The sequence below is a fragment of the Halichoerus grypus genome, chromosome X, assembly GCF_964656455.1.
Source record: "Halichoerus grypus chromosome X, mHalGry1.hap1.1, whole genome shotgun sequence".
NCBI classification, from domain to species: Eukaryota; Metazoa; Chordata; class Mammalia; order Carnivora; family Phocidae; genus Halichoerus; species Halichoerus grypus.
This window is the reverse complement of record NC_135727.1, coordinates 94,493,945-94,630,259: the sequence shown is the minus strand read 5'-3', so window position 1 is coordinate 94,630,259 and position 136,315 is coordinate 94,493,945. Positions and strand designations below refer to the sequence as shown.

The window sequence follows — 136,315 nt, the reverse complement described above, 5'->3', positions numbered from 1 at the left end:
TTCACAATTGATACCCACTGAAACAAAGGATCTCGCCTCTGTCCATTAGCTGCCCTCTGGGAGTGGGTGTTGCCTTGGATTGGGTGAGGCAGGTCCAAGGACCATTCCTAGTGAACTGCAATGAACTGAGATCAGCCCGTATTCCCAGTAGCTGGAGGATCCAGGGAGAGGTACCCACAGTATCCACTTACTCCCCAGGAGAATACAGTTGCCCTTTGTCATGTATGAGACGTTGTGAACTTGAGCTTTGGTTTTACACATAGAGTGGAGCTATCTCTGTGAGCCTATCCCTGTTAGATAAGGAAACTGCTTTTAGACAACCTTCTAAAAGCAGTTTCTTCCACCCTCTGTACTAGTTAGGTGGAAGAAAAAAACCCAGAATTGGAAGAAACTCTGGAAATGCTTCAACCTCTGTCTCAATGAAGAAGCCCCTTCAACAGGTTACTAACAGATCAAAGCGGGGGGGTGTGCATTTATAAGCAGGAGGCCCAAATCTGATGTTTTCAGGAGTGAGGCAGCTGAAAATGAACAGCAGCGGGTATGATGCATTAGGGAGTAGTGGGGATTGTGGCTGACCTGGTGAGTGTCTGCCTCTCTCAACAGTATCTATATTCAAAGTGCTTTAAAAGATTGTGAATTGTGTAAGACTGTTGAATCACAGACCTGTACCTCTGAAACAAATAATACATTATATGTTAAAAAAAAAAAAAAAGATAGTAGGAAGGGGAAATCAGAGGGGGAGATGAACCATCAGAGACTATGGACTCTGAGAAACAAACTGAGGGTTCTAGAGGGGAGGGGGGTAGGGAGAGGGGTTAGCCTGGTGATGGGTATTAAGGAGGGCACATATTGAATGGAGCATTGAGTGTTATATGCAAACAATGAACCACGGAACACTACATCAAAAACCAATGATGTAATGTATGGTGATTAACATAACATAATAAAATAAAATTTAAAAAAAAGATTGTTAACCGATGAAAACGTGTGAAGGCTTTGCTCACAATTGTCGAAATTGTTCTGAAGTCTCTGATAAATAAAACAAGGCTTAGGTTTACATTGTTTAAATGACAGATTCTTTTAGAGTGCCTTTGATTTTCTGCGAAATGGCACCAAGACCAACAAGCAACCATTTTGTAAAACTATTTAGAACAGGGAAGAGAGGCCTGGTTTGGAAGAGCAAAAAGACAAGGGGGAAAAGAACCCCTCCCAAGTCCTTCTTAGAATAGAAATCACCCTCAAGAGCTAAGCCTTCCCCCAACCCACCCAGGGCAATGCTTATCTCCCGCCGTGTGGATGTCACGATTGACAAGAACAGTGCCAAACTTTATTGGAAAAACCACACCCTCGCCATAACAGAGAACTCAACAGGTCTTCTGTCGGCGTTCAAGCCGTGCTGACCACAATGTAATTTTAGTAAACAGGACATCAACATTGGATGGATTTTTAAAACTGTGAAGCTGCTGTCCACTTTATACCAACGTGGTGGGAAAAATGCACGGTATGCCTGTTAGCCTGAAGTGGCTGGCTGAGACTTTGGAGGAGCAGACAGTCATTCAACACACAGTTACTGAGCACCTACTATGTGCTGGTAGGCACTGCACTGGGATTCAATAGTGAACGAGACAGAGCCCACCTCATGGAGCACAAAGTCTAGTGTAGACGCCAAGGAACGCATTCACTGTGGCTCTGGTCAGTGCTGTGACCGAAAAGCACAGAATATATGAATGCAGGGGAAGTGTTCTGGGGGAACATGAGATTTAAGGGGAAATTTCTAGGATCTGTCCTCAAGCCTCCTTAAGCGTCACCATGTGGCAATTCAGTGAGAATACTGCGTCGGGCCGAGAAAGGAAGTACAAAATAACAAGATGGTGTCTTAGTCCGTTTGGGCTGTTAACAATATGCCTTAAACTGGGCGGCTTATATACAGCAGAAATTCTTTTCTCACAGTTCTGGAGGCTGGAAGTCCAAGATCAAGTCTCCAGCAGATTCGGTGTCTGGTGAGAGCCTGCTTTCTGGTTCATAGATGATGCCTTTTCACTGTGTCCCCATAGGGTAGGAGGAACTCGCTCCAGCTTCTTTTATAAGAGCACTAATCCCATTCATGAGGGCTCCACCCTCATGACCTACGCACCTCCCAAAGGCCCCGCCTCCTAATACCCTTAACATTGGGGTTAGAAGTTCAACATACGAATTTTGTGGGGAGGCATTCAGTCCCTAGCCGACAGCATGGCGAAACGGTAAAGAAAATCACAACAAGCATCCTCAATAAGTGCTGGATGTTAAGTCCCATTTGCCCATTGACCATTGTTCCCCTTAAGTCTTGTTACTGTTCTCTACCCAGCCCTTCTCTGCCTCCAGAGATCTGTATCAACTAGGACCATCTTCCAACCCCCTGTGTGCAAGGGCCGCCTAAATTTGTTTTAAAAGAGTGCCATCTTCTGGCCAAATACTGCTGTTCCAATGGAAAGCCTAAAGTATTCAAGAGTTTCGTGCTTGGGGAAACTAAGAGGTGTCACCTCCAGCCAGAATTTCTTCCAGACACATTTGTCTGTGCTGTCTTACTTCCCAGTTGCTACGTGCATCAGAAACATTTGCTGTTTAATATCCACAGCCTTTCCTCTGCCCAAATCCCCCGGGAAGATTTTTCTGTTAGAACGGCGTGTTGCTCAGTTTCCATTGTGTCTGTCTGGATACTGAGTGAAGAAAATAGGTGGGAGCCGAGAGAGGTGGAAGGAATTACTTTTACCTTAGATAGGGCAGGGAACTCATCCAGGAAAAGCAGGAGAGAGGGCTGGGGGCAGGGGGAGAAAAGAAAGTTCTAGAAAGTCAAATTGGGGCTCTGGAGTGCAGCTGGAGAGAAAGGGTTTGCAAAAGCTGCCTTGACCATCTAGGAACACAGAAGGTGAGGAGGGTTTTTGGGAAGTCTGGCTAAGAGTCGTGTGGTACAGTAAAGATCTACACTACTCTTTACACTTTTGGGGGGCTAAATTGTGTTTCTTTTAGATACTATATTGTACTGGGACCACCTTAGAGGTCCCCCAAACAGCCTGTATTATTCTGGGCTATATAAATTCAGAGAACATATGGTTAATAGTGCCTGGCATCCTGAACTGTGCCTAAGAGTCCGGTAGTTCCAGTTAATGGGATCTCGGACAAACTAAAGAGAAGGACCTCAGCCACCGTGCCCTGGAAAGACGACATCTAAGCTGGTAAACTGTGCACCCCAGGCTGGATATACACTAAATAGATCTCACAGTGAATTAGATTTATATTAAGAAAAAGAGGTCTTCTTGCCCATCATGTGTCTTCAGCTGACTACCATGGCCCATTATATCAGCATCAACCAGTAAACATGGGAAGTGCAGATGTGGGGCCCCTAGGTGAGCCTAAAGAGGCTGCCAGTGTTAGATGGGCTTTGTATTTATCAGAGCAGGCCGAAATGTGCATCCTAAAGCCAAGTTCACTGGAAGGTGGGGGTGGGGGTTGCATTGAGACAGGCTAAAGGCTGATCAACTTCTCTGACAAACCAACAACCTTGGCTATGTCTGCCATTTTAATTCTATGGGCTGTATTAGTTTCCTATCCTTCCTATCCCAAATGAACACAAACTCAGTGGTTTAAAACAGCACAAACTTAATATCTTACAGTTCCGGAGGTCAAAAGTTTTTTGTTTTGTTTTGTTTTTAAAGATTTTATTTATTTATTTGACAGAGAGAGACACAGCGAGAGAGGGAACACAAGCAGGGGGAGTGGGAGAGGGAGAAGCAGGCTTCTGTCGAGCAGGGAGCCCGATGTGGGGCTCGATTCCAGGACCCTGGGATCATGACCTGAGCCGAAGGCAGATGCTTAATGACTGAGCCACCCAGGTGCCCCGCGGAGGTCAAAAGTTTGAAATGAGTGTTACAGGGTTAAAATCAAGGTGTCAACAGAGCTGGTTCCTTCTGGAAGCTCCAGGGGAGAATCTATTCCTTGCCTCTTGCAGCTTCTAGAGGTTGCCAGCATGCTTGGCTGGTGCCAGATCACTCCAGTCTCTTGCTACCATGGACACATCACCTCCTCCTCAACTTTTGCCCTCCCAACTCCCTCTTATGGAGGATACTTGTGTTAATAATTGGGCCCACCTCGATAATCCTGGGCAATCTCCCCATTTTACAATCCTTAACTTAATCATACCTGCAGGGTCCCTTTTGCCATGGAAGGTAATATATTCTTCGTTCTGGGGTTAGGACATGAACCTCTTTGTCAGTGTCATTATTCAACCTACCGCATGGGCCTTAATGTTCTTGAAAACCAAGAATTAGAAGCCAGCATTACTCGGTCCTCAAATTCCTGCTCTTTCAGGTGCCTGAATCTGGAGCAGCAAGTAGAACATTTCATGATTTAAAAACATATGAGCTGGGGCGCCTGGGTGGCTCAGTCGTTGAGTGTCTGCCTTCGGCTCAGGTCGTGATCCCAGGGTCCTGGGATCGAGCCCCACGTCGGGCTCCCCGCTTAGCGGGAAGCCTGCTTCTCCCTCTCCTCCCAGCTCATGCTTGCTCTCGCTCTCTCTGTCTCTCTCTCAAATAAATAAATAAAATAGTTAAAAAAAAAGAAGAAGACTGGTTGGGATTGGCAGTCTATGACATCGTAGTTCAGAATGGCTAGGCACAGTGAGGTCGGGGTCTTTGAAGTGAGTCTTGACGAGCAAGCTGTTAGTCTGGAGAGATAGGCTATTGTTGGCAGTTCAAAGTTTTGTATTCCAGGAACAAGTCTTTCCTGGGACAAGAAGCCAAGTTGTTTTGACTGGCTCCTGTATGATTCAGCTCAGGGCCAGGAAAGCAGGTTGGTTTCAGTTCTTAGATTTAACACAGAACTGAGAATACTCATGATTGCGACACGCACATTTTGATTTCTTGGCCTTAAGAACTGTCTTTAGAAACAGATTCCTTGTAAAGTCATCTTCCTTTGCAGACGAGCATGTGTGTTAAGAGCTCGGGTCTCTGGGGCCAGCTGGGCCTGGATTTGAATCTTGGTACCTGAGCATGCTTTTTCTCATCTGCTTAGTGGAGCTCTTCAATGGTTCGGAGCGTTCATTAGGGTAATGCTGGTGAAAGCTGTTAGTAACGATACTTGGTAGCCTTAAGAAGAAAAAGAAGATTCAAGATCACAGTTTGTGGTCTATGATGACTCTGACTTCTAAAATACACCCTGAATTACTTCTTTCCTCTACTATCACCTCTCTGGTTATCTCCTGCCCGAATATCCAGGTGTCTCCCCTGCCATACCACCCCGAGTAGCCTGAGTGATCTTTTAAAAAATGCAAGTCTCGTCCTGTCAGTCGGGGCTCAAGTCCCCCCAGTAGCTGCTGGTTGCACTTTAGATAAGACCACATATGGCGGCTCAGAAGGCCTTGTCTGCTCTTTTCCCTGCCTGCTTCCCTAACCACACCTCAAGCCACTCTTCTGTCCCTCAGAACCTTCCAGCCATCTAGCTTTGCATATAAATCCTCAGATATATCCAGTCCTTTTCTGTCTCAGCTCCCCCTCTCTAGAAGGTTCTCTTTCGCAATCTTCAGTTGGCTAAATCCTTTGGGTCACTGATGATATATCATTTCCTCAATGATGCCTTTCCTGACAATCCCTTTCTCACAATTCATTCTCCAGCATAATCTCTCATTGTCTTCCCTTTCCCTCCCTAAAACTTTGAAATCACACATGTGTTTAAGTGATGTTTAATCTCTCCCCCAATGATAGGCCTCACCACAAATGGGGTGTATGTGTGCAGAGACCTGGGGGCCATCAGACTTCTGGGCAGAGAGACAGGGTCTTGGGTGGCTGGAGCCCCCAAGCCACTCACCTCCAGGCATGGAGTAACCTTAGCCATTAACCTAATGTGCCACACAGATGCAATAATTTTTCCCCACTGTGTCATTTGTGAAAAGCACAGGCTTAAGCCAGTATTTTCGGCACACATCGAGATATAAGCAAGGATCAAGAATCATCATTAATATTCACATTTTCCTAAGCAACATCACTTGCAGGAGAAAAATTAAAACTCACTGTCATTTCCCTGGACCACAATTTCATATGGTCCCTGGCATCATCATGGTAATGACAAAGCTTCAAACGTATCCAGCCACAAATTCAAGTTTGCTGCTTTTTAATTATTTTACTTCCATTGCAACATGCCTTCAAAAGAAGGAATTTAAATGAGCCAATTAGTAACCGGAGGTCAGGCTGGAAGAAATAATTGACAGGAGCAGGTCTCAGATCTCACCAGGGCTCCTTGGATTTAAATTGGAATCTAAGAGAGAAGCATTTATTCATTATTTATTTCGCTCGATCATTTATGACATGCCCAGTCTTGAGGGGAAGCCGGGTATCCGGATGAAATACAAAATTAACAAATTAAAATTAGCAAGCACAGAAAGGAACAAATCCAGTCTTGAAGCCCCGCCCCCGCCACGCTTGCTTCAAGGGCTGGGGCTGACACTGGCCATACCCGGGAAGGGTGCTCCTGGCTTCTCCAAGTTAAGCCAACCTTCTCCTCGCATGAAGCCATCCACGGTAGACGTTTCTGGTTGGGTAAAGAAAGAAGACAGCATTGGGGACGATATGAGGGTTGTTTAGCATGAGGTGAGTGCTTTTAAGCACTCTACAGATAACAATCCTTCATGGACTAACGTCCAGGAAAACCAGCTCTGCACGGCCGGTCCCTCGGAGACAGGAAGGAGCCCATGCGCGGTGTAAGGTTGTCTCCTCCGGCAGAGGCAACATGGTGGGGTGGCCAGAATGAGCAAAGGGCAACAGCCTTGGTGGCCAGGAAATGCTCAGAGGGAAAGGTGGCCTTTCCACGCAAGAGTCCAGCCATTCTCAGTCTGGGTTTCCAGGGTGTCCGGTAGGGGTGGGTGGTTGGCAGAAGACAACAATAGGAAATCTGAATCCAGGACAGGGCACGTTTTCAGGCTCAGGCAAGAGGGCCCCGCCTACACGGAACAGAGACTGGGCCTCTGGCAGAATTCCCAGGGGGCTGCTGATGGTTACAGGACCTGTTCCCCAAGGCAGACCCATCTTTGTCAGAGGATGGGGTTTGGACCCACTCTTAGGCCAGTGGTCTGCATCGTGCACTTTAATTTCCCTGTTCTCACCACCTCTCCCTACGAGGCCAGGGTATAGCTGGAACCCAGATGCTTCCAGTCTCCTACCCTTGCCTCCCAGCTCTATCTGACCTTTCATAACCCTGCTGAGGGCTGGATCTCTGAATCCACCTGCCCTTGTCTCTAAGGGCCTTGGCTGACTCACCCGCCAGCCCCGCCTGGGCCCCTGCAGCTTCACCTTGCTCACCTGTTCAAGTGACTCTACCAAGCCAGGGGTTCTGTGTGATTGCCACTGCAAGCCTCGATGGGTTGGGGTCGGGCGGGGGGCGGGGGGCAGGCAGCCTCACTGGCCCCACCGACTCTCCTCCCCTTGGCTTCCTGAAGAGGGACATTCTGGAGCTGAGCGGCTGAAGACAACATGTAGAAATTCTCCAGGCTGACAACAGGGGAGGCTGCCTAAGACAGAGGAAATAGTGCTGTCACAGGTCTAAGTCCCAAGGGAGGGTCGTCAGGCCACAGTCCGCTGGGTGGACAAAAGGCCAATAGAGCTTACTGTCGCCCTCCCCTGTCACACATCTTTATTCTAGCTCAGCCATCTGCTTTTTCACTGAGCTCTTTTTTCTTTCTTTCTTTCTTTTTTTCTTTTTCTTTCTTTCTTTCTTTCTTTCTTTCTTTCTTTCTTTCTTTCTTTCTTCTTTCTTTCGCTCTTTCTTTCAAGATTTATTCATTTACTCTAGAGAGAGAGAGAGCCAGGGGAGGGGCAGAGGGAGAGAGAGAATCCCAAGCAGGCTCCATGCTGAGTGCAGAGCCCAACGCAGGGCCGGATCCCACGACCCCAAGATCACCACCTGAGCCAACCAAGAGTCAGACGCTCAACTGACTGCACCACCCAGGCGCCCCTCACTGAGCTCTTTCAAACACGGAACACACCTTTCTGAGGTCAAGCCATGAAAAGCATCTTTTAGCATCCCCCTCCTGACCCCTGAGAAGCATGGGGCACATTGGGGGCCCTCTTCCTTCTGTCAGCGGGATCTGGGAAAAGGAGGAGGTCGCCCACTGAAAGGACACCCAGAGGAGGCCAGGGAGAGGCCTGAGGAAAAGCTGACGTTGAAGGGGCGGGTGGAGACAGGAGCCGGGAAAGTGAAGGGTAAGGAGGAGTCAGAGGTCTCCCAACATGCTCCACTCACCTTGTGTGGATACGGCTCAGAAGCCCCTCTGCAGAGCAGATTTTCTTTCTGGGTTGGCCACCATTTGACCAAGCTTATCCACACCAGGGTAAGATGTGCCAGGAATCCGCTTGGTGGGCTGGATGTGCGTTGTGAGAGACCCCTATCCAAGAGGCTTTCTGATGTAATAGTTCAGACCGCGTGACAAACTAAAATAGGGACACTTCAGGACTTGGTCATTGCTGGAGGCCCTCAGATTCCCCAACTGGACAGCAGTTGCCCTTTCCCGTGTCCAGGTACTTGTCTACCTTCTCCTCATCCATTTTCTGCTTACCTGCCATATTTTTGGTAGTCTTGAGTCTTGATTTTGTGCTTTGCTTTATTAACTTGATATTTACATATACAGCTGGCTGTTGCCCCAAAGCCTTTGGGAAGGAGCAGACAATAAGCAAATACATAAATAACAGAAGCAGATTGTTTAACCAGGTGTTGGAACACCAGACATCTAGACCAGAAATATTTTCAGGAGACTTTAAGAAATAACTACTCACCTTCTACCATCAGGTTGTCGTCATCACCGAAAAGCTGTAATAATGTAGCTTATGATGGATGATCAGAGTGAAGTCACAGTCGTCTGAGTACACTACTTGCAATGGTTCTCAGATATGTTTCTTTTAGGGATCACTGCTGTTTGTAAGTGAGCAAATATCTATGGAACATGTCACACGAAATGTTTGGATGTCTCAGGGTTCATCCTCAGACATTACTCAGTCCCAGCACTCCCCAAATCATATCGCCAGCCCCAACCTGTCCCCTAAACTCTAACAGGTATGGTCACCAGTCTACCTGACATCCCCACTTGGATGTCCGTGGATATGTAACAGATGTCTCCAGTCTATTACACAAAACCGAGCGACAAGTCTCTGCCTGGGACGGCTGCCCTGGCCTCCTAACCAGCCTCCTGCTCCCACACTTCCTGCAGAATAGCCTGCTTTCTAAACTGCAAAGTGAGTCACAGGCTGACTTCCCCAGGACGCTGACTCCAAGACGGAGATGTGTGCACAGGGAGTATTCTGGAGGATGCCCTTGAGCTCAACGCCTGTGAGGGAGGGAGGGAAACGGAACTGGGCAGAAGGTGAAGTTGAACTAGGCCCTCATTGCTGTAGGGGTGTCAGCTGATCCCATGGGAGCTCTGGAGCTGGGAGAGTCTTTTGTACCCCCTCCAGGCCCAGTCATTGGATGGGGGCTACCCCTGGAAAGGGGCAGATCTTTGGGCCAGGGTGGTTTCTTCAGTCTACAGAGAGGGACACAGCCAGGAGCTGTCAGCTTCCTAACTTTCAGGGAGAATGAGTGCCCTCAGTCCCCAAAGAGGGATCTGGATGGCACACCACGGTATCCGCTACAAACAACTCTTGTAAACATTTGCCAAACCTACGCCCCTACTAGGAACGCTCCAGTGGGTTGTCTTCACACTTAGAATAAAAGCCAGAGCCTTGGGGTGCCTGGGTGGCTCAGATGGTTAAGTGTCTGCCTTCGGCTCAGGTCATGATCTCAGGGTCTTGGGATCGAGCCCCGCGTCGGGCTCCCTGCTCAGCAGGAAGCCTGCTTCTCTCTCTCCCTCTACTACTCCTCCCTGCTTGTACTCTCTCACTCTCTCTGTCGAATAAATAAATAAAATCTTAAAAAAAAAAAAAAAAGCCAGAGCCTTACTATGGCCTAAGACTTCCTACATGATCTGGCCCCCATCAGACTCTCTAATCTTATTTCCTGTCGCTAATTTCCTGTGACTGTTGGCTCCTGCCTCACCGGCCCCACTGCTTTTCCTCTGACGTTCCAATCCCACTCTCACCTTTGGGCCTTGCACTTGCTGTTTCTCCTGCCTGGAATGCTCTTCCCCCAAAGAACATCATTCTTCCTTCCCTTAGTCTACTTAGGACTCAAAGTCACTTTCTCAGCGAGGCCTCAGCAGACCACCCAGTCTACCGTAGCCACCCTCTGCCCACGTCACAACGTTTCCCTTACCTTTGCTTACATTTCCTTGACGACACTCCTCTCCACCCACAGTGCATCACGGTATTGACTGATTGATGGTTTACCCATTAGCATTTAAGTTCCATGAGGAGAGGGGCTGCCCCCGTTTTGGTCACAACTCTATTCCCAGCACCTAGGAAAAGACCTGGGATAGATAGTATTCAATATATGTTTGCTGAGTTGTGATCGAATGGTGATCATTCTTTAATCCACATAACACAATGGGCAAAAGAACATATCAAGAAGATGTTGGGGTTAGACAGAGTGGTAAGAGAGCAAGAGAAAAGCTGTTTTGAAAAGAAAATATCTAAGCTTTGGAAATACCAGTAACTCAGAAAGATCAGGTCCTTGGTGTTCTGGATAACTTCTTTTTTTTTTAATTTAAATTTTAATTTTTAAAAAAGATTTTATTTATTTGAGAGAGAGAGAAAGCACAGGGGGAGAGTGAGAGGGAAAAGCAGATGCCCCCCTGAGTGGAGAGCTCGATGTGCGGCTCAATCCTAGGACTCTGAGATCATGACCTGAGCCGAAGGCAGACGCTTAACCAACTGAGCCACCCAGGAGCCCCTGGATAACTTCTTATAAGGCTGGCTCAGGGAGTGAAGAGAACACTTAGAGGTTTAGAACAACTCCCAGGTGGGTTTGTAACTGACTTAAAAAAAAAAGATTTTATGTATTTATTTGAGAGAGAGAGAGAAAGCACAGAAGGAGAGTGAGAGGGAGAAGCAGACTCCTCGCTGAGCAGGGAGCCTAATGTGGGGCTCGATCCCAGGACCCTGAGATCTTGACCTGAGCCGAAGGCAGATGCTCAGCTGACTGAGCCACCCAGGCGCCCCTCCCAGGTGGGTTTGAAGCCCATGTCCACCTCTTGCTGATTCTGAGACCTTTGCCTCATAGCATCTCTGAGACTCAGACTCTTCATCTATAAAGTGGAGATGATGGGGGTGATTTCAGGATTTAAAAAGATGATGTACAGTGTGTTGTAAAGAATACATGTTTAATGAAAGGTACCTGTTATTAGAATATAATTAATAATAAGCATGATTATTATCCAAAGACAGTCTTATAAGAAGGTCTTAAATTGTGTCAAGGCAGGTGGATCTTTTAGGATGCTTTGGACTGTAAGTACCAGAAAACACATATTCAAACTTGTTGAACTTATTTCTCATAGGGCCAGCCATCCTGAGACAGGGAAGGCTGTAAGTAGGGGGCATGAGAGATATCTCAGTACCTCTGAGACTTTTTTGGTCCTGACTCATTCTGTGTATGGGACTCGTCCTAGGCTTGAAAGCTAGATGGCTGTAGCAATTACAAATATCTCATGCAGACACTTGCAATGTCCACAGGAAGGGTGGGATTGGACTTTTTATTTCATGGGTCTGTTTTTAAGAGTGAAGGACCCTGGGGCGCCTGACAGTTGGTAGAGCATGTGACTCTTGATCTCGGGGTTGTAAGTTCAAGCCCCATGTTGAGTGTAGAGGTTACTTAAAAATAAAATCTTACAAAAACTCACTCTCCCAGAAGCTCCAGCCTACCCCTTAAGAAGACTTCTTTTGTTCCATTAGCCAGAATCACATAACATGGTGAGGCTTAAGTCAATCACTGACAAAGGAAACAGGTCCACCACCACTGGCTTAAACAGTTACCCACATCTTGGGGCTGAGGATGTGGCAGCATAGCAGTGGGTGAAGGGCTAAGCAAAATCAAGATTCTTCTAGGAAGAGAGCAGAAGGATGCATATGGAGTAATTCTAATACCCAACATTCTGCCCTAACTTGTGGCTCCAAAAGACATGGCCATTGCCAATGGGAATGGCCTGTAAATCCAGAGCCCCCTCTGTGAGCCCTGTTCCTATACTGCTCTTTTCTATAGTGGGTTTCATTGTCTACCCTGTCCTTTGCTTCAGTGGTAACTTTGGCATTGGGCACCTAAAATAAAGGGGGCTCAAGAACGCAAGGAGTTGGCAGGGAGGCTCTTCTATTACCTAAGGACAAAATTTACTTCCTGATTTTAACATGCCAAGCAGCTTTTAGAAAAATGTGACTTTGAAGACAATCCTGTCCTTGGAGCACTTCTAAAACATAGAGATGCCTAGTCTAAAGGGCCAGTATCACCAGTGAGCCTTGAGTTCCAGAAGTTCTATTTCTCTAAGCCCAGCCTTGACCAGTAGACTGGGGCCCGAGCACTTGGCAGCCCTAGAGGTTAAGCAGCGGAAGAGAAGAGCAGATAGAGGACAACACAAGGTCAGAGAAGAGGAATGGGTCATGGGGATGAGGGGCTTATGGCCCAAGCCAGCTCTCACCCTCTTCTGAAACAGCTGTTGGTCTTTTTCCCACTACCCCCACCTCCCACCCCCGATCCTCTGCCATAACTCCAGGACCTTCTCCCTGCTTTTTTATAACCCAGGGAAGATTCTGGTATTGAAAAGCTCTTGACAGCAAGTTAGGGAAAAGAAAGTATAATACAATGAAATGGCCTAGAGGGAAGACAGTTGGATATGTCAAACTCAAGTGCAAAAGCTCAGTGATACTCAGCCTTTTGCCTTGCAGGGAAGTAGATTTTCAAGGAGAATCAACTGGATCAGAAGGCTTAAGGAAGAAATGGTTGGGGATTAGAGAGGTAAGGAAAGGTGAAAGAAGAGGTCAAAAGGGATCATGGATGGGGGCCAGAGGCTGAAATGTCATTCTGCCGGAGTGGTATATGATAGGTCAGTGACTCACGGCATGGTCTCAGCAGAAATGACAAGAGCAATCACATCAGAAAGGAGCAGCCCAGGGTAAGTGCAGGTCCGAATAGATCAGTTATTTCCAATACAGGAGCTTGACTTCTAGTGTCCACAGACTGAAATGTCATTAAGATTGCTCTCCAGGAAAATTTCCAGCTCAAATGAGTCTTCCTCAGCATTTAAAAAACAAACTGACAGGAAACAAACAACAAGAGTAATCTCACCACCACAGTGCACCTGGTTGTCTACACAGTCCCCTAGAGTCCAGAACATTCTAGACTATTTTGTTTGGTTTACAAGGTTTAATCTATTGGGGTTTTTTGTTTTGTTTTTAAAATATTTTATTTATTTATTTGACAGAAAGAAAGAGAGGAACGGGGGTGGGTAGAGGCAGAGGGAGAGGGAGAAGCAGGCTCCCCGGTAAGCAGGGAGCCCAACTCGGGGCTCGATCCCAGGACCCTGAGATCATGACCTGAGCCAAAGGCAGACGCTTAACTGACTGAGTCACCCAGGTGCCCCGGTTTAATCTATTGTTGAAATGAGGACTTGTCCTTCTTAGTTTGGGGCCTAGGCTAAGATGGAAGTAAAGGGATCCTATCCTGACAGATTGTCCAAGAGACAAAATTCTAAAGGGTGTGTAGTGACCGAGGGCTAGGTAACTGGGGACAAGTAGAGTTGAAGTGTGAAAGAAAGCAGATAGGAGGGAGGAATGTTGGTAGAGGTACACTCTGTTTCCATAGAAAAACTAGAAGAAGTGAAGTAGGGGAGATCAGCCCACTGTAGTTCAGTCAAGTCTCATGATGTCCTGGAACGTTGGTCATTGTTGAGATGTCTCAGTAGGTCAAGAGACACAGGAGCCACTCTACTGTCACCTCTCAGGATCAGGCACCATTACCCCATTCCTGTGACTTAGCCTGCCCCCCATCCTGTCTCTTTTATCTTCACCAGTGCCACAGAAAGGCTTTAGGCCAGGTCAACGCATGGGCCATTGGCCACGCACAGAGTGCTATCTTTGACACAAGAATCAACAATAGTCCAGTCAGTTGTCATCAGGGTAGTAGATGACACAAGCAGGTGACTTAGTTGCAAGGATCCACTTCTGACCACTCTTTCTGAAAGGAGACCCCAGGCATGGCAAGCACTGTGTTTCATGGACACCTTTCTTGCATAAGACCTTACCAATCATGGGATCTACCCCAGTTGTGCAGCCTTGAAGATCTCAAATTGGAATGTACTTGTATAACTAAAATAACCACAAGAATGTTGCATAAACAGATTTATTCCCAAGATTCAGAAGCTCTTCTTTGGACCAAAAAAAAAAAAAAAAAAGCCATACTATGCTTCTCTTAACTTCTCCTTTAAGTTGTATATTGGCCCCTGTGTATAGGGCACCTCTTGGGCACCACCACGTCCCCTCAGCCTGTCTTTTTACTCCAGCCATTGCTGTAGCAACCAGCAACCAGAGGAGCAAGTTACTGACAGCACCGTCCTCAGCAGCCATTCTGATACATGGGCAATCCTGGAAGTGTAAGCGAGTTAAACATTCTATGGAAAACTTTGACCAACGGGAGATGAATACTCCCTTCTTTGACTCCCTCCGGTGATCTAGTCTGAGGTGCATTCTGCATGGCTCCTCAGAGGGTCCCCAGCAGGACCGAGCCCCAGAAGCCCACAGCGGTGGCCAATTCGATACTGCACTCTGGGGACTGGCATGCCCTCCTTCCCTGTCCCCCTTCGGCTCCCTGAGATCACTTCCTAGAGTGAACGATCTGCATCAAAGCCATCGCTTCAGGCTCTGCTTTTGGGGGAGGACCCAGCTGAAGACAACCATGCTTTCCAATCGAAAGATAGCCTTTCTTGGGTCAAGTAGTTCCTATGATCCCGGAAACATGTCTCACTCTTTAACTTGATGGATTAATGCTTGGCTTTCAGGGAGAAATATTGTTCACTTGTATTCCAAGTGTTTTATAAACATCTTCCTTTCACCCTGATATAGCCGGGTAGCTGAAAGAGAATGAAGGCAGAGCAGCCGTCCTGTGAGAAAGGCTCAGTTTCAGACCTTGACAGAGAAGGTCTATGAAGACACTTGCCCTCTACCCACCCTGCTACATTAAACTCTCCATGTAAAGCTTAGGTACATCGTTCTTTCCAAAGCACCCCAGTAATTCTGCTACGCACCCTCCGTTGAGAATCATTGCTTTAGACTCAATCTACTCAAGAAGGAAACTGGATCCAAACAGTTATTAGTGCTACGTCAACTAGCATATAGTCAAGAAGACAATACTTTCAAAATGAGTATGAGAAAAAGTGAAAACGAACTCTCTGCAAAAGGAGGCACAGGAGCATCCTCTTTACCAAGAGTAGGCAGGTGTAATAGAATTGTCAGAATTATAAATAACAGAACTATAATGAAAATTACAGGAATCCATTTATTTTTTAAGACACTATGGTGGCTTAAGCACCATAAGAGATACAAAGGATGAAAAGATGAATAGAAAAACAATCTCTGCTCTAAAGAATAGATGATAATAACAGCAAGGCATTGAATGGGATGTAAAGAAATCACAACTTTCTTTCTCTTCCACTGTTCATTTAAACTTGCACAGTGAAGGATGTTTCTCCTCTTCTCATGTTCAAACACACTGGCAGGTCTATGACTCTATCAATCACTCTTTTTTTTTTTTTTAAAGATTTTATTTATTTATTTGACAGAGAGAGACAGCGAGAGAGGGAACACAAGCAGGGGGAGTGGGAGAGGGAGAAGCAAGCTCTCCGCTGAGTGGAGAGCCTGATGCGGGGCTCAATCCCAGGACCCTGGGACCATGACCTGAGCCGAAGGCAGACGCCTAACGACTGAGACACCCGGGCTCCCCTCTATCAATCACTCTTAAATTAGAGGCAGTCCTAACATTTCTTTAAGTCACAAACCACAGTTTCAATTCAATAATTTGAATGTCCGAAATTGTAGAACCACCAAATCTCTGAATTTGATTTATTTTTTATTTTATTTTATTTTTATTTTAAACTTGATTTAGAGTTTGATTTTCTCCTCTCTTCCAGTTAGGACCCATTTCAGGGCCTGTCATGCCAAGTCACAGGAGCCTATGGCTAAATTTTCCTCTCCTTCTGTACACCTTGCTTAGCTTGCCCACCGTACGTTCTGGAAATTCAGGGGCATGCGTGGAACAGGATGAGGGAAGGAGGCTCAGTGAACACTCCTACTTGACTGGTCCTCTTGTATGATGGATTTATATGCTCTGGGCTTGTCATGAGAACCGACTCTTGTGGAGACACTTGTGGGGTTTTATTCAGAGAATCTCATGCTGGCCCTTTTTGACTTTGACTACCCCAACACAGGCAGTGTCTTCCTTGTGGTCAATTTTGATACCCATTCAGCTTCTATTCTTTGGCAGTCTCTGTGACAGTCATCCCTCGCTCTCTGGTCAGAAGCATCTTGAGCGGAGTCCAGGGCTTTAGATTCCTCAGGGGTGTGTCAAGCTCTCAAAGGAAACAAACCCTTCTCGCTAGACTTGGGATTGGAAGGTAGCACCCCTCTCCTTCCTCCTTGGGTGCGTTGGACTCAGAGCATGGCAGCTCTCTCCAGAGAGAGCTCTTCACTAATCTACCCCTTCACAAACCTCTCCCCACTCTTTTTATACCCTCAAAACTGGCGAGGAGTTTCAACAGAGAAGAAACTGGTTTTTAGGTCTTTCCTTGAAAGTTTCCCATTTTTGTCCATCTTGGGATTTACCTTGGTAACTGACACCTAATATGGCTGGGCATCTCAGTGACGTCATCATGTAGGTCAACAAGATGGCACAATGGCCTTACCATGTGGTACATGCAGGACATGAGGTCTGTGCACGGGGCATCGGGAGAACAAAGATAAAGGACCGTGTCGCCAAAATGGAGGCTAAGTGGTCCAGGAGATTGCTGGAACGAGTAAATCAAAATCAAAAAATCAAATCCTGATTTGATTCTTCCTTTTTTGAAAATTCAATAAATCTTTTCCCCTCAGTTATATTGAGATATAATTGACATGCAACACAGTGTAAGTTTAAAGTGGACATCACAATGATATGACTATATATTGTGAAAGGATTACTACTGTAAGTTTCACCGACATCCATCATCTCATATAGATATAATTTATTTAATAATTATATATATAATTTCCCAGGTGATGAGAACTCTTGGGATTTATTCTTGTAACAACTGTCTTGTATACCATACAGGAGTGTTAGCCGTAGTCATGGTATTGTACATCCCATCCCTAGGACTTATTTATCTTTGGACTCCCTCCCTCCAATTCCCCTCCCCCTAACCCCTGCCTCTGGTAACCGCAAGTATGATCTCTTTTTCTATGAGTTTGGGTTTTGTTGTTTTGTTTTTAGATTCCACATATAAGTGAGATCATACAGTATTTGTCTTTCTCTGATTTATTTCTCTTAGCGTAATGCTCTCAAGGTCCAGCCATGTCACAAAGGTCAAGATTGCCTCCTTTTATATTGCTGAATAATATTCCATTGTATATACAAATGCCACAATGTCTTTATCCATTCAGCCATCAATGGGCACTTGGGTTGTGTCCATGCCTTGGCTATTGTCAATAATGCTGCCGTGAACATGGGGGTGCAGATATCTCTTCAACATGGTGTTTTCATTTCATTTGGATATTTTCCCAGTAGTGCAATTGTTGGATCATATGGCAGTTCTATTTTTAATTTTTTGAGGAACCTCCATACTGTTCTCCATAGTGGCTGTACCAATTTGTATCCACCAAAGGTGCACAAAATTTCCCTTTCCTCCATAGCCTCACCAGTACTTGCTCTTTTTTGTTTGTTTTGAGAGCGCACATGTGCGTGAGTGCGTAGCGACGGGGGCGGGGAGGCAGAGGAGAGGGAGAGAGAGAATCTCAAGCAGGCTCCACCCTCAGCGCAGTTGTGGGGCTGGATTCCATGACCCTGAGATCACAACCCGCGTCAGATGCAAGAGCTGGATGCTTAACCAACTGACTGCCCAGGCATCCTCTTGTCTTTTTGATGGTAAGTCATTCTAACAGACGTGAGGTGATATCTCGCTGTGGTTTTGATGTGCATTTCCCTATTTGACTCTTTCTTAATGGATGTGTTGGGAGTTATTAATGTGACAAATTTGGTGGGGGGGATCTTTTTTGAAAGGAAACGTGCTCAAGAAGACATCTCTATGCCAAGTACATTACATTTTTAGGCAGATTCAAAAACCAAAATGGTTACATGCAAAGTCTTAGTGGGTTTTTGTTTAACCTCATTTAGTCTCTAAATTCCTATAAATTCATGAATGTAAATGTCACTGTAAAATCAGAAACTCTACACTATTAATAATCATGGAGATTTCTCAAACTGCATTTATGCTAAGAATAATAAGCTTCATTTTCTAAAGGAGAGTAGGAGAATGGTCATTTATGGATTTAAAATACATTCTGACAAAAACTGACCTTGGGAGGTGAGAGGTACGAATACTTTGAAATGATGATATTGTTTAAAAAATAGTTTAATTGGGATTTAATGGACTATGAAACTGTAGTTTTAAATTAATGAGTGTACCTAGTAAAAAGCTTTGCACTGATAAAAATATGAAAAGGCAACTGAAATATTATAATTATCTTAATAATTAAAGCATCTTATTAATATGTCAATTATTATGACAGGTCTTTTGAGGGGGGTGCAAGGAAGGAGCTCTGTCTTTTAGCATCCTTATCATATCATTATAAATCATTTACCAAGTGCTTGGACATGCATTGCCCATGATGGATCATGCAATCAAAATGCATGCATCATCCGGGTCTTCAAGGAAATTTTGACCAAAGGCTTTAAAGCCACAATTATATGCCTAATACTGGGTCTTGATCTGATCTGTCAAAACCTTGAAAGTCATTACCCAAAAAGAAAAGACAACAGACATCTGGTCATTCAACTTTATTTTTAATTGCCCAAATGCGTACTGACCTTTGTATCCAGACATAATGGAGGATACAAAAGGAAGAAAAGACAAGATTTCTATCCTCCAAGAAATTAAAATCTGCTGAAAACACACTGCACAAGACAGTAAGACTTGAGGATATATACTGAGTAGCACTGAGGAGCACCTAACAACTTAGTGCAGCATAAACCCACACAAAGGGACACCACTGGTGAGCATGGCAGGGAGTGGAAGAGGGTGATTGGGGCATACACCCTGGGGGATGGGAGAAGCAATGGACCTGTGTTCTAGTCCCCCAAATATCAGTGGCTTACTGTGGACCTTGGGCGATTAAGTTCCACCTCTCCTGGCCTTGGTTTGATCTATACTACAAGAGAAGGTGAAGACTAGATGTTCTCTAAGGCCCAGCTATAACAATACAGGATTCTAAGGGCAAGTGCGGAGAACTTGGACAAAGAGGATGTTACACATAAGAGAAAGGACCCACACAAAGCCACAGAGGTGGGGGAAAAACTAGTTTTTTGTGCATGGGCAAGGTGTGGCATGGGACAGCGAGGATCTTAAGAAGCCTGTTTAACTACTATAAAGATTCTGGGCGCAGTAAACGTGGAAATAGGCGAGAAAGAGCGTGAAGCCAGGTAAGGGACAATATGCAGGGTCAACTGGAAAAGGACATTCCATGTGTCCTATGGTCAGAAGTCTGACTTATCTTCATGCTCCCAACCTCATTCTATGGCCTTTATGACTTCTTGGAACCTCATTGCAACCCCTTCCTCAAACCCACACACCAGACAGAGTGAGAAGAAGGTGTAGCGACAGACGCCCCCTGTTTAGACCCGCACAAGTAGACCCCTTTTGTGGGCCAGGAAGCCAAGAGCAGTTGCTGAAAAGATGGCGGTCAATCCAATCAGCCTCATCAGGCCTGGCACGGAGGGCAAATGTCTCTCCAAGAAGGTCGTGGTAATGGGCTGTGCAGGGACATCCTGGGTTCAGAGAACATTCGGTGTCAGTACAGGGCTTACACACTTTGCTCCAGAAATTCTTTGTTTCCTCCAGTTCTTTGAACATGACCCACTCCTGCCCACCTCTAGGCCATTAAATATAATGTACCTGCTGCTCATGACACTCATCTCTGTTCCCCACTAGGCCCTTTCCTTTGCTAATTCTGACTCATCCTTCAAGTCTTAGTTTACAGGCTCCTGGGAGAGCCTTTCCTGTGCCCCCAGGCTAAGATGGCCTCTTCTTTTTACACTCTTGGCAAGTCTTCTTCATGACACTTGCACTTTCTGATTATCATCTGTTCTCCCCACATGTCGTTGCTCCGTGAAAGCACTGCTTAAGTACCCTTAGCATGGTGGCTGATGTGGAGTCGGTACACAGTAAATATTTGTTGAGTTGAATGAATCTGTGGTCCACTCAGACCCCAGTCCCATCTCTGACAGAAGCACTAAGGCAATGACTTGGACTGGCAGGGCTATTCTTTTGGACTTCACATTGATCAAAGAATAACTTTGACCTTTTTGACCCTTGTCCTCTGCAATGCATTTCACTCTATCCTCTGTGTGTCCTTCCTTCCAGTCAGGAAAACTTCCTGGGGTTTTATTACAAAAGTAACAGTGCATATATTGAAAATACTTTTCTAATCTGAATCTGTTCCATTTCATTCCACCCTTTGGTCCCTAGACAGGGGAGGCTGCCATACTTCTTTTCATTTCTTACCCACTGTTGGGAATCACCAGGTTAGAGATTTATTCAGAAAGCATTTATTGAGTTCTTAATATGTTCTAGAACTCTCTGACAAAAATTGTATTTTTCCTAATAATCTGCAATGGATGTGGCAGGCTACAAATTTATCAATTTCTTTTAAATCCTTCACCTCTGCCCTAACACATGGTATCTTTTTAAAGGGAGAGGGAGAGGGAGATTCTTAAGAAGGCTCCATGCCCAGCATGAGCTCAGCTCAGGGCTCGATCTCACAACCCTGAGATCTTGAGCTGAGCGGAAATCAAGGGTCAGAGGCTCAACCAACTGAGCCACCCAGGCACCCCCTCATTGTATCTTTTCAAACATGCATGAGTTGAATCACTTAGGGAAAGGTATATGAACATTATAAGTGGTTCTTTCTGCAAGTAATTGTTTTTAGAGAAAAGGGATTTAAATTCATGAAATAAAATATAACCTACCACAGACTCTGGTTCTGACTGCCAGATTTCATCCTCTGGGATCTTCCCCATGGCATGCAGGATCTGAAAAGAGTGTTTTGGTGAATTACAAAGGTGACACCATCTTTCTGCTGCTAATCTGCTCTTTAAATAAAGGACTAACTGATTGTCTCTTGGGATATCCATCAAAAACACCAGGGTAAAAGCCAACGTAGTCCATTCAATCTTTAAAAGGCTCTAAAAAGGTCTTTCAGCCATGACATAAGAAGCTCCAACCATTAGGCTCACCACAGATTTGAGTAGCTGTGAACATGCCTCAATAGGAATGAGATCATAGGGATTGTCAGGAAATATATAATGAATTCTGAGTCATAATAAAAACATTTTTGGTTCTATAATATTAGACCCGGGTGATCTCTCAAGTACACCCATAGGGATCTTTTGCCCCATGGTGTCTTTTTACTTTGGATGACACGATATTTTCATTATTACTTTAGGGTTAAGGTGTCTGTTGCACTTCAAGATACTGTTAAAATGGTGTCTCATGGGTCTTCAGATGGAGGTTACTGGAGAATCGGTCTCCAGGATCTCAGACACCTTTGACCTGCTTGTAGGACCCATGCGTTGCCTCCTCTCCCACAGCCCATGACCCGAGGCCCTACCTCTCGGGCTGCTCTCTCCCCAGCCTCCACGGCCCCCTCCATGTAACCACTCCAGTGCGTGGCAGTCTCGGTGCCTGCAAAATAAATCCTGCCCACGGGCTGTCGTAGAACCCTGGAAACAAAAGCAAAGAGGTCAAAGTGGTCAGTCTGACAGAGGCAGAGAAGAGCCCTCCCACAGAGACCAAGTCCGGTCGGTTTCCTCCGATACTAAGCATCGCGAGTACATGGACAATTCTGGAATAACGTTCACAGGTGCCTCCAGCTACTGCATGATCCTTGTCACAGACAAAGAATCAAAGCTGAGTTGTGCTCCCGCACCAAAAGCTTGCAGGTATAGGGGCTGATGTCAGTGGGGCATGTGTTTGCTTCGCCTACATGAAATGATGGACGATTTGGGCCCAGTCCTTTTATGGCTCACCAGCTCCAAGCAAGGTGACACCTACCCCAGTTCCCTACCTGGTTATTCCACCAATGAACTTGGCAAATCAATTCCTCTCACTGAGCTCTGGATTCCCCATCTCTTAGAGGACACTTCTCCATCAGTGACAGGTAACAAATCTGTGAGCCTGACTACGGCCATAAAACTACCCACTCACTAAGGCGCCTGGGTGACTGTTGATTGAGCGTCTGACTCTTGGTTTTGGCTCAGGTCATGATCTCAGGATTGTGAGATCGAGCCCCACATTGGGCTCTGTGCTCAGCTGGGAGTCTGCTTGTCTCCCTCTCCCTCTGCCCCTCCCCCTGTTCACTCTCTCTCTCAAATAAATCTTGAAGAAAAAACAAACAAAAAAAAACCCCTACCACTCAGAGCGCTTACCTCTACCTGTGTTAAGAGTTGTGCCGCATTAAATAACAGTTAATATTTATTGGGTGCCAAGTACTCTTCGAAGCCTTAATCCTCACCACAACCCTGTGAGGTCGGTGCTATGATTATCCCCATTTTGAAGATGAGAATATGGAGCTTCAGGGACTGTGACATTGTGATGCACTGCCGAGACCCCCCTCCAAGAATGAAGGATTTCTAGAAGTGCTACCAGAAGATGCCTTCGGGTGCTAGCCCCCTCTGGGGATTGCCTCTGCTGAAGAAAACTGCGTCACCTCGAGGTCCTGCCTTCTTCCAGAAGCAGGAGCATTCAACGACTGATCATCATGGGGTGGTAAGGACTTCTCCCTGCCTCGCTCCAACTTGGAACAACTGTTAAGGGCCATTCTAGCTCCAGAGCTCCCTATGGGCTCAGCTGAGGCCTTCACTGGAAGTCCATCACAGTCCAACTTCTCTGTTGTCCCTCTCTTGCTCCCTTCCTCTCACTTCCACAAGCACTGACACCAAAGGCTGTCTCGAGTACATATCCTGTATGCGAATCTGTGTTTCAGACTCTGCTTCCTGGGGAATCTAATCAGCAACAAAGACAGTCATTCACTCCAACTCATGGCTAGTAAGTGGCAGAGCTGAGACCTGAACCCAGGCCATTTGGCTCCAGCACCCATGGTCTTTTTTTTTTTTTAGATTTGTTTGTTTACTTGAGAAAGAGAGAGAGAGAGAACACAAGTCAGGGGAGGAACAGAGGGAGAGAATCCTCAAGCAGACTCCCCACTGAGTGTGGAGCCCTACATGAGGCTTGATCCCACGACCCATGAGATCATGACCTAAGCCTGAGCCGAAACCAAGAGTTGGACGCTTAACTGACTGAGTCACCCAGGCAACCCGTGCACCCAGTCTTAGCCACCTATACTTCTTCCCTCTTGAATTATTCAATCTTTTTAAAGAGCTCCACGACATACCTACTATTATCATTATCCCACCTTACACATGAGGAAATAGGCTTGAAGAAATGTGCGCTGACTTGCCAAGAGCCACACTGCTAGAAAATAGCAGAGCGAGGATTTGAATTAGGTCTACCAGATGTCACAGTCTCTGGTTTTTGTCCTCTGTGCTTTGCCTGGTGTATCATCATCACTAGTTAGCCAAGAGTGGCCATATGCTATACAAAGGGACAGAAGTGTACTGCACTTGGCTTCTAAGAGGGGTGGTTTGTTGTTACCCTGACAAAAATACCATAAAGGACGCACTGTTACCCTGTCATTATTCATCCTATCTCAGGTTTCCATTATATCAAGTAAGGGATGTGGAGGTCCAGAGTGAACACCCAAGCTCTATCTTGGTCAACACTGTACACCACCAAGCCTTTTATCAGAAAACCAAATGGGCTTGCTTGAATTGGTGGGTTTTCCTTCACTGGCCCTCACTGAAGCCATTAAGAATAAAAAGGGGGTAGAGGGGCACCTGGGTGGCTCAGTCGTTAAGCGTCTGCCTTCAGCTTGGGTCATGGTCCTGGGGTCCTGGGATCGAGCCCCACATCGGGCTCCCTGCTCAACGGGAAGCCTGCTTCTCCCTCTCCCTCTCCCCCTGCTTGCGTTCCCCCCCTCTCTGTGTCTCTGTCAAATAAATAAATAAAATCTTTAAAAAAATAAATAAATAAAGGGGTAGAAAGTAGAAGAGAAGAGATTATAGAATATTAAATGCTGCCAATAATACATGGAATAATCTGGAATGATCTGTAGCCAGAAGGGCCTGGAGAGCCTAAAGGTATTCAGGAAGGATTCCCTGCAAGAGAAGGTAAATTCGCTATCTCCAAGTTCATTAAACAATGTTGCTTTTTGCACAGGAGGAAACAGGCTTGCTTTAATGTCAAGGTCTCTGTTTTTATCCTCTATGCTTTGCCTCGTATATCATCATCAACATTATAAATGTTCACTTTTTTTTAAAGATTTTATTTATTTATTTATTTACTTATTTATTTAGAGTGCACGAGTGGGGGAAGGAGCACAGAGAGAGGGAGAGAGAGAATCTCAAGCAGACTCCACACCAAGCATGGAGCCTTATGTGGGGCTTGATCTCATGACCCTGAGATCACGACCTGAGGCAAAATGAAGATTTGGCGCTTAACCCACTGAGCCACCCAGGTGCCTGTGCATGTTCGTTTTTTTCAAATCAAGGGAACTAACACCAAACTGGAAACCTCTGGAAGCCCTGGCCAAATCCTAGAATTAAATATTGGATGAGAGAATAAACACTTAGAGAACTAGTCATGCAAACAACTGGAATTTAAAAATGTAAAAACTAAGAATTAATTTCAAACAGACAAAGATATTTTCCCTCTACTTGTCATGTGCAAATCTTCCCTTGCAGGAAAAAACACCCCACAGCTGGAGAAGAAAAATCCTTGCCTCTTCTTTTGCAGCTGAGTGAGCAGACAGTACATATTCACAAAAAGGGATATTTCCATGTACATTTCTCGTGGGTTGGTGGAGTAAAATATTTCTTTACGTGTTTTATTGCTTCATCACTACAATTCATTTTTCTGTCTACCCAGAAGTAAAATTCCTTAAGAAATGTGTTTATTTCTTTACTAATGTGCTGTCAACACTGTCCTTTGTCTTCATCTGGAAACAGAGCATTTTCTGTGTACTTCCAGGGCCCTGAAGGTAACACTCTTTGCAGTACCTCAAATGTCATGAACCTGACGGGTCAAGAGAAGCCCTGTGGCAGGTAATCCTTGCTGAGTCCGGGAGCTGTGTCACCAAGATATGCTGAGCCTTAGTTTCTACCCTCCAAATTGAAGCTGGTGACATGAAGCCTGATACATGTCCTTGGGAAGAAATAAGGATGAAAATAGGGCACTGCCGGGCGCCTGGGTGGCTCAGTTGGTTAAGCGACTGCCTTCGGCTCAGGTCATGATCCTGGAGTCCCGGGATCGAGTCCCACATCGGGCTCCCTGCTCGGCAGGGAGTCTGCTTCTCCCTCTGACCCTCTCATGCTCTCTCTGTCTCATTCTCTCTCTCAAATAAATAAATAAAATGTTTAAAAAAATATATAAAAAAAAAAAAGAAAGAAAATAGGGCACTGCCATGTCACCACCCAAGCCCGATACGATGGGGTTTATGTTGTTTCTGTCGTGTGGCCAGGGTCAGGCCCGTGTGGGTGAATCTCCTTTTTGCTCCCCACCATCCCGTGGCCCTATAGACATTTTCCTGCAACACCTTAGGAGATTGAGCATGAAACTTGACATTCCGTGGTCAGGAATCTATTCACACTGCAAAACCCAAAACCAAAAGTCATGCTCTGACTGGCCTTTCTTTGTTGAAAGGGTAAATTTTGTCTTCCTGAATCTGTTATATGAGGCAAAGGATCCTATTTACCTTTGTGATTCTCCATCAGAGAATCTCCATTCTCAATCCCCAATATGACCCAGAGCCCAGCCACGCAGAACTTTCCCCCAGACCTCCCACAAACTTGAAGGATTCCAAGTGTTTGCTCATAACGTTCCATCTGCCCAGGGTGCATTCTCCAATACCTTTCTCTGCCTTCTACACTCCTCAGGTGGTATGTGTATTATGAAGCTTTCTTCGATTTCTCTTGGCAAGGCTAGCCCGTCCCTCCCTGGGTCCCCATGGTATCTGTACGCCCGTCTATTAGAGTACTTACCACAGCACATTAGAGTCAATTTTCGCTGTTCTCTCTTCTCCCCATCCCCACCCCAGGCCCCAACACTGTCAGCTCCTTCACAGCACGGAGGAATTTTCTCGTTATGGATGTTTCCAGCACAGTGCCTGGCAAATGGTTGGCGCTTAGCCAATAAGTCCTGAATGAAGCAATTACTATGGACATACTCTATACTCAGCATATCCCAAAATGAACTTACTGACCCAGTAGCTAATCAGGTGGTGCTCTTTGGCCCCAGAATGTGACATTTTGCCATCCTCAGGAAGATAAGGAAAGTGTTCACCAAAGTCACTGTGTATCTTCTCACAAGCAGGTTTTAATCCTTCTTTGATTTTCATGGACAGATTGATCATCTGTTTAAATTCACTCGTACCTTCTTTTTATTGCATACTCCCAACAGGCTTTTCCTCACTACCCTACATGTCCTATCTTATTTAGATTGAGCTCTTGGCATTAAATTATTGTTTGGCTTAGTAATTACTACAATGGTCATAATAATTACTGCTAGATCATCAATCCATACCTTGTCGTTGTCATCAAACACAATTATCTAAACACCAGTGAGTCCTACTTGGACGGACAACGCTGTTAATGCTAAAAGCCATTGAATCTTGCGCTTTTGGTGAATTGTATGGTATGTGAATTGTATCTCAGAAAAAGTGTTAAAAAAAACTCCTGGGGCACCAGGGTGGCTCATTGGTTAAGCATCTAACTCTTGGTTTTGGCTCAGGTCATGATCTCAGGGTCGTGAGATCGAGCCCCGCGTGAGGCTCTGAGCTCAGCGTGGAGTCGGCTTGAGATTCTCCCTCTCTCCCTTTGCCCCTCCCCCCACTCACACTCTCTAAGTAAATAAATAAAATCAGTCTTTTAAAAAAAACCCTCATGTTGTCATGAACATACTGATTATTTTCCCTTGTATGCCATCTTGTGCTTTCTTATACACCTGCCAAGGAAAGTAAGGTCCAGAGAGAAGTGACCTGTCCAGAATGACAAAGTTGGTTATTGGTAGAATCAGGACTGTACCCAAGTCCCTGCACTCCCAGTCTAGAATTCATATTGAAGAACCAATATATGTCTGAAATAGAGCCTTATTATCCTGATGTTTTCAGAGATATGTCTTTGGGCAGGTCAGTGTCCTTCGTAATAAACTTCTAAGAAATTCTGACTTTAGGATTGCTTTTATTAATGCTGTATCCATGTTGGCACTTCTACAGTTCCATTTTTTAAAAGATTTATTTATTTATTTAAGAGAGAGAGCGCGCATGTGCACGAGTCGGGGGAGGGGCAGAGGGAGAGGGAGAATCTCAAGCTGACTCCGCACTGCGGCTCAATCCCACTACCCATGAGATCGTGACCTGAGCCAAAACCAAGAGTCCGAGGCTTAACCGACTGAGCCACCCAGGCACCCTGAGAGTTCCATTTTAAGGAAATTTTAGTGAGCTCTAACCTCAGTATAAAGATAATTCTTCTGACAATATAAGTGAACCCTCTATCTAAATTCCTATTCTTATGTGGCCACTTTCGTTGGTTATAGTGATTGGGATTGCTCCTTCAGAGGAATCCAGAGTGCAAGGCACACCATGGTGTGGAATTATAATGACTTCACCCAGGAGATTCACAAGATACAAAGGAAATTAGGGATATCTTTTCTTTCTTTTTCTTTCTTTCTTTCTTTCTCTCTCTCTCTTTCTCTCTCTCTCTCTCTCTTTCTTTCTTTCGTGTTTACAAGATAAAAAGGGAGAAGAGCTCCATGAACCCATTTAGAGGTCGGATTCAGGTTCAGGGAATTTCAGTGAGAGCTTAGCACACTTTTACTCTACCTTCCATATTGAGTCATGACCCCAGGAGGGAAGTAGGTGGTGTAGCAGCCCCCGGAGTACTGTTCCTCACACCAGTTCTTCTCTTCGTAATGCACCGGCTGCAAGACAGAAAGACAAAAGTTCAGAGGAGACTCAGACAAAGCTGTTTAGTCTAGAATAAATCAAACACAGCCTGGTGGGCATCATATTGAAGAACCAATATACATCTGAAAGAGAGCCTTATTATTAGCCTGATATTTTTAGAGATATGCCTTCGGGCAGGTAAATGTCCTTGGTAATAAACTCCGAAGACATTCTAACTGCAGAAAGTTCTCTCACTTGGTTCATTCATGTCTCAGGAAATGTTCATGAACTGCAATTGTCTCATTCCACATTTTAATTGGTCTTGCCTTTTAAAAAGTTATTAGTGCCTAATGGTTTCAAGACAAGTTTAAATAAGGATTTATGCTTACTGGAATGGCTGGAGCAGAGAAAACAGCAGAAAAACATGTCTATCAAAGAAAAAGGATGACCAGATTCATGTCTTTGGTGGAAGTGAGCTTCGCTAAGTAAGGGAAGCTAGATGGATGAATGAATGTATTCATGGGCTGTAGGCACTTCCATGGATGAGGGCACTTGCAAACAACTATTGGTCTGAAAGACGTGTTTTTCCCAGGAACAGGCAAAATATTGGCTGAGATTTTGCAAAGCTCGAGCCCTTTATTAAAATAACCAAAATAAGCTTTATCATTAAGTGTTATTTTGACACGAAAATCAACATAGCAAGTTTTAAGAGAAAAATGTCAGCTTAAAAAGAGATTTTGAAAAAATGTTTTGTCTAAAAAATAGGCAGTCCCATGTGGCATGTTGGATAGTCGTGTGTAATGCATCCTATTTATAGAGCACAAGGCCCTAGTTGAGGGGATGTCAGTGGGTCCGGTCGCTCGTGGTCTTGCCACATCTCATGCGCTCTCTGCATCTGAGGGCAACCACCACCTTGGGAGCACTCTTCTCTGGCTGTTTTCAGCCACTCAGAAGAGAGGGTGGGCTTTATCTTTCCTCTTTCCCTGCTCCCGGGGCTTGCTTCCTTCCACATAATGAACACCAAAACAAAAGGAAATCAAGTGTTCCTCTTCCTGCCAAGAGCAAACAAGGACATTGACCAGCTCATCTTTATCAGCAGCAATGACTCACCCACATTCTTCTTCGAAGAAAGAAACTTTCCCACATTAAACATGCTCAACTGTTGTTGGAATTTGAGAGCAACTACATTCCCTTCCAACTGGGGTTCCCCAAACAACCATCCCACAGGTCGTTGGAGGGATCTCAGTGACATATCACCTCAGCCTGAGTGCGTCTCAGGACGTTTACTTCGAGAAAGCCTGAGTATCTACCAGGGTGAAGTATCTGGACAGCATTTTAAAACAGAAAAACCAGTCATTTTTAATGGACGTGAAAGGATTTTTTTTTTTTTTTTTTGCATGTGTGTATTGATGGTTTTGCTACTTCACTCGCGCTACCCTTGAGCCTAGAGGCTATGCTTATATTTAAACTTTCGAGGGGCGCCTGGGTGGTTCAGTTGATTAAGCGCTGCCTTCGGCTCAGGTCATGATCTCAGGGTCCTGGAATCGAGCCCCGTGTCGGGCTCCCCACTCAGCAAGAGTCTGCTTCTCCCTCTCCCTCTGCTCCTCCCCTCACCCCTTCTCTCTCTCTCTCTCAAATAAATAAACTTGCTAAATGGTCTATGGAAGCACAAAAAAAATGAAGCAAAACACAATCTTCATTATTATTATTACACTTCTCTCCAAACCAATCAATCAGTCTCGTTCAAGGAACTCCAAAAATCCTCAAGAGCATGAGTTTCACCTACATCATGTGGGGGGCGAGGGGAGGGGGGGAAGGGGAATCTTGCTTTAAAAGAATGAACGAAAATGACAAACTGAAAAGCTACAACAACCTGAGTGGGAGGGCGCAAGGTGCTGTGAAGTTGAGCAAGATCAGTGTGGAAGAGGATTAAGCCATGTAGCTGCTCAACTAGGTCATGGTGTGCACTGCAGAGATTTGGATTTAAGAGGCTTAACAAGTTAAACAGTCTTAGCCCCCTCATTAGATTTTTCTCACTCTTTAACCGCTCATTTGTACATGGGTCTCCATTGTCTTCAAATGTTTTATGGATAACCGGATTTAATACTCGCTTTCAAAAGGTGATTTAATCCATGTTCAAACGTTACAAACCCCCGCGGTCTGGTGCATGTCGCGAGAACACCAATTCGTTGCTTTAAATATGGATGAGGGATGTGATTATGTCTACTGGTCAGGGGCGCATTGCGCCCTCTGGCGGTCACCAAATGCCCTTACCACACCGCCCCGTGATCCCCCCCATCCTGCCTTTCACCACCTGGGTGGGGTGGGGGCTACTACTTGTATAACTTGAAGATCGCAGGGTCCTCATCCTCAGGCTACTTCCGAAGGTGTCTGTGAAACTCGGCCGGCAGGGCTCCCCCTGAGCCAATATAATCGGCGTGTCTTCCCTGCACCCCTAATGTTCAAGGGTAAAACAAGAGAAAAGGGGATGTGCAGGAGAAGGACAGGCCACCCGATCTGTACGTCTGAGACAGTGCAGGGTGGGTGCTGGGGAATGCTTATACGCTAGTTTATGCAAACAAATGAGAACCTCAGCTTTTTATAGGATCGGAGAGAGAGAAAACTCTCTGCATTCCCATCCCGGCTGCTAGGATCCAGGATCTCCTGAGGAGTAGCATAAGCTCTGTTCTACCCCTCTGATGGAGGTGGGAGTGGCGTGGCCCAACGTCCTGCTCCAGGAAGAGTGCTGAACTCGGGGACAAGTGAGACATTGCCCGCAACACAACAGTGTTGTGGGATTCTTGAGCTATCAGAGAGAACGGGAGCTCTCTAGAACGCTACTTGCGTGAGCCTATCCCTCGTAGCCCCTTGAGGACAAAACCAGGGGGCTCTCTCCATCTTACTTGCAAAGCTTCTTGGGAGCCCAGAACTTTTGCATAGAGCTCACACAGTTTCTTCATCCTATGGCGGGGGGGTGGGGGGTGGAGAAAAAGACAAAAGGGCAAATGAAGAAAGGAAGGAAGTAAAAGACACCCAACCCTTCATCCAAAGACCCTGTGACCTACTGCTTCCGCTTGCCATTTCATTTTAATTTTTCAAAACAAGACCCTTTGTTCTATTTCAAATGTCTTAAGTCTATGTGGTCACCAACAATATGAAGGAAGAGAAAGTGATACATGGCCCGCATCACGGGGGGCTACCTGGCAATTTGGTCATTCATTCAAGAAAACACTGTGTACCTCGTAAGTGTCGGTCTGCGAAGTGCTAGAGATTCTGGGGAATCCTTGCTTCCCCTCTTCCTCTCTCTCACCGCCCCACGGCCAGGCAATGGGCAGAGTGGAAAGAGGAAGGGGCAGGAAAAGCCTTGAATTCTGCTTCTGCCTCTCAAATACTAGGAGACCCTGAGCAGGTTACTGAAGCTCTCTGCGCTTTAGTTTTATTAACAAACTGGCATGATTTTTTTTTCCATGCTGTAAAACAGTGTGGTCCTCAGACCACCACCAGCTGCAGCTGCAGCAATGTCACCCGGGGAACTTGTTAGAAGTGCAAGTTCTCAGGCCCCAGCCCAGACCTGCTGATTCAGAAACAGCAGTGGCAGGCAGAGCTGCGCTTTCCCAAAGTTTCCAGATGATTCTCAGGTTTGAGAACCACTGATGCACAGCATAGAAAGTTATATGTTTTATAATAACTGGGACATAATAGATGCTCAATAAAGAGCTGGGACATAATAGATGCCCAATAAAGAACTGGGACATATTAGATGCTCAATAAAGAACTGGGACACAATAGACGTTCAATAAATGGTGGCTCTTAAGAAATTTAGTTTCACGGGGGAGTTGGACATTAGCCAATAGTCAGACAATTATTAGTTGGGGTGTGAGATTATAGTTAACTTCAAGCTACTTCAAGTCTGATTTTTACAGAATTTAGAGTCAGGCAATGATTTTTAAAAGTTATTAAAACCTACGAGGGAAAGACTGATTATTCAATAAAATGGCACTGGGACAAAGAGCTACCCATGAATGAAACAAAGTCGACCTCCTATGTGACTTCTTACACCAACATGTATTTCGGAGGATCAAAGGTCTTCAATGTAATAGATGAAACCAGAAAAGTAATCGGAAAATGAGTGATTTTTAAAATAATCTTGGAATAGAAAAGTATTTTCAGCATATGTGAGACCATCCCGAAGGCATGATTTTAAAAACTGATAAATTTAACTTCATAAAAAGTTAATCTTTTCTTATAGTATAAAACACATAAGCCATAAACATGATCAAAAGCTAAACGGGGAAAAGCTTTGTTGCAGGCACTGGAGATCGGGCAGTGGACCAGCCAGACAAAACCTCCTACCTTCATGGATCTTGATATTTCAGTGGCGATTTTTTATTTTTTATTTATTTATTTTGTTTAGGTGAGTGGCCCGGTCAGACCTCCATTCCCCGGGCCAAGCGCAGCGGTGACATTAGTCACAGAGAAGCAGGATAATGGAGGGGAAGGAACGCGCCATAATGTAATTCAGAGGCTCGGAGTTGGTAAATATGCATGAGAGGTGGTGTGGGAATAATAATTGCCAGTGGTGAATATTAACTGCTGGAAGAAAGTGCCACCTCCAGAGAAACTCGTCCCTCTGTCCCTATAATCTGTAATTGTTATGCATCACTCATGCAGGATATACACAGATTGCCCTGCCTCGCAGTCATTTGTCTACCTGGTTACCTCCTTCCCCAGTACGTCTTCAGCCCCTGGGCTATGTCCATTTTTGTATTCCATAGAGCTCCTCGCATGGTATCTTATGTACAATAAACTCAAAAAATATTAATTTGACGGGGCGCCTGGGTGGCTCAATTGGTTAAGCCACTGCCTTAGGCTCAGGTCATGATCCTGGAGTCCCCGGATCGAGTCCTGCATCGGGCTCCCTGCTCAGCGGGGAGCCTGCTTCTCCCTCTGACCCTCCCCCCTCTCATGCTCTCTCTCTCTATCTCATTCTCGCTCTCTCAAATAAATAAATAAAATCTTTTAAAAAAATATTAATTTGAACACTCGGTTAAGTCATTGGCTGTGCCTCCCTACTAGACTTATCGCTGACGCGTAGCACTGGGAATATGCCTATAGTTAGGCAGTCTTCAAATGAAAAAGTTAAATAAAATGTAAAGGCAGGCAAGTAGGCAGAAAAGAAGGAAGGAAGAGAGAAGAGGCACTTGGTTCCGTACCTTTCATCTTTGGTAAGACGTGCCAGTTTTCGGGCTTTGTGGGCAAGGATAAATCTAAAACATACAAATAAGAAAAAGGAGGGAAATTAATGGCTGCTTTCATCCTGGCCCCAATTCTATAGCTACACATGTGCCCAGAGAGCAAATGGAAGTCAACCAGAAGAAACAAATGACATACTAGTTTATTGTTCCATGTTTCACTGTTCACGTGCTACATTCTTGACACTGACAAGCACCTTCAGCTTCAGCGATTGAGGGACGAAACACAGATGACCGGCCATAATTTCTGCCCAAGACAATATGATGATTGACCTGCCTCCCCCCACATGGCTGATGGCCGACAAGAATGAGCCCTTGAGCTCAAACGCTCACCTAAGGTCATCCAGCCCTTGCTCTTTGGTTCTGTCTCACGAGGGTGTCTCTCTAGCGTCCAGCCTTCTCAAATCTGCCTCCATCTAGCCCTATGATTGCCTTCAACTTCACAACTGGCTTTGATCTCCCTGTCGTCACCTGGGGCTCTCTCGAAAATACGTTTGTATGTATCTATCTTAGGGCTCATCTCAATTTTGGCTGCTTCAGGTAACCACCAATCTGGGCCAGGTTCTGACCCCCAAGACTTCCCCAGTCTGTGCTGAGCACTGGGCCGGCCTCGGCTCCTCTCTAGCGGCTCAGAAAAATCTCAGTATCCCACATAATTACCACTGATGCCCATACAGGAGCCACAAGAAGCCCCTTTAGTAAAACACCCTAAGTCATCTTTATATTATACTTTCACAAAAGATAGCTCACCAAAATATATCTACCCTCAGCACGAAATATGAAGCAGAAAATGGATATAACAAATTTTAAAATGTTATTGGTATTCTACTTCCTTTCTAAATATTTATCCATTGGAACATGTAATTTTTTTAAAGGCATTAAGAATTTTTCTACTGCCAGATTTGGAGATTTTTACCCATTGGGTAAAAAAAAAATAATTAACAAAATTTAGGGCACATTTATTAACAGTACTGGAATATTCTGTCAACACCAAAGAGCACCCGCACCACCGTAAGCACGCCTTACCCCATTATGGCGGCACAGTTGCCATCAGGTTTGGTATCGTCCAACGTGTAGGCAATTGGAGCTTCCTCTCCTTCAATGATCATGGTTCCACAGTAATCTTGGAAAAGAGCAAAATGGAAAAAGATATTCATCACCTTATCAAACTACCCAAAATAGCTACTGTGAAGCACACATTTTCAATTTAGGAGCCCGAAGGCCAAGTACAAGATGTTATACTCTAAATAATGAAGGCAAACCAAACTGATGTCAAAAAGAAGGGTGAGTAGCCAACATTTTGTGAAAAATCAAACCGTAGATGCCTCTTTGCACAGAATAAAGCAATGTGATGTTATGAATTAATCCAGGCCACAATTCAATAAAATCTTGTCTTCCCTGTCATTAAGACTTGTGTCCCGGGACAGCTGGGTGGCTCGCTGGTTAGGCGTCTGCCTTCGGCTCAGGTCGTGAGCCCTTGCTCAGCAGGGAGCCTGCTTCTCCCTCTGCATGCCGCCCCCCGCCCCCAGCTTGTACTCTCTGTCTCTCTGACAAATAAATAAATAAAATCTTAAAAAAAAAGACTTGTGCCCCATCTTGCTTCCTCTTTCATAAGAAATCAGATAAAACCAAAGATGTGTAAAAAAAAAAAATACTAGTCCATTATTGTAAAATAGAAGGGACTGAATGTTCACTTTTTATGAGGAACCACTTAGACTAAGCCAACTAGTTCTCGTTTTTTCTGGAGACAGGGCAGAGAGGACATGGGTAACCAGCCTCCACAGAGTTCCAAACCCTCATTCGTTACATGATCTCCAGAACAACTCCAGAAATAATGTCAGCTCATTCTGGTCCAAAGTGCTTCTCTCATTCCCCTCCATCATTCTCTCGCAAATTTGAGGTTGTTTGAACAAAGTTATGGTGGAGGACTCTGGAACAAATGTTGTCTAGAAAATCCGATGAGAGGGTTTCAAAAGGAGGAAGAAAGAACAGAGAACTTTGAGGGTATTGCACCACCCTCACCCTGTGTGTGAGCAGACACACCTGAAGGTTTTTTGTTTTTTTTTTACCTGCACTTGCTTCTCTCTCTCTCTTCCACATTCCCTTCACTGTGCACCCGTAAGAATCAATGTCCCAGCCAGCCGCTGCATTGAGGGCTGCTTGCATGCCCCTCAAGTGTGCAGGGACCGGAAAAATGTTGAGAGAAACTGAAGTATGGGAAGAAGAAATGTCTTAAGTCTACCCAAGAACTCAAGAAGACTTAAGGATACAAGAGAAATAGCCAAGGAATCGTCTGTTATAAGAAGACAAGAAAGAAGAGATGAAAAGAGAGCGTGCACACTGATGGTGTGGGGTCAGCTAGACTGGACAGAGAACTAGTGGGGGACACTGAATGGAGGCTGTCCTGAATGGAGGCCTTGCTTTCTGGATGGCGTGGGTCCTTAGACACTTTCTTCCGAGAGCAACACTGGCCTCCGAGCCATGCAAGCACACTGGGCATGAGTGAAGGAAAAAGGGGCAGAGAGAGAAGTCACGTTCGTGCTGGGACAAACTGTGCGGCATCAGTGACATTTCTATCACTTGTAGGGAGACCACTCAGGAGTCCCATCCATGAACACCGGACTTCCGGTCAGCTTGGTCAGGCCTCACTCTTAAAAAGGAAGGGACGGTCAAGGACATCTAGACATTTAAGGAAGTCCTTTAACCAGAGACGCAGCAAGAAAAGCAGAAATAAACTAACAGTCAAGGACTGCAACACACTACTTGCAAAATATTTGCAACACATACAGAAAAAAATTAACAAGCAAAGGATAAATAGGTAATTTACAAAATAATTTGATATAGCCTCAAGCCTTCTTAATGGTTAAAATTAACAAATTCTAGATAAATGGGATATTTTCCTCTGCTGATTGGTAAAGTTTAAAATATTAGTAGTAAAATATTATTAGTTGGCAAGGACGTTGGGAGGACAGGAACTCTTTTTTTTTTTTTAATTTTATTATGTTATGTTAGTCACCATACAATACATTATTAGTTTTTGATGTGGTGATCCACAACCCATTGTTTTCGTATAACACCCAGTGCTCCACGCAGTACGTGCCCTCCTTAATACCCATCACCGGGCTAACCCATCCTCCCTCCCCCCTCCCCTCTAAAACCCTGTTTGTTTCTCAGAGTCCATAGTCTCTCATGGTTCGTCTCTCCCTCCAATTCCCCCCCCTTCATTCTTCCCTTCCTTCCCCTAATGTCCTCCATGCTATTCCTTATGTTCCACGAATAAGTGAAACCATATGATAACTGACTTTCTCTGCTTGACTTATTTCACTTAGCATAATCTCCTCCAGAACTCTTAACAAAAATTTCAAAGGTCTACCCATGTCAATTGCCTTCAAAATTCCACTTTTACAAATGTATCAAAAGGAAATGCTCCTATACAGATTTGCAGAGCTATATGAAGAATACAGTTTACTGCAGCATCGTGCGTAATAATAGCAAAAACTTGGAAACAGTCGAAATGCCTATCAACAGCAGACCTATGTGGTAAATTCTGATGGAGCCACACAATGAAATACTCTTTATTCAGTTGTTGAAATGAGGTAGATTTAAATGCACTGATGTGGAGACACTTCTATGGTTCATTGTTAACCAAAAAGAGTGAATTTCAGTACAGTATGTATCTTGTTTTAAAAAAATATGCTTTTGGAAAAATGTGTAACATTTACTTAAAATTATATTTGCTTATAAATGTTACACACATTCTTTAATATATACTCAAAGTGTATATATATTTCAATATATATGTATACATATATTTAAAGTATTACCTGTGCATATGATAAATTTCTTTTTTTTTGAAGATTTATTTATTTGAGAGAGAGAGGAGGGGCAGAGGGAGAGGGGACAGAATCTCAAGCAGACTCCCCATTGAGTGTGGAGCCCAACATGGGCCTCGATCCCACGACCCTGAAATCATGACCTGAGCTGAAACCAAGAGTCAGACGCTTAACGGACTCAGCCACCCAGGCGCCCTGCATATGATAAATTTCTAAAGATAAACAACTTAAATTTTTCGTAGTTGTTCCCTAAGGGGAGGATATGCCAGGACACACGCCATAGGAGAGGGATATTTTTCACTTTTATTTTTTTGTACATTTTATAGGGAACACATTTACTTCTGCAATTTTTTTAAAAGCAGGTATTGCTTCTGTCATTTTATTTTTTATTTTTAAAATTTTTTAAAGATTTTATTTATTTATTTGAGAGAGAGAGACAGAGAACGAGCAGGGGGAAGGGCAGAGGGAGAGGGAGAAGCAGGCTCTCCTCTGAGCAGGGAGCCCGACGCAGGGCTCGATCCCAGGACCCTGGGATCATGACCTGAGCCGAAGGCAGACGCTTAACCGACTAGGCCACCCAGGCGCCCCATGCTAGCCACGTTTAAGTGTTCGATACCCACATGTGCCTAGTGGCTGTTGTACTGGACAGAGCATCTCTAGAACATTTCCACTGTTGTGGAATCGAGCACTTCGTGGGCATCCCTAGAACGTGCCAGCCTGCACAGTAGCACACCTGTTGAATATACATGAATGAATGAATCAGCTTAACTTAATACAGTAGAATCTCAACACGAATGAGAGATCGCCTGGAAATTTTCAGAATCCCTACTTTTGTGAATGGCTCATCCTTCAAAAAACTGTATTAGAAAGTGAGAATAAGGGGCGCCTGGGTGGCTCAGTCGTTAAGCGTCTGCCTTTGGCTCAGGTCGTGATCTCAGGGTCCTGGGATAGAGCCCCGAGTCGGGCTCCCTGCTCTGCTGGAAGCCTGCTTCTCCCTCTCCCACTCCCCCTGCTTGTGTTCCCTCTCTCACTGTGTCTCTCTCTGTCAAATAAATAAATAAAATCTTTAAAAAAAAGAAAGTGAGAATAACTATTTTCACAAGATTTTATGGCAGGATAAAACAAGTCTTTATAGTAAACTATGAAAAGAATCAGTCATAGTTCAAGGGAGTTTGTGCCAATATATTTTATATATATTGGCACAAATATATATTTTATTGGCACAATATATTTTATTGGCTAGAACGGTACTCAGCACCTGGACTAGTAGTGTTTTATGCCCAGCATTCTAATAAAACCAGTTACATGCAAATACATGTCTTTGCACCAAGTTTCTTGGACCTTCTGATAATACTCACCCTTCTTCCTCCAGAAGGGCTCTTTATAATAAACCATACACTTGATGACAGAACCCAAAGGCACACGAGTGATCAGCTGGTTTCTCATCATTGGCAGAGGGGGATTGAAATGAATCTTCATGCCCAGAATAGGAGGAACAGCGCTAATCACATACTTAGCCTGGAAGAAAAATGACCTGCTTAAACATTATTCGTGGGTTGTTGTTTTTTTTCCTAATGTTTCTCCTTCATTTTAACCTTGGCCCCCTTGGAATGTTTTTTTTTTTTTTTCCAAAGATTTTATTTGTAAGTAATCTCTACACCCAACATGGGGCTCGAACTCACAACCCTGAGGTCAAGAGTCACACGCTCCACTGCCTGAGCCAGCCGGGCATCCCTCGAGTGTCTTCTTAACAGAAAAATGGGAAGAATCGTGCTAAAACCAAAATTAGCCCTTATTGTTCCCTAGTTCAAATCCTCCCATGACTTTCCATCACACTTGGAGTCAAAGCCAAGTTCCTTACATTCACCTCCAAGGCCCTATATAGAAATGGACCCTTGTTACAGCACTGATCTCATCTTCTGTTATTCTTCCCCTCATTCCTTTAATTCTGCCATTTGACCACCTTGCTGTTCCTTCATCATGTTGGGCCTGCTTCTACCTCAGGGCCTTTGCATTGGCTGTTCTACTTGGAATGCTCTTCCCTCGAAGGACCACATCACATGGTTCAACCCCTCATCTTTTTTGGTTCTGTGCTAAAATATCACCTTCTGATTGAGGCCTTCCCCCACGACCTTATTTAAAATTGCATGACCAATCCCCTTACCCCCCACCCTTCTGGTACACTCTCTCCTCCTTCCCTGATTGATTTTCTTCCATAGTACTTACCACCATCTGGGATACTTTATATCTTAACCATATACTTAATTATGGCCTTTCTCCTTCACTAGAATGTAAGCCACATGAGGGCAGAGAATTTTATCTGCTTTGTTCTCTGCTGTGTTCCCAACTCCTAGAATAATGCCAGACACATAGGAAGCACTTGATATTTATTCAGTAAATATTTTCTTTGGTATCTAATTACATAGGAGCCCAATACAGAGGCTTGATAATGTATAATTTTACAAATCTGCCCTCTCCCCAAATATTCTGGTTCTCTTTTCCCTTCTTTCAGACAGAGGTAGCTTTTTCACCTTTGGCAAAGCATTGTCTATGAAGTCTGGAACATTCTTGGCTTTATTTAAGCTTTGATTATCTATGGGATTCTGGCCACCTCCCCTAGTTTAAGGCTTTTGGTTACCTCATACACCTCATGGTTGAGGGTCTCCACAAGGACATTTTCTCCTGTCTGGTCAATGTGGGTCACGGGCCTCTCCAGCTTCACTTGGTCGCCAAGGAGGTCCATTATCCGCTCACTCACTTGCCCAGATCCGCCCACAAATTTCCTCTCCTGGAAAGAAAGGAGGACTCAAGAGATGGGTAGGAAATATAGGAACGGGTTTCAATGATTCAGTTGTGAGTTCTTCTCACATCTCTCTGTGAGATGTATAAATTGCATTTTGCTGTTGCGAATCATGTCTTCGACCACTGTTTTCTAACTAGTGATTGCTGGCTTTTGACAAAATTACAGGCTTTCTAGCCAGGTGACTGTTAGGCCATGCTCTTGTGGATTCCCAGGCTCCACCCTCTGCTGGACATCCTCAGCCTGACCCCCATGTCCTACCTGCCCGGCCGCTACCCCTGCTTCATGTCCCATCTAGATCCTTCTGTTGGGTTGCTGGGTCCAGTGAAGTCCCACCTGCAGCTGGACTACCACTTGCCTGAGCACACCTAAGCCTGTTTTTCCATTCCTTGTTACTCAGGCTGAGAACCTCCCTGGCCTACCCACCCCCAGGCCACCCTCCTCTCTGTTGCAGGCTGCCCATCTCATCCTGGGTCACAAGCCTGTTGCTTCTGAATATTCTGCATGGCTGGGCACACGGTTGAGCTGACTGCCTTCCTCTAAATTTTCAGTTCAGGTAATTTTGTAAAAGATTATTTCAAATAGGTCTGAGAAGAATGAGAGGGAGAGAGAGAGAAGAGGAGAAAGACGAAGAGAAGAAGGAGGGGGAGAGGGAGGAGGAGCAGGGGGGAGAATGAGAAAGGGGAAAGGAAGGAAAATGACCAGCAAGCAGATTACTTAAGATCTCAACTTCACTTCCTACTAGGCCTAGCACAGAGCTTTATACAATGCTGGGGCTCAGGAAACAATGAATGAATGAATGAAAGCATGAGTGAATGGATTTTGTGTGGAATGTGTGTGTTTGAAATTGAAAATGCGTTTCTGACTTTCCTTTCTGAGCTTTCCAAGAAGTGCTCAAGCTATGTTCATTGGATGGTCTCCTACAAACTTCCTGGATAATAATCAGATGCATATCCAAATGGAAAATGGCAGAAGTATGTAGTGAGGTAGCGAGGTACATCTTAAAGCCCCATTGGCGGCCGGGTTCTCACGTTGGGTCCCTAACAACAGACTGTCCTTCACAAAACCACTTGGGGCTGCCATCATAAAGTTCTGAAGTCCACAAGCCTGCCTCCTGCCTCATCCATTAATGACTGAAGAAGGAGGATGCCAATTTTTTATTTAGGCATGGTGGTCTTCTGTTGGAACAGTGTGGGGATGGATGAGTACCTGCCCTCCATTGGTTGTTGAGATGATCCTGGTCGTGCCCCCACACTGCTTCACATACCACAGGAACCAGAGTGCAGAGACCTCATGGGTCTCTGCAGTGACACACAGGTTCACGAAGAGAGTGGCAAGCTGCTTGGCAGATCTGCTCGGGAAGAAACGCGAGCACAATTAACAAATGTGGGAGGGCATGTTCTTCATACTGTGGACATTATTCAAGCATTACATTTACTTGGCTAACTTCAGCACAGTTTGGCAAGTGGCAGAAAATTGTCACTAGTACTAGAATCCATGATTCTAGAATCCAGTATTAGAAAACATGACATCCGAGCCTGTGGGAATGAGATTTATGTTCCCCTTCACCCAAACAGCTTACTCAGGATCAGCCTGTATTCCGTATTCTGTGGTATCATGATTTCTCTCCATATGCCTGCTCCTCGTCCTGTGATCCCCATCTCCGTAAAAGGCATCACCATTCACCCGACTGCTAAGGCCAACACTCTAGAAATCAACCTTAATTTCTCTCTTTCCCTCACTCTCCCCCCAAGCCCAACTCATCAGGGAGTCCCACTGTCTCTCACCACATCACCCTGCCATCACCACCACCAACGCAGCGTCATCTTTTGTCAGGACTATTGCCATTATTTCTTCCAGACTGGTCTCTCTGCCTCCACTCATTGTTACCTGGTATCCCTTCACCAAACTCAAAGCCAGAAGCTTTTTAGCCCCTCCCCATTGTGGGGCTCTTTCTATTGTATAAATCGAGTCATATCATACTCTTGCTTTAAGCCCACCAGTGGCATCCTATCGAAACCAGAACGGGATTTGGATCTTTCACCTTTGCCAGCAAAGCCCCAAGTGATCTAGCCCAGGCCTACTTTTTCTCCCTCATTCTGTACCCGCTCTATGTCTTCTAATGTCTCCTCAGAAAGATGAACTCTTCTACCTCTGTGAAAATAAACACCAGCTTCCATTTACCCAGTACCCTGGCATTCCCTATCATCTTACCATAGTATGGTGTCTTTATAACTCTTTTCATTGTCTTAAATTATCTTTATTCCCGGTTCACTATTTTCTACTGCTGTCTCCCCTACTATATTATCAACCAATGAGAACAGGAATCTTAACTTTCTTGCTTACCAGTGTCCCCTTTAATAAAATAGTGTCTGGCACATAGTAAGCACTCAATAATTACTTGTTGGATGATTGAATGCATAAATGGTTATCAGTTAAATATTATTTTTAAATTATCCATAATGGGGGCACCTGGGTGGCTCTGTCAGTTAAGCATCTGCCTTTGGCTCAGGTCATGGTCCCAGGGTCCTGGGATCGAGCCCCGCATCGGGCTCCCTGCTCAGTGGGGAGCCTGCTTCTCCCTCTCTGTCTACCCCTCCTTCCCACTCGTGCTTGCTCTCTCTCTCAAATAAATAAAATCTTTAAAAAAATAAATAAATTATACATAATGTGCAAAGGATAAGCTAGGTGCTGTCCCTAATACAGAATTAGTCCCAGTTATTTTTTTAAAGATTTTATTTATTTATTTGAGAGAGAGAGAGAGAGCAGTGGGAGTAGCAGAGGGAGAGGGACAAGCAGACTCTGCGCTGAGTGCAAAGCCTGATGCAGGGAGAGAGATCATGATCTGAGCTGAAATCGAGTCACTCAAATGACTGAGCCACCCAGGCGACCCTAGTCCCAGTTATTTATTCAATTATTTTACTGTCTAGTGGAAGACAAGCTAAAAGGATGGGTAAGGGGGGAAAGCAATTAATAGAGCACAGATATGTGAACTTCTGCTTGGGGTTGGCAGGTCAACAGGGAAAGGTTATATCCTATCTCGAGGCATACCAGAAAGTGAGTGATCTCTTGCAATTCCAACAACTCAGCTATATCTTAACACCATTTTTTTTAAAGATTTTATTTTTAAGTAATCTCCACACCCAATGTGGGGCTCAAACCCACAATCCCGAGATCAAGAGTTGCATGCTCTACCGACTGAGCCAGCCAGGCACCCCTATTTAACATTTCTAAAATTCACCAGTAGTAATGTGTACTCTGGGACATGTTTAATAAGAGCCAATCCCCCCCTTCTGACTTTGACATAAAGTTCGTGTGATGTTAATCTGCTTATATCCAAGGCAGAGTTTGCCACCTGGTCATGCTGACAACGGGTGGGATACATGATACTGCCTTCCATTACTGAACTCTTTCATACTCCATGGTTTTTAAACCCATTGTATTGAATGTCATAACAATTCTATAAAACAGCAATTTCTCCCCAGTTCACAAGTCCGAAAACTGCATCTCAGGGAGGTTAGTAATATGTCGTACACAGTCCACTAAATGGTACAACTTCAAACCAGATCACACCTGATTCAAACCTCACACTTTTACTACCTCGAAATGCTTTATAATTAGGCAGCTTACAAGCTCGAAAGCACAAATACTCACCGAGGACCACATCTCTATGCTAGTGTACCTTGACTCTGGAAGTTTCTGCAATCAGGCCCAACACACATTCCTGACAATGTTCACAGCCCTAACAACCTGATAGCGTCTTTGTAACAGTCCCCATCATTTAGCCTGAAACTAGTATAATATATATGTTGAAGTGACTTAAAGTGAGTTTTGTAAGATTCCTCATGATAACCAAAGGGAGGGAAATTGCTGACAAGTGTTTTCTTTGCGAAGGCCATTTGTAGCATCGATCTAAAGCAAACACCCAGACGTGAGTTTAAAATATTACTTCAAAGTGAAAACATCCTTCGGTGTTTCCCAGTGTCCTACTCCTTTTGTTCCTTAATTTGTAAGGGAATTTGGGGGGCATAAGGTCAAGGGAGTAATAAACAACTAAAATTGAACATTGGCCCAGCTAAGACAGCCAAGATTAAACACAAAAATAATGCTGTGATTCTAGTTGTTATTGTTGCCAACTGGGTGGGAAAGAAATCATCTTGGCTTGAAATAGAGGGAGATCTCAAAGCAATTCTCTCCGGAGGGCCAGGCCCTTCCTAATCCTTTATTTGACTTTCTCTGGGAGCTTTAGTGAGAAAAGAAATGAGAAGAACATCTGACGGATGGAAGGTCAAGGAAGCTAGTGCAATAATATTTTCATGTTCTTTGCCCTGTTGACTTTTTAAAAGATAAATGTTATTATCTTTTTCTACATGAAAAATACATACACATTATATAAAAGTTGGAAAATTCATAAAGTAAAAAGGTGAGAGGATGAGTGTCTTCCATATTTCTGCCCCCCCAAAAGATAATCACTGGTTTCATTTTGGGACTTTTTTTTTAGTTACAGGTTTTGAAAAGTGTATTTACATAGCCTTGACCACACTGTAATTGTAACCTGTTTCTGAAAAACACGTTTTATTTTTTGTTTTATTTTATTGTATTTTGAAAAACACTTTTTAAATGATAATAACTGAAAGACTGATCCACATTATTCTTCAAATATATGATTGTGCTTCAGGTTGAGTAACAATAAGTTGGATATTTAGGGAATTACTTCCTTTAAAACCAGAAAATGATGGCATGTAGATCTTGCTTACAGAAAGTTAAAAATAACCTTGTGTTCATATAATCTTAATATCTCAGAATGTTTTATTTTGTCAGCCAACAACCTACAATATTCACTAAGGGTGGTGGGTCTAGGCCAAGGACTATGGTAGAAAAAGTCAGATCTCTATAATCCCAAAGAAATATAATTAGTCCTATTTTCAAGGGGTTTCAAAGCTCTCTGAAGAGAAAAGACTTTCCTGAATTTATGAAAAGCTTTTCATAATGGAAGTTCTAAAACAAATGCAGATAATTAAATACTTACTATGTTTATAAAATCTAATGTATAGAATTTAAAATATTGAAACTGTATTACAATAAAAGTAAGTTATAATTGCAAACTGCACTTTTAAAAAAAAGTGGTAAATAATGTGTTTAAAAAGATATAACTAGTAACAGGCATTGATTTCATGACAATAATAGGATTTTTCTATTTCAGAATTGGTTGCTCTCAAAGGTTAAAGTCATAAGAGAAACACAAAGATGTTTTATCACAGAGTATTATATAATAATAATAATTATGAAAACCTGGAAGTAACCAAAATGTCCAACAGGATGATGATGGATAAATACATCATAGTAGTCACTTTCCATGGAATATTCTGCAAACATAAAATATGATATTTAATGATGCATTTTCAATGGCATGGATAAATGTTTGCACCGTAATATTAAGTGTTAAAAACACTGTGATGGATGTCCATTGCTTTTGCATCGCATATACAGTTTCCTTTTAAAAAAGGAGATTATGGGGCACCTGGGTGGCTCAGTCGTTAAGCGTCTGCCTTCGGCTCAGGTCATGATCCCAGGGTCCTGGGATCGAGCCCCGCATGGGGCTCCCTGCTCCGCGGGAAGCCTGCTTCTCCCTCTCCCACTCCCCCTGCTTGTGTTCCCTCTCTCGCTGTCTCTTTCTCTGTCAAATAAATAAATAAAATCTTAAATAAATAAATAAATAAATAAATAAATAAGGAGATCGTGTATCATCCTGTATATACTCAATGACAGCCTGCCTTTTTATGTGTTTAATATTATGAATTTTTCCAGCTATTAAATATTTTTCTACAACATGATTTTTTTTTAAGATTTTGTTTATTTATTTGAGAGAAAAAGAGAGAGCATGAGCGGGGGGAGAGGCAGAGCGAGAGGGAGAGGCAGACTCCCTGCTGCACAGGAAGCCTGACATGGGGCCCAATCCCAGGACCCCAGGATCATTACCTGAGCTGAAGGCAGATGCTTAACCAACTGAGGCACCCAGGAGCTCTCTACAACATGATTTTAAAAGACTGTAGAGTATTCCATTTTTGGATGCCTCATTATTAATTTAACCAATGTTTTATTTTTGGACATTTAGACTTTCCCTTTAATTTTATTATTTTTTTAAGATTTTATTTATTTCAGACAGAGAGAGAGAGAGAGAGAGCATGAGTGGGAGCCCGATGTGGGGATTGATCTCAGGACCCTGGGATCATGACCTGAGCCGAAGGCAGACGCTTAATTGACTGAGCCACCCAGGCGCCCCTAGACTTTCCCTTCTAAAAGTAATTCTTTGAATCTCCTTCTTTCCCTCTCTCTCCCTCCCCTCTCCCTGGATGCCTCTCTCTGTTCTTTTCTCTCTCTTTCTTTAAGCTAAGTTCTAAAAAGTTGAATTTATATATCAAGGAGTATGTAAATTTCATGTCTTTTTAAAGATTTGTTTAGATTGTAAAGATTTTAGAGAAAGAGAGAGAACAAGCAGGGGGAGGGGACAGTGAGAGATGGATAGAGAGAGAATCTCAAGCCAACTCTGCGCTGAGCATGGAGCCCAACGTAGGGCTCAATCTCACCACCCTGATATCATGACCTTAGCCAAAACCAAGAGTCAGATGCTTAACATCAACCCCAGAGCCAGACATTTCTCAACTAATGCTGTTTAGCATGATAGGACAGTCTCCTTGAACTTGGCTTCCATTTCTCTTACTTTGTTTACTACAAATTCACTATGTGCTTGGACCCTTACAATCCTTTCCTTTTTTCCTGCCGACCAAGAGCAGTGAGGCCCCTCTAGGTCATCTATTTGACCTCCACAATTTGTAGCCAGTTCCCAGCTCTGCCAACCAGAATTTAAGGCTTGACTGGTGAACATTTGCTCTCAAAGCTACATGTTTTTCAATAACGGGGAGGGGTTACTCCAGCCATGCATGTTTCCTCTACAACTGTGAATTATCCAGAGAACTTCTCTAGAAGTTCCTCTTCAAACCCTTGAAGAGTTGCACCTACATCCCATAATGTGTCTCAAATGCATACACTAATGCACCATCTCTACCCTTGACCACCTGTGAGGGGGACAAAAGTTTTCTTATAACAACAACTTGATAAACGAGGTCTTCAAGCTGGCGATCTTTAAGTTGTTCTACATAAGATGGTGGGTGGCACGTTCTGGTCTGTTCTGAGGACTTGATGTGGTAATACCACCTTTGGGATGCATTGCTATTCCAAAGATGTATGGACATCCTCGGGACAGAATCCAGTTTCAATATTTTTTAGCATTCCATCTGGCCAAATGGTGTGGTTTTAGACACAAAGCAGTTCCGTACCTGCTGAATGGCATTGGTAAATAAACCTGAGAGATGGTCACAGGAAATGCCTGTGCCTAATGGTGAGTCTTACTCTGTCCAGCAGATCTTGTCCAGCAGCTCCTTCATTGTCATGTGGTCCCACTCCTCTGCAAGGGGTGCCTTCCATGGGGCATCACTGGGAATCTACACTCAGATAAGGATTCAGAGGGAAAAAATGAATATAATTTTCCATTTCAAGTAACTCTTTCAAGAGAACTGAGAACTCTCACTTGAAGAAGGAAAATGTAAGCTTTCCAATTCCCCCATTTATGATTCTCACGGCACAACCAATGTTTTCTGTGTATCCTTCCCTCTATAGATCTATACCGCTGGATCCATATTGAATTTACGGTAACACTTCCTGCACAATAAATGGAGGCTATGATGAAATGGGGCCATTTTCAAATATCGATTACTAAGTTGCTCATTTAGACAGAACATTCATAAATTCAGCCTTTAACACGGATCAGACAGCTGCACCAAATCATGCCTAAACTGGAGTTTCAGGTCAAGCTCTGTGTGTGCTTACTTATGGGCTGCAGGTTTGAACAAGATGGCGACACAAAGACCTTAGAAGTCTTATTCTGCTCTGTCCTGAGGACTTCCCAGGAAGGCTGAGAGATGTGTGATCTTTTCTCCCTGCCCTCACCGGTGGTATGTGACCAGTGGTCTGCAGGACATCTCATTCTTTTAGTGGTTAAAAACCAGTTCATTCACTCATTTCCTAAATCTTTTTTTTTTTAATATTTTATTAATTTGACAGAGAGAGACATACAGCAAGAGAGGGAACACAAGCAGGGGGAGTGGAAGAGGGAGAAGCAGGCTTCCCGCCGAGCAGGGAGCCCGACGTGGGGCTCGATCCCAGGACCCTGGGATCATGACCTGAGCCAAAGGCAGACGCTTAACGACTGAGCCACCCAGGTGCCCCTCATTTCCTAAATCTTTATTGAGAGATATTATGTACCAGACAACATGCTAGGCATTGCTGATACAGTGTCCCTTCTTTCTTTGAAGGACTAAACTTATTAGGAAAAATACATAGTCAAAGAAGCATGAGTAAGCTTTACCTCTCGCCCCATGGCATCCATCGTCCTCCAAAGGTTGTTATGATCTAGGTACACAACTGGGTTCCACACAGGTGGGAAGGGGCCCCTGAAGGGGTACGATTTGCCCTGTGGGATACAAGGTATTTTTATTTGTTTACTTATTCACTTATTAAGATTTTATTTATTTATTTGAGAGAGAGAGCACAAGCAGGGGGGAGGGACAGAGGGAGAGGAGAAACAGACTCCCCGCTGAGCAGGGAGGCCTGACGTGGGGCTCCATCCCAGACCCCGGGATCATGACCTGAACCAAAGGCAGATGCCTAACCAACTGAGCCACCCAGGAACTGCCACTTACGTGTTTTAAGTGCTTGTGTCCTCAGAGAATGCTACTTAATTGTCAGCATAGAGATTTCCAGCTCAATTCTCTGTTACCTAAATAAATTTGGGCCCCCAAACCCCCACAGACAATACAAAGGTTTCTCTCTGCGATTAGAACCCTTCCCACGTAAAATTTAAAGTACAGAAGTGGGGTTACCTAAAGTAATCTCATTTGCCAGTGATACCTGCAAATACCTCAGAGTGAGGGGACCCAATGCGTCTGAAGGGTCAGAAAACTATAAATGTTTTACAAGCTAGAAGGGGATAAATGACCAATTGCAGGAATGCAAGCACCTGTAGGAAGAGCCACGAAACAGAGGCCAGCAAGCTTTTCCAAGGAATCGTAGGTGCTACATCAACACAGGAGTTCCCATGGGAACAGAAAGAAGAGACAATTTCAAGCCTCTTCTGGGGACATATCTGCACTACTTGGTTCTCCCGGCAGGGTAGGGTCCCCTCAACACAGAGATAAAGGGCACACATTTCTCCAAAAACTAATAATAAGACCTCCTGTAAATCATCTCTGGGAGGTTTAACTCAATGGCAGTTAAGGACACGCACAAAAACCACTCTGGGTCAACCTGAAAACCCAAGTCAGAAGTCAGGCTGTGCATTCTGATGTCATCTTTCACCCAACTTGGAATAACGCAAGGTCCACAGTCAACCAAAATCTCACCATAACTCTGAGTCATTCAGCAAAGATTCAGCTCATGTGGATTCTGTAGGCAGACAGGCGAGGTGTGAAATGAGATGAGATTTCACATTCATTCTTGTATTCATTCTGTGGCCATACTGGTCTTCTCTTCCCAACAAGGCCGTAAGGTTCTCAGGGAAGATTTATGAGGCAGGCTTACTTTTCTTCTTATATTTGGTAGGGTTCTCCAGAGAAACAGAACCAACAGGATGTGTGTATGTGCAAGTGTGTGTGTGTGTGTGTATGGCAGAGTGTGAAGATTTATTTTACAAAACTGGCTCACACAACTGTGGAGGCTTGGCAAGCCCAAAATCTACAGGGTAGGCCAGCAGGGTGGAGACGCAGAGAAGACCTGAAGTTCTAGTCCAAAGGCTGTCTGCTGGCAGAATGACCTTTTCCTTAGGGGAGCTCAGTCTTTTTTCATTTGGGCCTTCACCTGATTGGATGAGGCCCACCCACATTACAGAGGGTCATCTATTTAATCAAAGTCTACTGATTTCAGTGTTAATCTCATCCAAAAAATACCTTCACAGAAACACGTAGATAGTGTTTGACCAAATATCTGGGTATTGTGGCCTAGCCAAATTGACACATAACCATTGCACTTTCTAATCAACTTTATTCAGGTATAATTTACATACAATGTAACCATTTTAAATGCACAATTTGGGAAGTCTCGACACATGTGTGCACCCATGTAACCCTCTCCCTTGCCACTTTCCAGTCAATTCCTGCCCCCTTCTTTTTTTTTTTTTATAGTCACACAAAACAATAGTAACTTTAATTGGTGGTCACACAAGTGTTACTTCTGGTTTGTTAAGTTTGCATCTCTTCTTTCAGTTTTATTGAGATATAATTGACATATAGCTCTGTGTAAGTTTAAAATGTACAGCATAATGACAATGTGTATACTGGGTTTTTAAAATATATTTAAAACATACTTTTTAAAATTTAAAAAACTTTAAAATTTCTAAGTTGATTGACACAAAGTGAGTTGCTTAATCTCCTTGGGCCCCAGACAGCAGTGTTTCCAACTCAGCATCTCGGCCCCATCACCTTCCTCCAGGAAGTATGCCCAGATTTCGTAAACAGCTGGGTTGGGCGGCATTCTCAGCGCTGCCCAGCTCTCTGTTTCCCTTTCACCTGCCGCTACCTCTACCGTCCCGGCTTCATGCATTTATCGTTCTGCGTCACCCACTGGGATCTAAGCTGCAAGAGCGCGGCTCTGGGGCTCGCCAACCTGGGTCAAGGCATGGCTCTGCCACTCACTAGCCATGTTGAGTTGCTTCACCTCTCTGTGCCTCAGTTTGCTCGCGTGTAAAATGGAACAACAGTAACTACCTCATAGATGTGCTGGGAAAAGAAAGCGAGGTGACCCATGTACGGCAGTGAACAGGACCTGCTGGCATCGATTGCTGGCACGCAGTAAGTTCACAAGACATATCTGATTTCATTTCAGCAGTGTGACCTTGACCTTGTTATCTGCTTGACACACAATGTCCTAAATTCCAAAACGATCTTTTGTACTTAGCTTTTGCCTTAGTCCTTTCGGGCTGCTATAACAAAAGACCATAGACGGGGGGCTTAAACAACAGAGATTTCTTTCTCAGAGTGCCGGAGGCTGGGAAGTTCAAGATCAAGGCACTGGCAGATTTGGCTTCTGGTGGGGGCCACTTCATGGTTCATAGATGGCTGTCTTCTCGCTGTGTTCTCTCATGGCAGGAGAGACAAGGGAGCTCCCTGGGGTCTATTTTATAAGGGCACTGAGCTCACTCATGAGGGCTCCAACCTCATGATCCAGTCACTTCCCAAAGGCCCCGGCCCCTCACACCATCACACTGTGGCTTAGGATTTCAACATATGAATTTCGGGGGGCCACATTCCATCTAGAGCAAGTTTCTTATGCTATTCTTAACCTCCTTCTTTTGACGTCTGCCACTGAGCCCAGACCTACTCTGACTTTTGCAGATCCCCACCAGCAGAGTACTGCCAACCTCCGCCCCCCTCCCCACCCTACACACCAAGGTACTCACACAAAGGAGGTGAGCGATGCAACTTCGAGAGTGTAGAAGCAAGTCAGGCTACCTACCCGGGGCAGAGTGCCTCCAAGACCCGCATCCAAAGACATCTCCCTGCGTTCCTCAGTGTGGCAAAAGGGATCAGAAACTCTGCCCTCACCCGAAAGGTGTTCTTCACCTTTTCCCAGGGCAAGCCCCAGGAGTCAGACTGGGGTTCTCAAGTTTTGAAACAACCGTCTCCACGCTCCCAGGAGCGGCCATGGGCTATTGGCGCAGAGCCTGGTAGTGATAGAGCGGACACCAACTAATCAAATCTGCTGGGCTCTCACTCCTCTCCAAGTCATGGCTGGGGATTTCTGGCTGAACCAAAGTGTTTGTGCACACAAACACACACAAAATCCCCGAGTAACTGAATTGTTTGGCTGAATACTATTTTCTTCCCCTCCATCTTGGTCCTAAGGGTTTTTGTTTTTTTTTCCCCCGTGCAAGTGGTGACTATTCAACCTGCTTGTGCTTTTTTCTTTTTTTTTAAAGATTTTACTTATTTATTTGAGAGAGAGAGCATAAGTGGGGAGGAGGGGGAGAGGGAGAAGCAGGCTCTCCGCTGAGCAGGGAGCCCAATGTGGGGCTCGATCCCAGGACTCTGGGATCATGATCTGAGCTGAAGGCAGATGCCTAACCGACTGAGCCACCCAGGCGTCCCTCAACCTGCTTGTGCTTTTATCTCTTTCTGTCAAGGTCACAAGTGTGTGTATAGGGAGGTGGGCGGGTAACATCTGGCAAATCATCATGAACCATCCACTGGCCATTAATTATATACTGGTGACTAATATCAAAATCCCTGTGATACAAATTAAGTAAGAATCATAGCAAGCGCCATGAGGAAGGGACACCGCCACAGGGATTCTGGGATTTGAGACCAAGGCACACCATCCTGTGGGCTCTCTGGAAGAAACAGTGGAGGGAAGTTAGGGGCAAACAGATGATATGGAAGAGTCCAAGCTCTTTGGGGGTCACTTTAGGGAGGGCGGGTGCTTGTGGAGAGGTAAGACAGGGCTGAAAGGCATATGTCCCTGCTGGTGGGGAGAAGATAAAGCCCAGGAGCCATGCTTGATGTGACACATCATGTGTGTGTGTGTGTGTGTGTGTGTGTGTTTGAGCCACTAAAGAAATTTTAGATGACAAAGAAAACTATAAAGAAACAGTAAGTATTCATAATCCCACCAAGCAGAAATCTATTGTGGGTATTAACATTTCAGCTATGTTTTTTTTTTTTCATTTTTTCCTATATTTTATACATTCTATATTTGAGGCTCTATTGTACACACAATTATTGTCCTGCTAGTTTCCAGTCAGTATTGTATTCCAAACATTTCCCATGTCGTTTAGTATTTACTCAATAAGCATTTCCCTTGATTATTACACAATATTCCATATATGCAGTTTCTCAAACTGTGATCCAAGGAACCCCTTACGGTCCCTCAAGTACATTCAGGGAGTCTGTGAGGGTCTCCCTTTCCCCAGCACACATGCAGGAAGATCTTCTTTGTTTCTTTCAACCAAAACAACATACTGCAACAGATTGAATGCTAATGTGGATACAGGACTCCAGCTCTCTGTTATCAAGCCAGATGTGCAAAAGAGATGCAAAAATGTAAATCAATGCTACTCTTTCATTTTTTTTTGTTTTAGAAATTACTTTTTTTGTACAAATATGTTATGTTAAATTGTCATCGAGTTATTATTGTTATTTTAGGTGAATTGATATTTTTAAAAAATACTCAGTTTTAATTTCTAACATGGTAAATATAGATAGAGTCACGTGAACAAAAGCTACTTGAGGTTCTCAATAATTTTTAAGAATGTAAAAGTGTTTATACATAGCAAACAGGACGTGCTCACTAAATAGATGTTGTTGATGGTTCATGATAAACGTCCTGTCATTTATACAACCACTTCTTACCTATAAATCCACATCCACATTTTTGATTAATCGCCTTTGGATAAATTCTTAGAATCAAAATTCTTGGCCTGAAGATTTATGTTTGACTTTTTATTTTACTTTATATTTTTAAACATTAAAAATTTTTTTCATGGTTCTAAAAAAAATATGTAAGACATTCCATCCAAGAAAAATAGAATGCACATTTCCCTCAAGTACACACAGAAGAATCCCCTGGTCAAATCACATAAAAAGCCACAAGACAGATACTACAAATTTAAGAAGACTGTAATCCTACCAAGTATATTTTCCAACCACAATGGTACAAAACTAAAGACCAACACTAAAACAGAACTGGAAAGCCTACAATGTAAATATTAAATATTTAATATGTAAATATTAAACAGCACACTACTGCCCAAGCAATGAGCCAAATAAGAAATCAAACAGCAAATCAAAATATGTCTCAAAGCAAAAGAAAAAGAAAAAACCTATGGGATGCAGGAAAAGCAGATGTTTGAGTGAAATCTATGCTATAAATGCTTGTATTAGGGAAAACAATTTAGGGACGCCTGGGTGGCTCAGTCGGTTAAGCGTCTGCCTTGGGCTTAGGTCATGATCCCGGGGTCCTGGGATCGAGCCCCACATCGGGCTCCCTGCTCAGCAAGGAGCCTCTTTCTTCCTCTGCCTGCCACCCCCCCCTGCTTGTGCTCTCTCTCTCTCTCTCTGACAAATAAATAAATAAAATCTTTAAAAAAAAAAAGGAAAACAGTTCAAATAAACACCTTAACATGACGCCACAAGGAACTAGAAAAAAAAAAAAAACTTAGCTGAAATTCTGTAGAGGAAGGAAACAACAAAGAAAGATCAGAAATAAATAAAATAAAGACCAGAATAAACAGTAGCATAACGTTGAAAGTCATAACCAGTTTTTCCCAATAAATAAATAAATAAATAAACAAAATTGGCAATGCTTTAACTACTAAGCAAAAAAAAAGAGAAAAGCCTCAAAAACCAAACTGAGAAATGGAAAACAAGACACCAGATAACCGCAGAAATAGAGTGTGGTAACAGATTACTAGCAACAATTATATACTAACAGATTAGATCACTCAGAAAGAAAACCAGATCATTCCTAAAACCGCACAAGTTCCCAAGATTGAATCATCAATCTTGAATCCAAGAAATAGGTAATTCTAGACCTGTAATGAGAATGAAAGTTGAACAAGGACTCAAAAATGTCCCAGCCCAGAAAAGCCCAAGACCCCATGGTGTCATTGGTGAATTCCACCAAACATTTAAAAAAATAATAATTAATGACAATCTTTATCAGCATCTTACAAATAACGGAATAGAGGGAAGGCATTCAAAATCATTCTAGGTGGCCCGTGTTACCCTGCTACCAAAGCCAGATAAAAACAACATAGGGACAAGAAAGTCTAGTTTGTCCCATATAAGTATTGCTACTCCAATACTCTTGACCTCCTTGTGCGCAATAAATGTTTCTCCACACCCTCACTTTCAATCTGCAGGAGTCTTTGGATCCAAAATGAGTCTCTTATAGGCAGCCTATGTTTGACTATGTAAAGCAGACTTCTTGAACACCAGCGACCGACTTGATGATCACATGACCTTATTTTGTAGCCCGTGAGCCTCAGCAGACTCAGTGAAAACATCCGATATCTGCCTGCTGGACTCCCCGGCTAGCGAGCAGGTGAGCGGCTCTCAGACCCCGGCTGGCTCGGTGACGCCCCCCTCACTCCCATCACCTCCAATGCTCCAGATAGCCTGCTCTTCTCCTGACTCTGGTTCTCTGGAGGCAAAGACCCCACATCCTGATTTCTGTCCCATCTAGGAAGTCCCTTTGCCATTTTATTCCCGGTCTCTGCCAGGAGAAACAGGTGGCCTGGCCCTTCTTAGATCCAGCTCCTCGAGAGCGACCTTTCCCTCTCAGGATGTCTTCTCTGCTGTTCATGGGAATCTTGCCCTTCCTCCCTGTGGGGAGCCGGAGCAGGCTGCCCAGCCCTCCAGAACTCAGTCATTTTTACGGCTATCGGCAAGGACGATGCTTAGGGCATAAACAAATTTGGAGGACCGAGCTTTACTTTCAATCTGTATTTCCAGTTTGGAAGAAAAGACATGGAATCTTGCCCATGGGGGACAAAGGAAGGAAGTCCTGTAAGGTCTACGTAGCAAATGGCTTTCTTCCTCTGTTCATGCGTTCACATTTTTTTTTTTTTAAGAGGGAGAGAGCGAGCCGGGGGGGGGGGGGTGGCGGGCAGAGAGAATCGTAAGCAGGCTCCACGCCCAGCACAGAGCCTGACGCGGGGCTCGATCTCATGACCCTGAGATCATGCCCTGAGCCAAAATCAAGAGTCGGACGCTTAACCGACTGAGCCCCCCAGGGGGGCCCCCAGTTCACATTTCTAAGCACCATGAGCTGGCATGAACACGGTCTTCTCACTGCATCACCACATGGTGAAGCTGGGGGGAGGGGCAGAGAGTGGCAGCCTGGGAGCCCAGGAAAGGACTGGAATTATCCATGTAGGGAGAAATGGCGAAGATGGGGGCCATGATGGCCAAGATATTAGGCAAAGCCCCACAGGAAAAATAATAACAAACAATGATGACACCAGCTAACACAGAGTGTGTACTCTGTTCAGGATGTGTTTGGTGCACTTTACATGTGCGGATTCACTGATCTGCACACGACCCTTTCAGATGGCGAAACTGAGGCAGATGAAATAACGATCATCTGCTCAAGGTCTCATAACCAATAAGCAGCAGCAGGATCTAAACTCAGACACTCAAAGGCCAGTACTCTTGATCACGAAGAATCCCAGCCTCTTAACTGTAACTATGGAACATCCCGGGGCTAACAGTTTTCATTAAGTTATTTAATTTAATTCTCACAACAACCCAGCAAGTAAACTGCTAATTGTAAGTTTCATTTTACAGATGAGTTCTGAAGCACAGAGAGGTTGAGTAACTTGTTCAAGGTCACACAGCTTGCATGCAGTGGGAAAAGAATTTAACCTCAGGTTCATGTATTCGGGCCTCAAGCTCTTACTTAGGTCTTTGCTCTACGAGCCACTGCCCAATTGATTTAAAGAAGGTCTCTGGGGGCGCCTGGGTGGCTCAGTCATTAAGCGTCTGCCTTCGGCACAGGTCATGATCCCGGGGTCCTGAGATCGAGCCCCACGTTGGGCTCCCTGCTCAGCGGGAAGCCTGCTTCTCCCTCTGCCTGCTGCTTCCCCAGCTTGTGCTCGCTCTCTGACAAATAAATATATAAATAAAATCTTAAAAAAAAAAAAAAAGGTCTCTGGAAGGCCATTTAGATCTGGTAACCATTTGAGATTCTCAAACCAGGGGAACCTAGTGATGCGTTCAGTGACCAGCCAGATCTTTCCTGTGGTGGTCCCTCCCGTTCTCAGGCAAGGAACAGCCCAGCCCATCTCAAATGGCTGCCATGTCAGCTCATTCCCTCATTCATTCCACAAGTATTTCTTGAGCCCCTCCCATGTGCCTGTCCCCCTTCCAGCTCCGGGGGCAGAGTAGTGAGCCACCACAGACAACAGTCTCTGCTCTCCTGGGAGCTTAGAGTCTAGTAGGTGAAAACAAAATAAACTAACAACCCAGGCACTAAACAAAAGAAGTAAGACAATCACGACGTATATTAGAAGGTGTAAGAGCTATGAAGAAAAAGAGAGCTGGAAAGACAAAGAGGAAGTGTTGGTGGTTTGGGGTTGATTGCAATTTTTTAAGAAGATTTTATATATTTATTTATTTGAGAGCGAGCACGAGCAGGGAGGGGAGCAGAGGGAGAGGGAGAAGCAGGCTCCCCGCTGAGCAGAGAGCCAGACGTGGGGCTCCATCCCAGGACCCTGAGATCATGACCTGAGCAGAAGGCAGACGCTTAACCGACTGAGCCACCCAGCCGCCCCTGGGGTTGATTACAATTTTAAATAAGGCGGTCAAGGAAGGCCTCCCTGAGAAGGTGACATTTGAGGGAAAGGGTAAGAGAGGACAGAGAGGGAACCACGCGACTGTCTCGGGGAGGGGGGCGCAGCGCTTCCGGCAGAGGCCCCAGTGGTGTCCTGGGATGTGCCCTTGCTCACTGCACCAAATCCAGGCTCCCGCGCCCATTTCTCAAGGTGGCTGCCAAGGACATGGCCTCTGTGATCTGGTCAGGGAGACAAGTTTCTCTGATCTCAGCAGCCCATCATCATCACTGCGTTATTGCTGCTTCCTCCTTTGAAGGTCCTTTGCCTTCAGATCTCCATCAGTGCAAAGCTTGAACTACTCTCTATGTCCAGCTCCAGACACTTTTTTCGAGAAGCCTTCCAAGATTCACCTCACCCCCAATCAGTGCACTACATTTAAAGTTCACTCCATTTTGAGCCCCTGCCATATTAGCTGGGACCTGCCCATGTTATCTTGATAGTATTCTCTATGTGTTCCACATGGGTATCTCTTCTCTTTCCAGCCCCTTCGGGAAAGGATCAATCATTTGCATCCTCCCATAATGTGTAAGAATGTTATCTATTTAATCAATGTTGGACAAGCTTTGGATGATTGGATGGATGAACGGACAGATAGGTGGGTGATTGGATGAACAGAGCTGCAGACTGAATGTGTGTGTGTGCCCCCCCCCCTCCAAATTCATAGGTTGAAACCTACCCTCCCGTGTGGGATGGTATGAGGAGCTGGGGCCTTTGGGAAGTCATGGGGTCAGATGGGTTCTGCCCTCATGGATGAGCTCAGGGCCCTTATAAAAGAGACTCTGGAGAACTTCTGCCACGTGAGACACACAGAGAACACAGCAATATCAAATTTGCTGGCGCCTTGATCTTGAACTTCCCAGCCTCTAGAACTGTAAGAAATAAGCTGCTGTTATTTATAAGCCACCCAGTCTCTGGTATTCTATAATAGCAGCCTGAACTAAGGCAAATTGTGTAAAAATAAGAAGAGGAATTCTTTAGGGTCTGAGACAGAAGTCTGACTGTTTTCTAAACACAATCAAAATTCATTTTTTTCTGAAAAAATTAAAGTGCTCAGAGTAGGAAGCTTAAGATTGTAACTCTCCCCCCCACCAAAGACCTAATCAATATCTTTGTCCTCTTGATCTTCATCATTTGTTGTAATTACACCTGCCAATGGAGACAGACCCGGAGTTCCACAGGGGAGAGTGTCCAAAATTAGCTCATATATTTACCTCAAAGACTCAGTGTGTGAGAAATACGCAGAGGTTTTGTTGTTGTTGCTGTTGTTTAAGATTTTATTTTTAAGTAATCTCTACACCTAACGTGGGACTTGAACTCACAACCTCGAGATCAAGAGTCACACATTCCACCGGACTGAGCCAGCCAGGTGCCCCCAGAAAGACATGAAGTTTTGTGCCCCTTAATCCTGAGCCACTTATATTGGCCATTTCCAGCCATATCACATTACAAACCATCAGGACACACCATTGATGCCAAGAGGTTGTTTCCAAAGCAGAATAACGCCCACAGCTAAAATCTGTTTTCCCGTGCCAATTTTTTTCAGTCTTTGAATTAGTAGACACATTAAGTGTTTATTTGTTCAAATAGCACAGGCATCTAAAATAACCCAATAAGCACCATCCCTTTATTTAGGGCATATAATTTCTGAACAACATATTACCCAACATGCACCAGCACTAGCGAAGTTCCAGAGTGCTCTGGCCTTGAATAATGTGCTTTTCAAAAATAGAGACAGCTACCCAGCGGCCTTAGCTTTTCCAGGAGAAATCTTGGCGCACATAAAAGGCTGCGCTATCACAATGCTAGGGATTATACGACAGCCAAAAACTTGAAGCAGGGGTTCTTGCCCTTCTCTGGGACAAGAGCCCCTCTGAAAATCTGCTGAACACCATGGAATCTCTCCAGTCAAGTGCACACATACAGACAATTCTGCAGAAAACACTGAGTGGGCTTGAAACTTATCTGCGGCTCCTTCCCCAAGAGTGCAGGAATTTGGGGTTAAAAAAGGGTCAGGACAATACCAAGGGTTGGTGAGATTCAGAAGCAACCAGAACTCTCACACCCGGCTAGTGGGAGTCTAACATGGTCTCACCACTTTGCAAAGCTGTTGGGCACTATTTACTAAAAGCTGCGTATGGTGCATAGCTTACGACCCACTTCTGGATGCCCAAGGAAATGTTCTCCAAACACTACGCAAGAATGTTAAATGTCCCTTAACGGTAGTATGGACGAAAAACTGAATTATATTCCCACAGTGGAGCACCATACAGCAAGGAGAATGATCTACAATTACCCGGAATGACACACTTGCATTTCACAACACAAAATGACAAAAGCAGCCAGACCCGAAGATGACATGCTTTACGATTCCACTTATATAAAGTTCGAAAACAGGCAAAACTAATCTACGAAAGTCCTAGAAGTCAGGAGAGCAGTTATCCTTGGGCATAGTGTCAGTAAGGGAGCATGAGGAGGCCTCCGAGGGCTGACCATGCTCTGTTTCTTGGTCTGAGTGCTCGCCTCATGGTTGTGTTCACTTTGTGTAAATTCATCAAGCTGGACATTTAGGTTGTGTCTCCTTTTCTGTAGGTATGTCATACATCAGTAAAAATTTACGTACTCTGAATAAACGAGAAAACATCGAATTGTACACTTTAAGTGGGAGAATTGTATTGTATATGACTGCTATTTCAATGAAGTTGTTTTTAAAAAATTAATGGTTGATGTAACTTCTGAATTCAGGGTGAGGAAGGTTAGCAGCCAGAAAAGGAGCCCTGGAATGTCTTTTTTTTTTTAAAGGTTTTATTTATTTGACAGAGAGAGAGAGAGAGCACGTGGATGAGTGGGGGGAGCAGCAGAGGGAGAGGGAGAAGCAGACTCCCCGCTGAGCAGGGAGCCCGACGCGGGGCTCGATCCCGGGACTCTGGGATCATGACCCAAGCTGAAGGCAGACGCTTCACCGACTGAGCCATGCAGCCCTGGAACATCTTAAGAAACATAAATTCATTGACTACTTGAGTAGAAAGGAACTTCAGGCTTTAATCTCGGCCCAGCCAGCACTGATCTACTGTCATGGAGAAAAGCTTCCTGCCCAAGCTGATGCATCATGGTGGCCTCCAGATCACTATTTAAGGGTCCCTTCCTTGGAAAGAAGGGTTCAGTATCCATACTGACCATAGGCGACTGAATTCTTTGGGGAGAGAAACAAGAGGAAGTGGTTTCAAAGGTGAGTTCCTTTTTGGAGTCCAGTTGTTATCGAGTGTAGACAGTTAGACATCAAGATGTATCTAGAATACAACCACGACTCACCTCCTTCACTGTTACCTCCCTGGTCCAAGCCACCACCAGCCCTGGCCTTGATTACTGCATTAACTTCCTGAACTCTCTCTCTGCTTTCAACTTTTGGCCCCCAGAGTCTCCCAGCAGCCAGAATGAGCTTTGTAACATATAACCAGAGCATGTCACTCTCCTGACCAAATTCTTCTAATGGCTTTCCACCACGCTTACCAGAAATCCAAGGTCCTTACCATGGTCAACAAGACTTACATACTTCTCTTTCTTCATCTACCACCTTTATTTATTTATTTATTTATTTGTTTGTTTATTTATTTATTTATTTTAGAGAGAGAGAGACTGTGTGTGAGTGGAGGGGAGAGGGGCAGAGAGGGGGAGAGAGAGAATCTTAAGGAGGCTCTATGCTCACCAGAGAGCCAGAGTCCTGGGAGAGGGGCAGAGAGGGGGAGAGAGAGAATCTTAAGGAGGCTCTATGCTCAGTGGAGAGCCAGAGTCCTGGCTTGATCTCATGACCCTGAGATCATGACCTGTTCCGAAAATCAAGAGTCTGATGCTCAACCAACTGAGCCACCCAGGCGCCCCTAACCCTATTTTTAAATAACAGCTTTATGGAGATATCATTCACATACCATAAAATTCATCTTTTTTATTGTAGTAAAATATACGTAACATAAAATTACAATTCTAACCTTCTTTAAGTATACAGTTCAGTGCCATTAAGTACACTCACGATGTTGTGCAACCATCCCCACTATCCATTTTCAGAACATTTTCATCATCCCAAAGAGAAACTTCATACCCATTGAATACTAACTCTACATTTTCCCCTCCCATTAAGTTCTGGTAATCTCTATCCCACTTTCTGTCTTTATGAATTTGCCTATTCTAGATAACTCTATAAGTGGATTTTGTGTCTTAATTTATTTCAATTAGCATAGTGTTTTCCAGGTGCATCCATGTTGTAGCATGTATCAGAATTTCTTTCCTTTTTAAGGCTCTTTTTTAAGAGCCATTCTGTGAGTCAGGTGGGAAAGGTTCTCTAACAGTCCATTTTATGGATAGACCGCATTTTATTTATACATTCATCTGTTGAGGACATTTGGGTCGTTTTCACTTTTTGGCTATTAGAGTAATGCTCTATGAACATTTGTGCATGGATCCATTTTACAGATGAGGAGAGTGAGTCTTAGGATAAATGACCTTCCCAGGATCGCAGAGTTAACGAGGGGTGTTCATATTCAGGTGTGCTTAAAGTCAAGCTAGTTCCCCTACTCATGACATCTCTCATGCAGCAGGAGATCCAAGATCTGGATGGTCACCGATGCACAAAAATGGCAGGCAACAACATGGCCCCCCTCATCACCATTCCACTCTGTTGGCTTATATGTAATTTAACTTTAAAAGCCCTAGGCAGAGAGACAAAGCAAAGGATAAACTACCAAATTAGAACTAACACTATATTTAGCCAAATGATGAAGAGAATCAAAATTGTCTCACTGATAGGCTTGGATGGGCCCAAGAAAAATCTCTAGGCATCGCAATTTTAAGTACCCCTGACATTTGGGCAATTTCTTCTTTCACTCGGTAAAAATGTATTCACTACAAGGTATGAAACAGCCACCACATAGTGCTCTGAAGAGACAGAAATGAAAGAAGACACAGTCCCAGGCTCAAGGAGTTCCAAAGTCTAGTTGGAGGCGCAGGTTCGTGGAAGCAGAGAATTACCGCACCATGATTATAACGTGGCACATGGCTGGCCTCATGGCATCACCTGGCTACAGGGCTGCATATTGTAAAGGCCCTTGATGGAACCCTGAGTCTTTGAGGAAAGTGAGCTATTTCATGGAGAGCGCAGTTAGCAGGATTCATGACTGCATCTATCTTATCCCAGACACCCTTACGCTTCTCTCCCCAGGGCCATTCTCTTCGCCAAATGGCAAGGTCTACAGAAGTCCCAATCAGTAAAGCTTGGCCTAGAATTACTGAAGATAAGAGAGGTCTACCCAGTGGTCCATGTGGTGGATGCTGTGATAAGCTTGCCCATATCCCCATTCAGAAGCAAGGGAGTTCTTTCTTCAGCTGCTAACATTATTCCTGGCAGGCAGCCCTTGGTTCTTAGCCCCCTTCAGAGATTACCCCAGCTGCAAAAAATCCACTTGTCCAAGGTTAGGCCACCTTCTCTGGGGAGCTCACTTCCAATAACTGAATGATATGAGGGTATCAAGTCCTTGTCCTTCTGCCCCACTCAGAACAGCTCTGGAGGGTCGTCCCATCTTCGGAATTCCTTGCAGGGTTGGCTGAGGCTTCCATTGAAACTACATCACAGTTTGACTTCCTCTGATGGCTCTTCCCTTCCTATCCAAGCTGTTGATCCCCAGTGCACTCCCTCATCATGCTAATCTCATGAAAAACGTCTAGAACCAAGCACAGTGGGACCTCATTTGAGAAGAGGGGTTTTCTGGAAGTAGGATTAGTGGGGAGGTCCCAATCTTCTTCTCCATTATCCTCACCAGAGACTTGCTGCAGGAAATGGGCAATATAGTGACAACGGCCACAAACGTACTCAGATAGGTTTACAGACCGAAAGGGGGAAACAGAGCAGAAAGTTTGTGACGAGGCAAAGCTCACTTCTACATCACAGGTCATAGTTTAAAAATCCCATTAATGTTCACGTGAAGGTTTGTGCCAGGAGCAAGAGTTAAATTTGCCATCTTAAAAATGTTTGCAAGGAATTAAAAAAAAAAAAAAAAAAAACCTAAGAAAACTCCTACGACATGTTTTGAGTTATTTAGGAAAGAACCTTGGAGTTAAAATCCACATGATCTCCAAATTCCCATGAATCTTAAACAAGTCTTAATATTGAAATCTTCTCTTCTATGCATTTTTAACATGCTCTGCTAGCTGCATTAGCTTACGTGTAATCTTAAATTAGAGAAAAGGTCACTTTTAGTCTCATTAAAAGACTTCATAGATCCTCCATAAATCATTTACATAGAAGGTAGTTTTCCCAGCTCTAATATTCTAGTATAACTAAGAAATCTAATGTGGTTTTTCACAGACAAAAACATAAAGTGCTTGTAAAAATAGCCATTATTCAAGAGTTGTAAAATTCCATGCCCGTATAGATATGTTATGGCTTGGAAAATTGTACTACAAAAGTGTGGTGTTGTGATAATATATATTTGGTCTTTGTCCTCGATGCCTGGCCTATAAGACCTTTGGAATTTCCTGAGTGATAAGGGTGAAAAGAGGGTCTTTTGTTATTCATAAAAGCCCCTTTTAAACCAAATCTGAAGTTATGCTAAGGAAGTGACTCTTGGTGGGAGCTGATTGCCAGAGGAACAAACCACATGATTAGAAGCTTGGAACTTTGTGTCCCTGGACCTGTGGGGAGTGGAGAGAGTCTGGAGATTGATCTAATCACCAATGGTCAATGATTTAATCAATCGTGCCTACGTAATGAAGCCTCCATAAAAATCCCTAAACAAGGGAGTTCAGAGAGTTTCCGGGTTGGTGAACAAAGACACATCCGTGTACTGGGAGGGTGGCCCACCTCAAACTCCACGGGTACGGAAGCTCCAGTACTCACGACCCTTTGGGACTTTGCCCAATGTACCTATTCATCTGGCTGTTCATCTGTATCCTTTATCACAACCAACCAGTACTGGTAAGTACACTGTTTTCTCTGAGTTCTATGAGCCATTCTAGCAAATTACCATACCTGAGGAGGGGGTTGTGGGAACCTCCGACTTATAGCTGGTCAGTCAGAAGTACACAAGGCCCGGGACCTGCGACTGGCCTCTGAAGTGGGGGCAATTTTGTGGGGTTGAGCCCTTAATTTGTGGGGTCTATGCCAACTCTGGGTAATTAGTGTTAGAATTATATTGAATTGTAGTATACCCAGTTGGTATCTGGAGAGTTAAAGAATTGGTTGGTGTGTGGAAAAAAAAAAATCCCCACATATTTGGTGTCAGAAGTGTCATGAGTAACAAATAGTTCACAGTAAGAGGTAACGTGATTTTTCAGTTAATTGAATTACAGAACAGTAAAGAAAGAAAACCAAACACAATAGCCTTAGCAAAAGAGGGATATTTGGCTTAGCCACAATTATTGCAAAGCCTTATTTTAGAATATTCAAACACCAGAAATCACTTGGAAAAGATCCATTTTTGTCCCCACATATGTGCGATCAGAGTTAAGAGCACAGCCTGTGATGTTCACCATGCTACGAGTTAACCACATGAACTCAGGCAAGTGACTTCAATCGTATGCACCTGGGGAACCCAAGTGCAGGCCACGCCGAGATGGGCCACTTTGGCATGAACACTATTTTGAGTTAAAAGCAATCCAAACCCAGCTGACTCAGGAAAAGCTCTTTACCTCCACCTCAGCTGCCTGCCTCACCAGGAAGAGAGCTATTAACAAAGACTCCCTTTTACCTAAGAAACTTAGCTGCATCATAGGGCAACCTTGTTTTTCCTAACATCTCCTTTCCCCTTCTTCTTAATGGTCTTTCTCCTGTTTGTATCCTCAGACCCCTACCCCTCTCCTCAGCTCATAGAAGCTTCATGTTGCCTTGCTGGCTTTGGAATTTCCATGTTTGTGTGGATTCCCCTTAAGTACATATGCTATTAAATGTGATTTTCTCATGTTAATCTGTCTCACGTCAATTTGATTCTTAGTCCAGCTAGAAGGATCTTGAAGGGCAGAGGAAATTTTGCCTTCCCAACACACCTTTCTATAATGTGGATGTAAACAGAACCAATGGCATGGTGTCATGGCCAGCAGTGAGTGAGATGATGCATATGCATCTCTTAACAGAGTGCCTTGCACACAGTAAATGTGTAAATACCGATGAATATCATCACTACTGTCCCTACAATTTCCCTTCCACGAAAGGTATTGCCAACTGTCATATCTTGAGCCTCCCATGAAGGAGGCTCTCCAGACCCTCCATGGGAACCCCACTGTGTGAGTGGCAGATGACTTTGTAGCGGGAGACGAAAAGCTTCCTGCCCTTACAGCATCACTCAGCATGCTGGGATTTACCAGCAGAAAAATCAGTCTCCGACTGCTCATCTCAGCACCCTCCTGTCAGGGAAGGTGCTCATCCAGTCACCTTCTCTATCAAGCCCTCTCTGAACCTCCAGGACTGGATCCTGAACACCAGCCTCAGAGAGCAGCTCAGCTAATCCCCAACAACTGCACCACTTTCCCAGCCCAACTGCAGCCTCCCTGGGGTCACAGGTGCCAGACGACAGATGCATCCCTGGTCTTTCAAAGATATTATCCAAATGCTTTTGATGTCCCTAAACTGTATAGAGTAATGAGAAGATGAAAAAGCTCTTTGTAACCTGGGTACAGACACAGTACAATATAAAAGGAAAGAGAAAGAGGGGGGGGAGGGAGGAAGAGGAGGGCCGGGGAGAGAGAAAGGGAGAGAGATGAGTGAGAGAGGGGGAAAGAAACAGAGAGAGAGAAGGGAGGGAGGGAGGGAGGGAGGGTAGGGAAAGGAAGGAAGAAGAAAGAAGAGAAATTAGGGCTTTAAAACAAATGATTTTTCTCAAAATGGGTTATTCCTCAGAAGTCAACTATCATCTTTGGGTTACCAGACTCTCATTTTGAAATCTGAGGATATGTGATGATCTAAGTCTGGAAAAGTTGTGTCTAAAAAGCAAAATATATAAAAAAAAATTCCCTCCTAAAGAGTTTCTCTACCACATAAGACACACACATATACACACACACACACACACGGTCATTTTATATATAAAGTCATTTTATATATTATCATATTCACTTTCCATGATCACATTGGGAGGTAGAAACTAATAGTTCCACATTACACACTAGGACTTGAGGTTTCTAGGAAGCAGTAAACTACACATGGCCAGGGTCCATGGTGAATTTTCCTAAAGCCCAGGACTCTGACAGAGGTCTGTGACTCCAGACTTAGTCTGTATTTCTCTACAGAGAGGTTCTCACAAGATGGAAATTCCCATCCTGATTATCTCCACAACTTGCTCTGTACTCTCGATTGAGTAACTCACGCAGTTCCAAAGTCAGCCTCTGATCAATACTGACACAGATACCAACCTTTCACTCCATAAATTGTTTGAGGAAAATGCTTTCTCTAATGGTACAAACCAAAACGATGATTCGCTTAGATGAGTCAGAAAATTCCCCCCAAAAGAAATTCAATGCTTTGAAGGAAGAACTCCGCTTTGAAATAAATCAAAAGAGACTCCATGCATAGATAGAAGGGTTTCCTTGGCCCCCACAGGAGCTTTGCTGCTATGAACATTAATCCCTTGCAGTGAAAAATAAATAAATAATATTTATTTTATTTATAATAAATAAAATAAATCCCTTGATTTAAGGGAGAGTCCCTTGTTGAAACAGCAAGAAGGATGCTGGGCAGATCCCAGTTAGAGAAACATTTGGGGTCTAGTAAGGAGATGATGCAGCAGGAGAAATCTGGAATGAGATTCAGATAAAGGAAGAGACAAGTCTGGCAAAGAGGCAACTTGTGAATTGTACGTGGAAGATACCCTAGAGACACTTCAAGGAATTCAAATGTGATGAATTGCACTGAGATGAAAGGATTATCCCGGAGGCATTTGCTTATTTGAGACAATTATTTTCAGGAAGAAAGCATTTTCAAAGAAATTCACTTAAGTGGTACTTTTGATTGACGTCCATATTCTTTTTTTTTTTAAGATTTATTTATTTTATATTTTATATTCTTTTTTTTAAAGATTTTATTTACTTATTTGACAGAGAGAGAGAGAGAGAGCCAGAGAGCACAAGTGGGGGGTGGGAGGGAATGGCAGAGGGAGAGGGAGAAGCAGGCTTCCCGCTGAGCAGGGAGCCTGATGCGGGGCTCGATCCCAGGACCCTGGGATCATGACCTGAGCCGAAGGCAGATGCTTAACCAATTGAGCCACCCAAGGGCCCCATTATATTTTATATTCTTTAAAAAAAATTGCAAAGGTTAATTCATGAGCTAGAAGAAAGTGGGTAAGAAAAATCAGGATTGTAATAGGCAAGCACCATAATTATCACCACCCCCCTCATCATCATCATGGCTAACACTTCCTGAGCACTTCCGAGGTACCAGGGACTCTTTCAAGATTTTACAAATTTAATTCATTTCTCTCTCTCAACAACCCTATGAAGAAGGTGTTATTATTATCTTCATTTTTTTAGATTAAGAAACAAAAAGGTACAGAGAGGTTAAGAAACTTGCCTCCAATCACACAGCTAATAAAGTAGTGAGTCGGAAATTTGAATCCAGGCCTCTGCGTTCTAAGCCTATGATCTCAATCTTTATGTTATTATAGATGGACTAGTAGTTTTACCTTTTGGCTCCCCCCCCAAATACACTTGATTACATACATATATATATATTTAAGGCTATGAGGAGCTTTGATCTGATCATTCCAACATATCTTGGACCTGCTAGAAGATACCAGCAAAAACTACTGGAACAATGGCTACCTCTTTCATAGCTGGGAAGGATGCTCTTTAAGATATATTATGATTCATGGCTTCTGATAAATTTGTAAGCACTTACCTCTTTCTTCTTCCTGACATTCTTTTCAACTATCTCACTTTTTCCATATGCAAACTTATGTATTTATGCTCAAGAAGTCTGTCACTGTACAAGTATTTTGTCTTTGATCTGTATCATTTAGACTCCCTCAAAATTAAGCTATTAACTTAGAAGGTTCCTAAAATAACTCCAACACTATGCTTATGCATAACTTCAATTTTAAAATGCCGTTCAGGGATACTGTATCATATGATCGCTTCAAATTCCAGGGCAGGTCACAGGGTGCTAGCTACCTTATGCTGACCTACAGTTGGTTTAAATGCTGACCATGGCAATGAAAAATGCAGGGTGGTGTAAGCGTAGTTTCAAAATGTTCCTCTTCAAAATTACCGTCTGCTGAAAACCTTTAAGTCTCCCAAATGTACATACATCAGTTTCAATTAATGTTACAAGCAGGATCCTAAGAATACTTTCATCACCAACTAACGAGATGAAGTATTATATACTAATTGTGATGACAACGTAAGCCTTCCCAACAGGTTCTGAACTTCACTTTTATGAAAAGCTCTAGGTTGAATAAGCCGCATAGTCTTAAAAATCACGATCATATATAGCATTTTTATTTTAGTGGGTTCTTGGTTAAAGGCATGAATGAAGAAAGGGAATCAGCTCTTCAAGGGGAAGGATGCATATTCTTCTTTGGTATCTACCCCTGAAAAAGAGCAGAATGGTGGCTGGAGCGAATTGACATCTATGAAGAAGAAACACACACATATCCATGTGTTCATGTACGTGCACGCGTGCACGCACACACACACACACACACACACATTTATTTGCTCCTGAGCAAACGTAAGTTGCTTAAGTAGGCTTCTCATATCGCCTAGAGTACAAGCCAATGTTCTCGTAATTGTCTATACACCCTCTGCCATTTAGTATTGGATGCCAGCTCTCTGACCTTCCCGTGTTGTGTTGGGGCCTGTGCATACTGGCTCAGGAGAACCGATTGTACTCGTCCCTCAGCTCTTCATTTAGTGACACTAAGTTGGTATGTACACCATGCAAACCCTACAGATGAGAGGTTTTGTTGAGATGTCACCTCCTCCCTGACTACTTTATTTGAAATAGGATCCCACTCTCTCACACCACTCCCAAAGCCCCCATTCTCCGTAGCGTGCATGATCTTCTGACATATATGTATATATACACATATATGAACAATGTGGGGGTTAGTATGCCAACCACCACACAGCTGAAAATCTGCATATAACTTTTGACCCCAAAAACTTAACTACTAATGGCCTACTCTCTACTGGAAGCCTTATGGATAACGTAAACAGTCGATTAACACATATTTTGTATGTTCTATGTATTATATACTATTTTCTTACAATAAAATAAGCTAGGGAAAAGAAAATGTTATTAAGAATATCGTAAAGGGGGGCGCCTGGGTGGCTCAGGGAGTCAAGCCTCTGACTCTTGATTTTGGCTCAGGTCATGATCTCGGGGTTGCGAGATGGAGCCCCGTGTTGAGCTCTACGCTGGGCATGGAGCCTGCTTAAGATTCTCTCCCCTCCCACCCTCGCAAGCTCTCTCTCTCTAAAAGAAAAAAAGAAAATCATAAGGAAAAGAAATACATTTGCAGTACTGTATTGTAAAATATCCTCATATACGTCAACCCATGTGGTTCAAGCTTGTGTTATTCAAGGGTCAACAGTATATATTTTTTCAATTGTGGCTGAATAGATGTTTTATTTAATGCATATAAGAGATTTAATAGATCTGGCTAAAAAGTTCCAACCCTTTGTAGCAATTATTAAATCTTGACATGGGAAAAGTAACAGATTTTAAAATCCAAAGCTTTTTGCATAATTCTGGTTAACTGAATTTTAACTCTAAAATACATTCGAAAATCAACTCATATACCTATTAAAGTTGAGACTGTAAAAGAAAATTAACATTTAAAAAAGTTTCAGACAAAGCAGTTTATGAAATTTTGGTGCAACTGAATTAACTTCATTTGAAGCAAATCCATTTTTTAATTTTGCCCTTTACCATCTTTCTTCATTGTGCCTGTTACTGCGAGTGAAAAGCAATATAATATCAAACATGGCTAATTCTAATTCTATTTTAGGTATATAAATTGTTTTTTTCTATGTATTTTATTTGTTTGTTTATTGCCTGTCCTTCCCAGCTAACACATAAGTTCCGTGAGGATGAGGATTTTTCTGTGTTGTTTGCCTCTGTATTTGTAAGTTTATTTGTGACTTAACTTTGTGGACAAAGAAAGTAATCGTCAGCTGTGGAATTCTGGTGGGAGCTGGTGGTGGGTGTGTTGAGATGGGAGGCACTCCTGGTTTCTTGACATCATACCAGGTAGGCACTTATTTTGCTTTTATTTACTTATTTATCAGAGAGAAAGAGAGAGGGAACACAAGCAGGGGGAGTGGGAGAGGGAGAAGCAGGCTCCCCGCTGAGTAGGGAGCCCGACACGGGACTCGATCCCAGGACCCCAGGATCATGACCTGAGCTGAAGGCAGACGCCCAACCAGCTGAGCCACCCAGGCATCCCAGGCACTTATTTTTCTATAGGACTAGTATATATTTCAGTTTTGCCCTAAGAACACCACCAAATCAAGGTCTGCTCCAATGTGCTCTAAAAGGGACAGACCCATTCTTTCATTCATGCATGCAAGAAACATTTATCTAAAGCTTACTGTATGTGGGGTCCCAATCCAAGTGCTGGAGATACAGCAGTGGACAAAATAGAAAAAACCCATTTCTGCCCATATGGAGCTTACAACCTACAGGAAGAAAGCAGATAAAAAACATATACTGTGTATGATATAATGTCAGGCATTTGTAAGTGCTGTGGGAAAACAATGAAGCAGGGAAGGGACAAATTCAGGATAGAGAATACCAGATCGGAGCGGGGGGTATGGAGAGGCTACTCCTTAGGATAGAGCAATCAGGGAAGGCCTTCTGGAGGAGGAGGGGTTTGGGTTGAGACCAGAGAAAGAGCATCCCAAGTGGAGGAAATAGCAAGTGTGTTTTGGTTATCTATAGCTGCATAAAGACATAACCCCACAACTTCATGGCTTAAAACATTAATCTAATATTATCTCTCACAGTTCTGTGGGTTGACTGGGCTCAGCTGGGCAGCGCTTGCTTAAGGTCACTCGTGGGGCTGCGTCAGACAGTAGCTGGGGCTGAAGTCATTTGAAGGCTCGACTATGCTGAACATCCGAGACAGCTCTACTCCCTAGTTTAGTGCCTTGGGAGGGATGGCCAGAAGGCTGGACTCAGCGGGGCCAGGTGACCAGTGTGCTTCTCTATGTCCTCTCCAGCAGGGCGCTCTCAGGGTCTCTGGGCTTTTTCCACGGTGTCACTCAAGGTTCCAAGGATGAGTGTTCCAAGAAAGAAGTAGAACCTGATAGCTTCTTAAGGCCTGAGCCCCCCAGGCTGGAAGAGCATCAATTCGATCACACTCTACTGGTCAAAGCAATGATAGGGCCCTCCTAGATTCAAAGGGAAGGTGCGTAGAACCCACTTCTGCCTCTCCATGGGAGGAATGTCAGAGAATCTGTGGCCATCTTTGATCTGTCTCCATGTGCAAAAGCCCTGGGGTAGGAATGTACTTGACATACTAGAATCCAGAGTGGCGAGGGCTAAAGTGTGCTGGGTCAGGAGGGTGGTAGGGGTAGATCATGTAGGTGCTTGTAGGCCGTGATAAAAATTTAATGTTATTCCTTCTTTCAATTACTTTTTATTGCCTTTTTTTTTTTTTTTTTTTGTCCTAGGGTTCTACAGTCAAGAAAGCTTGGCTCCAGCCTGGATACGTAGGCGAGATGTCAACAGTGATCTGGGAGAAATGCCTGGAACCAGTAAGGGAGAAATATGAGGCCCCTAAAATAGCAGTGGCACAACCATCCCGGCCTCAGAAAGAGCGGCAGCAGCTTAAAACAACCTGTTGTTTTTAGACGGACTCTCATCCTTTTTAATCCAAAGGATCAACGTCAGTAGGTATCGTAACGACACCCCTCGACTGCCAAACGACTACTCTACATAGGTCACCCTTAAATATATAGTTTTCTCTTCCCTTTCCTGCTTAAGGTTGAAGCTTTATAGAAAGCAATGTTTCTTATAACTTTATTATGATTACACTTTGCAATGGATAAGTGAAATGAACCCGAGACACGTGCATGGCTGTCGACTCTCGTGTTTATTTTGTATGACGCAGAGTTCTAGAAGTCTCCCCAGAATGAGCACCTTTAATACTCTTTAAGATGTTTGGATTAAGAATGAAATAGGATGACTTGATGTCTCCCAGTAGGCCTTGATTTAACCAAATGGACAGTTCGTGTCAGTGGCCTCCATGAGCTCCTAATACTACTAGGAGATCAGGTTGGTCCCAGGTCAAATGAGGATTAAACAAACATCAGCAATGGGGCATAAGACAGAAGAGGGCAGCAGGAGGGAGCAAGAACCTGATTACAAAGAAGAGGAGGGTTCAGTTCTCGGCACCCTTAACCCTTTTCTCTTCTTTCCTGAGACGTCCCCACCCTTCTGTAGGATTTCCGCGCTCGTCAGCACCTTGGCTGTGGAGCCAAGTACCCAACCCAGACTCTGGAGTGAGATGGATCAGGGTTGTAGATCTCACACTCCATGACTTGCCAACTGGGGGATCTTGAGCAAATCACCCAGAGGCTTTGTGCTTCCATGCCTTCATTTGTAAATAAGGGAGAATAATAACCATCAGGCTTTTCTGAGCATTAGTGAGATAATGCATATCAAATGCTTAGAATAGTGCTTGGTATATAGAGAAATCTCAAAAGACTTTGGCTATTGTCATTAAATTCACTTTTGAACTGAATCGCCAGGGGCCTTAAGGCCCACGTGTGTTTGGTTCAACGTGAGAGCCTAAACTATTGGTGACTATGAATTACGATTTTTTCTTTTTTTTTTTTAAAGATTTTATTTATTTATTTGACAGAGAGAGACACAGCGAGAGAGGGAACACAAGCAGCGGGAGTGGGAGAGGGAGAAGCAGGCTCCCCACGGAGCAGGGAGCCCGTGCGGGGCTCGATCCCAGGACCTGGGATCATGACCTGAGCCGAAGGCAGCCGCTTAACGACTGAGCCACCCAGGCGCCCCATGATTTCTTTTTCTTGGTTTGCACGTGACCAGACACTGTCTGTGGCAGCGGCCCTTAATATTTGCCGACTTAAAAAAAAGGGGAAACGGTAAATGTCAGCAGTAAAAGGCGCCAGGCCACTCAGCAGCGCTTCTGCTCGGAGTTTTGTGTGGCGCCTGTGTGTTGAAAGATGAAATGCGTAAATAACTAAGTTCTCTAACCGAACTACAGGCTTACCTTCTCTACAACTCAGTACTGGTGGGAATCTTCCCTCGCTGTGTTTGAAGACAATAATCACTTAGGGGACTTTGGGCCAGTTCTATGGTTGCTCCTGAGTTCGTCATAGTTAGGGACCATCTGACAATTTTAATACAATAATGATGCTCTACAAAAAGGCTTTATGCTCTCCATGAAGTTATTGCCTTGAATTTATTCAGCGATGTCCAGCAAGGTTTTGAGAAGCATTCAAAGCATTCTCCGTGGCAGCATCTCTGACCACCTTGACCTCATGGAGTTCCAATGTGCTTCCTGTCTCATGCATAAAAATACCAGACACATGGCACCTCCCTGTGCAGCTAGGAGAATTTTTATTTTTATTTTTTAAAGATTTTATTTATTTATTTGACAGCTTGAGAGAGAGAGCGAGCGAGCACAAGAGGTGGGGGGGCAAAGGGAGATAGAGGAGAGGGAGAAGCAGGCTCCCTGCTGAGCAGGGATCCCAATGCGGGGCTCGATCCCAGGACCCCGGGGTCACAACCTGAGCCGAAAGCAGACGCTTAACGGACTGAGCCACCCAGGCGCCCCCAGGAGAATTTTTAAAATGTGATTCAAAGCTGGTTTGCCATGAGGAAGCAAAATCCATAGAAGGAATATCATTCTGTTGTACTTCCAAGTTCTTTGTGATGCCAGATATTTGAGGTTGCCAGCCTAAGGGAAGTTAACCTGTGCCACGATATAGGATTTATGTTGTAGGATCCAGGCATATGTTTGGTACAGGTTTTTAAAAAACTGAAGATGTGTGAGAAACGGCGGCACAAATACATGGATTCTGCTGACCTTTGAGGTCTGTGCTACTCAGTATGGTAGCCCCGAGCCGTCTGTGGCCATTGAGCATTTTGTATATGCAGCAAGTCCAAGTTGAGATGCGCTAGAAGTATACCATACACACCAGGTGTCAGAAGCTTAGTACAAAAAAAGAATGTAAAATACCACATTAATCACGTTTTATATTGACTACATGCTGAGATGACACTATTTTGAATATGCTGGGTTAAATAAAAGATTATTAAAATGAATTTCACCTCTCTCGTTACTTTTCAATATGGTTACTAGAAACTTTAAATGACATACGTGGCACATCTATTTCTATGGTGCAGTGCTGTTTTAAGCTATTTTGGTGAGTATTCCCAGATTTCACATATATGTCAAAGAAAAAAAAGAAAAAAAATTAATGTATTTTGGTTCTCTGAACTTAGGTTACTTAGAGATTAGTAAACTCTGACATGCTCACTGTCTCCTGAGGGTTCTAGAGGAACACAAGCATTGCCACTTAGTAACCTGAAGGGAAGGGCCTCGACTGGGTCTAATAATAACATCGGCACATATGCCAGGACCTAAAGAAATCAGAGGAGAGCTGAAGGAAACACAGAAGGTAAACACAACCAGGAAAGGAGATTTTATTCTCTCTCTTCTATTATCTATTTGCTCTTGTTTGTCTGGGCATGTGAGTTTAGTTGCAGCCAAATGCCGATGGCCTAGCCTATTAATAATACGGGACACAAATAAAGAAGGCAAGAAGCCTGGATTTAAAAGCAGGAAGAGTTATAGTTCAGTGTATAAGGAGCCTGTAAAAATATTTTCAGGATGAATGTATTGGCCTGGTTCTCTTCAGATAGGAATTTGTATAGCTTCATCCTCCGTGGTGCCCTTGCCATTCAAATTCTTCCTTGGTACTAAGAATCCACACAATCATTAGAGAAGTTTTTCAAAAGGAAAGTAAATAGACTCTAGCCTTCCTATCAAAACATTCTTAGTAACTTCAGTGCATCAAAGCAGCCTTACTGGTGAGGATAAGGTTAATCACTATCTTCTGTTAGCATCTTTTCTTTCAAAGCTCAAAGCACTAAGCAAGGACAAATACCTTTCTTTTGCAAATGGAGAAATCAAGGCACAAAAGCATAAAGACCATGGCCAAGGTGGCACAAAAGGTCAACAATGAAGTGTGTGTGTGTGTGTGTTTGCGTGTGTGTGTGTGTGTGTGTGTGTGTGTGTGTATTAGGCACTGGGAAAATTCTGCAGCCCACTAATAACAGGATAAGAGCCTTTGACATTCTGCATTCAAACAGCTGTTTTGGGATCTAGACTGTCTAAACTCAAAGGGCTGAAGCTCAGTCACTAAGCCCAGCTGGATGCAGTTTGGTCATTGTTAATAGATATATAACCCGGGAGATTGCTGCTGGGCAGATGTGAGTCACAGAGTCGAACCTCTTCTCATAGTCCATGAGCTCTCAAAAGTAGAGTCTGCGTCTAATTATATTTTTAAAAATAAAAATGAGAGGAGCTCTTTATAAAAAAAAGTTCCAGCAGTATTAAAAAAAATTCAAAGAAGCAGGAAGCAAATTATCTCAAATTACACCCTCCAGGTTAAAAAACAGCTATAACATTTGGTGCCTGACATTCCAGACCCTTTTATAAGCATCTACAAGATAGAAAGATGGATGGACGGGTGGATGGATGGATGGATGGGTGGATGGATGGCTGGCTGGCTGGGTGGATGGGTGGATGAGTGAGTGGGTGGGTGGATGAGTGAGTGGGTGGGTGGATGGATGAGTGAGTGGGTGGGTGGATGGATGGATAGATGGATGGATAAATGCACAAATGGATGACTGACAGAGGTAGAAAGGAAACAACAAAGAAAGGCAAGGAGAAAGGAAGGAAAGGGGGAGGTAGGGAGGAAGGAAGGGGCAAAGAAAGAAATGCAAGTATCTGAGAATCAAATCATACTATATTCACTATTTTTAATGACCTATATGTATTCGAATTTAATGGAAGAAACACAGACCGAAGTGAACTGAAGGAAGTACTCAATTTCATATAAATGTTGCATAACCCTAAGAAACACTGGTTCCTGAAAGACCCCTGTAGCAGAAAGTGAAAAGATCATAAAAACCATTAAGTGATCTGAATATGTGTTTTTTTTACTGGCTCCAAGTTTGATTTTGGTATAGACTGATTCCATGCTCTGAAAGACGTCACTAGCACTCAATTTGCTTATATTTCTTCTCACCTTCCTCACATTCTGATTTTATAGATTACATCATTTTTTTTTTTTTAACCATATGAAGGTTGTTTTAAAAATATAGGCCAGGGGCGCCTGAGTGGCAAAGTCGGTTAAACATCTGACTCTTGGTTTTTGCTCAGGTCATGATCTTGGGGTCATGAGATTGAGCCCCACATGGGGCTCTGTGCTCAGCGCGGAGGCTGCTTGAGATTCTCTGCCTCTGCCCCTCCCCCCCACTCCTGTGCTCGCTCTCCCCCAAATAAATAAGTAAAAATAAATAAATAAAAATAAAAATACACTCTGTAGTATATTCTGTACTACAAACATAATTCTTCCAATTCTTTATATTTAAATTTTTATTTAAATGTATTTACTGTTCAAAAACAGTTTCACCAAGGCTTATCCACTCTTGAGTTCTTTGAGTCCTCATCTGATGGCACTTTGAAGTGGAGTGCTGTTATGACCAAATTTTAAATTGGGTGCCATTGGGTGAAATAGGGGATGGGGATTAATGAGGGCACTTGTGATGAGCACTGGGTGATGTATGGAAGTGTTGAATCACTGTATCATACACCTGAAACTAATATAACACTGTATGCTAACTAACTGGAATGAAAATGAAAACTTAGGGGCGCCTGGGTGGCTCAGTCGTTAAGCGTCTGCCTTTGGCTCAGGTCATGATCCCAGGGTCCTGGGATCGAGCCCCGCATCGGGCTCCCTGCTCAGCAGGGAGCCTGCTTCTCCCTCTCCCTCTCCCCCTGCTTGTGTTCCCTCTCTCGCTGTGTCTCTCTCTGTCAAATAAATAAATAAAAATCTTTAAAAAAAAAAAAGAAAAGAAAATGAAAACTTATAAATAAATAAATAAATAAATAAATAAATAAATAAGGTGCCATTGGCTTAGTGGACAGGGTGCAGGTGGCCAGGAAAGAGATGTCACAGGATTAAGAGGCAGAGAAAGTGGGAATGCATTGGCAAAACTGTTGTCTGGATAATTTGAAAGGCACACTAAGTACTTACTAGCCTTGGCACTCTAAGGGAAATTGTTGAAGAGTTTGTGATCGCTGGCTTTTATGTGTAATACGTTAGCTTTCAGCAACAGTTGAGCTCTGGGACTGAGCAGCCAGGATTAGAAAGCTAAAGTTTTCCTTGCCATCAATTCTCAAATTTTATGATCTAAGGCTGTGGTCTTTTCTGGTTTGATTGTGGCATGGAAATCTTTTTTTTTTCTGTATTTTATTTAGTCATTTTTTTTCTTTTGGGGGGCTAATTTCCTTTTATATTGAGAGGGGAATCTTTGTTTTGTTTTTTTTTATTTATTTTTATTTTTTTAAAAGATTTTATTTATTTATTTGACAGAGAGAGACCAGCGAGAGAGGGAACACAAGCGGGGGGGCGGGGGAGAGGGAGAAGCAGGCTTCCCGCAGAGCAGGGAGCCCAATGTGGGGCTAGATCCCAGGACCCTGGGACCATGACCTGAGCCAAAGGCAGACGCTTAACAACTGAGCCACCCAGGCGGCCCTGAGAGGGGAATTTTTGATCTCACAAATCTGACACTGACTGTAGCCCAAATTGTCTCAAATTCAATTACTTAGCCCACTGCCTTGCGTACTAGTGACCTATGTTAGATGCTCAATAAATGTTGGATGATGTGAATAGAATATGAATGCCTCATTGAAAGTAACTGACTGGAAAAATAGCCACTATATTACAGAGTGTTCTTACAACAGAATATTATATATCTGTTCAAAATGGGATCTATAAAGAACTTTTTTTTAAACAAAGGACTTTTAATGACATTGGAGAGTATCTGTGAAATACTCATGCGTGAAAAAGCAGACCTAAAAAACCTTTTTTAATATGAAAAGTATAAAAATAGGAATCCAAGAATGTTAAATATAAACAAAATATGCTGTGTGTGTGAGTGTGTGTGTGTGTGTGTGTGTGTATGTGGGTAATCCTGAAGTACACACAACGGGACACTATTCATCCTATTTTCAAACAGGGTTTGACAAAGTTTCATCAGGAAAGAGAGGAGGATACAGGGCTTGGGAAGGAGCCACGGCAATAACTGTAGTCAACTGCAGAACATTTTAAAGAAAGGAAAATCTTGAGCTGGATTTTTCCAAAATGCGAGCGTGTAAGTTTGGAAGGAAGGAGGGCGGGCAGGCAAGCCAAGTACTGGGGCTCAGAAGGAAATGACGGAAAGCCTCTCATCCAGGGGACAGCAAGGTGTCAGTGTATTCTTGGCACCCAAAGACCTTAGTTCATGCTCTGACCCCATTGCTTCCTGCCCTCTGCAATCAATCTCTTTAGCCTTTATGTTCTCGCCTGTGAAATGGGGCTAAAACTTCTAGTTCACAACCAAGTAACTCACAAATAAGATATTATGTGTAAAAGCACTTGCTTGGTAGGATCCAGATGTCCATACTGCAGTAGTGTTACTATTGTTATCATTTCCTGGTTGTTGCAAAGGCCAGGAAAAAGGCGAGGGCTCTGTGAGCAACAGACTCAGAATCCATGTGTAAGCCTTTCCGCGGGCTGCTGCCAAGGGGGTGGCAAAGTGGGCCAACACATTTCAGGTCGTCTTGTACTTCCTGTCAATCCCTTGGGACCTGTAGGCCGCCAAAGCTCTCTGACCTGTTACCTGGTTGTCCTTGTTGGCCACCATGCTTTGGTGAGCTGGGACCCTTTCACTGCATCTTCTTTTTTTAAAGATTTTACTTATTTATTTGTGCGTGAGAGAAAGAGCACAAGCAGTGGGAGGGTTGGGGGGGTGAGGAGTAGCAGAGGGAGAAGGAGAAGCAGACTCCCCGCTGGGCAGGGAGCCCAACTGGGGACTTAATCCCAGGACCCTGAGATCATGAGATGCAGGGTTCGATCCCAGGACCCTGAGATCAGGACTTGAGCCGAAGGCAGACACTTAACAGACTGAGCCACCCAAGCACCCCCTTTCACTGCATCTTCTTTAGACCACTTGGCCGCACCCCATGATGACATGGTATAGGGGCTGTCAAATCTGGCACAAGACTGAAGCTGAAGGCCTATTTCCTTTAGTGAATTTCACCATTGTAACTGAATTCTATACATTCTCTGCCCTCCGCCTTCCACGTGATTTAAACGAACTCTGTGCTGCCCACAACTCGAGCCACTGTTAAGTTTATCCAGGTGTGTGTGTGTGTGTGTTCACACATAGAGAATAGGCTTACTGATTTTATCATAAAATAAGTTCCAAATGGAAACCTCGAAGGCCTAGAATAAATTCATCTCCTATCCCAAAATATTGCTCCAAATCCAGCCGTTGAAGGCATAATTTTTGGCAAATTATTACATGCCAAAAAGCTGCCTGTGTTTTCTAAAGAACACAAATGAGCACTTCGGTTTCTAGAATAACCTAAGATTCAGAATGATCCCTAGACAAATGGGTTTCACTCGCTGAAGAGGAAATTACTATCCTCCACACTAAAAAAAAAAAAAAAAAAAAAAAAATCTCCTACAATGATAAGAGATATTTATTTCCAACAAATAAGAAATGTCGTGGAGGGCGCCTGGGTGGCTCAGTTGGTTAAGCGACTGCCTTCGGCTCAGGTCATGATCCTGGAGTCCCTGGATCAAGTCCCGCATCGGGCTCCCTGCTCGGCAGGGAGTCTGTTCTCCCTCTGACCCTCCCCCCTCTCATGTGCTTGCTCTCTCTCATTCTGTCTCTCTCAAATAAATAAATAAAAAATCTTTAAAAAAAAAAAAAAAAAGAAATGTCGTGGAATGTGGGTGGGAGGGGAAGATAAGGTTCACGAAGCCCATCTCGGCTAGGGCAGACTCCCGGAGCCAGTGAGCTCTGCGTGGCATGTGTGACGTTCCTGTGAAATGGGCAGCTGTTCCTGGGCAAAATGCAAGAGCTTGTCTAACCTGTTCCCGGGGACTTCTGTCATCACGAGAGAAGCGAGTGAACCCTAGAGGCTTCCCTGGACTAACAGGACTGGAGGCAGGGGTGTGGGGAAAGGAATTTTAAGAGCCTGAAGAACACCGGACACCTCTGATTTGCTCATTGCTGGTAGATGCTGAGGTCCTGCATGAAAAACGCAATCATAATTTGAATATTTTATGTCTCGATATCTGGGCTCTCATTCTGTGGCCATTCCCTAATACAGAGAGCGAGTTCACCACCTGTGATCTCTTTCACGAAACTCACAGAACAGATCTTGTCGCTAGAGACCTAGTTTCCACTCTCTGCCTTTTACGGGCCTTTGGTGTACTGGATTTTCAGCTGGATTTCGGAGTTCTCAACAAGTGGAGGTGGTGAGCCAAATGGTACCTCCTCCATGAGGTTGTGTGAGCAAAGGCAGTCGCAGCAGGAACAAGCTGGCAATATATTTGAGAGAGGTCTCCTCATTCATATGCCTCTTCGAGCACGGAGGCTGACCACATCCAGACACACAAGGGACTTCAACAATGAGCTTGGCTTCTGACCGCCAGGAAGCAGACTAAGACCAGAGTATCTTTTTTTTCCCCCTCAGTTTCTCCAGATAGCTGAAGTTGGTAAATGATTATCAGTGTGAAGTTGAGCTAAAGCAGTTTCATGTTTGACTAGACTCTGGTTCCGTAGTTCAGACTCATAAAAGCTTCCGAAACAGAGAAACTCTATTCGCCGCTAGCCTAAATTGTACCAAACTTCAAAAATTTTCACCACTTTCAAGAGAAGAACCCAAGAGAATAAAACACAAATGAGAGAACCACCACACACACACACACACACTAGATGAAAGAGAAAGAGGTGTAAATCAAAATATAGGGAAATTCCTTAAGTTTTCACTGGTCGTTTTTTTCTTTTTAATTATGAGATAGTCCCTAAAAGAGAACAATGTTTCCAAGTCACTTCCAAGGCACCTAAACAGCTGCCTTCTAAACTGTACTAGCAGAAATTAGCACGACTATTTGCAAAACAGATGAACAATTTCAGGACTGTGAAGCTCTAAGAGAGGCGGAGGTATCACAGATTTCAGAAGGGAGGAAAACACCTTCCAAATTAATAAAGATTTGAGCTGAAGTGATCACTTTTCCCACCAATACTGAAATCCCAATGTAGCTCGGTATCACATCTTTTACCCACGAACGAGGCTTTGGAAAACCACACCGTAGCAACATAAGACAGATCTATGGTAGCACTAAAAATGAATGCCACTCAGTAGTTATAAACATTTCTGACAGACCGGAGGCAGACAGGAAAGAGGCCCCGCATATCACAGCACACACCAGGGGTTTCTGGATGCTTGTTACGGCCGGCATGAGCACACCCCATCTATCAGCTGACTGTTCCTTCTACAACTACCAGGGCCCTGGTGATACTGGGATTCATCATTTCTTAAGAAAGACACCCTTTGGGGCGCTCAGTCATAAAGCGTCTGCCTTCGGCTCAGGTCATGGTCCCAGGGTTCTGAGATCGAGCCCCGCATCGGGCTCCCTGCGCGGCGGGTGGCCTGCTTCTCCCTCTCCCACTCCCCCTGCTTGTGTTCCCTCTCTCTCTGTCAAATAAATAAATAAAATCTTAAAAAAAAAAAAAGAAAAGAAAGAAAGACACTCTTCTTTTGGAGAGCTAGCCCATTGGGAGCTGCCGGTCCCTCCTCCTTTTATGAGTAGCTTTCCCCTGCCCCAACACAGTTTCAGTTCCAACCAGCATATTCAAGTTCCTCAGCCTAATGTTATTAAATCTGCCCATAAAACTCTGTCTTCCATTAACGACCATGTAAAACATTTAAAAAGCAGATTCCTTGAGTAGGCTGATTTGAAGAGCAGGATCTGACAATATGGTAAGTGGCATACATGATACTCTCAGGTTTTGGGTTAAGAAATACACGTGCGGGGGCACCTGGGTGGCTCAGTCGGTGAAGCGTCTGCCTTCGGCTCAGATCATGACCTCAGGGGCCTAGGATCAAGTCCCACATCGGGCTCTCTGCTCAGCGGGGAGTCTGCTTCTCCCTCTGTGCTCTTTCTCTCTCTCAAATAAATAAATAAAATCTTAAAAAAATACACGTGGGGTTGTTGATGAAACAAGGCACGAATATACTATATGTTTGCATGAACCACAGTTTGTGCTTGGCAGTAGTCATTGAAATAGGCAATAGAGAGTAATGTCCAGATGCCTACCATGACAGAGGAGACAAATTTCTGAACTTCTTAGGCATCAGGTCTTTATCACTATTTATTATCTGGATTTGACCACGGGAGGTCAAATTAGCACCTCTATCGAGACTGAAAAAGACCTGTATTTCATAGCCTCATTAGTGTTTCAGTTGTCTTGGTAGTGAGAATTATTTACAGAGTAAGTCAGTATATCAAATATATCTCTATATATACATATGTATCCGATATTTTTTAAGTGTACTAATATTTCTCATTTCCTCCAGTAGAGGTCAGAAAATAGCAATAGAGGAATATGAAAATCTACGAAGCAAGAGAATATTTTCGAGTGATTTTTCTCTAGCTAGGATTATGGAAGGGTCTTTAAATTGCTTTTCTTTACCCACCTTTTCTAATTATATTTTTCCTTTTGTAGTCATTAAAAAGCAATGGCATTTATCTGAAATTTTATAAGGAGCACTGACGGCATAATGTATTTACCCGGTATCGAGTCAGAGATACTGCTTAATTATTTGTATTTTTTTTTCTTAGCTGCACACAGACTATTTGAAATCATCTAAGAAAGCGGTACATGTGGCCATCACTCTGAAAAATTATTTCAGTGTAACATCATTTCTGCAATTGATGACTACGAGCAATCTCTTTCAAACAAGGAACTTAATGTCAGCCGTAAGATTACCAGAAGAACAAAGCATCCTGGGCACAGCTTCTGACTGCCAAGAAACCCAGCACACACAAAGACAGAGACATGAATATAATCTCTAGTCATTTCCTTTGTCTGGAAAAACCTAAAAGAGATCCTAGTGTTCTGGATCAGTCTCTGAAAGTCTTCCATATTAGGACAAGGAAGACAAAGAAATCGCGGTCAACGTGACCTTCACTTAAAAGCAAGGAATCCAATGAAGGATGCTTATTAAGCCTGTTGATTGATGTTCAAGAAATTGCACTATTGCCATGCTACACTTTCATTTCTAATTCATGTGTCTCTTTTTCTGCTAGACACAGATGGAAGCAAGGTGCAAAGGCTTATAAAACAAAATCTGAAGGTCAACCAAAACATTTATGTATAAATTAAGGAAATCTTTTACCCCATTGTACCAAATTAGATAGATGTTTATTTCCTGTTTTATTAAATGACTCATAATGTACAGTCTGTTTTTTGTCCTTCTTGATATTATCACTCACAAATAATATAAGGGTGTCAACTTTGTTAATGTAAATCAAAATTGACTGCTGCTAGTTACTTCTGTCTTCTAAAGGGATGATTTCTACCAGTGAGGAGTAGGTCTCTGTACTGCTCATTTCCACCTGTAAAGGCAAATATGGAAGAGAGGAAAAGCTGAAGTTCAAAAGAGAGGAAAAGCTGAAGTTCACTTCCCTGCCAGTTCTCTGTGGGACTCCAGGGTTGGACCCAGAGTAGGTGCCTCTTTGCTTGTCAGAGAACAGTAACTTTTTGGACCAAGACGATGATTCTGGGAAAAGAAGGATCTGGGAGATTTGAGAGGAGTCTGAAGACAGCAACACAGTGGGTGACTTGGATGCACAGAGAAGTGCGGCCAGTGAGAAATTCCCAGGGGGCTCATTGGTCTAAGACCTTATTAGAGTAAGAATGTCCAATATTCAATTCTAAGCTATTTGTGTTTCTGCAATTAACCCCCGCCCCACACCCCTATTGCTCAAAACTTCGGTCAAGTCTGTTGCATGCAAAGGCTTGGGATGGTCTGAAGACAATCAAGATAAAGAGGTGAATTTGAACACAGGTTGGCATGGAGCAAAGGGAAGATAAGAGTCACAGGCTATAAGATGTGAATGAGCATAGATGTCATGGAAGCAGGAACCATGAGCCACAAATGATCATGGGAATGGCAGACCCAGTAAACTCACAGAAATTTGGGGGAGATCAATGGAGCTTCCCCACAAAAGACGGAATTTGGGGCTTGAGCCACTTTTATGTTAATCTCCAAAGAACAGTAATATTAGATGATATATAGGATACAATGACAAAATTTCAAAATATTATGTTAGGCATATTACAAATACTTTTCATAATATGAAGTCTAGGGCCATATTTATAAAACTGTACACAGGTTTTTGTATCACAAAAAGAGCCCAGGTATTTAAATAGAGGTATTTAATAAATCAATCACAGACATCTTTTTCTCTATTGGTTTTGCTAAACTTTTTGCCAAATGGGCAATGCCACTTTGTCAATAACCTTCCTAAATAGGTTAGAATTCCCACCTAGCTCCCCTTTGATGACAATGAAAACATTCTCAGAATGGTTGAAATACACTTATGAAATACATATGCATCATTCAGGAACGAAGTAGATTCTCTGAGGGAAGGATCTGGAATTCATATATGGAAAGACCTATAGAGAAGTCTTCAAATCCTTCAAAGGCTGGCCCAGGCTTACCTTTACGTGGTAGATGAGACACTCTACCTCATTCACTTTGTAGGTCTCCAGTCCTAGCTCCTTGGCTAATCTTAAGATACGATTCTGAGTTGGCCCAACATAAGATCCTCCAAGGTCCACATATTTAACCTTTTGGTTCTGTTTTCCCACAGAAAAAAAAAATAAAAATATTTGTGAAAATATTCTTCCTAAGATAAAAAAAAAAAAAGAGTTCTGAAACAAGCAAATTGTCATGTCATGGGTTACAGACACACCTTGAAGTGTATCCATGGAAAATGGGATTCTGTTTTCAATGGTACTTCCTTCATGTGACTTAGTTATTAAACCATTCTTTAAAGCAAATTGGACTGAAAACTTTAAATACGCAACAGACTTCTGAACCCCATCACTTACAACATATATCAAATCATGGTTTGGTTTCTGTAAGCTATAAATTATTGATGAATTTCTGTTTATTTGGTACTTCTGGTTAATTTTGAGATGCTTAATGCTGGAGAAAACCAAGAAAGGAAATGATCACTTCTTCTGTGATTAATCCAGACATTTGAAAGATAGCATTAGGGAACATTTGGCCATAATTTGAACCTTTGAAATTGCTCTTATATGTTCATAAGCAAGTTTTCTATATGGTTACAAATTGGCTTCACTTCCAATGACTAAGGACCGATCTTTGAAGAAGGGACTAGAAAAGCTCCCTATGTCTGAAGGTGTCCAAGCATAACCAGATACCTATTAGTCAGGGACACCATAGAAGGCCCTCCTTTTCTGTTGTTTGTTTGTCATGTAGCTGCCCTGTCCACCCCCCCCCGCCACAAAGGTAACAGAAGTTTCGCAAGGGTGGGAATCTTTATTTTATTCACTGATGTATTCCAAACACCTCTTTATTAGTGCAATAATTCATCTGGGAAGTGCCAAGCATCATGAGGTAAGCAAAGAGAAAGAAGAAAATGTTGGAAAGAGTAGCAAATTGAGAGAGAGGCTGTGGAGAATGTTTCAAAGTAATTTCCACTCTCTTAATAAAGAGTCAAATGAAATTCAAGACTTTTAGAAAAGAAAATACTCAGCTTCAGTCTCACATTTCTTGATCCCCATCCTTAATGTCTTACCCTGATGGTGTAAGTCCTGCCTCCCACCCGGTCCCGGGCTTCCAGAACAACCACATTCAGGCCAGAGTCATGCAGAAGCTTGGCCGCTGCCATGCCTGGGGGGAAAATACAATAAGAAATCACAATCAAACACAGCACAGGGACTCCAGGTAAGGGCCTCACGTTAACCTCCATGAGAAAAGTCCATGTTGGCTCACTTACTTGGCCTACTGTTACCTTCACCGTACAGGTGGCTAGGGTTTCTCAGTAAAGGCCCAGATTCCAAGTCTGGGAAAGCAACTGCAATTTCTAGCAAGAACAAAAGGGATTTCATCTCTGGTAAATGTCTCAAACCTTAAAAACATCTTTGGTTACTATATCAACACATCTATCTCTAAGGACTAATACAAGGCCACACTTCAGAGAAATGTATAAGCCCCAATAGGCACCAGACCAAATGTAGCCGTTGACTTCATTCTCCAGGTAAATCTGAAAAAAAAACAAACCCATTAAGTCAGGGGGAGAGTAGGCCTTCAAAGCATTTGCGAGGACCTAGAATTGACTGTTAAATTCTGTGTCAACATGAACTTTTGGAAGTTGGTGTAAAGTTTCAAAACCAAGGACATAAAATTCAACCCACTGTGTCCTAGTTCTCCATGTGACCATCACCGAAGAATAAATGACTCAGTGCATTCATTAACTATGAATGTAGTCAAAAATACTTAATGAATGCCTGAACCGCCCTGAATGTAGCTTTAAAAGAAACACAGCTTTATTGAGGAAAATTTACATACGATAAACTTTACTCAATGAGTTCAATGAGTTTCGACAAAGTACAAAGCTTACTGTAGAGTCCGTATATGTCTTTTTTGGTATAAGCACATCCTAGGTGAAGTTTTTTACCTCAGAGATCTTAAAACCCTGCATTTTCGAAATGACTCTTACAGAGTTCAGTAAGATGGTTCTCAGAGAGGAAAACTCTGGAACTCTCACCATGATGACTGGATTTCCTCAGTTCTAATTACTTTCATCATTTGCCTCATGAGATCAAACAAAATCAAGGAAATGCCAAGACGCTGGGCCTTATAGACAAATGAAACAGCTTCTATCTTGTCTTTCAAAAATAATAGTTCTGGGATTTTTAGACCCCCACCCCAAGTGCAAAAAAAAAGAAAAAGAAAAGAGAGATTCCATAAAAAAAAGGAGCTAATACTCATCGAGTGCTCACTACATTTGAGACGCTATTCTGAGTGTTTTAATATACTAATTCAATGAACTCTCACCACAACCCATTGAGAAAAGGCACTACTGATCTTCCCGTTTTATGGCCAAGGAGACTGAAACACACAAGGTCTCACAAGGAGCTTCACTCCAGGGTCAGAGTTCATAAACCATGCGTAGTGCTTTCCACGGGGACTCAGAGCCATCATCTTCATAGATCACATCTCTCATTTTCTGCTACAGGGAAAAATTACATTTTCAAAAGATCTTTTTCACTTTATTTGGCTCAGCGTGTTTTTAAAACACACTTGTATCTTGCTGTTTGGTAAGCATCCGTCTAACAGAAAATAGGAGCCCACCGCAAGAGCCATAGCGAAAAGCCGAGGCTTTGTTCACTGTCTATCAGCGATCCTGAAAGAGGAAACCCACTTTTTAAAAGAGGCGGATCTGACATTTCATTATTTGAGTTCATCTGTCTCTCCAAGCCCTGTCCTTGGAGGCCGGGCAGGGGCTTTGAGCTGGTGGCAGGGTAAGGGTCCCGAAGTCCCCGGCCACCCACACATGGCGTGCACAGCATTGCACAACCCATCATTTGGAAAGATAAGGTTTGGATTTTTAACTCCAGTGCTAATTTTACCTCCATGAGGAAAAAAAAAAAAGGAGAAAATATTTCTATTTATCTATTTTTTAAACATTTCTATTTAGATTCAAAACTGCAGACAATTCAATGCCATTTCTCTTATCAAGCATCAGTTCGACAAATGAAATATGAAATAACATGCAGCCATAGTAACCGCTGTTATCGCGGAATTCAGATGGACCCGCTAAGCACGCTGAGGCTTAAACAAAGGGGTTCAGAATGAAATACAACATCATTCATGCACACTGGCATTTTCTAGTCCACAAAAGGCACTGTCTTTTGGTCTGCGCAGTTACCCAACAGTATCTGATGTTAAACACGAACAGTTATTAAAACAAGCCAGGGTCTTATCAAACCATTCAATAGAGACTTCTCCGTGCCCAGGTGCCTTAAAAAGTCATACCCAGAAAATTACAAAAATATCTTTAAATAGGGCAAAATGAGACTACGTGTTTGGAAATACCTTACAATTGGTCTAATATTCACGGGGTGTGGGGTGGTGAGCGGTGTTCAATTCCTTGTTGGACATCAACGGGCAAAAACTGATTTGAAAAATAATTGGTCCATGTATGGGGGATTTAAGGAAGTCACTGCAGTTTAGGAGAAGGAAACTTCAGGAAACGTAAGAAACTGAGGATCATTTGGTAGACTTGGAGTCCAGTCAGGAGGTGATTAAGGGGAGCCTTCGGCTCAGGTCATGATCCCAGGGTCCTGGGGTCGAGCCCCGCATCAGGTTCCCTGCTCAGTGGGGAGTCTGCTTCTCCTTCTCCCTCTGCCCCCGCCACACACTCATGCTCTCTTTCTCTCTCTCTCATATAAATAAAATCTTAAAAAAAAAAAAAAGATTAAGAAGTAGCTCGCCAGAGGTTCCTCACTGATGACTGCGGGAAGGATGATGGTTTAACCGATGGAAGAATAAGCAAATACTGAACTCCACAGACACATCTGAGTCTAATGCCTAATGCCATGAAATCATAAAAACATTGCATCCTTCTTCTCAGGCAGTTTATCTGGAAAAAGGTTTCATCAAAGTGATGATTATCTTGATGATTTGGAGCCCTCCACTGGGAGGAGACATACAAATTATTTTAAATATCTAAAAATTATTAGCATTATTAGGATTCAATACTTCCAAGTTTTCGTGTCATGGAAAACGACCCAAGAGTTAGATGAGGCAGGAGACTGGAAAGTACTGGTAACAAAAGGTTGTTTTTTTTTTTTTTTTTCCCAAGGTGTCTTAGGATCGGTGGAGGGGTTAGGACGGGGAGGGAAGAGAAAAATCATCATCACCACTTGCCTCATGCTTTGCTTTGTCAACCTGGCTCACGTCCCTCGTATCGAAACCTGAATATTTCACGAAACTGATTTTTCAGAGTTTTAAAATGGAAAGTTAATTGTTTTGAAAACATTATGAAACATCAGTACTTCAATACCACGTAAGGACTTTTTTTTCCTCAGTCTAAAGCTACTCACCCACCCCCAAAAAAGTATCATGTGAACCAAAATTGACAAAGAAATTCACTGTACCTCAAAACATCTCTAACCTTATAAACCTGGTAAAAGATATAAGCATTCCCCCAGGAAGGATGAAAGCCAAAAATCTGCAAATAGCCCTCGACACCTCTGTCACTTCTGACAAAGCAATAGTTTTATGAGAAATTTCTAGAAACAACCAAGTGACCTTCTGATCAAAGAACTGGGGTTCTTTGATGTCTCTAAAGAGAATGCTTTTAGTTATTTAACACAAATACACACACACACAAAGGGCCTGGGGTAAGATGAAAATATCCCCTGTGTGAAATAAATTCATTAAAGGAAAGTGGTATTTGTAGATGGAATTCGGTGGTTAATTGCTGAACTCCAACACAGAGTAGAGAGGCAGGTAAAAACATCACAAAATAGCTAACATTTTGAGCGCTGACCGTATGTCAGCTTCTCTTCTAAGTGTTTTACATATAAGAATTTATCCTTGGGGCGCCTGGGTGGCTCAGTCGTTAAGCATCTGCCTTCGGCTCAGGTCATGGTCCCAGGGTCCTGGGATCGAGCCCCACATCGGGCTCCCTGCTCTGCTGGAAGCCTGCTTCTCCCTCTCCCTCTCCCCCTGCTTGTGTTCCCTCTCTTGCTGTGTCTCTGTCAAATAAATAAAATCTTTAAAAAAAAAAATTTATCCTTTCAACAACTCTGTGAAGTGGGGAGATGTAGAAAGTGCAGTGCAGAGAGGCCAAGTCATGTGCCGAAGGTCACATAGCTAAAAAGTGGCAGAGCTTGTATTCAACTCCAGACATTTGGACTCCAGATCACAAACATGTCCAGCAGCCTTCCTCATACTAACAGGTGAAACACAGGGAGCCTTCCGTTAAACATCACGGACCATACAAGCAGCAGGGCCACTGTGGGCACATTCTGTGCCTTTGTGTAAATTATAAGAAGATGCACACAAACCCCGCAGGTAAATTTCAAAATGGCGTCCTTCCTTCAGTGGAATGCAGCACACATGGGCCAAATGGCTTGGCTGGCAGAATGTGGGCTGGACAGCATCCCCTCTGTCACTGCATCAGCCTGGCAACTTTGTGCAGGGCACCTGCCTGAACGGATTATGCTGTGGCCCTGAAACTCAGAAAACTTATTTCCTGGACGATAAGAATTTAATCATCCGTTCTTTGTCTCCTCAATGCTAGGACACAGTTGGAGCTTAGGTGATTATGGAATGGATTCATTTAATACCCTTCAACAAAGATGACATTAAATCACTTAGTCAATAAGTAAATAAATGGCCGTGATGGTGTCTATGTAAACATAATATATTTGATTTGGTATAAGAAACTAAAATATTTGCACACACTGAAACTGATTTCCTCTGGTCACACCAGAAATGGGAAAGGGGGGCATCTGGGTGGCGCAGTCGGTTGGGCGTCTGAGTCTTGGTTTTGGCTCAGGTGGTGAACTCAGGGTCATGAGATCGAGCCCCGTGTGGGGCTCTGTGCTCAGCAAAGAGTCTGCTTCTCTCTCTTTCTCTCTCCCCCTGCTTGCACTCTCCCTCTCTCTCAAATCAGTAAATAAATCTTAAAAAAAAAAGAAATGGTAAGGGATACCTTTGACTTTTTCAAAGGGAAAAAGCTGGAAAGAAAGAGTCTGCTGATATTAACCACCTTACATTTTACAGCACTGTAGTTTCCTATATTCACACACATTCAGTCCTTAACATGACCTGTGAGGCTGGCATTATTATTCCTGTTGTTTAAAAACTGGAGGCTCAGAGAGATTCAAGGGCTTGCTCAGCGTTACCCAACCAGCTATGGCAGAGTTAGAGCTAAAATCCAGTTCTGTTTCTATGTCCTCTATGTGTTTTTCATTAGTCACATGACTTCCTATAATATACAATGGCCTGTGTTTAAAAAAATTCCCCAAGCATGCCAAATTTTAAAATTAAAATATATCCTTATTCGTTCTCTTGGAAAGAATACATGGATAAAAATCACCTGCAGCCTGTCCGTGCCTAAAGCCTCGAAACCATATTACAGGACGATCTGAAAGCTTCTAGAGCAAATGCAGTACCCTCAAGGTCAGCTCCCCTGAACTACAGCTTAAGTGCTTTGGCCAAATGGTTCTTGCTCCTTAAGTACAGACTGACTTCTCTTTCCTGAGAACGCACCAACCCAACTCTTTGGAAAGGAGAGACAACGTGACATAAACCAAGCATACCAATGTGTACCGTCATTTCAATCACTGAGAAGCAACGTCTAGGCTTAGGCTATTGACGTCTTGTTTGCAAATATGAAAAAGATTCCAAGCCTTCTTGGAAGCCCTTAGCTCTGCTTTCTCTAAGACAGACAAATATAACAGAAAAACAAATGACAATAGCTTCCAAAATGAAGGGGACCTTTACCGGAGCCTCAGGCTGTGGGATGATTTATGCTCTTGAAAAGAATAAAAAACATCAAGCGTTAGTGAGTTGCCATAGAAACCTTTCTCCAGATGATACTAGAATGAGATTGCTTCCAAGGCCTTTCAGAGTATGTCTAAAGCCATAAAAATTGTTTCTTCATCATGGCTTTATATGTAAATGATTACATTTTCTTAAAATGTCAGCAATCAGAATAAATCTTATTTCATAACCAAGCTTTTGTCTTTACCCTTTGTTGTTGGAAAGGAGTGGGATAGCTTTTGTATATTGTAATCAGGGTAGACAAACTTTGTTTTCACTTTACCTCAACATGGAGGCCCATGGAAAAAAATGCAAACCCAGAAATTACAGCTCTGTCTTTCTCAGTTTTTTAAATGAAGACTATAATATACAAACTTGTTATAGAAAACAAAACTTTTAATTCACTTGCCTTGAATCCTTTTGGAAATTCCATGGAATACGTATAAATAAGGGGATCAAGAGTACATTTATTGTGGTGAGCACTGTGTAATGTATAGAAGTGCTGACTCACTATATTGTACAACTGAAATTAACAGAACACCATACATTAATTATACTGGAATTCAAATCAATTAATCAATCAATAGTAACCACTCAATAATCATAGGATCTTTAATTAAAGTTATGGTAATTGAGATCCTAACAATCATTATTATCAAGAACATAATTCTCAGATGAAATTTAAAAAAATTTTATAACAATAAAAAAATTTTTAAAAATAATTTTTTTTTAAGATTTTATTTATTTATTTGACAGAGAGAGAGACAGCGAGAGAGGGAACACAAGCAAGGGGAGTGCGAGAGGGAGAAGCAGGCTTCCCGCGGAGCAGGGAGCCCGATGCGGGACTCGATCCCAGGACCCCGGGATCACGACCTGAGCCGAAGGCAGACGCTTAACGACTGAGCCACCCAGGCGCCCCAATAAATAAAATTTTTTAAAGAAAATTCTATGCCCAACGTGGGGCTTGAACTCACAACCCTGAGATCAAGAGTCACGTGCTCTGCTGACTGAGACAGCCAGGCGCCCCAGAAATGTTTTAATACTATTTATATCAGAAAATAGTAGCAGAAAACAAGGAGTTAAATTTATTTATCCTCAAACATTTAAAAGATTAGTACTATGGAACCAATAATTACTACTAGAAATCTTAGACTGATAAAAGCAATTTTCCTGAGATATATCTAATCATTAGGATAGAAATTAAATACTAAAAAAAACCTTTTTTTTAAGTATAGAAGGTAATCATAGGATGCCATGAGTTTCCTTGAATGTAACTTGAGGAGGACATATCTCATTGCTGTGATAGTAGCCCTCCTATGGAGTTTTAGACTCACAAACATTTTTTCAGGTAGAATATAAAATTGGAGAGCTATCATTCCCCCTTGGGTTCACCCGCTCCCTAGATCCTAGTCTCTGAAAGAGCTAGGTATTACAAATGCCCTGAAGAGGGTGAAAGGCCTGCTGTAGATTACCTTGAATATTTCTCCACGTACTATATGCTAGATAACTGAACATAATAAAAAAAAATAAAATAAAATAAAAACAAAACAAAAAAAACACATCTTTTATCACAAAAAACTAGATGATGAATTTTAGGAATTCGGGAAGGAGAGGATAAAATGTGGGCATGGCCAAGGAAAAGAAATCTGGGTGAGATATAACAAGTAACTGGAAGAAATGAAGTTACAAAGGAGTGGTTCATCTATGCCAAAGTCTGGCCCTCCCCTCCATCTTCTGGAAGCCTAGTGTGGAGCCTGGCCCAGAGGCTTTACTTTGTCCCCCCCCCCCAAAACACTCCAGTGAAACCAAAGACAAATGCAGTCAGCTACAGAGGTGTGCAACGACCAGAGTGGAAGGAAAATGTCACCGGGTTCAAGGACAACGCAGAACACCACCCTTCTGCAGAAAAAGCTCTAGAGCTAATAGGCCACGGCCTGGCTGTATGACCCTGGGCAAGAGTCCTCACGTTTTCCTCACCTGTGATTAAATGTGGCCCTTCTCATCCTGTGATTAATCTAAATGAGACAGGACAATGATTTTAAATAAGCCGAGATTTCATAACCCCAAAGCATCTAGCCCAAAGTCTCTCCTGTGGAGCATGAAATTTGGGTGACATCAGTAGGTATTAGAAAAAAACATGTGACTTTTAGGGGCGCCTGTGTGTCTCAGTCAGTTAAGTGTCTGCCGTGGGCTCAGGTCATGGTCCCAGGGTCCTGGGATCGAGCTCCGCATTCTCCCTCTACCTTTTGCCCTTCCCCCTTGCTCTCTCTCTAATAAATAAATAAAATCTTAAAAAAAAATACATGTGACTTTTGTGCTCATGGGGGACAAGGAAATGCTGATTTAAACAAAGCTGGTTAGTGCTCGCTTCAGCAGCACTTACACTAAAATCGGAACGATACAGAGAAGATTAGCATGGCCCCTGCACAAGGATGACACACCAATTCGTAAACAAAGCTGGTTAAGGATAGGTGTGCTAAGGTAATTTTGGGCAAAAGGTGACTTACTCTGAAATGCATCAAAAAATAAGAGGGATTGATAGAGAGAGAGAGAGATGGATAGATGGTTACAATGGAAAAAAGCAAAAATAGCAAAAATGTTAACTATAGAATCTAGTTGGTTGGTATGTGAGTGTTGACTGTGTAATTCTCTGACGATTTTCGTAATAAGAAAATTCTGGGAAAAAAGTAAAACCAAGTGGTCAGAAGGTACAAACTTCCAGTTATAAAATAAGTAAGTCTCGGGGATGTAATATACAACATGGTGACTGTGGTTAACAATACTGGATTGATATTGAAATTCGCTAAGAGAGTAGATCTTAAAAGTTCTCATCACAAGAAAGATGCTTCTCTAACTACATGTGGTGCATGTTAACTAGACTTGCGGTGCATTTCGCAATATATACAAATATTGAATGGTTGGGTGGTACACCTGAAACTGATATGTGTTAATTACATCTCAATGTTTTAAAAAACATTGTCCATAAAATCAAAATTATGAAGTTGGTTATTTGAAATTGGAAATGTGTGGATCTTCCTAGATTATATATATTTCTTAATTGCAAAATACTTAAGGTTTGCCCAGCTTAAAGATGGATGAAACACTGTTCAAGTACAAATGTTGAAATGTTTGCTGTATCAACAGTGACTGTTAGTAATAAGCTGTAATGGTGTTAGTAATGTGCTACGAAGCTACTGTAAAATAAAATAAAAATAAACACACACAAAGTTAAACCAGTTTCTGTTCAGCTGGACTTGTCAGAGACTTTAATTAATGTACTGCATGTCTCCATCAGGAGATACTATACTATTTCTGTCATTTCTTCATCTCTATAACTTATTGGGGGACAGGGGATGGAAGTGATTTTCTAGAAGGGCAGAAATGTCCCCTTACGTATTTTGGGAAACACCACCTAAAGCCACTAGTTCACTTGGTCAGTGTGGCTACAATTGGTGGTAGGTCTGTCACAAAATCCTCCTCTCAGACAAAACAAAACAAACTTCTCCCCTCTTCCCTCAACAAATCAAACATTCTCAACCACACCATTGTCCTTAGGCAGCACGTTTTCAAGGAACTGATGTCTAAGCAGGACTTGCTTCTAGAAGAGAGCAAAGCTTAGCAGGAGAGGCACCACAGGGGGCGGGGAGGAAGATGGTGACTATAATGTATTTGGAAAGGGAGCTTCCTGGGGAGGCTGGGCGTGTACTTGGTTCAGCCGAGTTACTGAAAAGCAGGAAATGGTGGAATGGAGAAGGATAAAGACAGTATCTTACCAAGATAGGAAATAGAAGTTTCCCTCCTAGGGACATGAAGTGCGGCAGGATCACCCAGGTTGAAGGCAGGCCAAAGAGAGAAGGGAAGTCCAGGAATCTGGAAGGACTGGGGGCAGGGCCATAACTAGAGTCTTGGAGAAGGGGGGAAAGTGGAGTGCCACCTCTGAGATGTTATAAGTTAGCCAAAGGACAACCAGATGAGGGAATTTGGGGTAGCATGGTGTTATGGGTTGAACTGTGTCCTCTCAAGATCCATATGCTGAAGTCCTAACACCCAGAACCTCAGAATGGGAACTCATTTGGAGATAGGGTTGTTACAGAGGTCATCGAGTTAAAATGAGGTCATTCAGGTGAGACCTAATCCAGTATGACTGGCGTCCTTATAAAAAGGGAAAATGGGGTGACAGGCATGCACACACAGCAAAGACCATCAGAGGATGAAGCTAGAGGTCAGGGTGAAGCCTCTGAGGGTCAGGGAATTGTCAAAGATTGCAACAAACTACCAGAAGCTAGGAGAAAGGCATGGAGCGGATTTTCCCTCCTAGTGCTCAGAAGGAACAACCCTGCTGACACTTTGGTTTTGGAGTTCTCACTTGCAGGCAACACCTTTCTGTTGTCTTAAGCCACCCAGTGTTGGTTCTTTGTTAGAGCAGTACCAGCAAAACTAATACACTTAGGAAATTTTCTTTTCCATATTAAGGTAACATCACTGTTCATTGAACTTACTTTGGGATAGCATGGTGACAAAAGCCCTAGATGGCCGTGTCAGGCTGACATTTCTTACATGCTGAGGAGCCCTGGGGTTACGCGGAGAGGGAGGGATATTTGCCAGCAGTGTTATTTCAGGACCTGGGAAATGGGGCACTAGCCCAAACAGGTGTCACATGAGCAGTTGCGTGAGTCTCATGATGAGCTTAAGGATCTGAGTTTCAGCCTTTGAGCTGTAAGCAGCAAAAAAAAAAGCAGGTCTTGCAGCATTCAACACAGAGCAGTAAATAATAATCAGGGTGCATCAATCAACCTAGAACCGAGGTGAGGAATGGAACTTTCTGGAGATAAGAGTTAAGAAATTCGCCTTGCCAAGGTTATACAATTTCTATGCTTCATACAAATTCCGTAGTATTTTTAGAATGTTGAATATCAAATCTGTCATTAAACTCGACTCAAAAATTAAATGATTTATGAAATGATTCAACTTCCTGAGAAAAATGCTGCCTTCAGAATCTCATTGCTTTTCTCCGTGCCAAGGAAGAGCCACGGCCCACCCAGATACGAGAAGTTTCACCTGCCAGCTCACGTGCTCCTGGTCTCTGGGCCCTCAGACCAGGAGGGATGGCAACACGGCGGCCAGTCAAGTGTGAACTTAACCAGAAATGGGCCATTCGGAAACGAGTGTGTGGGAAAATGTGTCCTTTTAGGTCTTCACAACCACTTTCAAATAGAAGTCAAAGGGGTGGAGGGAGCAGTTCTGGCATTACAACATTGACCTCAATGTTACAGGCCAAGTACCTTCTGGGTTGTTTGTTTTTAGATTTTATTTATTTATTTGACAGAGAAAGAGAGCACAAACAGGGGGAGTGGCAGAGGGAGAGAGACAAGCAGACTCCCCACTGAGCAGGGAACCCGATGCGGGACTCGATCCCAGGACCCTGAGATCATGACCTGAGCCGAAGGCAGTCGCTTAACCCACTGAGCCACCCAGGCGCCCATTCTGTTGTTGTTGTTTTTTTTTAATCCAACCTGAAAGCCTCATGTTAAGACTGTAAGTCGCATCCCGAGAGTGTGTAGACCTAGACCCACACCGGAGTGCGCAGATGTGTGCTCAGCATCCAGCATATTCGCGTGTGTGCGCACACGTGTGCTGAAACTGCACAGCACACATGACCAGGAGTACCAGCTGGGGTTCTGGGCTGACATGGAGATAGCAGGTGCACAAGCTGCCAGTCACTGGGGATCGCGTGTCACTCTTCTTGCCAAAATAGGGACACAACATACAGCTACTATCCTCATGCATATTTGTTTCATTTTCTTATTGACTCAACTGGAACAATCCTTGTATCCAGAATTCCAAACAGGTAATCGAGGAGTAATAAAGAAAAAAGAAAAGAGATGGCTCTCCTGTGGGGAGTGTGAACTGATCGGTGCTGGTGGGAGGGAATAAGGGCAAAGGGCAAAGGTGTGTTTTCTTAGAAGCTGTTTTCACATTTTAGCCTTGGAGCTAACCCTCCTCCCTGCTTTATCATCCCCAGCCCAAGGTTGGCTTCTCTGGCAGCAGCCTACATGTAAGACAAAATACATCTTCCATCACCGGGGAGAGTCAATAATCCCACCTAGGGTTCAGGAATTTGCCCTCCAAAAAAAAAAAAGGAAAGGAAAGGAAAGAAAAACCCCTACAGGATATTTTTAAGAATTGTTCAACTATTTTAATTTTGATAAAAGACCCTGTTGAAATCCTAGTGTTTTAAAAATTCAATAATAACAGCTTTTAATCAAGCTTTTATGTTCCTTTCACTGTATTTTCTCTTATTTGTTCCATTTTACTAAAATTTTAATTATGTGGGGTTTTTTTTCCTTTTAAAATAGAAAGCAGTGGATCCAGAGTCTTCCCCCTACCACCAGCATCCCACCATCAATATTCACTAGAAAGCTCCTTCCAGCATCTTGAAATGGGCTGCCCATTCTGTGACCATCTCAACATAAAACTGAACTCCAGACAAAGCTGACAGCCCAAAAGCACTTCCCCAAAATGTGGCCTGTCTCACTCCGGCCTCTGCCTTCCTAAGAAAAAGTACTTGCTGATGTGGCTACAAAGAATTTTCTTTTACATTCCTAGATGCTCTGGTAAAGTACTTCTACCTCACACCTCCTGAGTGCTAGTCCCTGGAAGTTATACGTTGCCTGGGCTTCTCAGTTATGCATATTGAGGTTCTGGCAAGATCTTGCCTTTACTTTGCATTCCAAGTTGAGGATTGAAAATCTAAAAGCAGTGGGAAGCAGGGCAGAGTAGGCAAAGTATGAAGTGGGCAGATGTAATAAAAGAGGCAGGGCCAAGGAGAGATAAAGACTGTGTGCCTTGAACAAAAGTTCATAAATCAAATTTTAAGGGAACGTGGGTGGCTCAGTCGGTTAAGCATCTGCCTTTGGCTCAGGTTGTGATCCCAGAGTCCTGGGATCGAGTCCTGCATAGGGCTTCCTGCTCAGTGGAGAGTCCACTTCTGTTTCTTCCTCTCCCTCTGCCCCTCCCCCCCACTCATTCTCTCTCTCTCTCTCTCACACACACACACACATGCTCTCTTTGGCTCTCTCTCAAATAAATAAAAATCTGTAAATAAAAAATCTATGAAAAAATTTATAAAAATTTTTAAAAATCTCAAATAAATAAATAAAAATCTATGTGAAAATCTGTAAAAAACTCAAATTTTAAAGCACTGGAAAGCCATCCCCAAATTGTGAAAGACTTGGCCCAAGGGCTACCAGTTTAGAACCTCTGCTATAAGCCAATTTCTGGGCCTTGTCTCATTAACAAGGATGTGGTTTCAGCAGACAGCACCATTTTCCTGAGTCCTCACTGATACCTCAACTCTTTGCATGGCTTCAAAGATGGCGGCCCTCCCTGTTCCAAAAGCTGGGCTCCTCATCAAACCACTAAGAAGATCCCTAGTTTTCTTCATATTTACGATGTAAGGAAAATTGACAAACCTGAAACTAATGAATGATCAAATCTTATCCATTTTCCCAGGGTTTTTTCTGGCTTATGACTTGGGCCCAGTCATCTACCTAGGAGTCAACTCTAAAACCGGGGCTTCATCCTTGACTTTTTCTGGTCCCTCATCCCATCAACGCCATTCAAGAGGCTTTTCCTGTTATATCAAACCAACAGATCAGAGATAGGCTGAAACCTCTTCAGGTCCGGCCAAAACCCAGCTTGTGCCTTGATAAAAGACTTAACAGAAAGCCAAAATAAGCTGACAGTGTTTGTGAAGACAAGGTCTCAAATGGAACTCAGATGAAATTACTTACATGTTTATTAGATTCAGTTCTTTTTAGGGAAAACTATAGTCTAAACCTCAGTGAGAAATCCTGGATTCAGTTGTCAGGAGTTAGTATCAGAAGAGGACCTGCCACATAAAAATTAACACTGGTGCAAAGATTTACAGAAAAACAAAATATCTATTGCTGTTTGGGAAAATTATTTCAGGGGTGTCTGTAGCTGGGATCCAGTTTCCCCATTCATTTTAGGACACCTGCTCAGTTACCCCAAATCAAAAATAAATTCACGCACTTTTAGCCAGAATATCTAGATTCCATGTTGAGTGGCGGGCCCCAATCCCTGCCAATCCAATTGTCTCAATTCCTTACGTTAAATTGCTTCTTATTACTCCCCAAAAGGAAATTTTAATCTTTCTACAAAATTAAACATCTCTCATATTCTGGGTCTGCTATTAATAAGATGATCAAATTTATCCCCTTCTTCAAACCTCAACTTCCTAACTTGTAAAAGCGTGTAAAAATATGTATCCCCTACCTCACTGAGTAGTTGTGTAAAGAAATTAAGGCAAAATATATAAGGTACTCAGCACATCGCCTGTTGCCTGGTAAATACCCAACAATATCTGTTCAGGGAATGAATGAGTCTAACATCTTTGGGAAGTATTTGGCTTTGAAATTGGAGGAATTAAGTCCCAACCCCTTGGTCTCTGAGGCACTGTAGTCTTGAGCAAGGAACTTCTGAACTCCTCCTAATTCCAGTTTGTAAAACAGGGACAACACCTTGCAGGCGGAGTTGATGCAAAGATGACGTGTGCAAAATTACTCGCATATCCTGGGCCTGCTGTTGCTATCTGGTGATAGACAGGCTGGGCTTGGAAATTAATTATGCCTCTACTTCTCCTTCCCTTCCATCGCCCTACAAACACTGACTGACAACTTGAGGCTTTTTATAGCATCTCATCAACTTTGACTCAGTATAGATGATAATCTATAGACCACGTCTTACAATATTAGCATAACCTCCTAGGTTTTAATATTTCTTCAAATTGTGCAGCAGACACACAAAAAATGACCCTGTCTTAAACTACCTTCTTTTCAACCCGTAACAAAGCAATTGGATAAATTATATCAGGAGCTGGATGAATGCTCACTGACCACAGCAGAGGAGGGAAAGCGATTTTTCTTTCTGTGTTGATAACATTTTTATCACGGACCTAGTGCAATCTAAGCAGTATTTTTGATTAATCATCACCAGAAGTAACATTTGAACATCTCTTTGCTAATATTAAGACCATTGTATTTGACAGATCCCTTCATGCGATTCAGTGAACGATGCCTTTGAACTTCTGGGTGTAGTTTCCCACTGTCCAAAATGGCTATTTCATACCTTTTCTTAAACTTCCTACATGACACCACCCACCCCAGCCCTTTGCAGCTGATAACTCTGCTTCATTTTTTATGGAACTCATTCATCTTTTCACAATAAATGCACATAGACAGCTTCGCCTGTGCCTGTATGCGCTGCTCGACAGCTTATGACTTAAATGAGCGGCTTCTTTAAGGAAGCCAACCCTCCCCCGCTCTGTTCGGATCCTATTTCCTCCAGGGTTTGGTCCACTGCTCATGTACTTCTCCCACTCCCTCTAGCCTGGATCACAGTCATCAGCGTACAAACCTGCTCTGGCATCTCCGATCTTGAAGACACCTGTGACCCAACATCTCCTTTTGCCTAAACCCTTCCCCTCTGTGCCCCTTCATAGCACTTCTTCAAAGAGTTGTCTACACCCATTGCCTCTATTTCCCCATCTGACTCCAGTCAGGTCTTCATCCCTACCATTCCTCCTAGACTGCTCTTGTCAAGGCCACCAGTGATTTTCACATTGCCAAATCCAATCGGTCAAGTCTCGGTCCTCATATTACCTGTTCTCTTAGCAGCTTTTGATCTCGTCCTTCTTGACCCACTGTCTTCTCTGTGTCTGAGCCACACACTGCCTTGGGTTTCTTCCTCTCTAACTCATTGCTGCTTCTCAGATCTTTTGCTGGATTCTTCTCTTCCGAGCCTCTAAACGTTGGAGAGCCCCAGAACTCAGTTCTTGGACCTCTTTTTTTTTTTTTTTTTGAAGCATTCCCGGGTAGGGGCGCCTGGGTGGCTCAGTCGGTTAAGTGTCCGCCTTCGGCTCAGGTCATGATCCCAGGGTCCTGGGATGGAGCCCCACATCGGGTTCCCTGCTCAGTGGGGAGTCTGCTTCTCCCTCTCCTCCCTGCTCTGTTCTCACTCTCTATCTCTGTCTTTCTCAAATAAATAAAATCTTAAAAAAAAAAAAAAAAAAGCATTCCCAGGCAATCTCACCTAATTCTGTAGCCTTGAAGCTTTGAGCTTGATATATAAATTGCCTACTTCGTAGTGCCTTCAGCTATTTTGTAATCATCTCAAACTTAACATATTCCAAACAGAGCTCTTGAGTTCCCTCCCCCAAACCGGTTCTTTTCCAGTCTTTTCCATTTCAGTAATGGTATCACAATGCCCCCACTTGTTCAGGCCAAAAATTCAGGAATCATGCTCGATTCTTTTTTCCCCTGACCACCCCCCCACCCTCCAATCACTACATCAGTGGGTCAATTCTACCTGAATACAACTGTTTCTTAGCACCCCTCCTACTACCACCTTGGTATAAGATGACACCATGTCTCCTCTGGACTATTGCTATAGCCTACAACTGCTTCCACTCCTGCTTCTCTGATTTCCCAATTTACAAAGCCCAGAATATCTTTTAAAACAACATCAGATTCATGACATCTCCCTGTTTCAAATCCGCCAGCCACTTACATTGCAAAGAGGTGATCCCACCATTACACTCACTTACAAGGCCCCTCTCTCTTTCAAATGAATAAATAAAATCTTAAAAAACCCTGATGTATTGCAAAACTTATTTTAATATCAATATGACCATTTGATCACAAAAGTTCTTTAAAATTTTCAACCCCACCCAAATCTTCTGTTCCAAATATCTTTTAAATTATAAATTTAATACAAAATTTTTGCAAGGGAAAAAATGCCAATATGGAAATGGAGTCTTCTACCTGGACAAGGATTCAAACGGGTCCCCAAATATTGAGAATACAGTGTCCACTCCACAACCTGTCTGCCCCACATCTAAAGTCTATAGAGTTTCCTTTAATCAATAACGCCATCTGGTCACTGTCGGAAAATCAAACTGTTTCTTTTGCCGAAGGTCAGATGAGCATCTGATATTTTAAAGAGGTATATTTAAGGCCTTTGTTAATTATTAATTCCTCTGGAGCATTTAAATCCCATGCCTGCACCATTAGATGGTAGAAAAAAAGATACCCGGTCTACGTTGTACTAGTTACTTACAGAAATTTCTTATATATTAAGTGAGTTTTAATATTATGCTGTAGCTGAAATATTTTTGTGTGCTTTGTGTGCATGCATGTTTCTATACGTTAAACAAACTCTATATTCAAGCTCTGGGCAGAGCCCCAAACCGTGCTATCAGTCAGCACTAAAAGTTGAAAGGTGAAACCACGTGCTATCAGTCAGCACTAAAAGTTGAAAGGTGAAACCACCTCTAATGGAAGAGGCCAGTTCTATCTTGTGGAAAGCAGGTGTAATCTGGACCTGGGAATCCTGCAATCCTGGACAAATTCCTCTTAAACAAAGGGGCACATGGAACTGAGAATGCCAATGTCACCACCTACACCCACGGTAGCAAAAAATACCTTTAAAACCTTTAGTAGGGGCGCCTGGGTGGCTCAGTCATTAAGCGTCTGCCTTCGGCTCAGGTCATGATTCCAGAGTCCTGGGATCCAGCCCCGCATCGGGCTTCCAGCTCAGCGGGAAGCCTGCTTCTCCCTCTCCTCCCCGCTCATGCTCTCTCACTCTCTCTGTCCCTCTCTCTCAAATAAATAAATAAAATCTTAAAAATAAAATAAAAGCCTTTATTAGGAGCATTTTAAATCTGGAAAGTTATACTGTCATGTCATGCTCTTCTGTGCCCTTTTGTCCCTCTGTATTTCTGTTTGATTCCACGAGTCTTTACTTCTGGGGCTCCTTTCCTCTGTATATATCTTTGTGACAGTCTCCACGTTCATCCTTAGCTCTGCGTCTTAAGAGGTCCATCTGTATCCCATACCTCCCCAACTCCTTCTGTCTCTCCTAACCAACCCAAACACAAAGCCATTATTTATTTATTTATTTTCCCATATGTTGACGTGGCCAAAAATGTACAGAGATTTGGATGTCACCTTAGTACAGGTGAGTTTTGAAACCACTGAGCTCAAGCAAAATAAGTCAATCAGAAAAAGAGAAGTATCATATGATCCCACTGATACAAGGAATTTGAGAAACAAGACAGAGGATCATAGGGGAAGGGAGGGAAAAAATGAAGCAAGATGAAACCAGAGAGGGAGACAAACCATAAGACTCTTAATCTCAGGAAACAAACTGAGGGTTGCTGGAGTGGTGGGGGGTGGGAGGGATGGGGTGGCTGGGTGATGGACATTGGGGAGGGTATGTGCTATGGTGAGCACTGCAAATTGTGTAGGACTGATGAATCACAGACCTGTACCTCTGAAACAAATAATACATTATATGTTAAAAAAAAAGAAGAAGATAGTAGGAAGGAAAAATGAAGGGGGGAATCGGAGAGGGAGATGAACCATGAGAGACTATGGACTCTGAGAAACAAACTGGGGGTTTTAGAGGGGAGGGGGGTAGGGGGATGGGTTAGCCCGCTAATGGGTATTAAGGAGGGCACATATTGTATGGAGCACTGGGTGTTATACGCAAACAATGAATCATGGAACACTACATCAAAAACTAATGATGTAATGTATGGTGACTAACATAATTAAATAAAATTAAAAAAAAAAAGAAACCACTGAGCTCCCCCAGGATTTTGTAAAAGTTGTCGAATCATAATACAAACTTTACATAGAATAATAGCCACAAGGAAAACATGTTCAAGGAAGTTTCCTTATTGGATTAGGCCATTTTAATTACAGTATCAGAATCACCGTGCGGCTAACGGCCATACCCCTGGGTGTGAGATCTGTGTACTAAAACTGGTTGAGAGGCTCACAGAGGACTACATGCGTTAGAAGGGCATCATGGTCCTCCCGACCGAGCATTTCAACGTCTTGCCTAAAATTTTTCTAGTAGTAGCTGCTTATCAGTTCAAAAACAGAAACAGAAACACCAGCTATTTCAAAAAGAATGTGTTCCACCCCATATTCTAACCATAAGTCAAGAAAAAAAATTGAACTGGGGACACCTGGGTGGCTCAGTCCGTTAAGCGTCTGCCTTCGGCTCAGGTCATGATCTCAGGGTCCTGGGATCGAGCCCCACATCGGGCTCCCTGCTCAGTGGGGAGCCTGCTTCTCCCTCTCCCTCTGCCGCTCCCCCTGCTTGTGTTCTCTCACGCTCTCGCTCTGTCAAATAAATAAATAAAATCTTTTTAAAAATTTGAACTAAAAATACCCCTCCTGGAAAATATAATTGAATAACAGACCTAAGAAGAATGTTCAACTTGGCTAGTAATTAAAAATGAAAACCAACCATTTTCAGCTCTCAGTGTGAGAAACTGAGAAATACCATTTTTGCTCTCAATTTGAGCAAGATTAAAAAGAAAAAAAAAGGAGAGGATATTAAATGCCGCCAACAATGTGACAGAACAAGTCTGGCTGAAATAATCATTGGCAAAACTGTTGAGAAAAACAATTTGGCAGTATCTGGCAAAAACTTGAAACTGCCCATTTCTTTAAATCAGAAACAATTACTCTATAATTCAATTCTAAGAAATAATACCACATAGGAAAAAACTATTATTCCTCAACATCTTTAGTGCCATGTCATCTATAATAGCACACACGTAATACATAATGTCCAATAATCTGGTATTGATTAAGCTATGGCACACCTATTTGATATTAATTAAATTATGTTCAGAAGGACTGCAATATTGTGAAAAATGCTTATGGTTTTTTTTATTGTTATGTTAATCCCCATACATTACATCATTAGCTTTAGATGTAGTGTTCCATGATTCATTGTTTGTGCATAACACCCAGTGCTCCATGCAGAACGTGCCCTCCTCAATACCCATCACCAGGCTAACCCATCCTCCCACCCCCAAAAATGCTTGTGTTTTAATATCAGGTGAAAGATATAAAATTGTGTCTGTAATATGACTACCAATATAAATGTGTGGCACAGGTATGCATGAATGCACACACACACACACACTCAGAGAAAACAAATGCACAAAAAAGGCTGGAAGAAAATATACCCAAATACTAAGAGTGGTTGTTTTGTTTTGTTTTGTTTTAAGTAGGCTCCACACCCAGTGTGGAGCCCATTGTGGGGCTCGAACTCATGACCCTGAGATCAAGACCTGAGCTGAAATCAAGAGGCCGATGCTCAACTGAGTGAGCCACCCAGGTGCCCCAAGAGTGGTTGTTTTGGGTGGTAGGACTTAAAAATGAAATTATAAAGATAATTCATCCAGAATTAGTGTAAAAAATAACTTACTTCGTCATGAGCTCATGTGAGTAGTTTTATTTACTAGACTATTTCCAGGATTTGCTGTATAAATGATCGACTTTTGTTATAAATTTATACTTTTTAGAGACCTAAAATAAAGCAGAGTCACATAATTGCATAAACTCTCTATAAATCACAGTCTATCTTCCTTCATATTGCCACTAACCCTCCGGATTTCAGAAAAAAATTCTATGCAGGCACATAGATAGAAGTGCTTTTGCAATGGTCAACTGTATATCAAACCGAGTAAAAATAAAATCAATTACATGATACTTTATGAAATTTACTTCAATTACAACCTAATGATCAGATTGGGAAAGGGAGAGAAGGATGTATATTATTTTTTCAAAACTTGGGAGCTGTTTCCCTTAATTGCTTTTTCTTTCAACACCACCAATATATCTTTATTAGATTGCCCTGTGAAATTTGGAACTTAATAACATTATTTATATTGTGCTTTCTAAGCTGATGAATACAATGTAATTATTGTTCACCAATTAAGGGACTGAATTTGGCATCCTGATCTGTAACTCCAGGCTCATGGGCCACCTAAAATGCCCCAAAATTCATAGGAAAGCTGCAGAAAGGAAAATACTTACTATACATTAATTGTAATATCTAAATGCACACACATATATACTCAAGTAAATATACATATTTTATATATATAAGTATATACCTAAATACATAAGTGTTTTCTTTGGTAGAAGTTTTCATGTGAATGTTGGGGCATTTTGCCCAAAGAATCTGTTCCAGGCCCAACCGTCTGGGAAAAGCATGTGGGAAAAACAGGCAGCTGGTCAGGTACCTCTACCCCATCCTTTTACTATAACTAGAGGCCCCTCCTGTCTCCTTCTGGTCTCCTTGATTAATACAGTCAACTACTCCTCTTTCCAGAAGGCAATACAAAATAACTATTCTCTAGGAGTACCCATGCTATGTGGTATCCAGGAAAAAAAAATCACGAAAGATCACGTTTTAAAATTTTCAGGTGATTCTCAAAAGGTTAAACATAGAGTTACCATATGACCCAATCAGTTCCACTCCTAGGCATATACCCAAGAGAAATGAAAACATACATCCACATGAAAATTTGTACACGAATGTTCATAGTAGCATAATTCATAATAGCCCCAAAGTGGAAATAACCCAAATGCCCATCAACTAATGAACAGATAAACAAAATGTTTTCTATCCATACAACGGAATATTATTTGCCATAAAAAGCAATGAAATACTGACAACTGCTACAACATGGATGAAATTTGAAAACATTATGCTGATTGAGATGAAAGGATAAAGAAGATGTGAGATATATATATACACAAACACACACACACACACACACACACACACACACACACACAATGGAATATTACTCAGCCATCAACAAAGGATGAAATCTTACCATTTGCAATGACATGGATGGAACTAGAGGGTATTATGCTAAGTGAAATAAGTCAATCAGAGAAAGACAATATTAATTATCATTTGGCTTCACTCATATGTGGAAGATAAGGGATAGTGCAGAGGACAATAGGAGAAGGGAGGGAAAACTGAATGGGAAGTCATCAGAGAGGGAGACAAACCATAAGAGACTCTTAACTTAGGAAACAAACTGAGGGTTGCTGGAGGGGAGGGGGGTGGGGGGATGGGGTAACTAGATGATGGGCATTAAGGAGGGCACTTGATGGAATGAGCACTGGGTGTGATATGCAACTGATGAATAACTGAACTCTACATCTGAAATTAATGATACACCGTATGTTAATTAATTGAATTTAGATAAAGTAAGATATTAAAAAAAGGAAAGAAAACATTATGCTGATTGAAAAAAAGCCAGGGTGCCTGAGTGGCTCAGTCGTTAAGCATCTGCTTTCGGCTCAGGTCATGATCCCAGGATCCTGGGATCGAGCCCCACATTGGGCTCCCTGCTCGCAGGGAACCTGCTTCTTCCTCTCTTCCCTGCTTATGCTCTCAAATAAATAAATAAATAAAATATTTTTTAAAAATGCAGGAGGGGCACCTGGGTGGTTCAGATAAGCATCTGCCTTCAGCTCAGGTCATGATCCCAGGGTCCCCGGATCAAGCCCCACATCGGGCTCCCTGCTCAGTGAGAAGCCTGCTTCTCCCTCTCCCACTCCCCCTGCTTGTGTTCCCTCTCTTGCTGTGTCTCTCTCTGTCAAATAAATAGATAAAAAAAATCTTAAAAAAAAAGAAAGAAAAAAAGCCAGACACAAAAGGTCATGTATGGTATGATTCCATTTATATGAAATGTCCAGAACAGGCAAATACCTAGAGACAGAAAGTATATTAGTAGCTGTCAGGGGATGGGGCAGGAGGGTTTCAGTGGTGGTGGTATGGTGTTGGGAAAGAGTGAATGACTGTAATGGGTGTAGAGTTTTTTTTCAGGGAGACAAAAATGTTCAAAAGTTGCATTGGATTCATGATTATATAACCCTGTGTATATGTTAAAAACCATTAAATTGCATAATTTAAATGAATGAATTGTATGGTATGTGAATTTTATATTTGTGTGTGTATATATATGTATAGTATATCTCAATAAAGCTGTTACTAAAAAATTTAAGACGATACACTAATAATGAAGCAACAGAAATTAAGAAATTAAGAAAGGAATCCCATTTACAACTGCACCAAAAATAATAAAATAAATATGTAAAAATAAACTTAACCAAAGAGGTGAAGGACCTGTACTTTGAAAGCTATAAAACACTGATGAAAGCAACTGAAGATGATGCAAACAAATGGAAAGATATCCCATGCTCATGGATTGGAAGAACAAATATTGTTAAAATGTCCATACTACCCAAAGCAATCTACACATTTAATGCAATCCCTATCAAAATACCAAAAGCATTTTTCACAGAACTAGAACAAATAATCCTGAAATGTGTATGGAACCACAAAAGACCCCAGATAGCCAAAGCAATTTTCAGAAAGAAGAGCAGAAAGAAGAGAGAGATAATCACAATGCCAGACAATAAGGTATATTACAAAGTTGTAGTAATCAAAATAGTATGGTACTGGCACAAAACTAGATACATAGATTGATCAATGGAACAGGATAGACAGCCCAGAAGCAAACCCACAATTATATGGTCAATTAATCTTCGATAAAAGAAGAAAGAATATACAATGGGGAGAAGACAGTCTCTTCAACAAATGAACAAATGGTGTTGGGAAAACTGGACAACAACATGTAAAAGAATGAAACTGGGCCACTTTCCTACACAAAATAAACTTGATTAAAGATCTAAATGTGAGACCCAAAACCATAAAAATCCTAGAAAAGAATACAGGCAGTAACTTCTCTGACATGGGCTGTAGCAACATTTTTCTAATTATGTCTCCTGAGGCAAGGGAAACAAAAGCAAAAATAAACTATCGGGACTACATCAACATAAGCTTCTGCACAGTGAAGGCAATAATCAACAACATTAAAAGACAACCTACTGAGTGGGAGAAGATATTTGCAAAGGACATACCCGATAAAGGGCTGGTATCCCAAATTGATAAAGAACTGATACAATTCAACACCCAAAAAACCAAATAATCCAACTAAAACATGGGCAGAAGACATGAGCAGACATTTTTCCAAAGAAGACATCCGGATGGCCAACAGACACATGAAAAGATGCTCATCACAACTTCCCATCAGGGAAATACAAATCAAAACCACAATGAGATATCACCTCACACCTGTCAGAATGACTAAAATAAAAAACACAAGAAACAACAAGTGTTGGTAAGGATGTGGAGAAAGGGGAACCCTCTTGCACTGTTGGTCAGAATGCAAACTGGTGCCACCACTCTGGAAAACAGTATAGAGGTTCCTCAGAAAGTTAAAAATAGAACTACCCTATGATCCGGTAATTGCACCACTGGGTATCTACCCCCAAAATACAAAAACACTAATTCAAAGGGATACATGCACCCCCATGTTTACTGCAGCAGCATTTACAGAGGCCAAATTATGGAAGCAGCTCAAGTGTCTATCAATAGATGAATGGATAAAGAAGATGTGGTGTGTATATATATACAATGGAATAGTATTCAGCCATAAAAAAGAATGAAATCTTGTCATTTGCAATGACATGGATGGAGCTAGAGAGTATAATACGAACTGAAATAAGTCAGAGAAAGACAAAGACCATATGATTTCACTCATATGTGAAATTTAAGAAAAACAAACAAAGGGAAAGAGAAAGAGAGAGAGAAAAACCAAGAAACAGACTCCTAATTATAGAGAACACACTGATGGTTACCAGAGGGGAGGGGAGTGGGGGGATGGGTGACATAAGGGATGGGGATTAAGGAGGGCACTTGTCCTGACGAGCACTGGGTGATGTATGGGAATCCTTCTATCATCCACCTGAAACTGACATAACACCATATGTTACCTCTTCTGGGATTCAAATTAAAAGGTTAACAAAAAAATTTAAGATGAAACTTCGGAACTCAATAAGGTTTATCATGATTATTATTGTTACTTTTTAAAGATATTTTGAGGTTTTATTTTTTTTAAATGAAATAAAAGAGATTTTATTTTATTTTTTGATGTAGTGTTCCATGATTCATTGTTTGCGTATAACACCCAGTGCTCCATGCAATACGTGCCCTCCTTAATACCCATCAGTGGGCTCACCCATCCCCCCACCCCCCTCCCCTCTGAAACCCTCAGTTTGATTCCCAGAGTCGGTTTTAACGAAAGATGTTGCAGAAGGTGTTATGCATGCCCCACGCGCATACCCTCCTCATCAGCTCCTACTTGAGCCAGTGACTGACTCCTAGCCCGTTAAGTGCCCCAGCTGCCTCACACCTCAGTGGAGATACCTGAAGAGAACCCTCCAATGGTCTCTCCAAGGTTCCCGGCAGGATCGAGCTCTGGTCACCGACAGCGGAAACAGGCTTAAAAATCACCCTTTCCCAACTTCTACTGGGGTTTGCAGGGATCACTTCCCAAATAAATGACTTGCACTCACATTCCGTCTCAGGGTCAGCTTCTAGGGAAACCCAAGCCACCGTACACATTACTCTTTCTTCCCTTCTCAACTAATATTCGTATCTTGCCCCAGCAGAAAGGTCTGAAATGGTAATTGGTCAAGTCATTAAAAGAAAATTTCTGTGGTTATGTTTAGCCAACACAGAGAGATGGCTTTAGAATTTAGATCTTGTTGACTTGTGTTCACAAATAATGCTGATTTTTCCCTAAACTGCCATAATAGCTGTGGCCCATCTTAAATAGGGAGAGTTTTTCCCCTGAGGTTCAGTTGGTTCAGTTTATTTTTTTTAAGATTTTATTTATTTATTTGAGAGAAAGAGAGAGCACGCACATGAGGAAGGGAGGAGGCAGAGGCAAAGGGAGAAGCAGACTCCCTGCTGAGCAGGGAGCCCGATGCAGGGCTCGACCCCAGGACCCTGAGATCCTGACCCGAGCTGACGGCAGACGCTTCACCGACTGAGCCACCCAGGCACCCCTGGGGTTGTTTACAAGATGGCCCTACTGAGAGGGACAGAAAAGCAGACGCCATGGAAACGTGCCATAAAAGTATCAAAAGCTTAAAATTGACAACCTTTATTGGCACTCCCACGTATTAACTTTTTGCTGAAAATTCGGTGAGAATAGTCAGGTCTTTTCTGAGAACAATGAGCCACATGCATTACCAACAAACCGCCAACCAGCAAAGAAAAACTTCTCGATGAACATAACAGCATATGACCGTCTCATTTTCGGTATTTTATTTTTCAACGTATGACACCCTTCTACTTTCTATTTTAAAAGGCTTCCCTTGGGGCGCCTGGGTGGCTCAGTTGTTAAGCGTCTACCTTCGGCTCAGGTCATGATCCCAGGGTCCTGGGATTGAGCCCCACATCGAGCCTGCTTCTCCCTCTCCCTCTGCTTGTGTTCCTGCTCTCGCTCTCTCTTTCTCTGTGAAATAAATAAATAAAATCTTTAAAAAAATAAAAATAAAAATAAAAGGCTTCCCTGATCCGAAACCCTTGGAACCAAATGCGTTTCAGAACTTCAATTATTTTCAGATTTTAGAGGGACAACCCAGTACTGAGGCATGTATTATGGGACAGCCCTAGTGAGAGCTGGGACAACCGCCTTGAAATCATCTGATTACGCCTGCAGTCAAACATATGACTAATAGCAAACACGACACATCGGTTCTGGTCAGGTTTTTGCTGAAAGCTCTAGAAAACAGTTTCAATGTTCAGAGTTCTGGGCATTTGGGCAGCGCAGATAAGGAACTGTGGTCTGAAACATGGAAGATTGGCCATCAGATAAGTGCTGAGAACACGGATGTTGAAAACTGGACAAGAAAACTCAGGGCAAGTGAGGACATTCTGTTCATGAAAGAGATAATTTCCTACAACTAGGTGGTTTAATACTTTTATGATGGGTTGACTAGGCACCCATCAGAAAAACTATATTAAAGTAATTCCCAAGAGGGGGGCAACACAGAAAGGTACAAATGCAATTTAAAACCAAAGTTGTTTGTGTAGTTCGTAAGGAAAGAGTCAATAAACAAATTAATATTGACTGTGAATCCGTGAGGTAGAGGCACCATCCGAGGTGGTGTGGGACAGAGTGCCTGCCCTCCTGCGGCTTACAGTTGGGAGGACAGAAAAGGTGTAAAAACAGATGCCAGGGGAGAGTAGAATTGGGGAGCACAGTGTAGTTTGCACAAGGCTGTCAGATATGGAGATCTAAAAAAAAAATGAGCTTTTTTAAAAGATTTTATTTATTTGAGAGAGAGTAAGAGCGGGGTGGGGGAGGGGCAGAGAGAAAAGCAGACTCCCCACTGAGCAGGGAGCCCGATGCGAGGCTCGATCCCAGGACCCTGGGATCATGACCTGAGCCGAAGGCAGAAGTTCAATGACTGAGCCACCCAGGCGCCCCCAAAAATGAGTTTGAAAGTCAGCTCTGAAAGATGGTCAAGAGTCACCAAAGTGGCAGGTGGGGGGAGAAGAGCTGGAAAGAGATTCCATGTGGAGAAGAGCAAGTACAAAGGCTAGAGCCTGAGGCAGATTATTCGAGGACGTGACCGTGGGCCGGTGTGGCTGCAGAGCCAAGACACCTGTGGCCGATGACGTTACTGAGGTAAGCAGGGGTCGGGCCTCCAGTGTGTCTGGGCCACAGTCATCATTCTGGACTTAATCCTGGGGTTAATGGAAGCCACTGAAGGGTGTGAAGCAGAGGAGTAACCTCTTAAGACTTGTATTTTAGAAAGATTGCCCTGCCAGGAGAACAGTCTGGAAGAATACATGCCAGGCTATTAATAGGGGTCACCTCAGGAGGGTTAGGATGGGGGGAAGGCCAACGGATAATTAGCTTTGTATTGGAACGACTTCATTTGCTTCGCTTCTGGCCATAAACATTTTTTGTGGCTTAAAAATATCAAAAGTTGAATTTTTTCCTCATTAAAACCAAGTTATTCTTCCTTTAGTGTAAGAACGAATTGGGCAGATACACCTTGAAGATATTATGGTAAGTGAAAGAAGCCAGACATAAAAGGACAAATACTGTATGATTCCGTTCATATGAAGTTCCCCAAGTAGTCAAATTCGTGGGGGTCAGAAAGCAGAATGGGGGTTGCCAGGGGCTGAGGAGAGCAAGGAATGGGGAATCCATGTTTAATGGGGATAGGATGTCAGCTTAGGATGATGACAAAATTCTGGGGATAGATGGTGGTGATGGTTGCATGACAGTGTGGATGTCCTTCATGCGGCTGAACTGTACCCTTAAGAATGGTTCAACTGGTGTATTTTATGTTGTCTAGATTTTATCATGATAAAAAAGAAAAAAAAAAAAAAAAACACGGAGCAGAGAGGACTGGACCGAATGGCAGGATGCAAATGAGCAGACTCTGGGAACAACAGTGGTCCACGTGAGGAGCCCCAGATCAGGAGGGGGCATGGAGACGGGTCAGGTGCACTGGTCTGACCTACATTTTAAAACTGGAACTAATAGGGCTTTAGGAGTAATAAGCGGAGAAGAGAAGAAAATAGATAGTATCTAGTATCCAAAGGTAGACCCTGAAACAGGGGAGTTGGATGCCACTAGTTTATTTGGGAAGCGATCTCAAGAAGCCCTCACAGGCTCCGGGGAGGTGAGACAAGGAAGGGAAGGTAGGCAATGAGGGGCGTAGTATGGAGCAGGTTGCCACTGTGGGCAACTGGGGCTCCATTCCACTGGAGGGGGAGCTCTGGGTGACCATGTAGAACATGCCTCAGTGATTCCAACTGACAGGTGAAGAATCCAGGTCATTTAGCATGTCAGTCCTAGGAGCAGATGGTTGCTCCTAGGGACATTAACCCCAGTGCATTGCTGGCCCATCCTGGGTTGGAGCCAAGGTCGGGGGGTGGGGGGGCTCCAGTGGCCAGAGAAAGGCCCCAAGCAAAGACTTAAGGTGGTCAGAAGCTCTAGGTCCCTGTATACAGAAATGGGTGCTGAGGGGCGATGTGGGGATCCCACAGTGTCTGGTACAAATGGCAAGGGGCTTGGCTTAAAAACTAGTCTGAAAGTGGTTCTGTTTCCCAAAACAGGGAACACTGGAGGTGAAGCAAGTAGGAGCGGGCCAAGGATACTGAAGGAGAAGCCAGACAGGTGGGAGGGAAGCAGGACCTTGGAATGGAGGGGATGAAAAGAGGTGATGTCGGGGCGCCTGGGTGGCTCAGTTGGTGAAGCATCTGCCTTTAGCTCAGGTCATGATCCCAGGGTCCTGGGATCGAGCCCCACATCGGGCTCCCTGCTCGGTGGGGAGCCTGCTTCTCCCTCTCCCTCTGCTGCTTCCCCTGCTTGTGCTTGTTCTCTCGCTCTCTCTCAAATAAAAAAAAAAAAAGAAAAAAGAAAAGAAGTGATGTCTTCAAATGTCCAGTTAATACATAGCACGAGAAGCTGGAAAATCTTTCCTTAGATTGTGGGAACTACTTCAGGAAATACTAATAGTTGAGTAAGAGTTTACAGGGGCCAAATACCCCATACTGCTCTGTACCACAAAGCTCAGATGCCAAAGATGTAGCAAAAAATATCCAACCAGACAAGTAACAGTGTGAGAGAAATATAAGCTCTCAACCTGTGTTTCTGTTCCTCATCTCTTTCTGACCTTCCACTTAATGTAAAAGTACACAGATCAATATATTGCACATATCACCTTATAGGAAGGATGGATTTGTTGAGAACGAAAAACCTAATATTGCCTTTCTCATGCATACTAGAATTACATGCAACCGAGGTCCTTGAGAAATATCGGGCAGATATTATTTCTACATTTTGCATATGTATTTTTGATTTGTTCTTCACCCATAGCTGCAATTATTCTAGCAGCGAGATTGAATAAGCTCTCACTTTGCAAATTATTTGCAGATGTCCCTTTTCATCATCACTGAAGTCTTCATTGTATTTGAAAAATATTAAAAACTGATGCCAAGAGTTTGCAGATAGAGTGCGTGGTTTGAAGACGGGTTTAAATTCTAAGTGCTCACATTTTTTTCCAATCCCTGTTTTCAAAGAAAAGGGATTCAAACATGTTAGCTGACATATATGTATCTATATCTATATATATCTTCACTGGAAACGTAAAATTCACTAATGCTTTTAATTTTAAAGATTGGTTTTAAACTTATTCTCCGGCAATCTTGAAACCCACAAATTCCTTTCAAAGGAATTCATCCAGAGGGAAGGGACCCAGATTTAAAAAGACAGGTTTCCTGAAACGTACGTTTATAAGAACAGAGGAGGAGAAAAAAATGTTTTGTCATTTTTACCAGCTTTTCATAGTTTTTGTTTGACAACTAAAACCCAGGAAAAAAGCAAGCCCAAGTCCCAAATGATTTTTCTTCTGCAACAAAATGTTTTTGCTTTCCCCACCCCACCTTAGAGTCATCTTAACCTCTTTGTACTTTTTTCCATTTCTCAGACCTGTCTGCTGGAAGCTCAATATTGTGGACCAGCAGACTGATTTATCTACAGAAAACTCATTTTCCCCTTGGACACATTCTCCACGATATCAGAGAGAAAGGAACAAGAGGAGAAAAGCAGATCACAGGCAGTGTATTTTGGATGTTCTGCCTTTTATCAACTGGGACCATGTGATTTCCTTTCAGACTCTGGCCGCTCCTGCATGCAGCCCGATTTCCGATGAAAAAAAAAAAAAAAGCATGTATATTTCACCCCTCAGAAGGCCAAAATGATCATACCACCTACGAGTAGGCCTGAAAAAAACTAGCAGATGACACAGCACCCGGAAACCAAAACCAGAGTCATCTCAGCATCCATTCTGACTTGGCCCAAAGGTGAGCTCTGTAAAGATACACAGATGCTTCCTTTATTTAAAAAGCACATTTTTTTTTTTTGGTATGCGCAACCAACAATGAATAGGCACAGGAAATGTAATTCCATCTCATTTCTCTCGTGTGTGTGTGTGTGTTAAGCTGGAACCTTTTCCTGATGTTCATTCCTGGCATCTAGCACGTAGAAGGCACTCACTTCATGTTTTCTAAATGAAAGACTAACAGCAGATAGAAAGAGATCAGCATGCTACCAGCCAAGATTTGGGGTAGATAGCAAACATAAGGGGCTGCATCACAGGATTAGAAACTAGCCTACCATTTCCTTTTATAGATATTTCCGTAAGTAATGTGCTTTGTTTTTTTTTTTTCAATCAGAGAACAGAATCCTCAAAGTGTTAATGTCATCGTAATACTAATAGTCTAGCTCTGTAAGGTTTGGCTTGCTGGGGCATGGGAAGAACAGGATCTTTCTCTCTTTCTCCTCTTAAATCATCTATTCAATTGCACAGAGAAGCGTATCTTTGGACATGCCAATCCAAAACGTTGTAACTCATTTAAATGTTATCAGTGGTCATTTCCAAGAAGTACAGTCAAAAAGTTACCTGTGAAAACTCTACAACACACTCCTTCACGATCACGATCTTTCTAGTTCATTTGTCAGACCCCTCTATGATGAATGTCCTTTGACCAAAGACCGACAACCTGTTAACCTCTCCACTCAAACGCTACCAACCAGCTCCCTCACTTTCTCCCTGGCCCATCTTGGATTCTGTTGCCCATGTTTACAATCACTTTTAGTATCTTCAATTCCCTGTGAGAAATCCTACAGGAAGCTGCATAAAATAGTAGCAGGATTATGGGAAGAAGAGAGGTGTGCACCAACAATACTATTTTGCCAAGAACCCAGAATCTGAGCTGGGCCCAAAATGGTAGCCTGGGATAGATAGGCAGTCCGCGACCTTCTGTGTCTAGTCTTCACAGATTATGGTTGTTTGTTCCATAATTTATCCCTTGGTTACCCTGCCACAAATGTTTCCGATAAAGGAAGAGATCTATATTTGTAGCAATTCCAGCTAAGAGGCTGTGAATCTCAGCTCTAAATCAGCTCACAGAGTGGTAAGAGTGTTAGATTCCCTGGAGCTTGTTTGGGCTTGTAAAAGTCAGCCCCCACCCTCCACCCTGTTCTGGGGATTCAGAGCACCTAAAAGATCCAGAACTGATGAGGCTCAGCACTCTCCCTGGGCCTCTGCCTCCAACTGACGCAAACTTCATGGTTAGAACATCTTGTGATCTGCAGAACAAAAATACTGTTCAACTCTTGTCTATCTAGATTAGGGTCCAGGGCCAGCAGCCTCTGAGGCAAATCCGCACTAGGAGCTTCATCAGGGTTCAACGGGTGTCAAGAAGTAAGGGAAGGAGGACTGGTCAGAGAGAGGAGTTGAACTGAGATGTAGTCAACGACAGAGGCCTCAGTCAATTCCACAGGAAGCTCCAGAGCTGAGAGGGCCCGTCAGAGCTGTCCTGAAGTGAGGCAAGGGGGCCAGGCCTCTATACCCCCACATCTGTTGCAGGGTGCCCCCAAAGGAAGGGACATGCTCTTGGGTGACTCGGCTCCCCTCAGTCAAGGGCAATTTCCAGAGAGGGACTCCGCAGGGAACCAGCAGGCGGTCAACACTCTCAGCAGGTGGGGGAATAACTGCCCCGAAGGGGGTTCGGGCAGCCAAATGGCATCCACCACGCTGCCATTTTAGGGCCAACAGTAAGAAGAGCGAAACTGCAGTCTCAATGGCCTGTGTATATTAGAGCGCAGATTTAAATTTCAACCACTTAGAGCTCTATTTTAAGGACAAATATTTGAATTGGCCAATTAGCTCTCCAATAAATCCTCTCACTAAATGTTCCTTCAGGTTCTTTGAGGCCCTGAAGTGACGCTCTCATCCTCCTCTCCTCTCTGGCAAATGAATCAGATGCACGTATCTTTCTCAGCACCCACCACCCCTCCGAGCATTCACCTGTATGCGTCTCTGTCTGCTTGGTGTACCCCTCAAAGATGGAAACATGTATTACCCATCTGTCTATTCCCACGCCAGCTCAATGCTTGGTAAATAGGGCATTCGATAAGCCTTTATTGAATGAACGAATTCATCAAGGAATGAGCAAACTTGACTTCTTTTTCTGCCCTGCAGAAACAACAGGATGGGAAAACACATTTGACGAACTGAAGAGCTCATATGCACGTACACCTTTGTCTGTGCTTATCATCAGTGCTTAACAAGGGCTGTTTGATTTCGACTAACTGGCGTAGCCTGAAAGGGCTATTCTGAAACAGTCAAATGTACCTTATAGGACTCCCAAATAAACTAAAATCTAGATTGGAATGCAAACCAGAGAGGAAATTAAAATGTAAAACATGAAACAGCTGTGTGATCCTCTGTGGACAAAGGCTATACCCATGTCTTATCTAGATGGGTAAAAATAATTAATCATAGAAAACGATTTGTTACAGGGCTATTTTCTTTTCTGCACTGAAGCACAACAGAATTATCTAATTAGTGATGTCAAACTTCTGGACGCACGGGATAAATGGCATCCAAAAAATTAGAAGTACTATAAAAAAATATAATAATGGCAGGCATAAAGCACTCATCGCAAAAACCAGTTGCAGAGGGCAAAATTTACTTGCCACTACGGAAATTTTACAAAGCTGAAGACATTTGTACTTTCTAGTCCCTACAACTTCATTAAATGACAACTACGAACTGGTAAAGAACCATGGCTTTCTCTGTATTGTGCCGGGGGCGGGCGGATGGTTGGTTGCCTGTTGAAGTAACTAAGAAGCCCATTATTACAATTCCACCGTAAAGTAAACTGGTAAAAATTCTTTTGGGAATGACAATTTCGCAATAATAATTAAAGGCCTTCAAAGGATGCCCAACATTTATTTCTAGAAATTTCCCAAAGAAATAATCAGAATTATGCACAATGGTTTAGGTATAAGGATGTTCATAATAGCATTGTTTAAAACAGCAGAAGTTTGGAAATACAAATCTTTAGCAATAGGACGTTGCTTAAATAAATACAATCCTATGAGGAAATATAAAGGTACCAATATCTTATGGGAAGAGAGCACTTAAGAGATGATTAAGCAGTCATGTTATTATTTATTTAAAACAAATAAACAGATTCAATAGGCGATGTGCAAAAAAAAAATAGGTGACATTAGTAACAGAGGTGTTTTTGGTGGGGATCAATTATGGGTGATTTTCACTTTCTTTTTGTCCTTTTCTGCAATTTACAGATGTTCATAATAAATACGTATTATTTCTACAATTTGTGTTACTAAAAAACGTTCCCATGTCTCCAAAAAACTTCCTTAAACTATAAATCACCAAGAAAAAAATGTGATTTCATCTTTCTTTTTTTTCTGTGATTTCCTTTTTTGTTTGTTTTGTTTTGTTTTTTAGGGATAGACAGGGAGTGTGCATGCATGCTTGGGGGGGGAAGAGCAGTGGAAGGGGGAGAGATAGAATCTTCTTTTTTTTTAAAGATTTATTTATTTATTTAAGAGACATTGAGAGAGAGCGAGTACGTGTGCGTGTGCAGGCAGGGGGAGGGGCAGAGGGAGAGGGAGACAAGCAGACTCCCCAAGCTGAGTGGGGCTCGATCTCAGGACCCTGGGATCACGACCTGAGCCGGAATCAAGATTCAGATGCTCAACTAACTGAGCCACCCAGGCACCCCTGTGATTTCATCTTTCATTTACATCAGTAGCCTTTCTTCTTAAAAATTGTTGAGGGAGGGGTGCCTGGGTGGCTCAGTCCATTAAGCGCCTGCCTACGGCTCAGGTCATGATCCCAGGGTCCCGGGATGGAGCCCCGCACCGTGCTCCCTGCTCAGCGGGGAGTCTGCTTCTCCCTCTGCCCCCTCACCTCACTCTCGTGCTCTCTCTCTCAAATAAATAAATGAAATCTTTAAAAAAAATTTAAAAAAATTTTTGAGGGAATTTTGGTTATTAAATTATTTGCTTATTAATTTTTTACTTTATCCTAAATCATACGAAAAAGGGGCCCTGTTGAATAACAAAAGCTTTTCTAAAGAGCTCATTGCTTTAATGTAGAAAACTGAAAAATAACCCAAAGAAGCGAGATGGAATTAAAGACATAATTATAGAGGCGCCTGGGTGGCTCAGTCGTTAAGCATCTGTCTTTGGCTCAGGTCATGATCCCAGGGTCCTGGGATCGAGCCCCGCATCGGGCTCCCTGCTCCGCAGGAAGCCTGCTTCTCCCTCTCCCACTCCCCCTGCTTGTGTTCCCTCTCTCGCTGCGTCTCTCTCTGTCAAATAAATAAATAAAATCTTTTTTTAAAAAAAGACATAATTACAAAGACAATTAAAGACAGAAACACAGCTGGAATCACAGGAATGAAAAAGTAGCTCCAACTCCAAAACATGGGGTCAGGATTACAAATTCAACATAAAAGAATCATTGGAAATGTTTGAGAGGTAATCCAAAAGGGGAGTGGTTATTCAGGCTGGAAGGACAGCAAATAAAATTAAGGATCTAGCAGGACACTTTCCTCATTGTGCAATTCTGATAAATGTTGAGGAGGAAGATGTGGCTAAAGTAAAAAATGTCCTACGGAAGAGATGATGAACATCAGGTCAAGATCTTAACCTTCTGACATAAAGTGGAAATTAACTAGAGGTACCACTTGAGGTATCATTAAACAGGGACTATGTTAACTTGGCTAACATTTGAAAGGTTATTCCTACCTGAAGGTGCTTTCTGATTTTGCCCTCTTTCACAAAACAGTAGGTTTCAGTGACAACTTTGACATAACAAATAGGATGAACTATTCACTTTGTGTTTGAGACTGCCCAAGATGTGTGTTTGTTACTGAGTAAGCTGGGTCACAGCCCTTGGGCAGAAAACTCTTTGATTTAATCTCAAAAAAAGAGGAAAATTTTAAATACAGTCACGTCCTTCAATTCCAGTTATAAAACCTCAGAGGGAAAACATGAATTACTATTTTTGTGATACTTCCTTTCTTGGGTAGGCTCTCAGCAAAACAGAAGAAAGCAAAGTGCCTTTGAAGGCCTTCTTCCATCCTTGCCTCCCCTCTCCCACTTTCTCTTGCAACTACCCTTAAGAGTCAGGATTACCCAATTCATTATCAGCAGCCAGTCACCTCTCAACCTGTTCCAGAATTTCTACCCATTTCCTGGTTTCTATGGCTCCTCGGTTACCCTCCTCCACCTGTCAGGCTCATACCTGGCCACCTTATCTTTACAGCAAAAATTTTCAACAGCTCCCTCTTTCCAACCACAGAAAACCTATCTATTCACTTGGCTTTTCTTTTTTTTAAGATTTTTTTATTTATTTATTTGACAGAGAGAGAGCACAGCAGGGGCAGCAGCAGAGGCAGAGGAAGAGGGAGAAGCAAGGCTCCCCCTGGCTTTTTTTTTTTTTAAGATTTTATTTTTAAGTCATCTTTACACCCAAAGCGAGGCTCGAGCTCACAGCCCTGAGATCGAGAGTCGCATGCTCTACCCACTGAACCAGGCAGGCGCCCCATCACTTGGCTTTTCAATGTCTCACTGTTTGATCCTGCCCTCCTTCTACTAACTTTATTATCCACATCTCCCCATCCTATTATTCTTGCTTTGCTGGGCTTTCTAGCTTCCTATGAATAGAAATACTAGCTGTTAACTGGAGCCTATAGCTCTATGATTTGTTTTATTCCTCCGACCTTTAAAACCTTTCTCTTCTTGTCTACCCACCCAAACCTTGGCTGTTCATCAAGCACCTGTTCACATTTCATTCCCTTAATGACGCCTTCTCCAACTCCTTGGGTCTTCAATGATTTCTTCTATCCAACTTAGGCCTTGGGTACCACAGTAAGGAGTTCACTTACATATTAATCTTATTCTTTTTATTATTATGTTCAATTAGCCAACATATAATACAACATCATTAATTGATGTAGTGTTCAACAATTCATTAGTTGTGGAACACTAGGTGTTATACGAAACTTACATATTATTTTTTTTTTTTTAAGATTTTATTTATTTGACAGAGAGAGACACAGCGAGAGAGGGAATACAAGCAGGGGGCGTGGGAGAGGGAGAAGGAGGCTTCCTGCTGAGCAGGGAGCCTGATGCAGGGCTCGATCCCAGGACCCTGGGATCATGACCTGAGCCGAAGGCAGACGCTTAACAACTGAGCCACCCAGGCGCCCCTTTACATATTATTTTTAATCGTTCCTTATTGCTTTGTCTCCGGCTGTATTTTAAGTGTTCTGAGGGTAAGAGCTTGGTCTTAACCACTCTTTCTGTACCTCTCTTCAGGAAATAAACATATGCTGGCGTTTAAAAACATTGCCCCCTGGGACTTGGTTTTCTATAGTACCTTTGTTTACTGAGTTAACTGAGGAAGCTGAAAATGGATCCATTCTGTGAACATGAAAATAAAAGTAGAAACAGTGCTCGGGAAATATTAGTGTTTTTTACCTTCTACCCAGCACCATTCGGTCAGGTTCTTGTTCCGATTGGACTTGCTCATAAAGTGGGGAGTTCATCCCCCAGGACAGTAATTTATTCAAAAGAAGTGGCTGTGAGGCCTGGGCTCAGCCCTTTGGCCTCTCTTGGCGTGCTTTTCCTGGGACAGAAAACCAGGTGTTCTCCCTAAGAGGTGAAACTTTATTAAAATGCTTCCATCTTCAGTCACCAATGATTCTATTAAAGCAAACTTTTTTTTTTTTTAGCTTGTAAAAAATTTATGGGGGCCGCCTGGGCGGCTCAGGTCATGATCCTGGGGTCCTGGGATCGAGCCCCGCATCAGGCTCCCCTACTCTGTGGGGAGCCTGCTTCTCCTTCTCCCTCTCCCTCTGCTTGTGCTCTCTGTCAAATAAATAAATAAAATCTTTAAAAAAAAAAAAAGAATCGGGCTCCCTGCTCAGCAGGGAGTCTGCTTCTCTCTCTGCCCCTCCCCGCTCTCATGCTCTCTCTCTCTATCTCATTCTCTCTCTCAAATAAATAAATAAAATCTTAAAAAAAAAAAAAATTTAAGAAAAAAAAAAAAAAGAAATTTATGGGACCTGGATGTTCCTAATCAGAAAGGAATTTTATACCATTAATGCCCCCTCTCTTAAGGGAAATAATTACTTTTATGCAGGGACACTACTTAAAAAGATAACCTTAACAAACTTGAGGCCCTTCCAAATTGGCAATCCTGCACATTTAACCTGAGCAAATCTCCAAAGCATTCTGGGGCGCCTGGGTGGCTCAGTCGGTTAAGTGTCTGCCTTGGGCTCAGGTCATGATCTCAGGGTCCTGGGATCGAGCCCCGCATAGGGCTCCCTGCTCAGCGGGGAGTCTGCTTCTCCCTCTGCTCCTCCCCCTGCTTGTGTTCTCTCTCTCTCTCTCATGCGCACACATGTGTGTGCATTCTCTCTCAAATAAAATAAAATCTTTTAAAAAAATCTCCAAAGCATTCTGCTATGGGGATAAAAACACTCATTCTGAACACAGCCTCTCAATTTGGCTCATTTTGGGACTTAGAAGAGTATTTGATCTTGTATATTTCCAGGATCCCCTCAGTTAATAACTGCTCATTGACGGGGCGCTTGGGTGGCTCACTTGGTTAAGCATCTGACTCTTGGTTTCAACTCAGGTTGTGATCTCAGGGTCCTGGGATCGAGCCCCGTGTCCAGCTCTGCGCTCAGCACGGAGTCTGCTGGAGATTGTTTCCTTTTCCCTCTGCTCCTCCCCTCTCTAAAATAAATAAATAAAATCTCTTAAAAAAAAATACTGCCCGTTGACTTGTAAAAAAGGCAGAGTTAACACTGACTGACCGACCGTTCCAGGAGTTAGTCCCAGGGCCCTCACTCCACTTTATAAACAAGGATCTGGAGTCTGGGGAAGTAGGTAAATAACCCAAGCTACACATTTAGGGATAGAGGGAGGATTTGAACCTAAGCCCTAGACCCCTAGAGTCCTTGCCTTTAACTTCTGGGTTATCCTGCTTCCTTGAGAAGGTGAAAGGTTCGCTCCATTTTTTCTATAGGTTTCTAGCTGTGGAGCGTACTTTCTCTGGGTCCAAACCCTGGGAGGACCCATGAGCCTGATGGAGGGATTCTACCAATGTGATTCCATTTCTGGGAGCTAGGGTGGGCAGGGTTCCTTGCTAAACACCAGAGATGGGGACATAGACCACACGAAGTCCTGGATTTTGACCAGCCTATGCTCAGACGAGGGTTCACAGATGCTTAAAACACGTCAGTAAACAGGTTAGTGAAATTAAAACTGGTAAGACTGTAGGTAAAATAGTCATAAAAATCCAAAGATGAAACTGGTTAGTGGTAGTTCCGATACAGGGTCACCTGCAATTGTACACATTTCATTTGTCCCAGGTGCTGACTGACATCTGCCATTACACTATGATCTTGTCACCTGTAATAATTTAATAGTCACTAATCTTTTTTTTTATTTTTTAGAAAGAGAGAGAGCACGAGCGGGGGGGTGGAGAGTTGGGCAGAGGGAGAGAGAGAATCTTAAGTAGCCTCCACACAGAGCACAGAGTCCAACATGGGACACGATCTCACCACCCTGAGATCATGACCTGAGCCAAAATCAAGAGTCAGACACTTAACCGACTGAACTACCCAGGTGCCCCAATAGTCACTAATTTTAAATGTTATTCAAACTGTAGAAGTTCGAATTCCATATTCATCAGTCAAGCACGTATGCATATATAGTGTGAATCTTGATAGGAATAAAGAAATGTACTAGCATATTCGAATTTGGTGATAACATACTAGTTGTCATTATGGATATCTGGAGAAATAATAGTTGGCCTGAAACATTTTGTGGACTTTATGTGTCAAAGGAACATGGAAGTGCAACTCGGGTCCAAAATGTTAAAGAAGTAAGTTAAAATTAGATGAGCTCATCACATTCATAGGATAAATTTGACCAGAGGGGCCACCTGTGTATTTACTGTCAAAAATACAGGGGGTGTCTCGGTGGCTCAGTTGGTTAAGCATCTGCCTTTGGCTCAGGTCATGATCCCGGGGTCCTGGGATCAAGCCCCGCATCGGGCTCCCTGCTCACAGGGAACCCGCTTCTTCCTCTCTTCCCTGCTTATGCTCTCTCTAATAAATAAATAAATAAAATATTTTTTAAAAATGCAGGAAGGGCACCTGGGTGGCTCAGATAAGCATCTGCCTTCAGCTCAGGTCATGATCCCAGGGTCCCCGGATCAAGCCCCACATCCGGCTCCCTGCTCGGCGAGAAGCCTGCTTCTCCCTCTCCCACTCCCCCTTGCTTGTGTTCCCTCTCTTGCTGTGTCTCTCTCTGTCAAATAAATAAATAAAATCTTTAAAAAAAATGCAGGAATCGCGAAAGCAAGCTGATTTTCAGTTACGAGCTGTAGTGTTTTAAAACCAATTTTGATGACATCCATTATCGGCCGCATTACTAAAATCCTCTCAATGTGTACATCTTTGCAGCCACGGGAGTGTGAACAAACGATGTCGAAACACATTCCAAGTTCGTGTCACACAGGAAGTGGCCCGCTCTGATAATGGGCAAAGGTTAACAGACCGGAACTAGCTGCTCCTGAGATGACATTTTCACTGGAAGCAGAAGAAATCAAACAAGGAAACAAATGCCAAACTGAGTAACAGTGGGGTGATCTTAACATCAACATCTGCCGGGCACCGAATGCATGAGAAGTGTTCGTAATAGAAATGCGTTCTGCAGTCAGAATTTCTTACGTCTTTCTCTCTCTCACATATATCTTCAAAGTAATTAGAGTTTAAGATTGTTCTTCAAATTTTGCTGCTGGCTTTCTTGTATCTATCTGTGCAAGTAAATCATATACAAGCCAAGAAAGTAGGGCTGGGAGGCAGCATCCCTGTATGGGATAATAGTCCATGAGTGTGTGTGCGTGTGTGTGTACGTGTGTGTTACTGCATGCCCAGACACTAACCATTTTCTCAACCCGAAGTTCGACAGTGGAGTCGGCTGGCATGGTGCCAGGGCAGACCCATCTGTGGTCAGTGGCCATTTGTCAGCCTGATGAACAATGATAACCAGTGTCTACCGTGTGCTTGCCGGATGCCAAGCCCTTTGCAGGCATTTTCTCATTTAATCCTCTCCACCGCTTTGCGAAGTGGATACCATGCTTATCCCTATCTTCTGAATGAGAAAATGAAGACATGGGAAGGTTACCGATGTCTCTCAAGGTGGCACAGCTAATTCGTGGTGGAACCAGGGTAGACGCCGCGCTCTTAACCCTCGGCTCTAGCCCTGCCCTGTAGGACAGGGGGGCCTCGACCTCAACGCCCCGCCTGAAGCAGAGGAAATTGCTGCCACGGATACCGGCCAAGCCAAGCCCGAAACCTGGAGGATATAGAAGGATTCAGAAATCATGCCCCTAGTGGCGCCTGGCTCCGCCCATGTGGCCCAGCAGGCAGGCCCCTCCCACCGATGTGCCCCAGGTATTAGAATCAGGCAGAAAGTACAAGGCTTTGGCTTTCTTAACCCTCACAGAGCTGCTGGGAAAAGTCAAGCTCCTCACGCCTTGCCCGGCGTGTGGACAGCACTCGAAATGCTAACTCTTTGTTATTATTTATTATTAATAAGCAATTAATCCTGTTCTATGAATCAATAGTATTTGCATGTACTATTCATACATTTGTGATTATAATGAAGACAGGAGTTAGGTGGCTGGAATGAGGCCCGGGTCAGAATCTGAACACCCAGGCTGGGGTGCTGCTGATAGCCAGATCCGGGGCTGCCGAAGTTTCTCCTGATGATGAATATGGTGAGTCCCAGAGCCCCAGGTGAGCCTGAGCTTGGGAGGCCCCTCACTGGAGGGAGTAAAGGGATGGGGTGGGGCAGGAGGAGGCTGGAATCGGGCAGGTCCCTACTGATGCCAGCCCCCGTACCTTGCATCCTGTTGCTATCTTATAAATGCCGCACAGCAAGAAAAATCCTTAGTGGGTGAAGAGAAGGAAGTGATCGCACAGAAATGCCTGCTTCTTCTCCCGCAGACTGAAAAATCCTAGCGACTCAACAAGGATGTATTTTCCAAAAGGCATAAGCTGAAGCTGTAATGACCGGCACGTACATTCTTTCTCATCCTAGCAACAGCCCCCTCGTGCTGATAAAGGCATTAGGAGTCTCATGTAGAAGATGAGGCCCCGGGGGGGTGGGGGGCGGGTGATGGAACTTTTATGGTGACACAGTAGGGAAGGGTAGGAAATGGGATCCCTCATGAGCCCGTGTGACACTAAAGTATCTATTGTTTTCACGCTGCCATGCTGGCTCTCTCTCTGTAGCCTCTCTTGGACGGGGATCTACAGATTTCCAGGCACTTCTGTAACACCATTATTTTTCAGAACATTCAGGTGGGTTCTAGGACCCCAGTGATGTCCTCTGCCTCTCCTCATCAAAGGCGAAGACGAAGTTTTGCCTTTAACACAACAGGCCACATCCGCCTACTGCATCCCTCAATTCATGATCCCTCATAGGCCATCTGCGACAGTTCTTGCCCAGGCCGGGCCCACCAGCCCCTAGCAGGCTCCCTCCCCTGGCCCACACAGATCACCTGCCAGGCTGGTTCTGACTGTCGCAGGATCTCGGCCAAGTGCCAACCGACCTCAGATGGTTGAATCTCTTTTCTCAAGCCTGGCAAAAACATCCTCCTTTCTGCTTCGAATTTCCCTTTTTTTTTTTTTTATTAGCTTTTATTTTGAGGATTGAGCAAGAGCCATTCCAGAATTGCAAAAGATAGTTTCCATGGTTTCACCAACCCAAACACAGGACAAGAAACAATATGCTGCCCTCCAGCTCCATGTGGGAAATGCTGTTACTCTGTCAAAACCCCAGAGATCACCTGCTCCTTGGGCAGAAGAGATTTCAGGAGGTATGCATTTATAGGCCGCGCACATTTCTCAAGGAGCTATTCCACAACTTCCCCGGAATTTTTCAAACATCAAAAAAGAAAGTTGTACATTAACCAGCTGCACCTCCCTTAATTGCTCATCTAAACAGAGCAATTAAAATTTGCTGACGGCTTGAAAAACTATCAGAGAGCTAGCAGAAGGTGCCAAGTTTAATAATTAACACATTTTAAAAACCAGAGTCAAATTCAGGCACTTCTAAACGTACATCACTGTGGTGGTCACCTACTAATCCTAAAATTCCAATTTGAGCCCCTCTCCCGCCCTCCGTGTGATTTGGCGGGAAATGCAAAAGGGTTTGGAAGTCGGCGGATGTCAGTTTTGGATCCAATCAATTGCTACTTTGTCGGTGTAAAGTTAAAGGTCACCTCCCTGGGCTCCAGGGGCTCACAGCCCTATTGGAGGGGAAAGTGAACCATTACAAACTCCTGGAGAAGAACCAGGGGGCAGGGGAAAGTAAAACAGAGGCATCTAATCCAGGGGGGATTCAGGAGGGCAGTCCTGGGAGACAATATCTCAGCCAAGGTGTGAGGTTAACTAAGTGTCTTTCAGCATCTGTTTCCTCCTCAAACTACAGAGAATGACTGAAACACCTTCCTCCCTTCCACCGCTGCCCCCCCGCCCCCAGCCTGTCCTGGGCGTCCTCGCTTCTCTCTCTTGGTTTCCTTCATTTCATTTGCTTCAGTGGCTTCAGCTAAAACTTCGCCGCCGCCCGCATCTGTGAACCCAACTTCCTCCCTGCATTTCCACCTGCTAGACATCTCTCCCTGGCGTCCTCCCGGCACCTCCGACTCTCTGTGCTTCATCCTTCTCCCAAACCTGCTCTTCCCCGTCACGTCCCTCTTCTTGCTAATACCATCACCATATTCCAGTCACTTGACACCTGTCACTCTGTGAATGAAAAATCCTCAGTACTCATTCATTGACCACACAAAGAACTAAACCTGTTGGGGATGATGTACAAGCCTCCCTACAATTCATCCCACCAGACCCCGCCCCCCCTCAACTCTCCACACTGAAGTTCTCGAGGTTTCCTAAACGTGCTACTGTGTTCTTTCAAGTTTGTGATTTTATATCAGCTGTTCCTCAGCTCCAAAGGCTTTCTACATCTAGTCTCCTGCTGAACTCCTATTCATCCTTTAAGACCTGCTTCAAATGTCACCTCCTCTGTGAAGTCTGCCCAGATTTTTCTCAGGCAGAGTTCGACATTCTCTCCAATCACCTTCCCTGGGACTTTGTGCATGCACCACTAAAGCATCTTATCAGAGGTCATGAGTATTTATTGTTCAGGACTCTGTCTCCCACATTAGCTTGTGAATGCCCCCAGGGCAACATCCTTATAACTCATCTTCTATTCCCTTCGGGATAGGATGTGGAACAGGAAGTAAATGGTCATTGCATGAATGAATAATGAATTAATGAACAAATTCCTCTTGTGGCATGTACCACTTTCGACCCTGTATTGTCTTTGTTTGGGTATCTCATCTCCTTTCCTGGATGGACAAACCTTCCAGGGCAAAAGCAATATGATCCATTCTTGTGATGACCCTGTAATCTAGCTATGACTAATTGGTGTTGCCCTCATGCAGCAGATAAAGCAATTGAGTTAAGGCCTTGGAACCCTGCTTTCTTGGTTTTGAGAACAATGCCTATCCCATGTACTGTTCTTGAGAAAAGGCAGATCTATTCACCTGTCCCCTCTTTTGAGAGTTTGAGGGTGAATGCAGAGGTTCACCACTGCTTGCAAAAATAGCCAAACCCTTGTCTACCCTTCCTGAATGAGTCCAACATGACTAATTTGAGTGATCTTGAAGGTCTGGAGTATGAATCAGAAAGGGCAAAATAAGGGGGGGGCGGAATAGAAAAACCTGAATCCATTAGACTTGGGGCAAAAACAGGACTTTGGGGGCCTGGCAAGAGAACCTTCAGTTTCTGTAAGATGGGATGTTATGCAAGGCAGCACCAAGAAGCACTGAGTAATATTTTCTAAAGCACCTAGGTAGCTATGTTTTTAAGTCCACGTTCCTAGAGGAGAAAAATGCCAAAAATACTGACAGGAAAGAGAATCGATATAGCCTTGACCCACCTTAGCATGCCATCGTGCCTAGGAATCTAAGTACCTGCAGCACCGGACACAGAGTCTGGCACGAGCGAGCTCAGGAGGGCCCCACAAACAGAAGTGGTAGCCTGAGATCTGACCCAGAGGTGAGGCCTAGAGCGGAGGGAGCAGCACAGAACCAGGATCAGCACCCAACATCCAAGGCCTTGGTTTACTCACCAGGTCCAGCAGAGTCAGGGCCCCTCTATCCTGCCCACTCCTGGGGAGCAAGGACTGACCTTGCTCCTGAGACCTGGCCAGGGCAAGTGTTGGCCAACACATCCATGGTTTGGGGAGGTGTCCTAATTACTCCGCAGGCACCAGGAGACCCTGGGATTTGGGCCTAAGCATCCCCACGGTTCTGTTAGGCTGTTCTGGGAGCATTGCTTAATCCTACTAACCCCACCCCACATGGTCCGCCCTCCTCAGAGGGTAAGTTTCCCCACTGACCTCCATCCCTCCCTCTGGCTTCTGTCTTTGTGCCCTGTGGTGTCTCTGTGTCTCAGAGGGTGGTCTCTGTCCCCAACCCTGCCCACACAGGCTAGGCCAGAGAGTCAAGTTTCTCCATTCCAGCCCTGTTGGACTTGTTCACCCAACTTGTTCATCCTGCTCTAAGTCGGGGGGGGGGGGGAGGGGGTGAGAGGAGAAGAGCTATTTGCCCCAAAGGACCGGCTGCCCCAGAGAGACCCATGACAATCACAGAAATACAAAGAGGCAGGCTCAGGACCGGTCTTTGACAATCGATCGCCCCGGGGGCCCAATCCCTGCTTTCGGACCCAGGAGCTGTTCCAGGTCGTTTGCCTGCTACCAGAATTACAACACGTTGTGGTGCACGCCTGCTTCCAACGAGGGCGCAGAGCGTCCAAGTCACGTTGGAGCAAAGGACTGATCTTTGCTTGGAAAAAGTGACGGACCTTGGCGTCACCCCCTAGTAGAAATCTCTCGCCTGCCGGCCCCCTTTCTCCTTGCCTCGAAAATTCCCCCAAGCGTAGGCCTGGCAGCCTTCGGAGGGAGAAGTGCAAAGCCGGGCCCCAAGCTTTCCAGACTTTCAGCCCCCCACCTCTGTCCAGGACCGCACCAAATCCTGCCCGCGAGGGAGGCTCCGTGCTCGGCGCTCGGGACCCGCGAGATCCCCGCCAGTGCGCAGAGAGTCTCGGGGGGGGGGGCCCGGGGCCAGCCTCCGCCCCCGCCCCAGGACCCTCGGCCCTCCGCCGCCCGCGCGCCTACCCCCCCCACCCCCGGGCGGCCACCTGTCCGGGCGCAGGAGGAGGAAGGAGGGCCGCCGCCGCGACTGACCTGAGATGCCGCCCCCCACCACGACCACATCGCATTTGCGGCTCATGGCGCTCGCCCCGCTCCGGGCCTCCCCGGTGCCCGCTGCTCGGCAGTCTGGGTCTCGGCCCCCGCCCGCCGCGCTGCTGCCCCCGCGCACTAGCGCCGCCGCCCAGCCGCTATATCGCCCGCCCCGGGCCCCGCCCCCGCCCGCAGCTCCACCGCCCGGACCTGGGGAGGGCGGGCGCCGGGGGCGGAGAGATCACCTGGGGCCTGCAAGGGGGGGCGGAGGGGGGAGGGGGGAGGGGGCCTCCCGGGAGCCCTCAGCCCCCGGCCTCCTGCACAGTCTTTATTTCCCACGCGCCTCCCTCGTGCGCTATCCAGCTGGTGGGGGGGGGGGGAGGGGGCTGGGAGGGTGGCGCGTGGGGATGGCTTCCTTCAGCCCCCCACTTACTCCCCCAAATGGAGCAATACAAATAATAGCAAGCATTCACCGAGTGCTTTCCAGATCCCAGGCACCGCATTAAGCGCTTTGCATGCATGATTCCGGTTAAGGCTTCCAACAACCCATTTTACAGATGAGGAGAGCGAGATAAAAGTAGTGAGGGGCGAAGGCAAGATAAAAAAGCCAGCAAGAGGGGCGCCTGGGTTGCTCAGTAGTTAAGCATCTGCCTTCGGCTCAGGTCATGATCCCAGGGTCCTGGGATCGAGCCCCACATCAGGCCCCCTGCTCGGGGGGGAAGCCTGCTTCTCCCTCTCCCACTCCCCCTGCTTGTGTTCCCTCTCTCGCTGTGTCTCTCTTTGTCAAATAAAATCTTTAAAAAAAAAAAAAAAAAAGCCAGAAAGAGAAAAAGTAAAAAGCAAGGTGGTTCTGAGACCCACTGATCCACAGAGCAGTATTGTCACTATCTCAGGATATACTTGGGAGGGATTCCCAGCCCCTCTCATCGTCCTTCCAGAAACCCACCTTTCCCCCACTCCGCACCCCTGCCCTCATGCCGGTAATGAACTCAGGAAGAGTGAAGCAGAGAGCAGAATTATCTGTAGCCCTGGGGTGTGGGTCTGGGGACCTCGGCTTTGCCACACATAGGGGTGATTGGTCAGTATTACAGGAGGTTAAGATGAGACGGCCCAGGTAAAACAGAGGTGTATTGCTTCAGGGGACTTGGAAAGCCACCTTTCCAAAAGTGGAAAGAAGCAATGTAGGGTGGCTTTTCAGGAAATAATTGTGTGAAGTGCTTCAGTTCAGGGTAGGGGAACTGTGGGACTGGCGGGGCAGGGCAAGGCCTGGCTCCAGGTCTGGTGAACTCTTTGAAGCAAACTTCCACCTCATCACACCCCAGTCCCGGTATCCACCTGCTACCAAAGCATCCTGAGCTTCTGCCACCCTCAGACTAGAAGAGGGTTTGGGCATGTCTGTGACTGAGAAGTCACCTACGGCAGAAGTCGTGGTTCTGCTCTGACCTGATTTCTAGAACTTTCCTCTCTCCTGCTTTGGTATAAAACAGCCCCACAGCCTGAATGTGGGTCCCCACTGCCCCACCCTGAGGACAGCCCATGCTGGCCTTCTCATTGCCAAACCCTGCCTGTCCACCTCCATCCACAGGGCCCGGAAGCTTCAGGCTTCTTAGCTGTGGACACTCTGTTCCCTCACCTAGACTGCAAGAGAATCTCACGTCCAGTGGGGTAGGGTGAGATGGGTGGAGAGGGTACTTGTAGGGTCAGCTTGGGATCTCTTTGGCATGGCTCCAAAAATAGAAAGTCAGCCTGGCTCCAAGTCATCTGCAGCTTTGAGTTCGATGCCGGCTGACTTTTCTTTCTTTCTTTTTTTAAAGATTTTATTTATTTATTTGACAGAGAGAGCAGGAGCACAAACAGGGGGAGCAGCAGGGGGAGAGGGACAAGCAGACTCCCCACTGAGGAGGGAGCCAGACTCCGGGCTAGATCCCAGGACCCTGGGATTTTGACCTGAGCCAAAAGCAGACACTTAACTGACTGAGCCACCCAGGTGCCCTATCGTTTCTTGATGTCCAACTGGTAAGGAGACCAGGACAAGAACTGCAGTTCCATGGTGTCTGTGGACAAAACTGACCAGCAAACAGCATTTTCCCCAGGCAAAGGTAATCAGTTAACCTTGTGCCCTATGAGGTCAAAAATGAGTTGATGAGCACTCAGGAGCCTTCAGAGGGCCTCTGAGGTTACCTCATACCCTACATCCAGGCAGTCGGCAGGCCTGCTCAGGGTCCTCAGTCTCCTCAGTGTGGTAACTCCCAGGGTTCATCTTCTCTCTCTTCATTGTGTGGCCCGATGAAGCCTTTAAAAGCAGTGCTTCTCAAACTTGAATGTGGGTACAAATCACCCCGGTCTGGGGTGGGTTCTCCTCTACTCCGGGCCTCTACTCTCCAACGGTTCCAGAATCAGCTCCACACTCCAGAGCCCCTGACCTACCTCAAGGTGGTCCTAAGGAGAAGGGGTTTGGTTGTTAGACAAGCATTTATGGAATACCTACCTGCTCTGCTGAGACCTGGGGCAGAGATGAACAAGAGCAGAGCTGCCCCTGCCTTCTGCCCTCTTGGGGCTCACATTCCATCCGAGAAGACATCCAGGAAGGGTAATCACAAGTGTGATTCTGAATGTTGCTCTGGAACACAGAGCAGGGCTAGATAACTAGCCCAGGTAATCAAGGAGGACTTCCGGGAGGAAGTGGCTTTTCTGCTGGGACTTGAAGGATGAACAGGGGTAAATCAACTATTGAGGCGGACACACCAGGCAGAGTCGAGGCCAGAGCATCGGGAGGACTAGACACAGCCCAGTGTCCGAAGCCCATCTTTGACCACCTTTAGGACTTATTACACATACCACAAAACTAATGGTGAATAATAAAAAAAGGAAGGGTGAAAAATTTAACAACGAATAAAATGATGGGAAGTGCCATCTAATTTTGCATGTATTTAGGTCTTCTCTTCCCAAGCAGATAATAAATTCCTGCAGAAAGGGAGATTTTACGTTCTTCTTTATTCATCCATCCAAGAATGATTTATTGAGCACCAACTCTGTGTCAGGTGCTGGGCTCATCACCAGAAGTACACCCTTAGAAATAAGAAATGATGCTATCCTCGAAAAGACAAACATGAAAACGGACAATTTTTAATGAGCCCAAGTCGTGTTGCAATGGAGTTCAACACCCGAGTTCAACACCTCAACCCAAGAAGTACATAAGAATGCTCCTGGCCCCACGCACTGTTTATTTGCCTTTCCAACTTGATGATATCCATGTTTCGTCAATTAAAAGGAACTTACTTTCCTTTCATTTTTTTTATTAGAAGACTGCCAAAGAGATAAAATGTCCTTATTACTTCTTTCTTGCTGTCCAGCTTTTCATTAGCGGATATTTCGGTGAGCCTTTTATGATGCCACAGGACGTTTCAATAAAGAAGCAGGCTGTGCAGAACAGAGTTCACCAGATATTATCTGAGTTGTACATTTCACTAGTTTTGAACACTGGAAGTTTGACAGGGGTTAGAAAATTTGTTTCAAAATGAGATCTAGGTTTCTTTTTCCCAACTTCTTTGTTACTCTTTTGAAAAACATACACCCAGGGATCAAATGATGGCAGCCAGGACAGCTCTTTGACCGCAATTTTAACAATTTAACAATTGTTAAATGTTATAGGGCCTCTGGGTCTGCCCAGTGAGGTAGCCATCCTCAGCTTGGATCCTAATCTGAGAGCGTCCAAATGCCCTCCTTGGGGACAACGAGAAGGCAAGGGGCAGCCTTTCAGCAGGCCAAGACCTTGCTTTTGGCCTCAAGGACTCGTTTGGTGGGGAACCACATCCTCAAGCAGCCCAAGACTTCAGCTCGACTGAAGTCAGAGCCCTTTACTAGACATTGTGCTAGAAGCTAGAGATCCAACTCAAGGTACAGAGGCCGGTTTAAGATGCCAAAGGAAAGACCTGTCCCAGGGCCAGGGGATCGGTCAGGAACTGGCTCGAGTAGAGTTGGCAGGGAACAAACCAGGTGACAGGTGGGTGCTCATGACTTGCCTTAACAGGCTGACAGCTGTGAAGATGTGCTGAGCTGGCTTTTAGAGTCAAGGCTGAGATGGAAGAGAAATGAATCTTCCTGCCCAAAGAACCAGAGTAGGGCTCTTA

The 136,315-nt window shown here is 43.7% G+C and overlaps 1 protein-coding gene and 1 non-coding gene across 2 annotated transcripts; one reads left to right on the top strand and one right to left on the bottom strand.

Moving 5' to 3' along the window:
- Positions 1–18,942: 18,942 nt before the first annotated feature.
- MAOB (monoamine oxidase B) lies at positions 18,943–132,323 on the bottom strand. The gene is made up of 15 exons (XM_078065446.1): positions 132,189–132,323; positions 86,415–86,509; positions 85,309–85,446; positions 48,483–48,587; positions 47,468–47,559; positions 41,267–41,408; positions 39,896–40,045; positions 38,616–38,775; positions 34,451–34,547; positions 33,386–33,439; positions 31,076–31,133; positions 28,110–28,207; positions 21,786–21,897; positions 21,145–21,207; positions 18,943–19,944 (listed from the first exon to the last, which is right to left on the bottom strand). The coding sequence occupies exons 1-15, from the start codon at positions 132,232–132,234 to the stop codon at positions 19,792–19,794; spliced, it is 1,563 nt and encodes a 520-aa protein (XP_077921572.1). The 5' UTR covers positions 132,235–132,323; the 3' UTR covers positions 18,943–19,791.
- On the top strand, positions 94,540–94,645 carry LOC144380644 (U6 spliceosomal RNA). The gene has a single exon (XR_013444868.1). It is a non-coding gene; the product is annotated as a U6 spliceosomal RNA (small nuclear RNA).
- Positions 132,324–136,315: the final 3,992 nt, after the last annotated feature.

Coding starts and splice junctions, on each gene's coding strand:
- MAOB (XM_078065446.1), bottom strand. CDS start 132,234: ATGAGCCGCAAATGCGATGTGGTCGTGGTGGGGGGCGGCATCTCAG. Junction 41,409..47,467: donor GACAAGATCTGCTGGACAGA/GTAAGACTCACC, acceptor CTTCCCGAGCAG/ATCTGCCAAGCAGCTTGCCA. Junction 19,945..21,144: donor AGTCAGAACCAGAGTCTGTG/GTAGGTTATATT, acceptor CTCTGAACCCAG/GATGTCCCTGCACAGCCCAT.